General features: G+C 46.5%; 3 protein-coding genes across 13 annotated transcripts in view; 1 reads left to right on the plus strand and 2 right to left on the minus strand.

The window, feature by feature from the left end:
* Nucleotides 1-30,155: 30,155 nt before the first annotated feature.
* Nucleotides 30,156-104,714, plus strand: LOC100380643 (filamin A, alpha (actin binding protein 280)). 8 transcript variants are annotated; one of them, XM_082959771.1, is made up of 49 exons: nucleotides 30,156-30,462; nucleotides 40,292-40,793; nucleotides 53,864-54,115; nucleotides 54,259-54,356; nucleotides 54,757-54,904; nucleotides 55,073-55,191; nucleotides 64,750-64,827; nucleotides 64,995-65,157; nucleotides 66,087-66,287; nucleotides 66,808-66,945; nucleotides 70,361-70,487; nucleotides 70,686-70,822; nucleotides 72,199-72,395; nucleotides 73,053-73,166; nucleotides 75,270-75,413; nucleotides 75,525-75,648; nucleotides 78,412-78,572; nucleotides 79,220-79,310; nucleotides 79,522-79,809; nucleotides 80,471-80,583; nucleotides 80,744-80,893; nucleotides 81,046-81,364; nucleotides 81,962-82,135; nucleotides 82,698-82,860; nucleotides 83,382-83,542; nucleotides 86,669-86,836; nucleotides 86,920-87,043; nucleotides 88,278-88,434; nucleotides 89,013-89,202; nucleotides 89,419-89,442; nucleotides 90,769-90,848; nucleotides 91,041-91,208; nucleotides 91,451-91,525; nucleotides 91,925-92,024; nucleotides 92,179-92,319; nucleotides 92,749-92,877; nucleotides 94,495-94,668; nucleotides 94,934-95,095; nucleotides 95,243-95,446; nucleotides 97,896-98,048; nucleotides 98,142-98,264; nucleotides 98,439-98,792; nucleotides 98,876-99,013; nucleotides 99,362-99,477; nucleotides 100,141-100,273; nucleotides 101,085-101,261; nucleotides 101,492-101,710; nucleotides 101,838-102,035; nucleotides 102,823-103,272. In XM_082959771.1, the coding sequence occupies exons 2-49, from the start codon at nucleotides 40,424-40,426 to the stop codon at nucleotides 102,915-102,917; spliced, it is 7,632 nt and encodes a 2,543-aa protein (XP_082815897.1). In that variant the 5' UTR covers nucleotides 30,156-30,462; nucleotides 40,292-40,423; the 3' UTR covers nucleotides 102,918-103,272. The 8 variants fall into 8 exon arrangements, with proteins under 8 accessions (XP_082815897.1, XP_082815893.1, XP_082815895.1 ...); XM_082959767.1 differs by lacking the exon at nucleotides 102,823-103,272 and adding an exon at nucleotides 103,318-104,714 and having other exon boundaries at nucleotides 30,157-30,462; XM_082959770.1 differs by lacking the exon at nucleotides 102,823-103,272 and adding an exon at nucleotides 103,318-104,714 and having other exon boundaries at nucleotides 30,159-30,462; nucleotides 98,526-98,792.
* Nucleotides 104,715-117,532: 12,818 nt separating this feature from the next.
* On the minus strand, nucleotides 117,533-129,163 carry haus7 (HAUS augmin-like complex, subunit 7). Of its 4 annotated transcripts, none has more exons than XM_045692816.2 (9): nucleotides 128,993-129,163; nucleotides 128,430-128,545; nucleotides 127,360-127,427; nucleotides 126,857-126,918; nucleotides 126,489-126,682; nucleotides 125,804-125,918; nucleotides 121,313-121,525; nucleotides 120,598-120,754; nucleotides 117,533-118,293 (listed from the first exon to the last, which is right to left on the minus strand). In XM_045692816.2, exons 1-9 carry the CDS (start codon nucleotides 129,047-129,049, stop codon nucleotides 118,232-118,234), a joined length of 1,044 nt encoding a protein of 347 aa, XP_045548772.2. In that variant the 5' UTR covers nucleotides 129,050-129,163; the 3' UTR covers nucleotides 117,533-118,231. The 4 variants fall into 4 exon arrangements, with proteins under 4 accessions (XP_045548772.2, XP_045548773.2, XP_045548774.2 ...); XM_045692817.2 differs by having other exon boundaries at nucleotides 120,643-120,754; nucleotides 128,993-129,159; XM_045692818.2 differs by lacking the exons at nucleotides 117,533-118,293; nucleotides 120,598-120,754 and adding an exon at nucleotides 120,774-121,032.
* Nucleotides 129,164-140,436: 11,273 nt separating this feature from the next.
* LOC106593269 (plasma membrane calcium-transporting ATPase 2) overlaps nucleotides 140,437-144,179 on the minus strand; it is a 335,713-nt gene continuing 331,970 nt past the window's right edge. Inside the window, exon 26 of the mRNA XM_082959776.1 lies at nucleotides 140,437-144,179. This exon is cut by the window's right edge and continues 1,710 nt beyond it. The gene's annotated coding sequence lies outside the window, so the exon portion shown is untranslated.

A 144,179-nucleotide genomic window follows, 5' to 3' on the forward strand; every position in this document is an offset into this window, starting at 1 on the left:
AACACAGTAACTTCCTCTGCTCCTAGTCCCCAGCATCCGTGTGGCCTCACCTCCATCCAACACAGTAACTTCCTCTGCTCCTATTCCCCAGCATCCGTCTGGCCTCACCTCCATCCAACACAGTAACTTCCTCTGCTCCTAGTCCCCAGCATCCATCTGGCCTCACCTCCATCCAACACAGTAACTTCCTCTACTCCTAGTCCCCAGCATCCGTCTGGCCTCACCTCCATCCAACACAGTAACTTCCTCTGCTCCTTGTCCCCAGCATCTGTCTGGCCTCACCTCCATCCAACACAGTAACTTCCTCTTCTCCTATTCCCCAGCATCCGTCTGGCCTCACCTCCATCCAACACAGTAACTTCCTCTGCTCCTAGTCCCCAGCATCCATCTGGCCTCACCTCCATCCAACACAGTAACTTCCTCTACTCCTAGTCCCCAGCATCCGTCTGGCCTCACCTCCATCTAACACAGTAACTTCCTCTGCTCCTAGTCCCCAGCATCCGTCTGGCCTCACCTCCATCCAACACAGTAACTTCCTCTGCTCCTAGTCCCCAGCATCCGTCTGGCCTCACCTCCATCCAACACAGTAACTTCCTCTGCTCCTAGTCCCCAGCATCTGTCTGGCCTCACCTCCATCCAACACAGTAACTTCCTCTGCTCCTAGTCCCCAGCATCCGTCTGGCCTCACATCCATCCAACACAGTAACTTCCTCTGCTCCTAGTCCCCAGCATCCTTCTGGCCTCACCTCCATCCAACACAGTAACTTCCTCTACTCCTAGTCCCCAGCATCCGTCTGGCCTCAACTCAATCCAGCAAACTCCATGTCCAGGTCCCAGAGCTTCCCTGATCTTCAGCCTTTGTCCAGATTCCTACCGGGACTTCCTGGTCACCATTCCTTCCTGACCCCACGATTCTGCCATAACCAGATGTCATCACAGTCCGACCATTTCATACATCATTGATTTAAAAACAGCCCAACGTCTGCTCAGGTAACTCCTCCCATTGCCACTATTTCACAGCGTTATCATCGTACTACTACAGAACAATTTCCCTGATGGGTAATAATCTTGTACCGTAAAGTTGAATTCCACTGGTAGCTTTATAACTGTTAGACCAATTGGTCTAACAGGTGAATGCACCATTTTGTAAGTCGCTCTGGATAAGAGCATCTGCTAAATGACTTAAATGTAAATGTAATTGGGAAGCCCACTGTGATCTTCCTCTCGTCATTAAGAGACATGTTAAAAAAACATTTCTCTACAAGCTTTTCTTCATGATGTGTATTACTCTGCCTTCTCTATCCGCTATTTCTCTCTGGCAATACGCACCCTTTAAACACCTTAGAGTTAAAAAATAGAACAAATCCTTCATTCTCTACAGACCTTTCAGATCTAATGATGAGATATCAGGCCTGGGCCAAGGCTAGAAAAATGTAACTTTCACCAGATGACAATGTAGTGTATGCTAGTGCCCCTACAGACGACCAGGCTCGGTCAGAGCTTAGCGCCCCCACAGACCACCAGGCTCGGTCAGAGCTCAGTGCCCCTACAGACCACCAGGCTCGGTCAGAGCTCAGTGCCCCCACAGACCACCAGGCTCGGTCAGAGCTCAGTGCCCCTACAGACCACCAGGCTCGGTCAGAGCTCAGTGCCCCTACAGACCACCAGGCTCGGTCAGAGCTCAGTGCCCCCACAGACCACCAGGCTCGGTCAGAGCTCAGTGCCCCTACAGACCACCAGGCTCGATCAGAGCTCAGTGCCCCCACAGACCACCAGGCTCGGTCAGAGCTCAGTGCCCCTACAGACCACCAGGCTCGGTCAGAGCTTAGTGCCCATACAGACCACCAGGCTCGGTCAGAGCTCAGTGCCCCTACAGACCACCAGGCTCGGTCAGAGCTCAGTGCCCCTACAGACCACCAGGCTCGGTCAGAGCTTAGTGCCCCTACAGACCACCAGGCTCGGTCAGAGCTCAGTGCCCCCACAGACCACCAGGCTCGGTCAGAGCTCAGTGCCCCTACAGACCACCAGGCTCGGTCAGAGCTCAGTGCCCCTACAGACCACCAGGCTCGGTCAGAGCTCAGTGCCCCCACAGACCACCAGGCTCGGTCAGAGCTCAGTGCCCCTACAGACCACCAGGCTCGGTCAGAGCTCAGTGCCCCCACAGACCACCAGGCTCGGTCAGAGCTCAGTGCCCCTACAGACCACCAGGCTCGGTCAGAGCTCAGTGCCCCTACAGACCACCAGGCTCGGTCAGAGCTCAGTGCCCCCACAGACCACCAGGCTCGGTCAGAGCTCAGTGCCCCCACAGACCATAATGACACAATAACCCATAATGACTCAATAACCCATAATGACACAATACCTCATAATGACTCAATACCCCATAATGACACAATAACCCATAATGACTCAATAACCCATAATGACACAATACCTCATAATGACTCAATACCACATAATGACTCAATACCACATAATGACACTATACCCCATAATGCCTCAATACCCCATAATGACTCAATACCCCATAATGACTCAATACCCATAATGACTCAATACCCCATAATGACACAATACCTCATAATGACTCAATACCCCATAATGACACAATACCCCATAATGACTCAATACCCCATAATGACTCAATACCCCATAATGACTCAATACCCCATAATGACTCAATACCCATAATGTCAAAACAGGTCTGTTGAAATGTTTGCAAATTTATAAAAAAATAAAAACAGAAATAGCCCTGCCACTCGGGGCTCCCCAGTGGTGCAGCGATCTAAGACAACACATCTCAGTGCTACAGGCGTCACTACAGACACCCTGGATCGATTCCAGGCTGTATCACAACCGGCCGTGATTGGGAGTCCCATAGGGCGGCACACAATTGTCCCAGCGTCGTCCGGGTTTGGCCGGGGTAGGCCGTCATTGTAAATAAGAATTTATTCTTAACTGACTTGCCTAGTTAAATAAAGGTTAAATTAAAATATTATAATAATTTACAAAAGTATTCAGACCCTTTGCTATGAGACTCGAAATTGTGCTCAGGTTCATCCTGTTTCCATTGATCATCCTTGAGATATTTCTACAACTTGATTGGAGTCCACCTGTGGTAAATTCTGAGACAGGATTGTGTCGAGGCACAGATCTGGGGAAGGGTACAAAAATATTGAAGGTCCCCAAGAACACAATGGCCTCCACTAGATAATAAACAAAAGTGAAATAAACAATAAAAATGAACAGTAAACATTACACTCACAAAAGTTACAAAATAATAAAGACATTACAAATGTCATACTATGTGCAAATGGTTTAAGTACAAAAGGGAAAATAAATCAACATAAAATATGGGTTGTATTTACAATGGTGTTTGTTCTTCACTGGTTGCCCTTTTCTTGTGGCAACAGGTCACAAATCTTGCTGCTGTGATGGACACTGTTGTATTTCACCCAATAGATATGGGAGTTTATCAAAATTGGGTTTGTTTTCGAATTCTTTGTGGATCTGTGTAATCTGAGGGAAATATGTGTCTCTAATATGGTCATACATTTGGCAGGAGGTTAGGAAGTACAGCTCAGTTTCCACCTCATTTTGTTGGCAGTGTGCCCATAGCCTATCTTCTCTTGAGAGCCAAGAGGCGCTCTCTCTCTCTCTCTCTCTTCTCTCTCTCTCTCTCCTTCCCTCCCTTTCGCTCTTTTTCTCTCTCTCTCCTTCCCTCCCTTTCGCTCTTTCTCTCTCTCTCCCCCTCTCTTTCTTTGCCTCTCTCCCCTCCTTCTCTCTCTCTCTCCCTCCTCTCTCCCTCCTCTCTCTTTTCCCATCTCTCTCTCCCCCTCTCTCTTTTCCTCTCTCCCCTCCTTCCCTCTCTCCCTCTCTCTCCCTCTCTCCCTCTCTCTCCCCTCTCCCCTCTCTCTCTCTCCCCCCCTCTCTCTCCCCCCTCTCTCTTTTTCCCTCTCTCTTTTCCCCTCTATTCTCCCCACCTCTCTCTCTCCCCCTCTCTCTTTCCCTCTCTCTTTTCCCATCTCCCCCTCTCTTTTCCTTTCTCTCTCCCCCTCTATCTTTTCCTCTCTCTCTTTGCCTCTCTCCCCTCCTTCTCTCTCTCTCTCCCTCCTCTCTCTCTCCCTCCTCTCTCTTTTCCCATCTCTCTCTCCCCCTCTCTTTTCCTCTCTCCCCTCCTTCGCTCTCTCTCCCGCTCTCCCTCTCTCTCCCTCTCTCTCTCCCCTCTCTCTCTCTCCCCCCTCTCTCTCTCTCTCTCTCCCCCTCTCTCTTTTTCCCTCTCTCTTTTCCCCTCTATTCTCCCCACCTCTCTCTCTCCCCCTCTCTCTTTCCCTCTCTCTTTTCCCATCTCCCCCTCTCTTTTCCTTTCTCTCTCCCCCTCTATCTTTTCCTCTCTCTCTCCTCCTCTCCCCCCTCTCCAGACATCGTGAAACAAGCTGTGAAGGAGTACAGGAACATCTACCCTGAGACGTGTGTTTGAGACAGTGTTTGGTCTGAAGCTGGTGGAGATCGACTCTAAGAACCACGTCTACATCCTCATCAACAAACTGGAGCAGCTAGAGGGAGAATCTCTCAACATGTAGATCACTGTGTGGAAAGACTAGAGGGAGAATCTCTCAACATGTAGGTCACTGTGTGGAAAGACTAGAGGGAGAATCTCTCAACATGTAGGTCACTGTGTGGAAAGACTAGAGGGAGAATCTCTCAAGATGGAGGTCACTGTGTGGAAAGACTAGAGGGAGAATCTCTCAAGATGGAGGTCACTGTGTGGAAAGACTAGAGGGAGAATCTCTCAAGATGGAGGTCACTGTGTGGAAAGACTAGAGGGAGAATCTCTCAACATGGAGGTCACTGTGGAAAGACTAGAGGGGGATCTCTCAAGATGGAGGTCACTGTGTGGAAAGACTAGAGGGAGAATCTCTCAACATGTAGGTCACTGTGTGGAAAGACTAGAGGGACAATCTCTCAACATGTAGGTCACTGTGTGGAAAGACTAGAGGGAAAATCTCTCAAGATGGAGGTCACTGTGTGGAAAGACAAGAGGGAGAATCTCTCAACATGTAGGTCACTGTGTGGAAAGACTAGAGGGAGAATCTCTCAAGATGGAGGTCACTGTGTGGAAAGACTAGAGGGACAATCTCTCAACATGTAGGTCACTGTGTGGAAAGACTAGAGGGAAAATCTCTCAACATGTAGGTCACTGTGTGGAAAGACTAGAGGGACAATCTCTCAACATGTAGGTCACTGTGTGGAAAGACTAGAGGGAAAATCTCTCAAGATGGAGGTCACTGTGTGGAAAGACAAGAGGGAGAATCTCTCAACATGTAGGTCACTGTGTGGAAAGACTAGAGGGAGAATCTCTCAAGATGGAGGTCACTGTGTGGAAAGACTAGAGGGAGAATCTCTCAAGATGTAAGCCCCAGGAAGACACCCCCTCCCCTACAGGAAGACTCCAAGCAGACACCCCCTCCCCTACAGGAAGACACCCCCTCCCCTACAGGAAGACTCCAGGAAGACACCCCCTCCCCTACAGGAAGACTCCAGGAAGACACCCCCTCCCCTGCAGGAAGACCGCAGGAAAACATCCCCTCCCCAACAGGAAGACACCCCCTCTCCTACAGGAAGACACCCCTCCCCTACAGGAAGACACCCCTCTCCTACAGGAAGACACCCCCTCCCCTACAGGAAGACACCCCCTCCCCTACAGGAAGACACCCCCTCTCCTACAGGAAGACCCCAAGAAGACACCCCCTCTCCCACAGGAAGACACCCCCTCTCCTACAGGAAGATCCCAGGAAGACACCCCCTCCCCCACAGGAAGATCCCAGGAAGACACCCCCTCCCCTACAGGAAGATCCCAGGAAGACACTCCTTCCCCAACAGGAAGACACCCCCTCCCCCCAGGAAGACACCCCCTCCCCTACAGGAAGAGACTCCCTCCCCAACAGGAAGACCCCAGGAAGACACCCCCTCCCCCACAGGAAGATCCCAGGAAGACACCCCCTCCCCTACAGGAAGACCCCAGGAAGACACCCCCTCCCCTACAGAAAGACCCCAGGAAGACACCCCCTCCCCTACAGGAAGAGACTCCCTCCCCAACAGGAAGACCCCAGGAAGACACCCCCTCCCCTACAGGAAGAGACTCCCTCCCCAACAGGAAGACCCCCAGGAAGACACCCCCTCCCCTACAGGAAGACCCCAGGAAGACACTCCCTCCCCTACAGGAAGATCCCAGGAAGACACCCCCTCCCCGCAGGAAGACACCCCCTCCCCTACAGGAAGACCCCAGGAAGACACCCCCTCCCCTACAGGAAGATCCCAGGAAGACACCCCCTCCCCGCAGGAAGACCCCAGGAAGACACCCCCTGCCCTACAGGAAGAACACACCAAGCTGGCTCACTACAGAAACAGGAGATGGACTAGTGTCCTGTCCTCTCCCTCTCCTCTCCCCTTCTCCCTCTCCTCTCCTCTCCTCTCCTCTCCTCTCCTCTCCTCTCCTCTCCTCTCCTCTCCTCTCCTCTCCTCTCCTCTCCTCTCCTCTCCCTCTCCCTCTCCTCTCCCTCTCCCTCTCCCTCTCCCTCTTCCTCTCCTCTCCCCTTCTCCTCTATCTCTCCACATTAGAACCGGATGTTCAACACAGGAAACTCCTGCTAGCCAGAACACAGATAGCTTGTTCGTGATAGAGCGTGTGTGTGAGTGTGTACAGACAGAAAGAATGGGGTGTGTCATAAATCTGCTGACATTGACTGTATATATATACACACACACACACACACACACACACACACACACACACACACACACACACACACACACACACACACACACACACACACACACACACACACACACACACACGATATTGGTCATATATACAGTACCAGTCAGAAGTTTGGACACACCTACTCATTCCAGGGTTTTTCTTTATTTTTACTATTTTCTACATTGTAGAATAATAGTGAAGACTTTAAAACTATGAAATAACACATAAGGAATCGTGTAGTAACCAAAAAAGTGTTAAACAAATCAAAATATGTTTTGGATTTTTCAAAGTAGGCACCCTTTGCCTTGATGACAACTTTGTACACTCTTGGCATTCTCTCAACCAGCTTCATGAGGTAGTCACCTGGAATGCATTTCAATTAACAGGTGTGCCTTGTTAAATGGTAATTTGTGGAATGTCTTTCCTTGTTAATGCGTTTGAGCCAATCAGTTGTGTTCTGCCTGTCCTGACCCTGATTTTGCCCGCCGTCTTGTACATGCCTGACTCTGATTTGGATTATGACCCTTTGCCTGCCTTGACTTACCTTCTGCCTGCCCCTTGAACTATAATAAACTCTTAGACTCGTACTATCCACCTCCTGTGTGTCACGACTCCCGCCGAAGTCGACCCCTCTCCTTGTTCGGGCGGCGTTCGGCGGTCGACGTCACTGGCTTACTAGTTGCCACCGATCGATGTTTCACTGTTCGTTTGGTTTTGTCTTTATTGTGTACACCTGTTTTGATTTTCCCTAATTATGTTCATTATTTAAACCTCTGCATTTCCCGTTTTTCTTGTCGGTGATTGTTTGTCTGTTTTATGTAGTTGGAGGTGTTTCTCCAAACTATGTATTTTGATGAGAAGATTGATGGATGATTTTAGTAAACACGTTTTGTTTACCTTTATCCCTGTGTCCTGCGCCTGACTCCTCCACTTCTCTAAGAAAAGCATTACACTGTGTCGTGATAATACGAACTGGCCGTGACTGACCCAGCAGACCCGGACCAGCTCCGAAACGCTGTCTCCTCCCAAGGAGCCACCATTGGAAGACACGAGGAGTTACTTCAAGGTCTTATGGAAGGATTCCAGACCTTGGCGGAATGCCATGACCGTGTCTTCAATACATTGCTGAAGCAATTTCGCAGATTTTTTGTTAGGCAGCCCACCACTACAGTAACCCCCCAGGCTGTCAGATACCCCGCTACAGTAACCCTCCCAGACTGTCAGTTACCCCGCTACCAGCGATGCTTCTCCCCAATCTACCCCGGCTTACCTCCTCCGGAGCGCTGTGCTGGAGATCCAGGATCCTGCCGGGAGTTTCTCTCCCAGTGTTCTCTCATCTTTGAGCTGCAGCCCTCTTAATTTCCCTCGGATCACTCCAGGATAGCGTACTTGATAATGCTGATATCTGGGTGGGCTCTCACCTGGGCTACGGCGGTGTGGGAGCAGCAGTCCACCGTTTGCTTCAAGCTGGAAAAGTTTGTGGCGGAGGTTCGATTCTCCATTGTCCAAGAGAGAGGCAGCTCGTCAGCTGCTCCAACTACGTCAGGACTCACGTAGTGTGGCAGACTACGCAGTGAATTTTCACATGTTGGCGGTTGAGAGTGCCTGGAACCCATAAGCCCTGTTTGACGCGTCCCTTTGCGGATTATCGGAGGTGATTAAAGACGAGCTCGCAGCACGGGAGCTGCCCATGGACTTTGACTCCCTCATGGCCTTGACCATTCGGATTGATGGGCAGCTACGGGAACGTAGGAGGGAGAGGCAATCTGTTTCCTGTCACCCTCGCTCGTCCTTGATTTCCACCTCGCCTCCAAGGAATCCCAGAAATCCACGTTTCCGAGTGGATCCGATGTCACCCGAGTTCTCTCGGAAATCACAGAGGGCTGTCGAATCGTCTCCTCCCGAGCCCATGCAACTGGGCAGGGCTAGATTGTCTCCTGCTGTGCGCTACACAGACTAAACACCAAGAGCTGTCTGTATTGTGGAGTTACGAGACATTTCATATCTACCTGCCCATTAAAAGTCCAGGCTCATCAAGTAGGTACGAGTACGCTGGTGAGCCGTATGGGGAGTTTCTCGTCTCCCATTTCTCGTACCCCTCTCCATGCTATCCTGTTGTGGGGTGACCAATCCAAATCTCGCCGGGTGCTCATTGACTCTGAGGCTGACGAGAGCTTTATGGACGCTACCCTGGTGTCGTAGCTGCGAATCCCCACTCTCTCCATTCGTATTGACGTCAGAGCGCTACGTTTCCCATTAACCTGAGAGTGTCAGGTAATCACAGTGAGTCTACGCAGTTCCTGCCCATTGAATCCCCTCATGCACCCGTGGTCTTGGGGTTTTCATGGCTTCAGAGGCACAATCCTCTGATCGGCTGGGTTACTGGTTCTATCATGGGTTAGAGCCCGTTCTGCCATGCACATTGTCTGAAGTCGGCGCAGGGACGTCTTCCTGCGGGCTTGGGAGATGCCTCGGATCTCTCCACCATTCCCGCAAAGTACCAGGAATTCCTGAAGGTTTTCAATAAGGCCCGCGCTACATCTCTCCCTCCGCATCGACCCTACGACTTCGCTATCAACCCTCTTCCGGGTACTACACTGCCTTGGGGGCGGCTTTATTCCCTGTCGGGTCCGGAGACCAAGACTATGGAGAGGTACATTGAGGATTCTCTTGCTGCACGGAGTATTTGTCCATCTGCCTCCCCCGCCGGCGCAGGGTTCTTCTTTGTGGAGAAGGACAAAACCCTGTGCCCATGTATCAACTGCCGGGGCCTAAATGACCGTACCGTTAAAAACTGTTACCCTCTACCGCTCATCTCTTCTGCTTTCAAGCCTTTCCAGGGGGCGACGATCTTCTCTAAGTTGGACCTTCGGAACGCCTACCATCTGGTTTGGATATGGGAAGGAGACGAATGGAAAACAGCTTTTAACATGGCTAGCTGGTACTATATGCCATTCGGACTGACCAATGCTCTCGCAGTGTTCCAGGCCCTGCTCAACAATGTGTTCCATGATATGTTAAACCGTTTCGTGTTTGTCTACCTTGACGATATCCTAATTTTTTCCCGGTCAGCTCAAGAACACGCCCTCCTCGTCTGACAGGTCCTTCAGCGTCTCCTGGAGAATCAGCTTTTTGTTAAGCAGGGTAAGTCATTACTGCTGGAAATATTCAGATGGACTCTGACAAGGTGAGAGTGGTGGTGGATTGGCCTCAACCCACATCCAGAGTGCAGCTGCAACGTTTCCTGGGATTTGCTAACTTCTACCGCCGCTTCATCCGGGGTTACAGCACCCCGGCTTCCTCCCTCTCTGCACTCACCTCTCCCAAGTTTCCATTCACATGGTCTCCAGCCTCTGACCAGGTGTTCTCGAACCTCAAGCATCGATTCACCACAGATCCCATCTTAGTCCATCCAGACCCTTCCCGTCAGTTCGTGGTAAAGGTTGACGCCTCAAACGTCGGAATGGGGGCCGTCCTGTCCCATCGTTCTGCCCAGGACCAAAAGTTGCATCCCTGCGCCTACCTTTCCCATCGTCTGAACCCCGCTGAGAGGAACTATAACGTGGGAAATCGAGAACTACTCACGGTCAAGATGGCATTGGAGGAGTAGAGGCACTGGTTAGAGGGGGCAGAACATCCATTCATAGTGTGGACTGATCACAAGAACCTGGAATATCTCCACACCGTCAAGCGTCTCAACTCTAGGCAAGCGCAATGGGCCCTGCTTTTCACTCGGTTCTACTTTACCATCTCCTACCGCCTGGGGTCCAAGAATGTGAAGCCGGATGCGCTCTCATGCCTCGCACGCCTCTCTAGTCCCGCTGCTATACTGTCTGACCCTGAGACCCTAACCCTAACTCTAACCCGGCTACCGGATGTTTGTTACTACATGATTCCATATGTGTTATTGCATAGTTTTGATGTCTTCACTATCGTTCTACAATGTAGAAAATAGTAAAAATAAATAAAAACCCTTGAATGAGTAGATGTTCTAAATATTTTGACTGGTACTGTATATATATATATATCTGTGTCCATATTTTCCATGAGTTTCTAGTGGATAAATCATTCAAGAGAAATGTACCTAATTAATGACAAAACATGGAATTAACATTATTGTCAATAAACTATGCAACTATTCAAATAGTTTTCTTTATTCACAACTGCCACCAGTTTGACGCCAAAACATTGACAACAAATACACATTAACATAGTCAAATAAATAAAAGTGTGTAATAAAAATATAGTCCTAAAGGATATTTCATGCAAAAAATCCTCATAAACACCAAAGGTATTCACTAAATTGATGGCTGGTATTTATTTAGGATAATATTTCATAGCTTTGTCATATATATATTTTTTTATCGTCTTATTTAATTATTTCCTATATTTCACATGATAAGGCCACACAGAAGGCAATAGATAATTACAGACGCAGAGTAGGTGAATGGATTATCTCTGCATTTGTGGTTCCCACCGTGAAGCATGGAGGAGGAGGTGTGAATTTAATTATTTCCTATATTTCACATGATAAGGCCACACAGAAGGCAATAGATAATTACAGACCAGTGATAATCTGGAGTAATCTTTATTATCACCCCGCTCCTTTGTCAAACACATTTTCTTTTACGACATCCTTTTATTCATTCATTCAGCCTCTTGAGTCCACTGGTCCCATTCATTCACTCAGCCTATTGAGTCCACTGGTCCCATTCATTCACTCAGCCTATTGAGTCCACTGGTCCCATTCATTCACTCAGCCTATTGAGTCCACTGGTCCCATTCATTCACTCAGCCTATTGAGTCCACTGGTCCCATTCATTCACTCAGCCTATTGAGTCCACTGGTCCCATTCATTCACTCAGCCTATTGAGTCCACTGGTTCCATTCATTCACTCAGCCTATTGAGTCCACTGGTCCCATTCATTCATTCAGCCTATTGAGTCCACTGGTCCCATTCATTCACTCAGCCTATTGAGTCCACTGGTCCCATACATTCACTCAGCCTATTGAGTCCACTGGTCCCATTCATTCACTCAGCCTGTTGAGTCCACTGGTTCCATTCATTCACTCAGCCTATTGAGTCCACTAGTCCCATTCATTCACTCAGCCTATTGAGTCCACTGGTTCCATTCATTCACTCAGCCTATTGAGTCCACTGGTTCCATTCATTCACTCAGCCTATTGAGTCCACTGGTCCCATTCATTCACTCAGCCTATTGAGTCCACTGGTCCCATTCATTCACTCAGCCTATTGAGTCCACTGGTCCCATTCATTCACTCAGCCTATTGAGTCCACTGGTTCCATTCATTCACTCAGCCTATTGAGTCCACTGGTCCCATTAATTCACTCAGCCTATTGAGTCCACTGGTTCCATTCATTCACTCAGCCTATTGAGTCCACTGGTTCCATTCATTCACTCAGCCTATTGAGTCCACTGGTCCCATTCATTCACTCAGCCTATTGAGTTCACTGGTCCCATTCATTCACTCAGCCTATTGAGTCCACTGGTCCCATTCATTCACTCAGCCTATTGAGTCCACTGGTCCCATTCATTCACTCAGCCTATTGAGTCCACTGGTCCCATTCACACAGAACTACCCTACGCCTTGACCACATTCTCCCCTTTCTCTCCAGATTAAATTCTGTAACTAGTGAGGTCTGGCCACCCGACAACCTGCCCGCTCGCCCTCATCCCCTCCTCCCTTCTCCAGACCATCTCTGGAGACCTTCTCCCATTCCTCACTTCCCTCATCCCCTCCTCCCTTCTCCAGACCATCTCTGGAGACCTTCTCCCATTCCTCACTTCCCTCATCCCCTCATCCCCTTCTCCAGACCATCTCTGGAGACCTTCTCCCATTCCTCACTTCCTTCATCCCCTTCTCCAGACCATCTCTGGAGACCTTCTCCCATTCCTCACTTCCCTCATCAACTCCTTCCTGTCCCTACTGACTTCAAAATGGCCTGAGTTGCTGCTCTCCTTAAGAAACCAACACTCAACTCCTCTGATGTTAACGACAGTCCTGTATTCCTTCTTTCTTTTCTTTCCAAAACACTTCAGCGTGCTCTCTCTGATCAACTCTCTCGTTATCTCTCTCAGAACGATTTCTAGACCCTTAACCAGTCAGACTTCAAGACGGGTCAGTCAACCGAGACTGCACTTCTCTGTGTCACGGAGGCTCTCCTCACTGCCAACGCTGACTCTCTCTCCTCCATTCACATCCTCCTAGATCTATCCGCTGCCTTCAACACTGTGAACCATCAGATCCTCCTCTCCACCATCTCAGGGCTGGGCGTCTCAGACTCTGTACACTCTTGGATTGCATCCTACCTGGCAGGCCTACCTGACACTCAACTACTTTTCTCCGTCCCCTCTTCTGACGCTCAGGTGGCGACACACATCTCTGCGTGCCTGGCAGATATCTCAACTTGGATGTCGACCCACCACCTCAAGCTCAACCTCGACAAGAAGGAGCTGCTATTCCTCCCGGGGAAGGCCTGCCACTCTCCTGGAGGGGGGGGCTAAATAACAACCTGCCACTCTCCTGGAGGGGGGGCTAAATAACAACCTGCCACTCTCCTGGAGGGGGGGGGGGGCTAAATAACAACCTGCCACTCTCCTGGAGGGGGGGCAGGCCTAAATAACAACCTGCCACTCTCCTGGAGGGGGGGGGGGGGCTAAATAACAACCTGCCACTCTCCTGGAGGGGGGGGGGGGGCCTAAATAACAACCTGCCACTCTCCTGGAGGGGGGGGGGGGGGCTAAATAACAACCTGCCACTCTCCTGGAGGGGGGGGGGGGGGCTAAATAACAACCTGCCACTCTCCTGGAGGGGGGGGCTAAATAACAACCTGCCACTCTCCTGGAGGGGGGGCTAAATAACAACCTGCCACTCTCCTGGAGGGGGGGGGGGGGTAAATAACAACCTGCCACTCTCCTGGAGGGGGGGGGGCTAAATAACAACCTGCCACTTTCCTGGAGGGGGGGGGGGGGCTAAATAACAACCTGCCACTCTCCTGGAGGGGGGGGGGGGGGCTAAATAACAACCTGCCACTCTCCTGGAGGGGGGGGGGGGGCTAAATAACAACCTGCACTCTCCTGGAGGGGGGGGGGGGCTAAATAACAACCTGCCACTCTCCTGGAGGGGGGGGGGGGGGCTAAATAACAACCTGCCACTTTCCTGGAGGGGGGGGGGGGCTAAATAACAACCTGCCACTCTCCTGGAGGGGGGGGTGGCTAAATAACAACCTGCCACTCTCCTGGAGGGGGGGGGGGCTAAATAACAACCTGCACTCTCCTGGAGGGGGGGGGGGGCTAAATAACAACCTGCCACTCTCCTGGAAGGGGGGGGGGGGGTAAATAACAACCTGCCACTCTCCTGCAGGGGGGGGGGGGGAAATAACAACCTGCCACTCTCCTGGAGGGGGGGGGGGGGGCTAAATAACAACCTGCCACTCTCCTGGAGGGGGGGGGGGGGGCCTAAATAACAACCTGCCACTCTCCTGGAGGGGGGGCCTAAATAACAACCTGCCACTCTCCTGGAGGGGGGGGGGGGGGCTAAATAACAACCTGCCACTCTCCTGGAGGGGGGGGGGGGGGTAAATAACAACCTGCCACTCTCCTGGAGGGGGGGGGGGGGGCTAAATAACAACCTGCCACTCTCCTGGAGGGGGGGGGGGCGCTATATAACAACCTGCCACTCTCCTGGAGGGGGGGGGGGGGCTAAATAACAACCTGCCACTCTCCTGGAGGGGGGGGGCTAAATAACAACCTGCCACTCTCCTGGAGGGGGGGGCTAAATAACAACCTGCCACTCTCCTGGAGGGGGGGCTAAATAACAACCTGCCACTCTCCTGGAGGGGGGGGGGGTAAATAACAACCTGCCACTCTCCTGGAGGGGGGGGGGCTAAATAACAACCTGCCACTCTCCTGGAGGGGGGGGCTAAATAACAACCTGCCACTCTCCTGGAGGGGGGGCTAAATAACAACCTGCCACTCTCCTGGAGGGGGGTAAATAACAACCTGCCACTCTCCTGGAGGGGGGGGGGGCTAAATAACAACCTGCCACTCTGCTGGAGGGGGGGGGGGGGGGCTAAATAACAACCTGCCACTCTCCTGGAGGGGGGGGGGGGGCGAAATAACAACCTGCCACTCTCCTGGAGGGGGGGGCTAAATAACAACCTGCCACTCTCCTGGAGGGGGGGGGGGCTAAATAACAACCTGCCACTCTGCTGGAGGGGGGGGGGGGGGGCTAAATAACAACCTGCCACTCTCCTGGAGGGGGGGGGGGGGCGAAATAACAACCTGCCACTCTCCTGGAGGGGGGGGCTAAATAACAACCTGCCACTCTCCTGGAGGGGGGGGGGGGGGGCGAAATAACAACCTGCCACTCTCCTGGAGGGGGGGGGGGCTAAATAACAACCTGCCACTCTGCTGGAGGGGGGGGGGGGGGCTAAATAACAACCTGCCACTCTCCTGGAGGGGTGGGGTGCTAAATAACAACATGCCACTCTCCTGGAGGGGGGGGGGGCTAAATAACAACCTGCCACTCTCCTGGAGGGGGGGGGTGCTAAATAACAACATGCCACTCTCCTGGAGGGGGGGGGGGCGAAATAACAACCTGCCACTCTCCTGGAGGGGGGGGGTGCTAAATAACAACATGCCACTCTCCTGGAGGGGGGGGGGGCTAAATAACAACCTGCCACTCTCTTGGAGGGGGGGGGGCGCTATATAACAACCTGCCACTCTCCTGGAGGGGGGGGGGGGGGCTAAATAACAACCTGCCACTCTCCTGGAGGGGGGGGGCTAAATAACAACCTGCCACTCTCCTGGAGGGGGGGATAACAACCTGCCACTCTCCTGGAGGGGGGGCTAAATAACAACCTGCCACTCTCCTGGAGGGGGGGGCTAAATAACAACCTGCCACTCTCCTGGAGGGGGGGCTAAATAACAACCTGCCACTCTCCTGGAGGGGGGGGGTAAATAACAACCTGCCACTCTCCTGGAGGGGGGGGGGGCTAAATAACAACCTGCCACTCTCCTGGAGGGGGGGGGGGGGGGCTAAATAACAACCTGCCACTCTCCTGGAGGGGGGGGGGGGGGGGCGAAATAACAACCTGCCACTCTCCTGGAGGGGGGGGGCTAAATAACAACCTGCCACTCTCCTGGGGGGGGGGGCCTAAATAACAACCTGCCACTCTCCTGTAGGGCGGGGGGCTAAATAACAACCTGCCACTCTCCTGGGGGGGGGGCTAAATAACAACCTGCCACTCTCCAGGAGGGGGTGGGCCTAAATAACAACCTGCCACTCTCCTGGAGGGGGGGGGGGCTAAATAACAACCTGCCACTCTCCTGGAGGGGGGGTCCTAAATAACAACCTGCCACTCTCCTGGAGGGGGGGGGGGGTGTAAATAACAACCTGCCACTCTCCTGGATGGGGGGGGGGGGCTAAATAACAACCTGCCACTCTCCTGGGGGGGGGGGGGGGGCTAAATAACAACCTGCCACTCTCCTGGAGGGGGGGGCTAAATAACAACCTGCCACTCTCCTGGAGGGGGGGGGGGCTAAATAACAACCTGCCACTCTCCTGGAGGGGGGGGGGGGGGGGCTAAATAACAACCTGCCACTCTCCTGGAGGGGGGGGGGGCCTAAATAACAACCTGCCACTCTCCTGGAGGGGGGGGGGGCTAAATAACAACCTGCCACTCTCCTGGAGGGGTGGGGGGGCTAAATAAGAACCTGCCACTCTCCTGGAGGGGGGGGGGGCGAAATAACAACCTGCCACTCTCCTGGAGGGGGGGGGTGCTAAATAACAACATGCCACTCTCCTGGAGGGGGGGGGGGCTAAATAACAACCTGCCACTCTCTTGGAGGGGGGGGGGCGCTATATAACAACCTGCCACTCTCCTGGAGGGGGGGGGGGGGCTAAATAACAACCTGCCACTCTCCTGGAGGGGGGGGGCTAAATAACAACCTGCCACTCTCCTGGAGGGGGGGATAACAACCTGCCACTCTCCTGGAGGGGGGGCTAAATAACAACCTGCCACTCTCTTGGAGGGGGGGGGGCGCTATATAACAACCTGCCACTCTCCTGGAGGGGGGGGGGGGGCTAAATAACAACCTGCCACTCTCCTGGAGGGGGGGGGCTAAATAACAACCTGCCACTCTCCTGGAGGGGGGGATAACAACCTGCCACTCTCCTGGAGGGGGGGCTAAATAACAACCTGCCACTCTCCTGGAGGGGGGGGCTAAATAACAACCTGCCACTCTCCTGGAGGGGGGGCTAAATAACAACCTGCCACTCTCCTGGAGGGGGGGGGTAAATAACAACCTGCCACTCTCCTGGAGGGGGGGGGGGCTAAATAACAACCTGCCACTCTCCTGGAGGGGGGGGGGGGGCTAAATAACAACCTGCCACTCTCCTGGAGGGGGGGGGGGGGGGGGCGAAATAACAACCTGCCACTCTCCTGGAGGGGGGGGGCTAAATAACAACCTGCCACTCTCCTGGGGGGGGGGGCCTAAATAACAACCTGCCACTCTCCTGTAGGGCGGGGGGCTAAATAACAACCTGCCACTCTCCTGGGGGGGGGGGCTAAATAACAACCTGCCACTCTCCAGGAGGGGGTGGGCCTAAATAACAACCTGCCACTCTCCTGGAGGGGGGGGGGGCTAAATAACAACCTGCCACTCTCCTGGAGGGGGGGTCCTAAATAACAACCTGCCACTCTCCTGGAGGGGGGGGGGGTGTAAATAACAACCTGCCACTCTCCTGGATGGGGGGGGGGGCTAAATAACAACCTGCCACTCTCCTGGGGGGGGGGGGGGGGCTAAATAACAACCTGCCACTCTCCTGGAGGGGGGGGCTAAATAACAACCTGCCACTCTCCTGGAGGGGGGGGGGGCTAAATAACAACCTGCCACTCTCCTGGAGGGGGGGGGGGGGGCTAAATAACAACCTGCCACTCTCCTGGAGGGGGGGGGGGCCTAAATAACAACCTGCCACTCTCCTGGAGGGGGGGGGGGCTAAATAACAACCTGCCACTCTCCTGGAGGGGTGGGGGGGCTAAATAAGAACCTGCCACTCTCCTGGAGGGGGGGGGGGGCTAAATAACACCCTGCCACTCTCCTGGGGGGGGGGCTAAATAACAACCTGCCACTCTCCTGGAGGGGGGGGGGCTAAATAATAACCTGCCACTCTCCTGGAGGGGGGGGGGGGCTAAATAACAACCTGCCACTCTCCTGGAGGGGGGGTGGGGCTAAATAACAACCTGCCACTCTCCTGGAGGGGGGGGGGGGGGCGCTATATAACAACCTGCCACTCTCCTGGAGGGGGGGGGGGGGCTAAATAACAACCTGCCACTCTCCTGGAGGGGGGGGGGGCTAAATAACAACCTGCCACTCTCCTGGAGGGGGGGGCTAAATAACAACCTGCCACTCTCCTGGAGGGGGGGCTAAATAACAACCTGCCACTCTCCTGGAGGGGGGGGGTAAATAACAACCTGCCACTCTCCTGGAGGGGGGGGGGGCTAAATAACAACCTGCCACTCTCCTGGAGGGGGGGGGGGGGGGGCTAAATAACAACCTGCCACTCTGCTGGGGGGGGGGGGGGCTAAATAACAACCTGCCACTCTCCTGGAGGGGGGGGGGGGGCTAAATAACAACCTGCCACTCTCCTGGAGGGGGGGGGGGGGCTAAATAACAACCTGCCACTCTCCTTGAGGGGGGGGGCTAAATAACAACCTGCCACTCTCCTGGAGGGGGGGGGGGGGGGTAAATAACAACCTGCCACTCTCTTGGAGGGGGGGGGGCGCTATATAACAACCTGCCACTCTCCTGGAGGGGGGGGGGGGCTAAATAACAACCTGCCACTCTCCTGGAGGGGGGGGGGCTAAATAACAACCTGCCACTCTCCTGGAGGGGGGGGCTAAATAACAACCTGCCACTCTCCTGGAGGGGGGGGCTAAATAACAACCTGCCACTCTCCTGGAGGGGGGGCTAAATAACAACCTGCCACTCTCCTGGAGGGGGGGGGGTAAATAACAACCTGCCACTCTCCTGGAGGGGGGGGGGGCTAAATAACAACCTGCCACTCTCCTGGAGGGGGGGAGGGGGCTAAATAACAACCTGCCACTCTGCTGGAGGGGGGGGGGGGGCTAAATAACAACCTGCCACTCTCCTGGAGGGGGGGGGGGGCGAAATAACAACCTGCCACTCTCCTGGAGGGGGGGGCTAAATAACAACCTGCCACTCTCCTGTAGGGGGGGGGGGGGCTAAATAACAACCTGCCACTCTCCTGGAGGGGGGGGGGGGGCTAAATAACAACCTGCCACTCTCCTGGAGGGGGGGGGGCCTAAATAACAACCTGCCACTCTCCTGGAGGGGGGGGGGGGGCTAAATAACAACCTGCCACTCTCCTGGGGGGGGGGGGGGGCCTAAATAACAACCTGCCACTCTCCTGGGGGGGGGGGGGGGGCTAAATAACAACCTGCCACTCTCCTGGAGGGCGGGGGGCTAAATAACAACCTGCCACTCTCCTGGGGGGGGGGCTAAATAACAACCTGCCACTCTCCAGGAGGGGGTGGGCCTAAATAACAACCTGCCACTCTCCTGGAGGGGGGGGGGGGCTAAATAACAACCTGCCACTCTCCTGGAGGGGGGGGGGGGGGGTAAATAACAACCTGCCACTCTCCTGGATGGGGGGGGGGCTAAATAACAACCTGCCACTCTCCTGGAGGGGGGGGGGGCCTAAATAACAACCTGCCACTCTCCTGGAGGGGGGGGGGGGGCCTAAATAACAACCTGCCACTCTCCTGGAGGGGGGGGGGGGGGGCTAAATAACAACCTGCCACTCTCCTGGAGGGGGGGGGGGGGCTAAATAACACCCTGCCACTCTCCTGGGGGGGGGGGGGCTAAATAACAACCTGCCACTCTCCTGGAGGGGGGCCTAAATAACAACCTGCCACTCTCCTGGAGGGGGGGATAACAACCTGCCACTCTCCTGGAGGGGGGGGGGGGGGCTAAATAACAACCTGCCACTCTCCTGGAGGGGAGGGAGGGGGCCTAAATAACACCCTGCCGCTCTCCTGGAGGGGGGGGGGGGCCTAAATAACAACCTGCCACTCTCCTGGAGGGGGGGGGGGGCTAAATAACAACCTGCCACTCTCCTGGAGGGGGGGGGGGCTAAATAACAACCTGCCACTCTCCTGGGGGGGGGGCTAAATAACAACCTGCCACTCTCCTGGAGGGGGGGGGGGGGCTAAATAACAACCTGCCACTCTCCTGGAGGGGGGGGCTAAATAACAACCTGCCACTCTCCTGGAGGGGGGGGCAGGCTTTAATACTCTTGCATTATCTGGTCACTATTTCATCCTTCCATGCGCCAAAACATTAGTTGAATAGACTCATCATTTGAAACATATTTTATGGCTCAGGGACCCATATACCAATTGCTAAGACCTGCTTTACCTCTGACTTAGAGAGGGTTCATAGAGGCCAAATTCCAATAGGGAATAATCCTCAGAAAATAGCATTCCAGCTCAGATTCTTCCAGGTTGATCTAGATTACAGGCTGATTGGGGTCATATCCTGACCCTGCTGGTCAAGACTGGCACTTCAAAAGGTGCCCCCCCAGTCAGTCAGGGTTCCTGGTATGAAGGGGGTAGACAGGCCTCTGTCCAGTGGGGTCAACCAGCTATACACACACACACTCGCAGGCTGCAGCAGGGCTTATCAGAGGGCTGTGTGTGAGTGAACCTGGATGACATATGATCTCATAACTGAAACAGTCAGAGCCTGACATAGAGACCTGTACAGACATGATAGAGAGGAGAGGAGAGGAGAGGAGAGGAGAGGAGAGGAGAGGAGAGGAGAGGAGAGGAGAGGAGAGGAGAGGAGAGGGGTGGTAGGGTGAGAGGAGAGGAGAGGAGAGGAGAGGAGAGGAGAGGAGAGGAGAGGAGAGGAGAGGAGAGGAGAGGAGAGGAGAGGAGAGGAGAGGAGAGGAGAGGAGAGCTGATGCTTCCATACCACAACTTCCTTACGACAGACAGACAGACAGACAGACAGACAGACAGACAGACAGACAGACAGACAGACAGACAGACAGACAGACAGACAGACAGACAGACAGACAGACAGACAGACAGTGTGTTGTATATTGAGGAGCAGGCTGTGTTGTATATTGAGGAGCAGGCTGTGCTGTATATTGAGGAGCAGGCTGTGTTGTATATTGAGGAGCAGGCTGTGCTGTATATTGAGGAGCAGGCTGTGCTGTATATTGAGGAGCAGGCTGTGTTGTATATTGAGGAGCAGGCTGTGCTGTATATTGAGGAGCAGGCTGTGCTGTATATTGAGGAGCAGGCTGTGTTGTAAATTGAGGAGGCTGTGCTGTATATTGAGGAGCAGGCTGTGTTGTATATTGAGGAGCAGGCTGTGTTGTATATTGAGGAGGAGGCTGTGTTGTATATTGAGGAGCAGAATGTGTTGTATATTGAGGAGCAGGCTGTGTTGTATATTGAGGAGCAGGCTGTGTGTTGTAAGAGAGAGACCACTTCAGCCAGGTTTGGAGCAGTGGCCGTGCCTCCACAGATGAACACCAGGAGTTGATCCAGGAGCTGATCCAGGAGCTGATCCAGGAGTTGATCCAGGAGCTGATCCAGGAGTTGATCCAGGAGCTGATCCAGGAGTTGATCCAGGAGTTGATCCAGGAGCTGATCCAGGAGTTGATCCAGGAGTTGATCCAGGAGCTGATCCAGGAGTTGATTCAGGAGCTGATCCAGGAGTTGATCCAGGAGTTGATTCAGGAGCTGATCCAGGAGCTGATCCAAGAGCTGATCCAGGAGTTGATCCAGGAGCTGATCCAGGAGTTGATTCAGGAGCTGATCCAGGAGTTGATCCAGGAGCTGATCCAGGAGTTGATTCAGGAGCTGATCCAGGAGTTGATTCAGGAGCTGATCCAGGAGTTGATTCAGGAGCTAATCCAGGAGTTGATCCAGGAGTTGATTCAGGGGTTGATCCAGGAGTTGATTCAGGAGCTGATCCAGGAGTTGATTCAGGAGCTGATACAGGAGTTGATTCAGGAGTTGATCCAGGAGCTGATCCAAGAGCTGATCCAGGAGCTGATCCAGGAGCTGATACAGGAGTTGATCCAGGAGCTGATCCAGGAGCTGATCCAGGAGTTGATCCAGGAGCTGATCCAGGAGCTGATTCAGGAGTTGATTCAGGAGCTGATCCAGGAGTTGATTCAGGAGCTGATCCAGGAGTTGATTCAGGAGCTGATCCAGGAGTTGATTCAGGAGCTGATCCAGGAGTTGATTCAGGAGTTGATCCAGGAGTTGATTCAGGAGCTGATCCAGGAGTTGATTCAGGAGCTGATCCAGGAGTTGATCCAGGAGTTGATCCAGGAGCTGATCCAGGAGTTGATCCAGGAGCTGATCCAGGAGCTGATTCAGGAGTCGATTCAGGAGCTGATCCAAGAGCTGATCCAGGAGTTGATTCAGGAGCTGATCCAGGAGCTGATTCAGGAGTTGATTCAGGAGCTGATTCAGGAGCTGATTCAGGAGTTGATTCAGGAGCTGATCCAGGAGTTGATCCAGGAGCTGATCCAAGAGCTGATCCAGGAGTTGATCCAGGAGCTGATCCAGGAGTTGATCCAGGAGCTGATCCAGGATTTGATTCAGGAGCGGATCCAGGAGTTGATCCAGGAGCTGATCCAGGAGTTGATTCAGGAGCTGATCCAGGAGTTGATTCAGGAGCTGATCCAGGAGTTGATTCAGGAGCTGATCCAGGAGTTGATCCAGGAGTTGATCCAGGAGTTGATTCAGGAGCTGATCCAGGAGTTGATTCAGGAGCTGATCCAGGAGTTGATTCAGGAGCTGATCCAGGAGTTGATCCAGGAGTTGATCCAGGAGCTGATCCAGGAGTTGATCCAGGAGCTGATCCAGGAGCTGATCCAGGAGTTGATTCAGGAGCTGATCCAGGAGTTGATCCAGGAGTTGATCCAGGAGTTGATTCAGGAGCTGATCCAGGAGTTGATTCAGGAGCTGATCCAGGAGTTGATTCAGGAGCTGATCCAGGAGTTGATCCAGGAGCAGATTCAAGAGCTGATCCAGGAGTTGATTCAGGAGCTGATTCAGGAGCTGATCCAGGAGCTGATTCAGGAGTTGATTCAGGAGCTGATTCAGGAGCTGATTCAGGAGTTGATCCAGGAGTTGATCCAGGAGTTGATCCAAGAGTTGATCCATGAGCTGATCCAGGCTGCAGAATGTGCTGTCAATAAAGAGGAAACTGATCCTGCAGGTAAAATGAGCATAATATGAGAACAGCATCAGTTTATCGACAGCCTCCATCGATTCAGGTGGAGAATCTGCTTCGGTAGTTTCCTACCTATTGTGCTATTACACGACATCTTGCTCAGTATCTTTCTGTGTTTAGGACGGGACAGCGTCCTCTCCTGCATCATCCTCTTGCTCCATTTAATTCCCTCTTCATCACGAGGCTGCAAAAGACCAGGCAATATGTCTGCCTCTCAAGATGAGAAGCATCTCATCATATATAAAAAGGTTTGCGTTGGTCTCCTTATCTGAGTACTTAGTGTCACGGTTTATTGAATCTAAGCCATTATTCTATTGGTGAATTTGAAATAATGGTAGTGTTTCTTTTGTTGTTTTTGTCTTCAGGCAGGAACCAGTGTTAGGGAACACATTGATACCATTGCCCAAAGCAGTCAACTGTACTTCCTTGTTGATGGGATCCAAGAGGCGAGCAGCATCCATAGTTACTTCATCATCCTGGACAAACAAGCTCTGCCATGTAACTCTACAAGCGCTCTATTGGTGCCTTCGATGAGCTCTTCAAGACACAGTGTTAGGAACCTCTTACAATCTGATTCTGCAACAGGATGTACACTTTCATACAGACAACAAGATAGATATTGGGAAGGTTAAGGAGAGTCCACATGTTGCAGAGCTTAGAGCTAGATTCCAACACTAAAGCAGAAATTGAGTTCAAATATGATTTTGTTTTTGTTTGACATTCTAGTCGTGGGAGTACCCAACTTGCTTGCGAGGCAATTCATTGGACTTTCGTGGCCTTTGCCCTGGTAAAACACTTAAGCTGAAATGTGGTTGTCGTCATGTATTTGGTACTTTTTCAGGCTTAAGGAAACATGTAAACGTGGAGAACAAGATGCTGTTCTGTTGGACACTGGAATGGATGTCAATGTGATGTCATGCCTATAACTTTTGTACAGTATGTCTTGCCAATATCCAACAAGAGCATCCTTGATTTGTGTGTGTCAGCTATTGCATGACTGCAGGCTGCCGGTGGAGGTCAGAGATCAGAGGGTGTACGTCAGAGGATGTAGGTCAGACAACTGTAAATAGTTATGTAACTTCCATGGAAGAATGTTCATGGCAGTATTGTCCAAGTTACTGGAGATAATCTTGGTATACATTGCCGAGAACAGGGATTTTCAAACTGTGTTCTGTGAAGATGACTTAAGTGTGATTTTGCTAACAAAAGGCATGCAATCGGACCATTGTCAAACTATACAGTCAAATCCAACACTACCTCATGTATAGGTTGTGAAATATGCCTGTTTATTGAACCCTCTGCAGGACTTCAACACAGCTGACAACTGTTGATATTATGCACAACATTTTAGGAGGAGTTGCACAGTTTGAGGTAAAACTTGTATTACAGAATGTACAAGCTAACTTTGTGAATCCAGTGATTTGACTATGGATACGCAGAGAGGAGGAATCGTCCGCCTGCAGTCAAAGTGGATGATGAAAGCAATGCTTTGGGCCTAAGTGCTTTCCAATCTTGGTGTCTTCTCCGCAATATGCCATTGATGTTCGGTGATCTGGTTCAGAGTGATGCTACTGTTACTACTACAGATCGTCAATATTGTAATAAACGAGGGTACGACTATCTTTCTAAAACACTTCATTAATGCGCATCATAGGCTCTTCAAGTATTTGTTTTCTAAATAGGAATATTTTGCCTAAACATCATTTTCATGATATATTATCCTCGGTGTATAAGGAATATTGAGCCGATTCTTCGTTATGAAGCAAAACATAACTTCTTTAAAACATAGCAAAAGAGTTGTCAAAAAATGTCAACATGACACTAGTCTAAAAGCACCAACATCACATGACTTATCAATGGGAATCTTTCAACCAGGACAGATTAGCCAGGGACAATGGTACAGCTCAATGATATGAAAGAAGGTCGTTGAGATTGCTACTAGATTGAATGTCTCAGTAAACACAAATGTTTTCTCAGTGAAATGGCGAAAGCACAAATGTGCTGACTATCGCCTTGGCTTGATAGTATGTGTCGAAATAATAATCGACGTACCATTGTTTTACAAAATCAAGGATATTGTTGTGAAAGACGAGCAAGTTCTATTGGTTGGCTCACCCCTTGAAAGTATTTGTTTTGATGACCAATGCGATGCATTTAAAGATGTTCAGGGGTATTATGGCTTTGGGGGGGGGGGGGTAGAAGCTGTTTAGAAGCCTCTTGGACCTAGACTTGGTGCTCTGGTACCGCTTGCTGTTTGATTAGCTGTTCAGGAGTCTTATGGCTTGGGGGTAGAAGCTGTTTAGAAGCCTTTTGGTCCTAGACTTGGCTCTCCGGTACCACTTGCCGTGCGGTAGCAGAGAGAACAGTCTATGACTAGGGTGGCTGGAGTCTTTGACAATTTTTAGGGCCAACGTTATTATTTGGGTATAAGTTAACAGAATGTGAACTTTTAAAAGTAAGATTTTCACTGGGCTGTTACTTAAAGTGTGACATTCCAGAATCCGTCTCTTAATATGACAGAATGCCTTTGTTTTTATAGTATGTGCTCAGATTGTAGCACGTGGCTAATTTCATAAAATATTTTTCGTGACATGGATGCAATTGTTCTGTTTGGATTCGTTGTTATTTTGTAATTCCAGAAAGCATTGTTTTTACACTGGACAGAGTAACCAGAAATGTAAACGCTAACACTAATAAAGAGTTAACTCTATATTAACCCTAGTGTTGAATAGAAAAATCACTGTGAGTGTTAATTCACCCCAAGTTAAACTTTTGAGTGACACTAGTAAGTGTAAGGCAGTGTTAATTTGTTAACACATAAAATGTAACACTATAATCAGATTACTTTTTACACTCTGTAGAGTGAGACCATATATTATCCGGGGTAGTGTTAAAATGAACACTTTTAAGTGTTGTTTTAACACTGTAAAATGTACTGTGTGGCCAAACTCAACCATACTTTATAGATTAGCTAGTGACATATCCTTGACCATGTGTGCCACATTTCATCCTTTTGTGTCAAACAGATCAAGATATATAAAATGTGCCCTTTGTAGCGCCACTGTGAGGTTGATTTGAAGGTGCTTGTATATGTTGAGTCTTGACAGTGTTTCCAACATTTGTACCAAGGTTTGTTACAATATGAAAAATGGCGCCGAATAATAATAATAATAGGATGGCTGACGTTTTATTGGCTCCTAACCAACTGTGCTATTTTGTTTGTTTATTCGCATTGTTTGTAACTTGTTTTGTACATAATGTTGCTGCTACCATCTTTTATGACAAAAAGGAGCTTCTGGACATCAGAACAGTGATTACTCACCTCGAACTGGCCAAAGATTTTTTCTTTAATGATTCTGACGCGAAGGATATACTGCTTCCCCCGAGACCAGGCCCAAATCCCTGTCATTCGCGTGAAGAAAAGACAGAAATACAGGGGACGGAGATTGGAGATCGGGGTGCCTTGTGAGAATTCGTCAGAGAGTAGGTAACCCGCCTCTACCGTCTGTTCTATTGGCCAACGTGCAATCACTGGAGAATAGATCCCTGTGGCTCAGTTGGTAGAGCACGGTGTGTGCAACGCCAGGGTTGTGGGTTTGATTCCCACGGGGGGCCAGTACAAAACATAAAAATAATAATAATAATAAAAAAAATAAAAAAATACCAAAAATGTATGAAATGTATGCATTCACTACTGTAAGTCGCTCTGGATAAGAGCGTCTGCTAAATGACTAAAATGTAAAAATGTAAATAAACAGAATGGTCTCTGTTCGAGACTATCCTACCAACGGGACATTAAAAACTGTAATATCTTATGTTTCACAGAGTCGTGGCTGAACAACGACATGCATAATATACAGTTGGCGGGATTTTCCATGCATCGGCAGGACAGAACAGCTACGTCTGATAAGACTAGGAGTGGGGGTGTGTGTCTATTTGTCAATAACTGCTGGTGCGCGATGTCTAATATTAAAGAAGTCTCAAGGTATTGCTCGCCTGAGGTAGAGTACCTCATGAAAAGCTGTAGACCACACTATCTACCAAGAGAGTTCTCATCTATATTATTCGTAGCCGTCTATTTACCAGGTGGGACTAAGACCCACTGGCACTAAGACCCACTCAACCAGCTGTATAAGGCCATAAGCAAAGAAGAAAATGCTCACCCAGAAGCGGCGCTCCTAGTGGCCGGGGACTTTAATGCAGTGCGGTAAACCGTGGGGGTGTTGGGTTGAGCGTGCAGAGATTAACACAGAGACAGGGAGGTTTTAGTCTGCAAAAACAACTTTACTAGGACATAAAATAAACATAATAAAGAAAATCACTGAGGTTTGGCTCGGTCCTTCTTCTCTCCTCTCGCTTGGTGTCTCTCTCCCCGTTTCCTCTCGCGGTGTGCCACCGTGCTCCTTTTATTTGGCCTCCACGGCTGGTTGGCACTTTCCTCTAATTACCTCCACTTAGAGCCAACATTGCCTCACGTACCTCCCCTCTATTACCATCCCCCGGGGTAGAACTCCTGGGATACCCCAGAAGGCAAGCTTAAATCTGTTTTACCTCATTTCTATCAGCATGTCACGTGCAACCTGAGGATAAAAAACTCTAAACCACCTTTAGTTCCCACACAGAGATGCATACAAAGCTCTCCCTCACCCTGCATTTGGCAAATCTGACCATAACTCTATCCTCCTGATTCCTGCCTACAAGAAAAAAATAAAGCAGGAAGCACCAGTGACTCGCTCAATACGGAAGTGGTCAGATGACGCGGATGCTAAGCTACAGGACTGTTTTGCTGCACAGACTGGAATATGTTCCGGGATTCATCCAATGGCATTGAGGAGTATACCACCTCAGTCACCGGCTTCATCAATAAGTGCATCGACGACATCGTGACCATAGGTACATATCCCAACCAGAAGCCATGGATTACATACAACATCCGCACCGAGTTAAAGGCTAGAGCTTCCGCTTTCAAGGAGTGGGACACTAACACTAATTTATAAGAAATCCCACTATACCCTCAGATGAACCATCAAACATGCAAAGCGTCAGTACAGGACTAAGATTGAATCCTACTACACCGGCACTGATGCTTGTTGGATGTGGCAGGGGTTGAAAACTATTACGGACTACAAAGGGAAACCCAGCCACGAGCTGCCCAGTGATGCAAGCCTACCAGATGAGCTAAATGTCTTTTTATGCTCGCTTCGGGGAAAGCACCACTGAAGCATGCATGAGCGCACCAGCCGTTCCGGACGACATGTTTTAAGCAGACCACTATAGTGCCTGTGCCCAAGAAAGCGAAGGCAACCTGCCTAAATGACTTCCGCCCCGTAGCACACACGTTGGTAGCCATGAAGTGCTTTGAAAGGCTGGTCATGGCTCACATCAACACCATCATCCAGGAAACCCTAGACCCACTCCAATTCGCGTACTACCCAAACAGATCCACAGATGACGCAATCTCAATCAGACTGCACACTGCCCTTTCCCACCTGGACAAAAGGAACACCTATGTGAGAATGCTGGTCATTGACTACAGCTCAGTGTTCAACACCATAGTGCCCACAAAGCTCATCATTAAACACCTCCCGCTGCAACTGGATCCTGGACTTCCTGACGGGCCGCCCCCAGGTGGTTAGGGTAGGTAACAACACGTCCGCCACGCTGATCCTCAACATTGGGGCCCCTCAGGGGTGTGTGCTTAGTCCCCTCCTGTACTCCCACCACTGCGTGACCAAGCACAACTGCAACACCATCATTAAGTTTGCTGACGACACAAAAGTGGTAGGTCTGATCACCGACAATGATGAGACAGCCTATAGGGAGGAGATCAGGAACCTGGCTATGTGGTATCAGGACAACAACCTCTCCCTCAATGTGAGCAAGACAAAGGAGCTGATCGTGGACTACAGGAAAAGGAGGACCGAACAGGCAGGGTTGAAGTGGAGCGGGTCGAGAGTTTCAAGTTCCTTGGTGTCCACATCACCAACAATCTGTCATGGTCCAAACACACCAAGACAGTCGTGAAGAGGACACGATAACACATTTTCCCCCTCAGGAGACTGAAAAGATTTGGCATGGGTCCCCAGATCCTCAAAAAGTTCTACAGCTGCACCATCGAGAGCATCCTGACTGGTTGCATCACCGCCTGGTATGGCAACTGCTCCACCTTTCCGTTACCGTAAGGCGCTACAACTTCCTGCCATCCAGGACATATATACTTGGCGGTGTCAGAGAAAGGCCAAAAAAATTGGCCAGTCACCCAAGTCATAGATTGTTCTCTCTGCAACCACACGGCAAACGGTACCGGATCACCAAGTCTAGGTCCAAAAGGCTCCTGAAACAGCTTCTACCCCTAAGCCATAAGACTGCTGAACAATTAATCAAAGGGCCACCCAGACTATTTACATTTATGTGCGAGACCACGCCACCATGCAGCCAAACTGAACCATACTTTGCAGGTTAGCTAAACTCATATCCCTGAGCATGCGTGCCAAATTTCATCACCATTTTTGAACATCTGGTGCCACCTCAGCCGTCTCCCTCCCTCCCTTCTCTACCCTCTCCACTCCCCTCCCTTTCTCCCTCCCTCTCTCCTCTTCTCTCCCCTCCTTCCCTCCCTCTCCTCTCCTCCCTCCCTCTCAGACCTCCCTCTCCTCCTACACATGCACTCATACACACACACACACACACACACACACACACACACACACACACACACACACACACACACACACACACACACACACACACACACACACACACACACACACACACACACACACACACACACACACACACACACACACACACACACTCTTTCTTTCAGTCTCTTTCACTCTTGTTCAGTCTCTCCCTCTCTCTTTGCAGATACAGAGGTTGTCCAATTCATTGACTATAGGAGAGGACAGAGCAGAGAGCAGGTTGTTGGAGGATATATGTTCACCCCACTGTACGGTGTAGTCACACACACACACATGCACACACACGCCCAGAACCCCCGCAAGGGGAGATGCGAGATAGGGGTGCGCGCTGAGGCCGGTGACATCATACCTTTAAAATCCGAAGGCGCGGCAATGACATCAACTCTCTGAAACAAGGAGAGAGAGAACGAGAGAGAAAGAAAGAGAGAGAGACCCCCTGTGATACTTTACCAATTAAGGATCTCACTGTAAGATATATATATAGAGAGAGAGAGAGAGAGAGAGAGAGAGAGAGAGAGAGAGAGAGAGAGAGAGAGAGAGAGAGAGAGAGAGAGGGAGAGAGATAAAAAAGAGCAAAACAGTGAAGATCTTTCTTTTTCAAGAGTTGACGGAGCCCACCGGTTCTGCCCGCTGGGAGGGATTTAAACGCACACCGCAACAGGAAGACAGAGCACTAGATTAAGAAAGGGTAAGGATATGTACGTTTTTCTCTTGCTGTTTTCTGATGTTTAAAGCCAGTTCAATGTCCTTGATGCTATTGTCTGTTTTACACTGTTTAGTCCAGGACTCTTAGTTAGTTAGTTAGTTAGTTAGTTAGTTAGTTAGTTAGTTAGTTAGTTAGTTAGTTAGTTAGTTAGTTAGTTAGTTAACGGGACATCTGTGATTTCAGCACCATGACTGTCCCCATTAACGGCTCGTGCCTAACGCACCCTGCCGCGTGGATGACACATACAATATGTATTAATCTCCTGTTCCCGGGAGGAGAGGAAACCGATCCCGGTCATATATGTCCTGCTTCGGTTAATTAGTCTGTCAGGAGAGGCGTAGCAGTTTAGCCGTTACCGGGTAGTCGGTGCCAGCTGTGCTGAGGGACCTCCCGGGCTGCGGGCGTATTGTTGTTATAAAGCTGACATTCTGTACACGGGAAACGGACTCGTATTGTCTCCCGCCTCTATGAAACGATATGTGACTAGTTATTATAATAGTGCGGAAGATCTGTGTTGGGGCGTGCGTGAACTGCGTTGATGTTGAGACTGGAAAAACAGAACGCGACAGTAAGTTACACTTAACTCTCATTCACGTTACACGAGCACGCACGCACGCACCCACGCCCAGACCCAGCAGGCTGGCTGGCGCATCAGTCGGTATTATAAGGAGGAGCTCCACACCAAATAAGGTAAAACACGAACCGGTCCTGTCTCGAGCCCTATCCGGGGATGTAGAGGGCCGCGTGCGCCCCCCTCTGTCTACAGCGACTGGTACATCATCTGGTTAGAAACGGGTTAGCATAGACACACACACACACACACACACACTATCCCAAATCCATGTACTCCTCCGCCTTAAAGTGCACTCATGGATTCAAAAGGAATGGTTAGGTGCAGGATCTTTTACAAACTGCTGGGGTTGTTTACCTGCTGGGGTTGTTTACCTGTTGGGGTTGTTTACCTGTTGGGGTTGTTTACCTGTTGGGGTTGTTTACCTGTTGGGGTTGTTTACCTGTTGGGGTTGTTTAACTGTTGGGGTTGTTTACCTGTTGGGGTTGTTTACCTGTTGGGGTTGTTTACCTGTCGGGTTTGTTTACCTGTTGGGGTTGTTTACCTGTTGGGGTTGTTTAACTGTTGGGGTTGTTTACCTGTTGGGGTTGTTTACCTGTTACTCAACTATAGCATCAGAAATAGATGGGAGGGGTTGAGGGTTGCAGATGGATAGGAATAAAAACAAACAAAAGATAATTATTGTCAAATATACTCTTTCCGTAAAAATTATATAGTATGTATGAGCTGGAAGTAGAAGCCTAGGTGTTGTTGTCCACTAGTTTACTCCAATTAGGAGAGGGGTGGTAGGGTTAGTGGAGAGGAGAGGAGAGGAGAGGAGAGGAGAGGAGAGGAGAGGAGAGGAGAGGAGAGGAGAGGAGAGGAGAGGAGAGGAGAGGAGAGGAGGAGAAAAGAACAGAGGAGAAGAGGAGAGGAGAGGAGAGGGGAGAGGAGTCGTGAGGTTAGTGGAGAGGAGAGGAGAGGAGTCGTGAGGAGATGAGGGGAGGGGAGAGGAGAGGAGATGAGGAGAGGAGGGGAGGGGAGGGGAGAGGAGAGGAGTCGTGAGGAGATGAGGGGAGAGGAGAGGAGAGGAGTCGTGAGGTTAGTGGAAAAGAATAAAGGAAATTATTAACTGGGTGGTTAAAGCCTTGAACACTGATTGGCTGACAGCCGTGGTATATCAGACCGTATACCACGGGCATGACAAATTATTCCTTGTTACTCCTCTAATTACGTTGGTAACCAGTTTATAACAGCGTTTAAGGCACCTCTGGGGTTTGTGGTAGATGGCCAATATAGCATGGCTAAATACTGTATCGAGGCACACCCCGTTGCGTGGTGCATAAGAACAGCCGTTAGGCGTGGTATACTGGTCATATACCACACCTCCTTTTGCCTTATTGCTTAAATATACTTTTAAAACATTTACATTTACATTTAAGTCATTTAGCAGACGCTCTTATCCAGAGCGACTTACAAAATGGTGCATTCACCTTATGATATCCAGTGGAACAACCACTTTACAATAGTGCATCTAAATCTTTTAAGGGGGTGGGGGGGGGGGGTGGGGGGGGGGGGGGGGTGGGGGTTAGAAGGATTACTTTATCCTATCCTAGGTATTCCTTAAAGAGGTGGGGTTTCAGGTGTCTCCGGAAAAAGATGTGTATATGTATGTATGTATGTATGTATGTATGTATGTATGTATGTATGTATGTATGTATGTATGTATGTATGTATGTACATGTTTGTATATATATATATATTACATTACATAGTATTACAGCTGATCCACCTCCTACATTATTCTGAAAACTACAGCATCCATGTCACACTGCACTCTACGGGGATGTAGAGGGCCGCGTGCGCCCCACTCTGACTACAGCGACTGGTACATAATCTGGTTAGAAACGGGTTAGCATAGGCTCACACACACACACATGCAGACGCACACGCACGCACACACACACACACACACAGACACACACACACACACACACACACACACACACACACACACACACACACACACACACACACACACACACACACACACACACACACACACACATGGGCGATGGCGGAAAATGACACATTTTGCTGTAATCTGTGAACCTCACTTTCTATTTTACATGAGCTGTGTGTGTGTGGTTAGTGACTGGTTAACACCTCGAATGCAGCTTGTTCATAGCTCACTTCCGCTCCTCGCTGCTGTTAGGGTGTGGTCAGTCACATGATGTGGGGAGAGGAGAGGAGAGGAGAGGAGAGGAGAGGAGGGGAGGGGAGGGGAGGGGAGAGGAGGGGTAGGGAGAGGAGAGAAGAGAAGAGAAGAGAAGAGAAGAGAGGAGAGGAGAGAGGGGAGGAGAGGATGGGAGATGAGAGGAGAAGAGAGGAGAAGAGAGGAGATGAGGGGAGGGGAGAGGAGGGGTAGGGAGAGAAGAGGAGAGGAAGGGAGGGGTCCCGAGTGGCTAAATTGGTAGAGTATAACTCTTTCAATGCCAGGGCTGTGGGAGAGAGATGTTGGCTATGTGTGTAGAACTGCATACTTCCTCTAGACAAAGCCAGAAGAACACAGATCAGACTCTCCCCAGTCCCAAGCAAACATTTCTACAGCAGTTCCTGTTAGCGAAATCGACCGTTAGACCGCCTGCTAACTGTTCAGTCATATACACTACGACATAGGCATTGTTGTGGGAGTGTATGACTGTGTGTTAGATAAATGGTTGTGTTTATTGGGGGTCGTGGTGTGTGTGTGTGTGTGATGAAGCATTCTTCAGATTCCCCCTGACCAGGCACAGAGACTCAGAGAGAAAACATTCCTCCTGGCGTGTTTCCATGTTACCGCTCCTGGCACTGAACTCCTTATTTAGGCAAAGACTGTCTGTCTTTAACCAGCACTCTCTCTCTCTCTCTCTCTCTCTTTATCCCTCTAGCAATTCTTCTATCCCTCTTTCAATGCTTCTATACCTCCCCTCCATCCCTCTATTAATCCCTCCATACCTCTCTATCAATCTCATTTCCTATCCCTTAATACCCCTCTCTCCCATCACCGATTTTTTTTTTCTCTCTCTCTCTCTCTCTCTCTCTCTCTCTCTCTCTCTCTCTCTCTCTCTCTCTCTCTCTCTCTTTCATTTCTGTTGTTCCTCTACCCATGTTTATGTTCTGGTGAATAACAGGGAATGGTATAATACAGCTGTAGTCTATCAGGTGAATAACAGGGAAGGGTATAATACAGCTGTAGTCTATCAGGTGAATAACAGGGAAGGGTATAATACAGCTGTAGTCTATCAGGTGAATAACAGGGAATGAATAACAGGGAAGGGTATGATGAATGGTATAATACAGCTGTAGTCTATCAGGTGAATAACAGGGAAGGGTATAATACAGCTGTAGTCTATCAGGTGAATAACAGGGAAGGTAATTCTGAGTGTCTGATCATTGTCTGTCATGCCACTAGTGTCACTGATTACATCACTGAGTGAATACACCTGGGTTGTATTCAGGGAGGTGAAAGGTTGACATTATCCCATTCCCCTAGTTGACATACAATCTGTTTTACCTTATACCTGCCCATACCATAACCCCACCTCCACCATGGGGCACTCTGTTCATAACGTTGACATCCTATCTGTTTTACCTTATACCTGCCCCATACCATAACCCCACCTCCACCATGGGACACTCTGTTCACAACGTTGACATCCTATCTGTTTTACCTTATACCTGCCCATATCATAACCCCACCTCCACCATGGGGCACTCTGTTCACAACGTTGACATCCTATCTGTTTTACCTTATACCTGCCCATACCATAACCCCACCTCCACCATGGGGCACTCTGTTCACAACGTTGACATCCTATCTGTTTTACCTTATACCTGCCCCATACCATAACCCCACCTCCACCATGGGGCACTCGGTTCACAACGTTGACATCCTATCTGTTTTACCTTATACCTGCCCATATCATAACCCCACCTCCACCATGGGGCACTCGGTTCACAACGTTGACATCCTATCTGTTTTACCTTATACCTGCCCCATACCATAACCCCACCTCCACCATGGGGCACTCGGTTCACAACGTTGACATCCTATCTGTTTTACACACTACATTTACTGTTTATCTGAATGCGTCTGAATGCGTATGAATGCGTATGAATGTGTCTGAATGTGTCTGAATGCGTCTGAATGTGTCTGAATGCGTTGTCTGAATGTGTCTGAATGTGTCTGAATGCATCTGAATGCGTTGTCTGAACGTGTCTGAATGCGTCTGAATGTGTCTGAATGTGTCTGAATGTGTCTGAATGCATCTGAATGCGTCTGAATGCGTTGTCTGAATGTGTCTGAATGTGTCTGAATGTGTCTGAATGCGTTATCTGAATGTGTCTGAATGCGTTATCTGAATGCGTCTGAATGTGTCTGAATGTGTCTGAATGCGTTATCTGAATGTGTTGTCTGTGTAACAGAGGAGACTTGGGTGATGTGTGCGTGGGGCATGTGTGTTCGTTTGTGTGTGTGCAGGGCGTGTGTAGCACATGGGGATGAGTGAAACTTACTCCTCAGCCTGTAGAGTCCTGCTTGCGTCGCCTCATTAGCTAGATTCTGAGATGGCGTGTTTATTAGCTAGATTCTGAGATGGCGTGTTCATTAGCTAGATTCTGAGATGGCGTGTTCATTAGCCTGATTCTGAGATGGCGTGTTCATTAGCTCGATTCTGAGATGGCGTGTTCATTAGCTAGATTCTGAGATGGCGTGTTCATTAGCTAGATTCTAAGATGGCGTGTTTATTAGCTAGATTCTGAGATGGCGTGGTCATTAGCCTGATTCTGAGATGGCGTGTTCATTAGCCTGATTCTGAGATGGCGTGTTCATTAGCTAGATTCTGAGATGGCGTGTTCATTAGCTAGATTTTAAGATGGCGTGTTCATTAGCCTGATTCTGAGATGGCGTGTTCATTAGCTAGATTCTAAGATGGCGTGTTCATTAGCTAGATTCTAAGATGGCGTGTTCATTAGCTAGATTCTGAGATGGCGTGTTCATTAGCTAGATTCTAAGATGGCGTGTTCATTAGCCTGATTCTGAGATGGCATGTTCATTAGCTAGATTCTGAGATGGCATGTTCATTAGCCTGATTCTGAGATGGCGTGTTCATTAGCTAGATTCTGAGATGGCGTGTTCATTAGCTAGATTCTGAGATGGCGTGTTCATTAGCTAGATTCTGAGATGGCGTGTTCATTAGCTAGATTCTGAGATGGCGTGTTCATTAGCTAGATTCTGAGATGGCGTGTTCATTAGCCTGATTCTGAGATGGCGTGTTCATTAGCCTGATTCTAAGATGGCGTGTTCATTAGGTAGATTCTGAGATGGCGTGTTCATTAGCCTGATTCTGAGATGGCGTGTTCATTAGCCTGATTCTGAGATGGCGTGTTCATTAGCTAGATTCTGAGATGGCATGTTCATTAGCTAGATTCTGAGATGGCGTGTTCATTAGCTAGATTCTGAGATGGCGTGTTCATTAGCTAGATTCTAAGATGGGGTTTTCATTAGCTAGATTCTAAGATGGCGTGTTCATTAGCTAGATTCTGAGATGGCGTGTTCATTAGCCTGATTCTGAGATGGCGTGTTCATTAGCTAGATTCTGAGATGGCATGTTCATTAGTTAGATTCTAAGATGGCGTGTTCATTAGCTAGATTCTGAGATGGCGTGTTCATTAGCCTGATTCTAAGATGGCGTGTTCATTAGCTAGATTCTGAGATGGCGTGTTCATTAGCTAGATTCTGAGATGGCGTTTTCATTAGCTAGATTCTAAGATGGCGTGTTCATTAGCTAGATTCTGAGATGGCGTGTTCATTAGCCTGATTCTGAGATGGCGTGTTCATTAGCCTGATTCTGAGATGGCGTGTTCATTAGGTAGATTCTAAGATGGCGTGTTCATTAGCCTGATTCTGAGATGGCGTGTTCATTAGCCTGATTCTGAGATGGCGTGTTCATTAGCCTGATTCTAAGATGGCGTGTTCATTAACCTGATTGTAAGATGGCGTGTTCATTAGCTAGATTCTAAGATGGCGTGTTCATTAGCTAGATTCTAAGATGGCGTGTTCATTAGCCTGATTCTAAGATGGCGTTTTCGGATGAGATGCTTGAAGAGGTTGGTCATGTGTGTTTGTGAGGCAGTTCGCGCCATATATGGGCCAAATTGTTAGGAAGTGGTATTCGCTAAGCAAGCAGCCTATGTATGTCCTATGTATGTCCTATGTGTGTGTCTCCATCTGTTTCTAAGCTCTGAGGCCAGCCAGTCTGCAGTAGGAGAAAGACAGCTCTAGAGGAGAGGGTAGCCAGTCTGCAGTAGGAGAGAGACAGCTCTAGAGGAGAGGGTAGCCAGTCTGCAGTAGGAGAGAGACAGCTCTAGAGGAGAGGGTAGCCAGTCTGCAGTAGGAGAGAGACAGCTCTAGAGGAGAGGGTCTGTCTAGTCTTCTTGTTATGGATGATACTGTGATTCATATTGTGGTGACAGGAGATGTGTCCCAAATGGCACCCTATTCTATATATTGTGCACCAGGGTCCATAGGGTAGTGCACTACTTTTGACCACGGTCCATAGGGTAGTGCTCTACTTTTGACCAGGGTCCATAGGGCAGTGCACTACTTTTGACCAGGGTCCATAGGATAGTGCACTACTTTTGACCAGGGTCCATAGGGTAGTGCAAGCCAGTTTGCGCTGCTCTGTAAAGGGAGTAGTACACAGCGTTGTACGAGATCTTCAGTTTCTTGGCAATTTCTCTCATGGAATAGCCTTCATTTCTCAGAACAAGAATAGACTGACGAGTTTCAGAAGAAATGTATTTGTTTCTGGTCATTTTAGCCTGTAATCGAACCCACAAATGCTGATGCTCCAGATACTCAACTAGTCTAAAGAAGGACAGTTATATTGCTTCTTTAATCAGAACAACAGTTTTCAGCTGCACTAACATAATTGCAAAATGGTTTTCTAATGATCAATTAGCCTTTTTAAAATGATAAACTTGGATTAGCTAACACAACGTACCATTGGAACACAGGAGTGATGGTTGCTGATAATGGGCCTCTGTACGCCTATGTAGATGTTCCATTAAAAATCTGCCATTTCCAGCTACAATAGTCATTTACAACATTAACAATGCGTACACTGTATTTCTGATCTATTTAATGTTATTTGAATGGACAAAAAAATGTGCTTGTCTTTCAAAAACAAGGACATTTCTAAGTGACTCCAAACTTTTGAACGGTAGTGTATATATATATTAAATGTTTATTTTCATTTTAAAGGTAAGCTTGAAATGGGCATGGTCTAATTCAGGGTTTCCCAAACTCGGTCCCGGTCCCCCTGCATGCTGGGTGCACGTTTTGTTTTTTGCCCTACACAGCTGATTAGAATAACCAACTCTTCATTAGGCTTTCATGATTTGAATCAGCTGTGTAGTGCTAGGGCAAAAACCAAAACGTGCCCCGGAGGATTTAGGATCGAGTTTGGGAAACCCTGGTCTAATTGACTGAACAACCAAAAACACACACTTAGATACAGTTGAAGTCGGAAGTTTACATATACCTTAGCCAAATACATTTAAACTCAGTTGTTTACAATTCCTGACATTTAATCCTAGTAAAAATTCCCTGTTTTAGGTCAGTTAGGATCACCACTTTATTTTAAGAATGTGAAATGTTAGAATAATAGTAGAGAGATTGATTTATTTCAGCTTTTATTTATTTCATCACATTCCCAGTGGGTCAGAAGTTTACATACACTCAATTAGTATTTGATAGCATTGCCTTTCAATTGTTTAACTTGGGTCAAACGTTTCGGGTAGCCTTCCACAAGCTTCCCACGATAAGTTGGGTGAATTTTGGCCCATTCCTCCTGACAGAGCTGGTGTAACTGAGTCAGGTTTGTAGGCCTCCTTGCCCGCACATGCTTTTTCAGTTCTGCCTACACATTTTCTATAGGATTGAGGTCAGGGCTTTGTGATGGCCACTCCAATACCTTGACTTTGTTGTCCTTAAGCCATTTTGACACAACTTTGGAAGTATGCTTGGGGTCATTGTCCATTTGGAAGACCCATTTGCGACCAAGCTTTAACTTCCTGACTGATGTCTTGAGATGTTGTTTCAATATATCCACATCATTTTCCATAATTTAAGCTAAACATGATAGATGTATGTATATATATATACACATGTATGTATGTATGTATGTATGTATGTATGTATGTATGTATGTATGTATGTATGTATGTATGTATACATACATACATACATACATACATACATACATACATACATACATACATACATACATATATATACACATACATATATACACGCATATATTATATATATACACGCATACATATATATATACATACATACACGCATACATATATATATATATACGCATACATTATATATATATACATGCATACATACATACATATATACATATATATACACATACATATATACACGCACATATTATATATATATATACGTATACCTTATATATATTCACGCATACATTATATATATACGCATACATTATATTATATATATATATATACACGCATACATATATACACGCATACATATATACACGCATACATTTTATGTATATATATATATATATATATATATATATATATATATATATATATATATATATATATATATATACGCGTACATTGTATATATACATATATACACGCATACATTAGATATATATATATATATATCATGTTGATCTTATTAAAGCAGAAGATCATCTGTAATGTCTGGCTGTTTGCTGAAGACTCATTGGTCCTGCTGTGTAGGATAGAATACCCCGCAGCTCTTCCTGGCTTGGTGTTCTAGATCATTACAAGCTCTTGGTTTGGGAGTCTAGTCAGTCATTCCATGCCCATCCCATGTTAACTTGATCTGTCTGCATGATGTGGGAAATCTGCATTTATTTTCAGAATATTTAGGAAGCTGGTTAAATGATCTTGTTTTGTGATAGGCTATACTTCTGGTAACATGAGTACAGGCCTAACCTTACAATTACAGTAATATGCGAATGAAGGGAATTGGAACTTCTCTACCCCAATTCTCTGTATAGTTTACAGAGGCGTCACCAGCGGGACAAGCTTAACTCTCATTGACTTTTCTGTTCTTATAAAACTCTACAAAGACACAACTCCAGGCGATCCATTCTTTTCACTAGTTCTCATTCCTCTCTTTCTTTTATCCCACAGCCACAAACTTAAGCACAGCAGCGAGACAGAGAGAGAGAGAGAGAGAGAGAGAGAGAGAGAGGGAGCGGTCGTCCAACAGACTCCACCTCTAAACCCCAGCCAGTGAACAGAGAGAGACCCGACGGCATAAAAATGAGTGGTTCCCACCTCCGCCAACACCAGTCGGCCCAGCCTGCATTCAACGCCCTTTCCCCGGACAAAGACGCAGACATGCCTGCTACAGAGAAGGACCTTGCAGAGGACGCGCCGTGGAAGAAGATCCAACAGAACACGTTCACCCGCTGGTGTAACGAGCATCTGAAATGCGTCAACAAACGTATCGCCAATCTCCAGACGGACCTGGGAGACGGGTTGCGGCTGATCGGACTCCTGGAGGTGTTGAGTCAGAAGAAGATGTTCAGGAAATACAACCAGCGGCCCACTTTCCGACAGATGCAACTCGAGAACGTCTCGGTGGCTCTCGAGTTCCTAGACAAGGAGAACATCAAGCTGGTGTCCATAGGTGGGTCAGAAAGTTCTTCTGTAACGTTATATCATGCTGATGTTGATGGGTAGATGACTTAATTCAAGTGTAGTCTACCCTACCATGTAGCTGGGGGGAAGCGTTCAGTTACTATAGAATATAATAACGCTCCATAGTTGGCCTACTATAGATAGACCTACTGTGGTCTACTTTACATCAAGTTGGTGTCCATAGACGGGTCACAAAGTTACTATAATTAGGCTGTAGTATGCTAATCTATTGGCCAAGGTATTAACATCAAGCTGGGCAATTCCATACCAGTGTGATCCGAAAATAGTTTTGGTATCAGATCGTTTTGGCAATTCTTATAGACACTTAATTGGGAGGAAGGATGTTTGATATGCATTTTACATTTGTATCACAAACCATTTTTGAGAACAATGATGCAATATGGGGACTTTTTTTTAATTAAAAGCTCCTATATGGGCCTCCTGTAAGACCCTATGGGCCTCCTGTAAGACCCTATGGGCCTCCTGTAAGACCCTATGATTATCCAACAGTATGGAGTTACGTTTGTGCCATTAATATCACGCAGAACTACTGAAGTCGAGAACATTTTAATATTGCAAATAAAAGGAATGATATTGAAAGTATAATATAAAGGAAATAATCAAATTGTAAATTAATGCAAAAAATATATTTTTTTTGTGAAACATTTCCAATGATATTGCAATCAAAATCCTTCCTTTTTGTCGGCAATCTTCCCCATTTGGTTATGTTCCCCTGGCTTTTGCTTTCGCTGGCTTTTTTGTTGCTGTTGCTTGTTTTTTTCATTCATTCCAGCAGCATCCCACTGATGGCTTGCCTCTGAAGCTAAGCAGGGTCGGTCCTGCTCAGTCCCTGGATGGGAGATGGCAGTCATGTAAGGATATGGAAGTTTGTATCTGTCCCTTGATCAGTTTGCAGTGCATTGTGGTTGAGCTAATGTTGTTCCTAGATGGTAGACGGTAGGCTAGATGATACACTAGGCGGGTGGTCGTGGGCCAGAACATAATTACAAATCATTTGTAGACTGCAAATTGACTACAAGAAGCCTAAACAGATATGTTTGCCTGAAACATAATCATTTCAAACCTTGCTTGAATTTCTATATGATCACGTCTCTTTATTATCTGTGGGAATACTTGGTTACAGATTGCTTAAATTAAAGTCACTTGGAGCTGATTTCCTGGTGTTTTTACAGTCTTATGTCCAACAATGAAAATTCCACACACAAAAAAGATATATATTTAATTTTTATTAACTTGGTGGTTTGAGTCCTGAATGCTAATTGGCTGACAGCCGTGGTATATCAGACCATATACAATGGGTATGTCAAAGCATTTACTTGTACTGCTCTAATTAGGTTGGTAGCCAGTTTATAATAGCAGTAAGGCATCTCGGGGGTTTGTGGTCTATGGCCAATATACCACTGCTAAGGGCTGTTCTCGGGAAATAACGCAACAGCTTTGACTCATTATTCTAACGGCTCTTGTTGAGTCACATGATCCACTCTAGAGATGAGAGGAGTGGAGACATCCCTTGTTTCACTTCCTCCTTTTCACGTGAGGACCACACCCTTCAATTTAACCAACTCTCCCTTTCTCATTCTCTCAAGTTTTAATTAGTTGGATGCACATGGTATACACCGGGAGAACGTCGTCCAACCAAATGCTTACTTGCAGGTTCTATCTGGACAATGCAACAACAATAAGACATAATAAACGATAAGAACGGGAACATTAAGTAAATAGCTCGAACTGAGTTGTAGTAAGTCTGGTCGCAGCAGTTGTGATGTGTGTGCGTGGTGGTCAGTCAGTTCAGTTCAAGTGTTCAGCAGTCTGATGGCTTGTAGATAGAAACTGTCTCTGAGCCTGTTGGTGTTAGACGGTAAGGGAGTGAACAGCTTGTGGCTGGGGTGTGTGAGGTCCTTTACGATGCCGCGGGCCTTCCTCAGGCACCGTTTAAGAGTACATGTCCTGGATGGGTGGGAGCACGGTCCCAGTGATGTTCTCGGCCGTCTTCACTACTTGATGAAGGGCCTTGCGGTTGTGGACGGATCAATTCCCATGATGCAACCGTTCAGGACGCTCTCGATGATGCAGCGGTAGTATTTGGAGAGGACCTGGAGCAGTATGCTGAATCTCTTCAGCCGCCCTAGGAGGTAGAGTCCTTCTTGACTCTCTACTGCAGTCCCGTTTATGTGGAACGGGCATGTTCCCTCCGCTTCCTGGAGTCAACAATTTTGCTAAGGTTGAGTGTGAGGTTGTTGTCCTGACACCACAATGCCAGTTCACTAACCTCCTCCCTATAGGCTGACTCGTTGTTGTTGTTATCAGGCCTACAACCGTGGTGTCGTCAGACTTCATGATGGCGTTGATGTGCGGTCGAACAGGGAGTACAGCAGTGTGCTTTCTCTCTCTCTGTTAAATAAAAAAAAATCTGTCTTAAATATTATCGTTTCTGATTTTCCATAGACTAAATAATGTAAATGATCATTAGGTAGAGCCCTATAAAATCAGTTCTTGCCAAATTCCATTTTGTTTTTCCAGGCTTCAGTTTTTCAGGTTTTTGCTCTCAAAATCACACTTTTGGAAAAAATTCTCTATATACTTTCTCTCTCTACCATCTCTCTTTATACTCTCTATTTCTCTCTGTCCTTCTCTCATTCCTCTGTCCCATCTCTCCCTGACATTGTAGCTGGTGGTTTTGATATAAAAAGCAGCAGGATCGATGAGTTGGCCTGGTAACATACACTATATATACAAAACTGTGGACACCCCTCCAAATTAGTGGATTCTATTTCAGACACATAGTTGCTGACAGGTGTATACAATCAAGCACACAGCCATGCAATCTCCGTAGACAAACATTGGCAGTAGATTGGCCTTACTGAAGAGCTCAGTAACTTTCAACATGGCACCATCATAGGATGCCACCTTTCCAACAAGTCAGTTCGTCAAATTTCTGCCCTGCTAGAGGTGCCCGGTCAACTGCAAGTACTGTTATTGTGAAGTGGAAATGTGTAAGAACAACGGCTCAGCTACGAAGTGGTAGGCCACACAAGCTCACAGAATGGGACCGCCAAGTGCTGAAGCGCATAGTGCTCAAAAATAGTCTGTCCTCAGTTGCAACACTCACTAAGTTCCAAACTGCCTCTGGAGCAACGTCAGCACAATAACTGTTCTTCGGGAGCTTCATTAAATGGGTTTCCATGGCTGAGCAGCCGCACACAAGCCTAAGATCACCATGTGCAATGCCAAGTGTTGGCTGGAGTGGTGTAAAGATTGCCGCCATTGGACTCTGGAGCAGTGGAAACGCGTTCTCTGGAGTGATGAATCACGCTTCACCATCGAATCTGGGTTTGGTGGATGCCAGGTGAACTCTACCTGCCCCAATGCATAGTGACAACTGTAAAGTTTGGTGGAGGAATAATGGTCTGGGGCTGTTTTTCATGGTTCGGGCCCCTTAGTTCCAGTGAAGGGAATTTGATTTGATTTTTGATTTGAAATCGTAACACTACAGCATACAATGACATTCTAGACGATTTTGTGCTTCCAACTTTGTGGCAACAGTTTGGGGAAGGCCCTTTCCTGTTTCAGAATGACAATGCCCCCGTGCACAAAGCGAGGTCCATACAGAAATGGTTTGTCGAGATCGGTGTGGAAGAACTTGACTGGCCTGCACAGAGCCCTGACCTCAACAGCATCAAACACCTATGGGATGAATTGGAACGCCAACTGTGAGCCAGGACCTAATCGCCCAACATCAGTACCCGACCTCACTAACGCTCTTGTGGCTGAATGGAAGCAAGTCCCCAGAGCTATGTTCTAATATCAAGCCTTCCTAGAAGTGTGGAGGCTGTTAAAGCAGCAACGAGGAGACCAATTCCATATTAATGCCCTTGATTTTGGAATGTGATGATCGACGAGCAGGTGTCCACATACTTTTGGTCACTCCATAAATAACGGCAGACTTAATGAACATGGTATTTCTGACTAGCCACTCAACAATCACAGGAACCGTTCTGTCAGAATGTCTATCAGTTAGACGCTCTGCCGGGAACACCGGCTCGCTGGGAGACGCTCTGCCGGGAACACCGGCTCGCTGGGAGACGCTCTGCCGGGAACACCGGCTCGCTGGGAGACGCTCTGATAGCTGTCGTTCTAATGGAACGTCTCTTTAGTTAGAACATCCTCTGATAGAACAACAGCTAACTAAAGAGACGTTCCATTAGAACGACAGCTATCAGATAGCTGTCTGTATGACACACCTTTAAACCACTTGAAACTTGTTGGTGTGTGATATAGTAGTTTGTACAGCATGTTCCATAAAGCAGTGTGTCAGTTGGGATGTGTCTTCTCTCTGAGCCAGAGGAATGTGGGTGGGTGTCGGTGTGCGTTTTTCACCCCCCCCCCCCCCCCCCCCCCCCCCCAGTTATATTTCACTTGGCCTAGCAGTGCGTGTGTGAGGAGAGGCAGTGATGAACAGTGCATATTTAAACACTACAGGACAGGCTGAACTGTCAAGCACATCATTGGAAATCACATTTTTTATTTAAGAATCCTCTCCTCACAAATGTGCTTAGAGGCACAGAGCCACCTTGGAGATGAGTCTATTAGATTATAACGGTTAGCTTCATTCAGAAGGCAGGATGTTAAGGTTACTACAAGCTCCACTCCTTTTGATCTACGTGGGATTTTTGGAGTAGCGGACATCTTTTGCTAACACGATATCTTCGCTAGGCCCACTTCCATTCCCACTTAATTTTGTCAAAACAAGTAAGAGTCACCTTCCCTTGCTAGTATTAGCTAGCTGGCAACCTGGCTAGTTGGCTTTAGCCGTTTTAGCTAGCTACCCACATCTCCATGTGAAAGCTTTTGTTTAATTTTTTAATTTCTTTTAATAAATATGCCCTGGAAAATATTTACCATTTCATAATAGCCTCTAATCAATCACTAGTTATGACTACTAAACAAAAAACCAAAGAATCCATCAAAGGGTTTGGATTTTCATTTATTGAAAGAAGTTGTTTTTTTTGCTAGCAAGTTGGCTAAACACTGCAAGCTAGCTAGCCTTAGCTTCCCGCATCTCATGTGAAAGAATCTGATTCATAATTTTAATAAAATGCCCTGACAAATATTGTTCTACTTACCAGTGTAACCTACAACATTTATACTGATTATTTTGATTATGCTGCTTCAAAGTATTCCCATATCAGCTAAAAATAAAATCATTTAGTTTTAGTCGTGGAAAGGAAAATGACACCTGGCTATCTGTTTAAGCCTAGAATAACGGTATCACTTCTAAACTAAATACATGGGGGGGATTCTATAATGCTACAATGTTTGTTTGAACAGTCGCTGGTTATCAATGCAAAATAGGTTGCTTATTTAATGCTGTCTTGGTTTAGCTTGGCAATCTTGAAGTTTTAAGTGATTTTGAATTTGATTAGCTTTCCTCATCGCCATGTGAAATAATCAGATTTATAATAAAATGCATTGGTAAGTATTTTTTTTTAATACTTAACCTACAATGTTATCCCAGTTTGCTGCTTCAATGTATTCTCCCATATCAGCTAAAAAAATAGGTCGTGTTTTGGTCATGGAGAAAAAGCCTTTTTTTTTTTTTTTTTTTTTTACCAGTAGCCTAGAATCACTAGTATTACTTCTAAACCAAATTCATGTTCGGGGGGGGGGGATTCTAACAATGTTTGGGTTATTGTTGAAACAGTCACTGAGATTCTATTTTCTTATTATTGCAATATGGACTAGTTGGATGTATAGCCTATAGATCAGATCAAGGAACCAAGCGAACTTCCTCGCCTACACAGCCCCCCCCCCCCCCATGGCGACGGAAGGGATGATGCGGCACGTTAGTGTTCATGTGGCATGGGAGTACGGCCACTGCCCCTCTTGTGTCGACAACCGCACCGCATCGGCTCTGTTTGCGTGTTCTGTGGAGACCTCTCTCTCTCGTGTATGTTCACCTGGTCCAAGTAGAGGGACAACTCCCTGGAAGGAAGAAACCTTGTTGTTATGGACGGTGGAGGACAACTGGCTGTTCCAGCAGAGGGGGGACAGGAGAGGGGTAGGGCTGGGAATTACCAGGGACCTCACGATGCGATATCGCCATACTGGGGGACCTCACGATGCGATATCGCCATACTGGGGGACCTCACGATACTTGGGTGCCGACTATGTATTGAATTGCCGGGGACCTCACAATACGATAGTACTGAATTTAGGTGCCGATATGTATTGAATTGCAATTCTCACAATTTTATGTAAAATAGCAATTTGATACTGTTGTTTTATTGGGATTAGATGTTCCAAACCTATTGCTCACCATATGTCTGCTGCAGAGGGACAAGCGAACCATGAGAAAACAACACGTTTTGATCAGTCATGGAAATAAGTGCTGAAAACAATTTGTCTCCCTGTTGTTGTTATTATTGTTATTATTATTATTATTATTATTATTATTTTAAATCAAATAAGACACTGGACTCTTGGTGTAGGTACAGCCAACTAACGCAAAAATAGTTTTGCGACAAAGTCCAACATGCCTGATATGAAATGGGTCCCCCCCTGTCCCCAAATCACTAGCAGAGCGGAGCATTCTGTAATGGAATAAATGGAGCTCTTCCTGTTTTCTGCTTATTATCATAACTTCCTGTCTGTGGGGATGGCCACGGTGCTGTTGGCATGAGTCATCAGTTGAGAAACGATTGACTTTTTTTTGTAAGCTGTCTGACATTTTGGTCAATTATGGTGTTAGGGTTCCCCGAGTGGCACAGCGGTCGAAGACACTGCATCGCAGTGCTAGAGGCGTCACTACAGACACCCTGGTTCGAATCCAGACTGTATCACAACCGGTCGTGATTGGGAGTCCCATAGGGCGGTGCACAATTGGCCCAGAGTCGTCCGGGTTTGGCCCGGGGGTAGGCCGTCCATTGTAAATAAGAATTTGTCCTTAACGGACTTGCCTAGTTAAATAAAATCTTAATCTCTGCTTTCAGCTTAGTTTAAATGTTCTCGCCATCGTCACTGTAGTTTAAATGTCTGCAGATCGGCCTTGAAGGTCATGATTAGCTATGTTGGATATGATCAGGGCGTGGCTGCCTTGGACCCTAGATAGCTGCTGGTCACGCAACCAGTAAAATCAGTCTTCAGTTTAAACCTAGGTTTAATTTGTTTTAGCTCTAAGCTCAGAGCTGTTCAATTCCGGTCCTGGATGGCCGACTACAAACTAGCCAGGTGGACAGCTTCAAGTTCCTCCGGCGTACACATCATTGAAAATCTGAAATGGTCCACCCACACACACAGTGTGGTGATTTCATTGGTCCTCAACTCATAGCTTAGACACTTCATTCAGGATAAATGGAGTTATCCCTGAGTTGGCCTGTCCCAGAGCAGGTTAGTTCTGAAGGATTCGTTGCCATAGAAACGTACCTGGCTAAAAAGTGATCCACGTTTCGTCAACTCTGAGTTGACAAGTTACACGGCGAACTCCTCTAACCTGATTCCTAGGGCTCTGGTAGTTTAATTGTTTAATAATTAATTGCATTAGGCCTTGATTGGAAGGAGAGGATGGGGGGGAAAAACAGAAATATTTCGGCCGTCCAGGACCAACGTTGAACAGTCCTGTGTCTCTGCTGGAGCTGCGTGGTGGGTGCAGCTGTCGTTAGACCTAGTGGAGCTCATGAGTAATCTGTGCCAGAAAGCCCATTGTTACTAAACAGCATGATGCATTGTTGAGAAACATGTCCTTTCATTCTCTTTGTCTTCCATTGGTTCTATGTGAGACACACAGCTCTAACCCATGTGTCTTGACATGCGCTAGGTCAGAAGCCCACATTTACTTTGTTTTGTGCCTGGGTCGTCGTTCGCTTGGGGCAGTGCACAATCCAATCAGTACTGCTAATTCTGGTAGCACCCTGCTAGCTTTAGTGAGGAGATGGACCGGGATCCAAAATGAACACCAACTTCATGACCAATGCTAGGCTCTTATTGGTTGAAGCCATGTAGCACAGACCCCCCCCCCCCCCCTCTCTCTCTCTCTCTCTCTCTCTCTCTCTCTCAGCCAATCAGATCCAGGCTCTTTGAGCTGTAAAACATCCCCATTCTTCCCACTTTCGTCTCCTCCATCGTCCGTCTGTAATGTGAGCCCTGGTAGGAATGGGAGGAGAGGGGGTGGAGAGGAATGGGTGGGGAGGGGAGGAGAGGGAGAGGAATGGGTGGATAGCAGTCAGTTTGGGTCTTTCCTTTTAAGGCAAAAAACAAGAAGGAACTTTTCCAAGGGGGAGGGAGGGAGAGGGTTTTTAGTGGAAGAAGCAGAAAATGCAAAAGGAAGTGTAGCTAGCCGTTGTAGTGCTGCGTGCGTGTTAGAGTAGAGGAGTTAAGCCAACTGTTACCCCAGAGTTAGTCAGGTTTGGGTTCTGACTCATGTACGTTCACACTGACAAAAAAAGAACACTAAAGGAACAAACATTTGACTAACTGGGGACATTTTGTTAGTCCCCACAAGGTCAAATGCTATTTCTAGACAGTTAAGGTTAGAATTAGGAGTTTGTTTTTCAGGTTAAGGTTAGGTTTGGGGGTTAGGGGAGAATTTTGAATGGGAATAGATTGTGTCCCCAGATGGTTAGTTTATACGGTGTGTGTGTGAGTGATAAGGCCAGTGTGGAATGTCTCGTTTCCTCTGGGTTTTCTGTCTGGGAGCTGCGGTCACTGCGACCCCACCCTTTCCTTCTCTCAGTCATGACTCGGCTGTGTTTTTATCACAGTTTTTAGAACATTTAAAACACCGAAACCACACTGTTGAAGGCCAAACAATGGCGCAAAATGCATCCCGTGACATTTTCACAAGGAAACGCTTGATTTCTATAGATGTCCAACATTTCGTGATCGTTTGACTAAGTCGCTAACGGACAGTGAATGAGGAGGCTAACCAAAGATTATGGATATACTAACAAGATACAGGTCTCCACCCTAACGATGAGAGCGGTTGTCCACACAACGGCACGGCGTGCTTCCTAGCTCCCGCCTATCCTTGGATTGGTGGATACAGGTCATTATTGTAATCCTCTTTTGAATATTCGATGAGGGTTGTTGCTGTCAACTGCTCGTATTAAATGGAGGGCGACGCGAGTTGCCTCGTTACCAGATTGCTACGCATATTCATGGGAACTCCGATATAGTTTTTTTTGTTATTTAAATTTTTTTTCTCAAAGTTGCCGGGATGTCACGTGTCGTACTTGCAGTATATCAGTACACTCGTAACAACTTAAGCATTACAAAACTTCTATTCGATCAAATGGCATGTTGCAAATAAGCCATACATTTTAATTTTTTTGTTGTTGACTAAATTCAACACTCATTGACCTCCATACAGAAACTCCTTGCTTGGTGGGCAAAACAATAAAAAAATGCCACTGCTGGTGGGAGGGATAGATTTTTCAGCGGAGTTGGGCCTGTCCTCCTCTCTGGGCTAACTAGCTAACAGACAGTGAATGGGGAGGGCTAACTAGCTAACAGACAGTGAATGGGGAGGGCTAACTAGCTAACAGACACAGTGGTGTGTAATAATATATTCCAAGGGAAGCCAGGATCCCACCCCCCCAAATTGACAAAAAATACATAAGTATGTTTTTTCTCTGTTCCATAATTTTCCTTCAATTCGCTCAAGGCTGAATGCATTCCCCCTCAGGAGACAAAAAATATTTGGCATGGATCCTCAGATCCTCAAAAGGTTTTACAGCTGCACCATCGAGAGCATCCTGACAGGTTGCATCACTGCCTGGTATGGCAACTGCTCGGCCTCCGACCGCAAGGCACTACAGAGGGTAGTGCGTACGGCCCAATACGTCACCGGGGCCAAGCTTCCTGCCATCCAGGACCTTTATACCAGGCGGTGTCAGAGGAAGGGCCTAAAAATTGTCAGACTCCAGCCACCCTAGTCATAGACTGATCTCTTTACTACCGGAGTGCCACATTGACTCTGTACCGTAATACCCTGTATATAGCCTCCACATTGACTCTGTACCTGTATGTAGCCCTGCTTTTGTTATTTACTGCTGCTCTTTAATTATTATTCTTATCGCTTTTTTAAAAATCAATTTTCTTATATTTCACTGTGAGGTGAACCCGTTGTATTCGGCGCATGTGACATACGATTTGATTTGATCTCGCCGGACAAAGCATCCGAGAAATCGACAGTGCTTCTCTGCGTTGCCCATCTATCTAATGTGGTCTGGTCAAAAATAATGACAGTGTTGCTGCCCATAGCATTGACTGCAAGGGAAGCCAGCATGCATTTGGTCTCCTTTATACAATAAATGCTGATCTGTATTGAGCTCAACTGTGAATGGTCCTGCCGCACCCAACAAAATTTTTTTTATGGGAAGCCAGTTGAGATTTGGCTTCACACCTATCACATCAAAAGCCATACGTCATTGAATTGTTGTATGGAGATAGGGATTTGGACTTGTGGTTTTACTTAATTCTCTGTACTGGCCAATGACTAGAATGGTGATTTCTGATCCAACCATTTAATTCATACATTGTGCCTCTGGCCTGAGAGGATGTTAGTTCAATATGTAGAAGGCTAATGTTAACTAGCTGGCTAATCGTTGCCCATGGAAGGAAGCTTAGCAAGCAAGTATTTTAGCCAGGTAGCCTAGGACAACAAAACTAAAACATGAAGAAAGAGGAGGATGGCATTGGCATTTCTCTACAAGTAGGGTGAGTCAGCGTGTTTATTCTACCTGCACAAACACGCACACAGAAATCAGAACCATGAATTGCCACATAATATTTACCTTACGTTGATTGGACTAAATTATTGTTTTTGATATCATTTAGTTGTCACTGTGTTAGACTAAGCAGAGGTGATTTGATGATGTTGACGTGGTGCTGGAATAGTGCTGGAATAGTGGAGGCAGCTCGTGGTGCTGGAATAGTGGAGGCAGCTCGTGGTGCTGGAATAGTGGAGGCAGCTCGTGGTGTCTTTGTAACTCTCCGGTGTTGTAAATCAAGAGTTTGTTAGTTTGAAAATGTGGGGAACATTAACTTGATTGACTGTGCTGTAGGACATGTAACTGGATGTAGTTAAGTATATAATGTAAGTTACATGGTCAATCAAGTTAAGGATGTTCTTTTGGGTTTGTGATGAACCACAAGTGTGGTTGAATTGATTCTGCCACTGTCTTATCGTCTCAGCCTTTAGGCCTGTATATCACGGTGTCGAGGCATATGAACTAACAGGTTATAGAGCAAACACAGGTTGTACTATGGCTCTTTCTGGCTTTGCTTCCCCAGTGATTTTTATCCACACTGTTACTGAACAGTCAATAGGGAGGTGAACTAGCTAACGTACCGTGACTGGGGGGGGGGGCTAGCTAACGGACCGTGACTGGGGGGGGGGGGGCTAGCTAACGGACCGTGACTGGGGGGGGGCTAGCTAACGGACCGTGACTGGGGGGGGGCTAGCTAACGGACCGTGACTGGGCTAGCTAACGGACCGTGACTGGGGGGGGGGGGCTAGCTAACGGACCGTGACTGGGCTAGCTAACGGACCGTGACTGGGGGGCTAGCTAACGGACCGTGACTGGGGGGGGGGGGGTGGCTAACGGACCGTGACTGGGGGGGGGGATGGCTAACGGACCGTGACTGGGGGGGGGATAGCAACGGACCGTGACTGGGGGGGGCTAGCTAACGGACCGTGACTGGGGGGGGCTAGCTAACGGACCGTGACTGGGGGGGGCTAGCTAACGGACCGTGACTGGGGGGGGCTAGCTAACGGACCGTGACTGGGGGGGGGGGGGCTAGCTAACGGACCGTGACTGGGGGGGGGGGGGCTAGCTAACGGACTGAATACTCTGATCACTATTCAGAATTTCTCATATTCTTCCAGCAGAAAAAGCTTCTATGTACTTGTTTGTTATTTGTGCATTTTACCGTTTTGGGTTGTAAGGCTCGTATGAATGTCCTGCTTAATCTGTTGCTGTCATACTAGCAAATCAACTGTATTGTACTTAAAAAATACAAACAAAAAATACAAACAAAAAAACCACTTAACTTCAACCATTAAAATGTCTTTGGCTAGCTTTGCTTCCAGTCCATGTCAATGAGCATTAGCATTCTAGCTAACAATTGATGAATTCAAAATTGTTATTTTGCAACTTTAACAACCAAATATAATCTTAGTGACTGTTTGCACAATATTCAAAACAACATTGTAAACCCTGTGAGAACCCAAAAAAGGATTACAGGAGGATTCCACTCATGTTTGATGGCTTTCTGTCAGACATGCACCGACACAACAAAAGAGGATTCTTGTCTCCCGGATTGTTGCTTCAGCATTCCTCCAGCATGCACCAGCGTGTGAGGAACGTCAACACATCTTTATCGAGTTAGAACTCAGGCTGTGCCTTCTCCCTGTCCTGGGGGCTTGTTTTATCACACCACCCTTAGGATCCGATGAGCAATTACCACCCCCCCCCAATCCTGTGTGTGCGTGAAGACATGTGTGGGCTGGTCTGTGGTTGCATCACTCTTGCACTCATCTCTGATCTCCCAGTCACCAATCCAAGCCCACCCTCTACAGTTCTTCTCCAATCTTAATCCAAGCCCACTCTATAGATCTACTCCAACTTTACTACGCCACTCCTAATCCTAATCCAACCCCACCCACTCTATAGCTCTACTCCAACTTTACTACGCCACTCCTAATCCCACCCTCTCTACAGCTATACTCCAACTTTACTATGCTAATCCTAATCCAAGCCCACTCTCTCTACAGCTCTACTCCAACTTTACTACGCCACTCCTAATCCAAGCCCACTCTCTATAGCGCTACTCCAACTTTACTACGCTAATCCTAATCCAACCCCACTCTCTACAGCTCTACTCCAACTTTACTATGCCACTCCTAATCCAAGCCCACTCTCTACAGCTCTACTGCAACTTTACTACGCTAATCCTAATCCCACCCCACCCTCTCTACAGCTCAACGCCAATCCTAATCCTATAGATCTGCATATTCATATATTACTGTCTCTCCTCCAGACTCCAAGGCCATAGTAGATGGTAACCTGAAGCTGATCCTGGGCATGGTGTGGACTCTGATCCTCCACTACTCCATCTCCATGCCCATGTGGGACGAGGAGGAGGAGGGGGGAGACGGCCAGCAGAAGACCCCGAAACAGAGGCTTCTGGGATGGATCCAGAACAAGCTCCCAGAGATCCCCATCCACAACTTCAGCAGAGACTGGCAGAGCGGCAGGGCGCTGGGGGCACTGGTCGACAGCTGTGCTCCAGGTAGGTCGGGGGTTAAAGGTCGGAGGGAGAGAGTGGGAGTAGATAGATGGGTAGTCACAAAGGGCTTGTTTCAAAGACCCAGTAAGCATTGTCCTTTTTTAGAAATGGTTGTGTTTCTAAGTTTAAATAACTTGTTGTTATAGGCTTGTGCCCTGATTGGGACCAGTGGGACCAGACTAAACCAGTGGACAACGCCCGTGAGGCCATGCAACAGGCTGATGACTGGCTGGGTATCCCTCAGGTACGCTAGCTACGCTAACCATCACATTGGTCTCTGTGGAATCATGCTACCATCACCACCACCATAATCATTACAGAGCTGTGACGCTGAGTACAGTCTGCTTCATGGCGTTAGCCTAGTATTTGTGTGCAGCAGTGCTGAGTTGGCATGTGGGCAGGGCTTTCGTGCCAGGTTGGCAGCTCTGGAGAAGTTGGTAGCGTGCTGACAGTTATCTCTGTGGTTGGTGTTTCCTCCCACAGTGGACCAGTTCTCAGAACAACGCTCTCTTCCTCTGTCTCTGTAGCGTGTGGGTGCTTTGTGCAGCTTGAGGTCGTGGTTAAGGTCCACATTAAATCACGCTACCCTCTGGTGCAGGGGTGTGTGTGTGTGTGTAAACAGTGTGTGCCATCTGGTTTCCTAGGTGATAACCCCAGAGGAGATCGTTGACCCCAATGTAGATGAACATTCCGTGATGACGTACCTGTCCCAGTTCCCCAAGTCCAAACTGAAGCCTGGGGCACCCCTGCGCCCCAAACTGAACCCAAAGAAGGCACGCGCATACGGACCAGGTACGCATCAACACACACACACACACACCACCAACCCAAAGAAGGCATGTGCATACGGACCAGGTACACATCAACACACACACAAATGTTTTCCTCTCTCACACACACCACACAAATGTTTTCCTTTGTCTCACACCTCTCTTGCTCTCGTTATCTCTCTTTCTCCAGGTATCGAGCCAGTAGGTAACGTTGTGATGAAGAAGGCGGTGTTTACAGTGGAGACCATCAGTGCTGGGATGGGAGAGGTGCTGGTGTATGTAGAGGACCCTGCCGGACACAGAGAGGAGGTACACAACACACACACACTGCATTTACAGTTGAAGGCTGAAGTTTACATACACTTAGGTTGGAGTCATTAACTCGTTTTTCAACCACTCCACAAACTTCTTGTTAACGAACTATAGTTTTGGCAAGTCGGTTAGGACATCTACTTTGCGCATGACACAAGTAATTTTTCCAACAATTGTTTACAGACAGTGAAATAATCTGTATTACAATTCCAGTGGGTCAGAAGTTTACATACACTAAGTTGACTGTGCCTTTAAACAGCTTGGAAAATTCCAGAAAATGATATCATGGCTTTAGAAGCTTCTGATAGGCTAATTGACATAATTTGAGTCAATTGAAGGTGTACCTGTGGATGCATTTCAAGGCCTACCTTCAAACTCAGTGCCTCTTTACTTGACATCATGGGAAAATCAAAAGAAATCAGCCAAGACCTCAGAAAAAAATTGTAGACCTGCACAAGTCTGGTTCATCCTTGGGAGCAATTTCCAAATGCCTGAAGGTACCACGTTCATCTGTACAAACAACAGTAAGCAAGTATAAACACCATGGGACCACGCAGCCATCATACCGCTCAGGAAGTAGACGCGTTCTGTCTCCTAGAGATGAACGTACTTTGGTGAGAAAAGTGCAAATCAATCCCAGAACAACAGCAAAGGACCTTGTGAAGATGCTGGAGGAAACGGGTACAAAAGGATCTATATCCACAGTAAAACGAGTCCTATATTGATGTAACCTGAAATGCCGCTCAGCAAGGAAGAGGCCACTGCTATAAAATCGGCATTAAAAACCAGACTACGGTTTGCAGCTGCACATGGGGACAAAAATGTCCTTTGGTCTGATGAAACAAAAATAGAACTGTTTGGCCATAATGACCATTGTTATGTTTGGAGGAAAAGGGGGGGAGCCTTGCAAGCTGAAAAACACCATCCCAACCGTGAAGCACGGGGGTGGCAGCATCATGTTGTGGGGTGCTTTGCTGCAGGAGGGACTGGTGCACTTCACAAAATAGATGGCATCATGAGAAGGAAAATGATGTGGATATATTGAAGCAACATCTCAAGACATCAGTCAGGAAGTTAAAGCTTGGTTGAAAATGGGTCTTCCAAATGGACAATGACCCCAAGCATACTTCCAAAGTTGTGGCAAAATGGCTTAAGGACAACAAAGTCAAGGTATTGGAGTGGCCATCACAAAGCCCTGACCTCAATCCGATAGAAAAGGTGTGTGTGTGTGTGTGTTGTGTGTGTGTGTGTGTGTGTGTGTGTGTGTGTGTGTGTGTGTGTGTGTGTGGAGGCCCACAAACCTGACTCGGTTACACCAGCTCTGTCAGGAGGAATGGGCCAAAATTCACTGAACTTATTGTGGGAAGCTTGTGGAAGGCTACCTGAAATGTTTGACCCAAGTTGAACAATTTAAAGGCAATGCTACCAAATACTAATTGAGTGTAGGTAAACTTCTGACCCATTGGGAATGTGATGAAAGAAATAAAAGCTGAAATAAATAATTCTCTACTATTATTCTCACATTTTTTAAATAATGTGGTGATCCTAACTGACCAAAGACAAGGAATTTTTACTCGGATTAAATGTCAGGAATTGTGGAAAGCGGCGTTTAACCGTATTTGGCGAAGGTGTATGTAAACTTCTGACTATAAAAAATGCACTTAAAAAAAAAAATATATTAATCTTCAACATAGAAATGCTTCCAAAAATAATTTACTGAAACTTGTTACAAATTATGGAGTTACCCATGATTCACCAAAGTACTTTAAGGATATGTTTTCAATTCAGTCTCCTCTAACCGAACTTAATTGTAAGGATGTTCTTTTCTATTATTAATGTATTAACAGCTGTACAGAAAGACTCATTTGAAGGCCAAATTACAGGAGGAACTGCTTAATGCAATTAAAGCCTTTAAGTCTGGGAAAACTCCAGGGCTGGATGGCATACCAGTGGAGGTATACCAAACCTTTCTGATATACTCAGAGGACCGTTCTTAGCATGTGTAACCACTCCTAATGGTCGATTATGGGACACTCAGCAAGAAGGTCTGATTTCATTATTACTGAAACAGGATACAAGTTAAAACAATTGGAGGACCCTTACTCTTCAGTGTTGTGATGCAAAATGTATCGCGTATAGAATTTAAAAGGTATTGTTGGATATTATTCATCCTAATCAGACGACAGGTTTTTTTTTACATGGACGATACGTTGGAGATAATATAACACAAGTACTGGAAACAATAGAACACTGACATATCTGGGAAACCAGGCCTGGTATTTGTAGCTGACTTTGAAAAGGCCTTTGAGGAAGTAGGACTGGAATTTATATACAATGTCTGGAATATTTCAATTTGAGAATCCCTTATACAATGGGTTAAAGTTATGTATAGTAACCCGAGGTGTAAAATAGTCAATGGCTACTTCTGAAAGTTTTAAACTGTCAAGAGGAGTTAAACAAGGTTGTCCACTATTGGCATATCTATTTATTATGTCCATTGAAATTTTAGCTGTTAAAATCAGATCCACCAGACACAATTTTAAATGGGCTTGTTTATATAATGAATACGGGGTGAAGAAATGAAAACATTAGACCTCTCACTAAAGGCTTCAGTCATACAAAAGTTAAACTTAAATCCGAACCTGTTGTATAGCAAATTAGTAAGAATGTCTCACCCGACGTTCAAGAAAGGCCTTTATTCAGATTACAACATCATTTTCAGTTATTTGAGAAGGAAAACATCTCCCAAATATCGCTATTTTTAAACAAGCCATAGAAAGTTGGTTGCAATTTCAATTTAATCCACCAGAAAAGACAGAATAAATAATATAACAAATATTGTGGTTAAACTCAAATATAATAAAAAAAGAAACCAAAAAAGTAATCTTTGTAAATTATATCATAAATAGGACAGGTAGAGTTGTCACACAGGCAGCTAACAAAAATATCTGGAAATGTCTGCTCAAATTACAACTAACTAATTGCAGCATTACTGAAAAAAATGGAGGCAAGTGGAAGGGGGAAAAAGTAGGGAACTTGTCTGTCGGCCTTGTATTAAAGACCATAATTGGTTAAAGAAAATTGTGATAAATAAACAAATATACCAGTTTGGCTCAGAGCGAGTGGCCGCGGCTGTCTCTGTGGTATGTCAAAATTGCTTGTAACTTATGAAGCTTTCATTTTGAATTTGTTCAAATTATGTAATAATTAATCAAAATGTGTTGTAGACAAAAGGATAAATGTCACTACTGTAGTCGCTCTGGATAAATGACTGAGTCATCTGCTAAATGACTAAAATGTAAAATAATGAAAAGGGCTGTCTTGTAGTCTCAAATAGACAAAGATTTGTAGTTGAACAAGTCATTGCATGTATAGATTTATTTAATTTTTTTACTTGGAAAAACACAGGACTTGACTTGTTCTTAGAATGCACAACCTTGACTCGACCTGCTTTACTTGGGACTCTACTTAAGACTGACCTTGTGACTCGAAAAATAGTGACTTGGTCCCACATGGCACACAAATCGCTTACACAATGTCTTCCCCTGGGGGCTCGCTCTCTCTCATATATAGTTTCAAATTCTTTGTATTGATTTATAATTTTGGGAAAGAAATATTCTCTTAGGTCTGAGTATTTGTCAATGTAATAGACAGAGCTGCATTTCCTATCTCCCCTGGAGCAGAGTGAGCACAGCCTGTCCTCTCTGGGCAGCCAGGTTTGTCTGTGACGACCAGTCTTTATAGCCAGACTGTGCTCACTGAGTCTGTACCTAGTCAGTGTTTTCTACCAGTCAGTGGTCAGATAGTCTGCCACAATGTACTGTCTGTTTAGAGCCAAATAGCATTGAAGTTTACTTAGATTTTTTTGTGGTCTTTCCAATAGGTGATATTTTTTTGTTCTGTGATGATTTGGTTGGACCAGATTTTCTGAGTGCTGTCCTGAGACTCTGGGGTTGGTTTGTTTGAACTGAGCCTCAGAACCAGCTGGCTGAGGGGACTCTTCTCTTGTTTCATCTCTTGACATTGTAGAGCTGTGTGATGGAATGTTTTGGGGTCACTTGTTTTTAAGATGGTGGTAAAAATTTGATGGCTCTTTTTTTCTATTCGAATGAGAAGGGGGTATTGGCCCAATTCTGCTCTACATGTGTTATTTGGAGTTTTTCTTTGCACTTGCAATACAGTCTTGCAAAACTCTGCATGCAGTATTTCGATTGGATGTTTGTCCCATTTGGTAAATTCATTATTAGACAGTGGATCCCATACTTCACTGCCATATAGAGCAATTGGTTCTATAATGGATTGGACTTTTTTTTTTGCCAGATTCTAATTGGAATTTTGATTTTAATGGCATAGAATGCTCTTCTTGCTTTGTCTCCCAGCTCATTCACAGCCATGTGAAAGCTTCCTGTGTTGCTGATATTTAGTCCTAGATACGTGTAGTTTTTGGTGTGTTCTAATAGAACTGTGTCCAAATAGAATTTATATTTGTCATCCTGATTTCCAGACCTTTATTGGAATATCATTTTTTGTCAAAAAAATTTTAGGTTAACGGTCAGAGCCCAGGTCTGACAGAACCTGTGAAGACGATCTAGGTGCTGCTGTAACCCCTCTTTAGTGGGAGACAGCAGCATCAGGTCATCTGCGTACAGCAGACACTTGATTTCAGTGTTGTGTAGGGTGATACCAGGTGCTGCCGATTCTTCTATTGTTTTTGCCAATTCATTAATATAGTGTTGGGCTTATTGGGCAGCCCTGTTTCACTCCCCATCCCTGAGAGAAGAAGCCTGTTTGCTTGTTGCCAATTTTAACCGCACATGTGTTTTTAGTGTACATTGATTTAATAACATACGTTTTCTCTCCAAAACCACTTTCTATTAGTTTATAAAAAGACCTTCGTGCCAAATTGAATGAAATGCTTTCTTGAAATCTACAAAACACGAGTAGATTTTGCCTTTGTTTTGGTTTACTTGTTTGTCAATTAGAGTGTGGAGGGTGTAAATGTGGTCTGTTGTACGATCATTTTTTAGAAATCCAATCTGGCTTCTGCTCAGGACGTTGTCTTCGTCAAGGAAATGGTGTAGTCTGCTATTTATAATACTGCAGAGAATTTTCCTTAAGTTGCTGTTAACTCAAATTCCTCTAATTATTTGGGTCAAATTTGTTTTCATTTTTATAGATTGGTGTGATCAATCCCTGGTTCCAAATATCGGGGAAAATACCTGTAGTGAGGATAATGTTAAAGAGTTTGAGTATAGCCAATTTGAATTTGTGGTCTGTATATTTGATCATTTCATTTAAAATACCATCAGCACCACAGGCCTTGTTGGGTTGGAGAGTGCATCGTTTTTCCAATATTTCTTCTTCTGTAATTGAAGTATCCACAGGATTCTAATAGTCTTTGACTGCTGATTCAAGGATTTGTAATTTTTCTTGTATATTTTTTTGTTCTGGGCTCTTTGTTATATTGCTGTAGAGGTTTGCAAAGTGATTTCTCCACATATCCCCATTTTGGAGAGCCAATTCCTCCTGATGAGGTTTGTTTAATTTATTCCAATTCTCCCAGAAGTGGTTTGATTCTATGGATTCCTCATTTCCATCCAGCTGGTTTCTAATGTGCTGTTCCTTTATTGTTCTTCGGATGTGTTTGTATTGCTTCAGTGTTTCCCCATATTGAAGGCGTATATTTTTGTTGTCTGGTTCTGTGTTTTTCATTAGATATATTTCTCAATGACTTTCTTAGATTTTTGCAATCATTATCAAACCATTTAAAATTATCTGTTATTTCTGGTTTGCTCTTATGCTTCTTTAGATTAGCCAAGGAGGCTAATTTGTCAAATATAAAGTTTGTTCCAAACGGCCAAATTTACACCTTTGTTGCTGTAGGAGAATGTGAAGGCTAAAAAGTCCAGGAGAGATTGTATTTTTTGGCTACTAATTGCTTTTTGGTAGATGTCTGTACTGTTGTCACTCCATCTATAGGCCTGTTTAGTACCATGTCATTTACTGGGCCGTGTTGCTTCATGGTTTGGTTCCGCTCTTCTCAGATTCACTGTGGTCTGAGAGAGGTGTTAGTGGGCTGACTGTGGAGGCTCTGAGAGACTCTGGGTTTAGGTCAGTGGGCTGACTGTGGAGGCTCTGAGAGACTGGGTTTAGGTCGGGGAGGAAGTAGTCTACAGTACTGCTGCCAAGGGATGAGCTGTAGGTGAACCTACCAAAAGAGTTCCCTCTTAGCCTACCATTGACTATCTATAGACCCAGTGTTCCACAGAGCTTCACGAGCAGTGCTCCATTTTTGTTTTTCACTTTGTCCTAGTTGTTTCTGTGGGGGTATGTGGGGAGGAAAAGGTTGTTGCTTCCTGGTAGGTGTTTATCCCCAGGACTGTTAATAGTGTTTAGTTCTTCTGCTGTTCTACCATTCAGGTCTCCACAGTCCAGTACGTTGCCTTGGGCCTGAAAGTGACTCATCTCCTCCTCTAGAATGGAGAAACTCTCTTCATTGAAGTAGGGTGACTGAGGGGGGAATGTATGTGTCACAGAGGAAGAAGTTTTTATCTGTTAAGATAAAGCCTCCTTGTTGATTTTTTAACCAGATAAAGAATTCTCCTATTTTGATCAATTCGATTGAATGAATTAGTTCAGATTTATACCATATTAGCATTCCCCCTGAGTCTCTGCCCTGTCCTGAGTCTCTGCCCTGTCTGATTCCTGTTAGTTTAGTGGATGGTATGATTATCTCCCTATAACCTAGTGGACAGCCAGTGGAAACATCACCTCTGCACCATGTTTCCTGTAGTACTACAATATCAACATCATCCATTTCTTTCAGGAAGTCTGGGTTTCTGCTCTTTAGCCCAAAACTTAAATCCTTGTAAATTCCAACATGCAACGTAAAGATTTCATTAAAAAAAAATGTCTTTACCTTCAAAATGAGACAAACACTCACAATCCAACAAGAACTATTAAAACAGGTTTTTTTTCAATTAAAATAAACTCTTATTATGAAAACGTGATTTGTTTATCATTTAAGATGGCATTTGTGTCATGCCACTTTGGTGGATGTAGTGTGAGGAGGGTGTAGTTCTTCTGCTCATCTTACCATGACCCTCGGCCTATCACATGTGAGCATAGTAGACTCAGCATGTGTTTAATGTCACTCATTTGGTTGGTGGGGGCTGGGCCAGTTGCTCCTCTCACAGCCTGTGCGTAGCTCTGCCTGCTGGGCTGTGGCTCCTCCAGGTGGGGGTTTGTGGTGGGGGGCAGGGGGGGGGGGGGTGGGAAGCCTCATCTGGGTGGCTCTTAAGCTGGGCTGGGGTGGGCTGTGCTGGCTGTGGTGGGCATTGATGTTGGTGGTGCTGTGGTTGTGGCTGGGGGGGTCCAGGGTGCTGGTCCGGGGTGTTGTCTTGGTGATCTCGGAGGGGTGGAGATTGCTCCGCTGTTCCTGGGTGGCGAGGTCGGGCTGCGGTTTAAAGTAATGTCTTGGCAAGGATGGGGACTGTCTCCCTGTACAGGTGAACATGGTCAGAGACAGTCCAGATCGAGGGTGGGATGGTGGGCCAGGTGTACATTGGGTCATAGGGACAGTCCAGATGGAGGGTGGGATGGTGGGCCAGGTGTACATTGGGTCATAGGGACAGTCCAAATGGAGTTGGGGAAGATTGCGGAGGCCTTCTCAATCCCTCCCCGTAGTGAAGTCTCCACCCTCTCCTGCTGAGCACGCAGGTCGTTGCTTCCGGTGTGTATGATTATGTGGCTTGGTGACCCGAGATGGGCCTTATCAAGCAGCTCCATGGCACTCTGTGTTGGTGGGCACCACACGTTTCTCCTTTTGTGTTGAGGGAAAAGTTTATTCTCCTGAACAAACTTCCCATTTGAGTCTATTAACAGGACGATGTCAGCCAGTGTTTCTTCTGGACTGGAGGGGTGCAGCAGGCAGGGCTGAGGAGGAGGGGTGCAGCAGGCAGGGCTGAGGAGGAGGGGTGCAGCAGGCAGGGCTGAGGAGGAGGGGTGCAGCAGGCAGGGCTGAGGAGGAGGGGTGCAGCAGGCAGGGCTGAGGAGGGGTGCAGCAGGCAGGGCTGGGGAAGCCTGGCTGGTTGAGGGCAGCCTGTTCTCTTTCTCTCTCCTGCAGCCTGTCCTCTGTTCTCTCTCCTGCAGCCTGTCCTCTGTTCTCTCTCCTGCAGCCTGTCCTCTGTTCTCTCTCCTGCAGCCTGTCCTCTGTTCTCTCTCCTGCAGCCTGTCCTCTGTTCTCTCTCCTGCAGCCTGTCCTCTGTTCTCTCTCCTGCAGCCTGTTCTCTGTTCTCTCTCCTGCAGCCTGTTCTCTCTCCTGCAGCCTGTCCTGCAGCCTGTCCTCTGTCCTCTGTCCTCTCTCCTGCTCTCTTTCTCTCTTAGTGAGGTCAGATCGTTATTACTGCTCAGCCTGTCTTTTTGGAGCTCTCTCACCTCCTGTGTTAGATCAGCCAGCTCTCTTGAGTCCGTCTCTCTCTTGCTGAACCTCTTTCAGCTGTGTTGCAAGGCTGCTGTCCTGCTCTGTCTGCACCTTGGTTAGGAGCTCCTCTAAGGTGAGGATGTCTGGTTGCTGTTTGCTCTCCCTGAGCAGGACCACCTCCCCCCTCCAGTCTGGTGAACTCATCCCTCATGGCAGCCATGGTGGTGAGGAGGGCCTGAGCCTGCTCTGCACTGAGGGGGTCGCTCTCCTCCTGGGGCTTGTCCTCCACTATGGTGGGAAGAGGTGCTGGATGGGCCTTTTTGGGTGGGGATAGTAGGGGTGAGGGTGGTGCTGGATGGGCCTTTTTGGGTGGGGATAGTAGGGGTGAGGGTGGTGCTGGATGGGCCTTTTTGGGTGGGGATAGTAGGGGTGAGGGTGGTGCTGGATGGGCCTTTTTGGGTGGGGATAGTAGGGGTGAGGGTGGTGCTGGATGGGCCTTTTTGGGTGGGGATAGTAGGGGTGAGGGTGGTGCTGGATGGGCCTTTTTGGGTGGGGATAGTAGGGGTGAGGGTGGTGCTGGATGGGCCTTTTTGGGTGGGGATAGTAGGGGTGAGGGTGGTGCTGGATGGGCCTTTTTGGGTGGGGATAGTAGGGGTGAGGGTGGTGCTGGATGGGCCTTTTTGGGTGGGGATAGTAGGGGTGAGGGTGGTGCTGGATGGGCCTTTTTGGGTGGGGATAGTAGGGGTGAGGGTGGTGCTGGATGGGCCTTTTTGGGTGGGGATAGTAGGGGTGAGGGTGGTGCTGGATGGGCCTTTTTGGGTGGGGGTGGTGCTGGGTGGGGGTGGTGCTGGGAGAGTTTATCAAAATTGGATTTGTTTTGGAATTCTTTCTAGGTAATCTAAGGGAAATATGTCTCTCTACGGTCATACCTTTGGCAGGAGGTTAGGAAGTGCATCTCAGTTTCCACCTCATTTTGTAGGCATTGTGCACATAGCCTGTTTTCTCTTGAGAGCCAGGTGATGGCTTTCATGGAAGGTTTGGGAATTGCTTACTTTTATTTTAGGTGGCTGTGAAATGTAATGTCTCTTTTCTAGTATTTTGATAATTAGTGGGTGTCTCTATCCTCCTGTCAGGCCAAGGTGACAGCCAACAACGATAAGAATCGTACCTACTCAGTCTTCTACATTCCAAAAGTCACTGGAATGCACAAGGTAAGCCTGACCTTCAGTCTTCATTTCTACCCTAAATGAACCCTACTCAATCCTAGGTGATGGTGTAATGTTAGGTGACATGTTTTTATGACCAGGTGACGGTGCTGTTTGGTAACTCGGTGTTTTACTAGGTGACGGTGCCATTTGGTAACTCTGTGTTTTACTAGGTGACAGTGCTGTTTGCGGGGCTTCACATCAATAAGTCTCCTTATGAGGTGGATGTGGGGATGGCTCAGGGAGACAGCAGTAAAGCCACAGCCCAGGGACCTGGACTAGAACCTGCCGGAAACATCGCCAATAAGACCACATACTTTGACGTCTACACCGCAGGTACCAACTGTTTTTCTCTCTTCACAGCCTTTTTAAAATCACCGTTGGTCTCTTGCTTACATCCCTGAGTAGTTTCTGTCCTCTCAGGCAATAGGAAGGACGACTATTTTTGTTCTGGTTCAGATCATTTTTTGCCCAATACAAATCAATGGTAAATAATGTATTGTCACTTTTTTTTATTGTAAATAAGAATATATGTTTTCTAAACACTTCTACATTAATGTGGATGATACCATGATAATGGATAATCCTGAATGATCAATTATGAGTGAGAAAGTTAGACGCACAAATACCACCCCAAAAATGCTAACCTCCCCTGATATTGTAATGGTGAGAGGTTAGCATGTCTTGGGGTTATGATATTTGCACGTTTAACTTTCTCACTCCTCATGATTCATTCAGGACCATCCATAATGTTGGTAGCATCCACATTCATGTAGAAGTGTTTTGATATATTCTAATTTACAATACAAATGACTCCAAAATATAGATAGCCTAGTGGTTAGAGCGTTGGACTAGTATCCGAAAGGTTGCTTGATCGAATCCCCGAGCTGACAAGGTACAAATCTGTCATTCTGCCCCTGAACAAGGCAGTTAACCCACTGTTCTTAGGCCGTCATTGTAAATAAGAATTTGTTCTTAACTGACTTGCCTAGTTAAATACAATTAAATGAGACAATGCATTACTACAAGTGAATGTCTCAATGCTTTTGCTACCCTAAAATTGGGGACTATGTACGAGAAGTGCTGTAATTTTAACGGTTCACCCGATATGTATGACAATACATCAAATGAAAGCTGACAGTCTGCATTTTAACCCCATTGTTAAACCTTTTGGAGTATTGGGCCAAAAAGAGCGCTTCACAGTCCCAATAATGACGGAGGACGCGGTTTATTGGTATGATGCTAAACGCTCTCCCTGTCTCCAGGAGCTGGTGTGGGAGAGGTAGAGGTGGTGATCATGGACCCAGCGGGTAAGAAGGACGTGGTGGTGTGTCAGATAGAGGATAAGGGCAACAGTTCGTACCGCTGCACCTACAAACCCACCCTGGAGGGGGCCCACACCATCTATGTTACCTTCGCTGGAGGACAGATCAGCAAGAGCCCCTTCACTGTTAACATAGGAGAGGGTGAGACAGACCGAGGGGAAATTAAGCTGGGTGTCTGACTTTTTTTTCTTTTTTCTGGGTCTGTTACTCTGGTTCTCTTTGCTGTTTCCGCTGTTCCGTTCAGTTTCTGCTTCGTTGGTTCTGTTTCTTGTTCTGTTATTCTGTTTGAGTCACTTCTTATCTTTTTATATTCTAACTGCTTCATTCTCTCTCTCTCTCTCTCTCCATGGAAGGATGGAGGGAGTTGCTGGTATCTCTTCTCTCTCTGGAGCAGCTTCTTCCTTCTACTGTCCTGTCACTTCCTGGGATCTCTCTTGGGTGCTAGACTCGGTGTGTGTCTCGTACTATTCCATGTGACTCATCCTTTTTCATAGACTGGTGTGTCATCTCCCTCTAATCCTCCAAACCCAGACTGATCCAGTGTCTATATACACACACAAACACACACGCACATATGACTCAGCAGGTCCTTATTTAGCAGTTCCCCTGGGGGTTAATGTCATCCATTAAATCTGTTCACCTCTAACCCTCCTCCCTCCAGCTTGTAACCCCAGCCTGGTTCGGGCTAAGGGCCGTGGTCTCCAGCCTAAAGGCCTCAGAGTGAAGGAGACAGCTGACTTCAGAGTCTTCACTAAAGGAGCTGGGACTGGAGAACTCAAAGTCACCATCAAGGGCCCCAGTGAGTCAACTACACAGCAGATTCTGTTTCATAAACTATTCCAACGAGCATCGATTTAATAATATATATATTCTCATCAAAAAAAGAAACGTCCTTTCACTGTCAACTGTTTATTTTCAGAAAAATTAACATGTGTAAATATTTGTATGAACATAAGATTCAACAACTGAGACATAAACTGAACAAGTGCCACAGACATGTGACTAACAGAAATGGAATAATGTGTCCCTGAACAAAGGGGGGGTCAAAATCATAAGTAACAGTCAGTATCTGGTGTGGCCACCAGCTGCATTAAGTACTGCAGTGCATCTCCTCCTCATGGACTGCACCAGATTTGCCAGTTCTTGCTGTGAGATGTTACCCCACTCCACCAAGGCACCTACAAGTTCCCGGCTATTTCTGGGGGGGGGGGAATGGTCCTAGCCCTCACCCTCTGATCCAACAGGTCCCAGACGTGCTCAATGGGATTGAGATCCGGGCTCTTCGCTGGCCATGGCAGAACACTGACATTCCTGTCTTGCAGGAAATCACACACAGAACGAGCAGTATGGCTGATGGCATTGTCATGCTGGAGGGTCATGTCAGGATGAGCCTGCAGGAAGGGTACCACATGAGGGAGGAGGATGTCTTCCCTGTAACGCACAGCGTTGAGATTGCCTGCAATGGCAACAAGCTCAGTCCGATGATGCTGTGACACACCGCCCCAGACCATGACGGACCCTACACCTCCAAATCGAGCCCGCTCCAGAGTACAGGCCTCGGTGTAACGCTCATTCCTTCGACAATAAACGCCAATCTGACCATCACCCCTGGTGAGACACAACCGCGACTCGTCAGTGAAGAGCACTTTTTGCCTGTCCTGTCTGGTCCAGCGATGGTGGGTTTGTGCCATAGGCGACGTTGTTGCCGGTGATGTCTGGTGAAGACCTGCCTTACAACAGGCCTACAAGCCCTCAGTCCAGCCTCTCTCAGCCTATTGCGGACATTCTGGGCACTGATGGAGGGATTGTGTGTTCCTGGTGTAACTCGGGCAGTTGTTGTTGCCATCCTGTACCTGTCCCACAGGTGTGATGTTCGGATGTACCGATCCTGTGCAGGTGTTGTTACATGGGGTCTGCCACTGCGAGGACTATCAGCTGTCTGTCCTGTCTACCTGTAGTGCTGTCTTAGGCGTCTCACAGTACGGATATTGCAATTTATTGTCCTGGCCACATCTGCAGTCCTCATGCCTCCTTGCAGCATGCCTAAGGCACGTTCACGCAGATGAGCAGGGACCCTGGGCATCTTTCTTTTGGTGTTTTCCAGAGTCAGTAGAAAGGCCTCTTTAGTGTCCTAAGTTTTCATAACTGTGACCTTAATGGCCTACCGTCTGTAAGCTGTTAGTGTCTTAACGACCGTTCCACAGGTGCATGTTCATTAATTGTTTATGGTTCATTGAACAAGCATGGGAAACAGTGTTTAAACCCTTTACAATGAAGATCTGTGAAGCTATTTGGATGTTTACAAATTATCTTTGAAAGACGGGGTCCTGAAAAAGGGATGTTTCTTTTTTTGCTGAGTTTGTATACACAGTACCAGTCAAAAGTTTGGACACCTACTCATTCAGGGCATTCATGTACTAACCAAAAAAGTGTTAAACAAATAAATATATTTGAGATTATTCAAAGTAGCCACCCTTTGCCTTGATGACAGCTTTGAACACTCTTGGCATTCTCTCAACCAGCTTCACCTGGAATGCTTTTCCAACAGTCTTGAAGGAGTTCCCACATATGCTGAGTACTTGTTGGCTGCTTTTCCTTCACTCTGCGGTCGAACTCATCCCAAACCATCTCAATTGGGTTGAGGTCGGGTGATTGTGGAGGCCAGGTCATCTGATGCAGCACTCCATCACTCTCCTTCTTGGTCAAATAGCCCTTACACAGCCTGGAGGTGTGTTGGGTCATTGTCCTGTTGAAAATGATAGTCCCACTAAGCGCAAACTAGTTGGGATGACGTATCGCTGCAGAATGCTGTGGTAGCCATGCTGGTTAAGTGTGCCTTGAATTCTAAATAAATCACACTACCTCCATGCCTCACGGTGGGAACCAAACATGCGGAGATCATCCGTTCTGCGTCTCGAAGACATGGCGGTTGGAGCCAAAAATCTCAAATTTGAACTAATCCAAAGGACAGATTTCCACCAGTCTAATGTCCATTACTCGTGTTTCTTAGCCCAAGCAAGTTCTTATTGGTGTCCTTTAGTAGTGGTTTCTTTGCAGCAATTCGACCATGAAGGCCTGATTTCATGCAGTCTCCTCTGAACAGTTGCTGTTGCGATATCTGTTACTTGAACTCTAAAGCATTTATTTGGGCTGCAATTTGAGGTGCAGTTAACTCTAATGAACTTATCCTCTGTATTCCTTTCCTGTGGCGGTCCTCATGTGAGCCAGTTTCATCATAGCTCTTCATAATTTTTGCGACTGCACTTAAACTTTTTCAAAGTTCTTGAAATGTTCCGTATTGACTGACCTTCATGTCTTAAAGTAATGATGGAATGTCGTTTGTCTTTGCTTATTTGAGCTGCTTTTGCCATAATGTGGAATTGGGCTATCTTCTGTATACCAACCCTACCTTGTCACAACACAACTGATTGGCTCATGCATTAAGAAAATAAATTCCACATTAACTTTTACCAAGACCACCTGTTAATTGAAATGCATTCCAGGTGACTACCTCATGATGCTGGTTGAGAGAATGCAAAGCTGTCATCAAGGCAAAGGGAGGCTACTTTGAAGAATCTGAAAACTTAAAATATGTTTTAGTTTAACACTTTTTTTGGTTAGTACATGATTCCAAATGTGTTATTTCATAGTTTTCATGCCTTCACTGTTATTCTACAATGTAGAAAAAATAAAGAAACCCTGGAATGAGTAGGTGTCAACTTTTGACTGCTACTATATATATGTAACCTCTAACACACACCACGATATACACACACCACAAGATATATATATACACACACACACGATATGTGACTCAATGGGCGGATCCAATTTCTCTAGTCGGTGACCATCGTTGGACACTGCCTTTCAAAGTGGTGCATTATGGGAGATAAAAACGGTCCAACTAGCGTCTACATGTCCACTGCATGAACTTTACAAAAACCAAAGGTCATCAAGTTTTCACTGCACATGTCTGCAGTTGCTCTTCACCAACTGTATCCTCCAGCCATCAAGTGCATGGTGGGAGGTTTTATCGTCAACCAATCATTCGGGGGGGGGGTTTATTTGACCCACGCAAACGTGACCAAAGATGTGACCCCCAGCAGCCTCTGATTTTATAGACTACACTACCCAGTATCCACTCTGTTCTAGAAACTACATCAACCAATTGCTACTCTGTTTCTTAATGACCCAAACTGCCCCTGTGTGTGCAGAGGGTCTGGAGGAGCCCTGTAAGAGGAAGGATCTAGGAGACGGTGTGTTTGGGTTTGAGTACTACCCCACCACCCCCGGAACATACAGTATAACCATCACCTGGGGAGGACAGCACATCCCTCGCAGGTACATTTACACTGTTAACCAGAGTGACATCTAGTTAGTGCATTCAACTAAGTCTAGTAGGGGAAAAGGACCGTAACGCAGTCATTACAAGACTCTTGTAAATAACTGTGATCCTCTTTGCAACATGTTATTGGTGTCAACAACAATCAATAGTCGTGAATAGAGAGCCTGGTGTAACGTTGTTACTTCCTGTTGCAGCCCGTTGGAGGTGAAGATTGGTTTGGAGGCGGGGCCACAGAAGGTGCGAGCATGGGGGCCCGGCCTGGAGAGCGGCATTGTGGGTAAATCGGCTGACTTTGTGGTCGAAGCTGTCGGAGAGAATGTAGGAACACTGGGTAAGTATACACACACACACACACACACACACAGTCTTGTACGGCTAACTCTGTGGGGACACACAATTCAGTCCCATTCAAAATCCTATTTTCCCTAACCCCTACTCTTACCCTAGCGCCTAAAATGAAACTTATCTCCTAATAGAGGTCGACTGATTTATTATTTGATACCGATTGTTGGCGGACCAAAAAAGCCTATGCCGATATTTATTTTAATTAAAAAAAAATATTTGTAACGATGACAATTACAACAATACTGAAATGAACATTTTATTTTAACTTAATATAATAAATAATGCAAAAACAGTGTTGGAGAAGAAAGTAAAAGTGCCATGTAAAAAAGCTAACGTTTAAGTTCCTTGCTCAGAACATGAGAACATATGAAAGCTGGTGATTCAATATTCCCAGTTAAGAGGTTTTAGGTTGTAGTTATTATAGGAATTATGACTATTTCTCTCTATACCATTTGTATTTCATATACCTTTGACTATTGGATGTTCTTATAGGTACTTTAGTATTGCCAGCCTAATCTCAGGAGTTGATAGGCTTGAAGTCATAAACAGCGCTGTGGGTCAAGCATTGCGGAGAGCTGCTGGCAAACGCAGTAAAGTTTGAATGAATGCTTACGAGCCTGCTGCTGCCTACCACCGCTCAGTCAGACTGCTCTATCAAATCATAGACTTAATTATAATAAACACAAATACGAGCCTTTGGTCATTAATGGAGAGGCAGGTAGCCTAGTGGTTAGAGCGTTGGACTAGTAACCGGAAGGTTGCAAGATCGAATCCCCGAGCTGACAAGGTAAAAAATCTGTTCTGCCCCTGAACAGGCAGTTAACCCACTGTTCCTAGGCTGTCATTGAAAATAAGAATGTGTTCTTAACTGACTTGCCTAGTTAAATAAAAAAAAAAGTCAAATCCGGAAACTATAATTTCGAAAACAAAACGTTTTATTCTTTCAGTGAAATACAGAACCATTCCGTATTTTATCTAACAGGTGGCATCCCTAAGTCTAAATATTGCTGTTACATTGCACAACCTTCGATGTTATGTCATAATTATGTACAATTCTGGCAAATGAATTCGCAACGAGCCAGGCGGCCCACATTGCTACTACTGATTTGCTATGAAAACTTAAAATCGGCCCACCTCTAGCTCCTAACCGTTAACGTAATTCTAACCTTAACCCTAAACCCCCTAGAAATAGGATTTGACCTTGTGGGAACTAACAAAATGTCCCCAGTTGGTGAAATTTTTATAAGTTTACTATTCTTCTGGTCCCCACTAGAATAGGTAAACACGTCCCCTCCCCACACACACACACACACACACACACAGACCCTGCGTGTCCTCATCAGAAGGTGTGTGTGTGTCCAGGTTTCTCGGTGGAGGGTCCGTCCCAGGCGAAGATCGAGTGTGACGATAAGGGCGACGGGTCATGTGACGTGCGGTACTGGCCAATGGAAGCAGGAGAGTATGCGGTGCATGTCCTCTGTAACAACGAGGACATCCAGCACTCTCCCTTCATGGCTGAAATCACTGCTGCTCTAAACAAGGACTACTACCCTGATAAGGTATGTTAAAGCACTGCTGCTCTAAACAAGGACTACTAATAAGGTATTTGTACTTATTATGGATCCCCCATTAGTTCCTGCCAAGGCAGCAGCTACTCTTCCTGGGGTTTATTATGGATCCCCATTAGTTCCTGCCAAGGCCGCAGCTACTCTTCCTGGGGTCCCACAAAATTAAGGCAGTTTGTACAATTTGAAAAACATTACAATACATTCACAGATTTCACAACACACTGTGTGCCCTCAGGCCCCTACTCCACCACTACCACATATCTACAGTACTAAATCTGTGTGTATAGTTCGTGTGTGTGCCTGTTTGTTGCTTCACAGTCCCCGCTGTTCCATATGGTGTTTTTATTAAAATTTTTGTAATTGTTTAAATCTGATTCTACTGCTTTCATCAGTTACTGATGTGGAATAGAGTTCCATGTAGTACTGTGCGCCTCCCATAGTCTGTTCTGGACTTGGGGACTGGTATGTGTGTATTAGACTATGAAGAGGACTTTATTATCTTAAAGGTTGAAACGTGGTGGGCCCCGGGGTAGTTAACCCTTCAGTGGCTCTCATCCCACCACATTTTCTCTGTCTAACCCGGGTTTTGAACTGGCAACCCTCCAGTTGCTAACCTGTGTTTTGATGTGCTCGCTTTGCTGTGTACAGGTGAAGGCGTATGGTCCAGGACTACAGAGCAGTGGTCTTGCTGTGGGGAAACCCACTGAGTTCACCGTCGATGCCAAGCAGGGAGGGAATGCTTCCCTCAAGATCCTGGCACAGGTACGTGTGTATATAGTGTGGCTCAGTTGGTAGAGCACGGTGTTTGCAACGCCAGGGTTGTGGGTTCGATTCCCACGGGGGACCAGTACGGGAAAAAAAATTATGAAATGTATGCATTCACTACTGTAAGTCGCTCTGGATAAGAACGTCTGCTAAATGACTAAAATGTAAATGTAGATAACACACTGTGGGTGATTTAACGTACATAGCTGTACGTGTGAGGTGCACGGTAGTCTACATGTGAGGTGTGTCATTGTTCTCTGAAGGACAGGCCAAACCAATTGATGAATGAGGTACAGCCTGTTTAACAATGATACTACGGGTCTCTCTTTCTCAACATGGCAAGATCATTATTACTTACGTATCTATCTAACCAACAGCAATAATAGTAGTATTGGGACATGGGATTACCATTAACAATATTAATGAGAACAAGAATACATTACAGCAATGGTAGAAGACCAGTCTCAACCTGACTGAGAAGACACATGGTATGAAAAACAAAACTACATGGGAAATATTATCTACATTACATTGCACTTTTCACTGGCTGTCACTCAGGTTGTGGCAGGAGGACACATAATTGGCACATTTTGGCTTTTCACCCAATAAATATTAGATGTTTTTTTTTTTTCATCTTATAGTTTCAAATTCTTTGTATTGAATTATAATTTTGGGAAAGAAATATTCTCTTAGGTCTGAGTATTTGTCAAAGTGTAATAGGAAATGCAGCTCTGTCTCTACCTCTCCCCTGGAGCAGAGTGAGCACAGCCTGTCCTCTCTGGGCAGCCAGGTTTGTCTGTGACGACCGGTCTCTGTAGCCAGCCTGTCCTCTCTGGGCAGCCAGGTTGGTCTGTGACGACTGGTCTCTATAGCCAGACTGTGCACCTAGTCAGTGTTTTCTCAGTCACAGTGGTCAGATGGTACATGGTGGCAGACTGTGTTTAGAGCCAAATAGCATTGAAGTTTACTTCGATTTTTTTTGTGGTGTCTTTCCAATAGGAGATTTATTTATATATTCTGTGATGATTTGGTTGGGCCAGATTTTTGGGTGGGGATAGTAGGGGTGAGGGTGGTGCTGGTGGAGTTTGTCTTGTGGGAGGGCATGTCACTGGTGGTGTCCTTCTCTCTCTCCGCTCTCTCCTTAATGGTCTGAAAGTCTGTTTCAAACAGCCTGATGTTACCTGGCACCGTGACAGCCTGATGTTACCTGGCACCGTGACAGCCTGATGTTACCTGGCACCGTGAGAGTCCCAGTCTTGTAGAGGTTGATTTTCAGCTTCCACCCGTTACAGATTCCCTCTGTCTTTATGGATGGGTAGTGAGAGGAGACTGCTGAGCGCCATGCATTTGGCTGGTCAGTGAGGAAGATGAGATGGATGGGTAGTGAGAGCAGACTGCTGAGCGCCATGCATTTGGCTGGTCAGTGAGGAAGATGAGATGGATGGGTAGTGAGAGCAGACTGCTGAGCGCCATGCCATTTGGCTGGTCAGTGAGAAAGATGAGATTAATCACGTCACCGTTTCTTGTAGAGGTCTGCGGAAAAGGGTTTCTGACCTGCCCTTTAGTAGTTTCTATTTAAAAGCTTTCCTCGTTGTGTCATTTTGGACTGCTGGAGGGTAGAGAATGGATTCAGCGCTGAGGAGTGGGGACATGGTGCCTGTGGGCTCTACTGCTGCTCTGTCCTGCTGCCCCGTTGCCATAGCAACCGGTTTGTCTGCTGCTGTTGCTAGCTAGCGCTAATTTAGTTCAAAAACCAGCAAAAAGTGACAAATCTTTACACAAAAAACCCCCCAGAAAGATATGTTTAAAGTTAGTCCGTGCTCCTTTTTGGTTTACTCACTCAGTTTGGTCGTTTGATGTAGTTGTATTAACTCGCCTTTGCTAGGTTTGTTCTAGCTAATTTCTTCTGGCTAGCTTGTTAGCCTGCTGGCTAGGTCTTTGTTGTCTAGCTAGCTAGAGTCAAAACTTCTTAACTTGAGGTGCAAAGTTACTTTATTTCCCTATTCTGAATGAATAGTTGTTCATCACAGTTTCTCATTCTAAAAATATGAAATATATCAGGAGCTCATGTTGAGCATGTCTCTCTGTCTCTCTCTCTAGGATGGTGAGGGTACCCCAGTAGATGTCCAGGTGAAGGATAACGGTAATGGAATGTACACCTGCAGTTACACCCCCAAGAAACCCCTCAAACACACCGTCATGGCATCCTGGGGCGGGGTCAACATACCGGACAGTCCCTTCAGGGTGAGCACCCATACAGAAGAAACGCTGTATGGGGACTTGAGCTTCACGTACACACTTACCTCTACAACCCCGACACACTCTTCCTGACTGTTTTCTCGTGTGTGTGTGTAGATGACGATCGGGGCAGGCTGCCACCCTAACAAGGTAAAGGTGTCAGGTCCTGGTGTGGCTAAAACAGGGCTGAAGGCTTTTGAACCAACATTCTTCAATGTGGACTGTGCTGAGGCGGGACAAGGTAAGACCTTTACACTACACCAGCCCCGTTCTGAGTCCCTTCTTCCCCAAGTCTCTTTCCTTTTCACTCCTCATGGATTTAAAAGGAATAAACTCGTATGGTGTCTGACGTGGAAGCTCCCTGTACTACTCGGGAGAGGTTGACATTTTCAACCTCTCCCTGACCCAGTCTGTAATACCAACATAGTCCCTGTGCCCAAGAACGCCAAGGTAACATGTCTAAATGACTACCGAACCATAGCGCTCAACTCTGTAGCCATGAAATGCTTTGAAAGGCTAGTCATGACTCACATCAACACCATCATCCTGGACCCACTCCAATTCTCATACTGACCCAACAGATCCACAGATGACACAATCTCTATTGTACTCCACACTGCCCTCTCCCACCTGGACAAAAAGAACACATACAGTACCACTCAAAAGTTTGGACACCTACTCATTCAAGTATTTCTCTTATTAAAATAAATTATTTTCTACATTGTAGAATAATAGTAAGACATCAAAACTATAGAATAAAACATGGAGTCATGTAGTAACCAAAAAAGTGTTTGAAGAATCTCAAATATATTTTAATTTGTTAAAGTAGCCACCCTTTGTCTGGATGACAGCTGTGGACCCTCTTGGCATCAGATATGGAGTATGTCTGTCTACTTTCTGAAATGCGTCTTTTCACATTTGTTTATTCAACATTTATGAATATCTCAAAAGTACCCTTTTCGATTTGGCCAATTTTAGACATTGTTTGGAACAAAATACTCTTCAAACATGTCAAATTTCCAGAGTGGGCTTTCTGATACTTTTAATGATATGACCCATTTTATACATAGAAATTGACATTGGTAAATGACCAATCACAGCACACTAAGTTTTAAAGCATACTTTTGCGATATTCATATGTTCACAGATCACAGGGTCTGACAGGAGAAACGTATGGTTATAAAACAGCCACTTTCATGATTTTCCAAAAAATGGTTTGATACAAATGTACAATGTCTTCAGACCCCTTCCCCTTTTTCACATTTTGTTACGTTACAGCCTTATTCTGAAATTGATTAATCCCCCCTCAATCTACACACACTACCCCATAATGACAAAGTGGAAACAGGTTTTTGGATTTTTTTGCAAATGTATTAAGGTAACAATTTTTAAGTAGTCAGACCTTTTGCTATGAGACTTGAAATTGAGTTCAGGTGGTTCCTGTTTCCATTGATCATCCTTGAGATGTTTCTACAACTTGATTGGAGTCCACCTGTGGTAAAATCAATTGATTGGACATGGTTTGGAAAGGCACACACCTGTCTATATAAGGTCCCACAGTTGACAGTGCATGTCAGAGTAAAAACCAAGCCATGAGGTTGAAGGAATTATCCGTAGAGCTCCGAGACAGGATTGTGTCGAGGCACAGATCTGGGGAAGGGTACCAACACATTTCTGCAGCATTGAAGGTTCCCAAGAACACAGTGGCCTCCATCATTTGGAAACACAACGACTGTTACTAGACCTGGGCAATTGGGGGGAAGGGCCTTGGTCCGGGAGGTGACCAAGAACCCTATGGTCACTCTGAAAGAGCTCCAGAGTTCCTCTGTGGAGATGGGAGAACCTTGCAGAAGGACAACCATCTCTGCAGCACTACACTAATCAGGCCTTTATGGGTAGAGTGGCCAGACGGAAGCCACTCCTCAGTAGAGGACACATGACAGCCCAACGAGTTTGCCAAAAGGCACCTGAAGGACTTCAGACCATGAGAAACAAGATTCTCTGGTCTGATGAAACTAAGATTGAATGCCAAGCATCACATCCGGAGGAAACCTGGCACCATCCCTACGGTGAAGCATGGTGGTGGCAGCTTCATGCTCTTGGGATGTTTTTCAGCGGCTGGGACTGCAAGACTTGTCAGGATCGCGGGAAAGATGAACGGTGCAAAGTACAGCGAGATCCTTGATGAAAACCTGCTCAGGACCTCCGACTGGAGCGATGGTTCACCTTCCAACAGGACAACGACCCTAAACACACAGCCAAGACAACACAGGAGTGGCTTTGGGACAGGTCTCAATGTCCTTGAGTGACCCAGCCAGAGTCCGGACTTGAACCCGATCGAACATCTCTGGAGAGACCTGAAAATAGCTGTGCAGCGACGCTCCCCATCCAACCTGATAGATCTTGAGAGGATCTGCAGAGAAGAATGGGAGAAATTCCCCAAATACAGGTGTGCCAAGCTTGTGGAGTTATACTCGAGGCTGTAATTGCTTCCAAAGGTGCTTCAACAAAGTACTCAGTAAAGGGTCTGAATACTTATATAAATGGGATGTTTGTTTTATTTTTAGTAGAACATTCTAAAAACCTACTTTAGCTTTGTCATTATGGGGGTATTGTGATGTCATTATGGGGTATTGTGTGTAGGTTGAGAAACTATTTAATCCATTTTAGAAAAAGGCTGTAACATAACAAAAATTAATCTGGATAAAGTCGAGGTCTGAATACTTTCTGAATGCACTGTAAAAAGCAAGTCAAACATTATTCCTCCGAATGAAGTTCCTATGTGAGAATTGCCAGAACTATCTGAATCCCAAAATATTTTCTGCGTACGCTAAATCGCCCTGCTGTCATACGCTGGCGTGGAATCACCCCACTGTCTTCCGGTGCGATCCCACTTGTATCTTTGCCATGTCATTGTACAGCTGGTGTGTGTGTGTGTCCCAGGTGACATCAGTATAGGTATAAAGTGCTCTCCAGGTGTATTAACTGTGTGTGTGTGTCCCAGGTGACATCAGTATCGGTATAAAGTGCTCTCCAGGTGTGGTGGGACCAGCGGAGGCAGACATCGACTTCGACATCATCAGGAACGACAACGACACGTTCACCGTTAAATACACACCGCCAGGCGCTGGTAGCTACACCATCATGGTGCTGTTCGCTGACCAGGTGGGTAGTGTGTGTGTATATACACAGTAGTGTAGCTAACCCATCATGGTGCTGTTCTGACCAGGTGGGTAGTGTGTGTGTGTGTGTGTGTGTGTATATATATACAGTAGTGTAGCTAACCCATCATGGTGCTGTTCTCTGACCAGGTGGGTAGAGTGTGTGTATATATACAGTAGTGTAGCTAACCCATCATGGTGCTGTTCGCTGACCGGTGGGTAGTGTGTGTGTATATATACAGTAGTGTGGCTAACCCATCATGGTGCTGACCAGGTGGGTAGTGTGTATATATACACAGTAGTGTGGCTAACCCATCATGGTGCTGTTCGCTGACCAGGTGGGTAGAGTGTGTGTGTATATATACAGTAGTGTGGCTAACCCATCATGGTGCTGTTCTCTGACCAGGTGGGTAGAGTGTATATATACACAGTAGTGTGGCTAACCCATCATGGTGCTGTTCTCTGACCAGATGGGTAGAGTGTGTGTGTGTGTATATATACAGTAGTGTGGCTAACCCATCATTGTGCTGTTCTCTGACCAGGTGGGTAGTGTGTGTATATATACAGCAGTGTGGCTAATCCATCATGGTGCTGACCAGGTTGGGGGTGTGTGTGTGTGTGTGTGTTAACTTCTTCCTCTCTGTGTTCCAGACCATCCCCATGACGCCCATCAGGATCAAAGTTGACCCGTCACATGACGCCAGCAAGGTCAAGGCCGAGGGACCTGGGCTGAACCGCAGTGGTGAGACACACACACACATGCTTAAAACGCACTCTCTCACTCTCACACATGCTTAAAACGTGTGCGCGCGTGCGCACACACTGTTTTAAATGAAAAGTTGAGGCTGTTTTTAAAAGCGATGAGACAGGAAGTTAAAGTTAGCCTTCACATACTTGCTACCAATAATGACTCTTTCTTGGTTTCCTCCCTCTCACTCCTACCCTCCCTCCAGGTGTGGAGTTGACCAAGCCAACCCACTTCACAGTAAACACCAAGGCTGCAGGTAAAGCCAAGCTGGACGCTGTGTTCTCCGGTCCGGCTAAAGGAGAGGCCGTTAAGGACGTTGAGATCATTAACAACCATGACAACACCCACACGGTCAAGTACACCCCCGTCCAGCAGGGGCCTCTGGGAGTGGCCGTCACCTACGGAGGAGATTCTATTCCCAAGAGCCCCTTCTCCATCCCTGTGGCTCCGAGCCTCGACCTCAGCAAGATAAAAGTTGATGGACTGGGAGACAGTATGTACAAGAACCACTACAGTATATAGGACCTGTAGGGATATAGTATAGATAGATAGTTATATAGGATCTGTAGGGATATAGATCTATAGTGAGTGTCCTTTATTTTTTTGTTTAAAGAAAAGCACTTTATTTTTTGTCCATTTAAAATGACATCAAATTGATCAGAAATACAGTGTAGACATTGTTAATGTTGTAAATGACTATTGTAGCTGGAAACGGCTGATTTAAATTAAAAAAAAAAAAAAAATGTTTATGGAATATCTACATAGGCGTACAGAGACCCATTATCAGCAACCATCACTCCTGTGTTCCAATGGCACGTTGTTAGCTAATCCAACGAGTTTCAGAAGAAAGTTTGTTTCTGGCCATTTTGAGCCTGTAATCAAATGCTGATGCTCCAGATACTCAACTAGTCTAAAGAAGGACAGTTTTATTGCTTCTTTAATCAGAACAGTTTTCAGCTGTGCTAACATAATTGCAAAAGGGTTTTCTAATGATCAATTAACTTGGATTAGCTAACACAACACGCCATTGAAACACAGGAGTGATGGTTACTGATAATGGGCCTCTGTACGCCATTAGATTTTTGAGCGACTTAGTCATTGCCTTCAAGTTTTAATAGTGTCTAAGCATTCTCTCTTTCTGTCTCTCTCTGTAGAGATAACGGTGGGTAAGGACCAGGAAGTGACCGTGAAGTCCAAGGGAGCAGGAGGTCAGGGGAAGGTGGGAGCTAAGGTTACAGGGCCCTCTGGGAAACCTGTCACCTGCAAGGTACTGAGCTTAATTGATTGATTTTTTGCTCTGTTTAAACAGTTATTTATCCTAATTCTATGTTCATTGTTCAACACTTTGGGCTCAAACTATTTATAAAATGTGCTATACAAATAAAACTGTCCTTGTTATTCAATTTAATGTTAATATAATTATTCAGGTGGAAGCGGGGCTTAAACCAGAGACCAGTCAGGTGAAGTTTATCCCTCGCGAGGCGGGGCCATACCAGGTGGAGCTGACCTATGACAGCGCTCCCATCCCAGGATCCCCTTTCAAACCCACCGCCTACCCCCCCACCGACGCCACCAAGGTTAACATGACCTCTAACCCTAGTTCAAATGGCTTGATCTTTGACTAGACCTTTTTATTATAAAAATCAAAACAAATCAAAGTTTATTTATCATGTACAGGATAGTGTTCACAGTACAATTAAATACTTCCTGTTTCCCGCCCCTCTGTCAGGTGAAGTGTTCTGGCCCAGGGTTGGAGCGGGCTAAGGTGGGAGAGACTGGGGAGTTTGTGGTGGACTGTACCAACGCGGGTCCAGCTGAGTTGACCATAGAGATCATCAGTGACAGCGGGACAGAGGCGGAGGTCCACATCCAGGATAACGGAGACGGGACCTACACCATCACCTACATCCCCCTGTACCCCGGCTCCTACACCCTCACCATCCGCTATGGCGGGCAGGATGTACCAAACTTCCCCGCCCGCCTCACGGTGGAGCCGGCCGTCGACGCCAGTGGAATCCGCGTGTTCGGACCGGGAGTGGAGGGCAAAGGTCAGAGTCCGTTCTGTGTTCTAGGCGTCAAGGTTGTTATAGTTTTGTGTTTTAATATACATTTTATTAAATTTTTATTTGAAGTTTAGTTTATATTCAGACCTGATTTGTTAGTTTTATACAAATATTTCTTTCATTTAAATATATTATTTAGTTTCAGTTTTAGAGTTTGGGACAAAGTATGGTGCCCTTTGGCTAGGCTCGCTCCCTAGTGGATTTCTTCCCTGTTAGCTAGTGATTGTGGATGCTCAAGCTAGGCCTATTTGAAACATCGCTGTCTCCTGGCAGCATTTACCTGCCAGATTTAGAAGCTTAAACCCCATAAAGAAAAAAAATAAGCGTTGGCCATTAGATTTTTGCCAAAAGTTTAGGAGGAAAAAAAACTCAAACTAAAAACAATTCATGATGGTTATTTCAGTTAGTTTTGGATTCAAAGACCATGGTTTTAGTTTTTCAAATGGGTTTGTTTATTTCAGTTTACTAAATAGTTATTTTTTTCATGAATAGTTTTCGTTATAGTTTTCATTTGATATAATGACCTTTCTAGGTGTGTTCTGTGTTACAGATTTTGTTCATAGCCTGTGTTCTGTGTTCTAGGCGTGTTCCGCGAGGCGACCACAGACTTCACGGTAGACGCCAGAGCTCTGAACCAGACGGGAGGGAACCACATCAAGACAGTGATCCAGAACCCATCTGGAGCCGTTACCGACGCTGTCATCACAGACCGCCGTGACGGAACATACAACGTAGAGTACACGCCCTACGAAGAGGGTGAGTTGGTGCCATCTGTTGGCCATTAGGGGTAGTGACCATGATTTATTTATTTCAGAAGAAAGTTATTTGTTTCTGGCCATTTTGAGACTGTAATCAAACCCACAAATGCTGATGCTCCAGATACTCAACTAGTCTAAAGAAGGACAGTTATATTGCTTCTTTAATCAGGGACAACAGTTTTCAGCTGTGCTAACATAATTGCAAAATGGTTTCCTAATGATCAATTAGCCTTTTTAAAATGATAAACTAGGATTAGCTAACACAACGTACCATTGGAACACAGTGATGGTTGCTAATAATGGGCCTCTGTACGCCTATGTAGATATTTCATAAAAAATCAGCCGTTTCCAGCTACAATAGTCATTTACAACATTAATGATGTCTACCCTGTATTTCTGATCAATTTGATGTTATTTTAATGGACAAAAAAATGTGCTTTCAAAAATAAGGACATTTCTAATTGACCCCAGTCTTTTGAACGGTAGTGTATGTTTAATGTCCAGGTCCCCCCCCCCCCTACTGTAGAGGTGATCTGTATGATAACTCTGTTTTTGTCCAGGTCCCCACAGTGTAAAGGTGGCGTACGATGAGTCTCCTGTTCCCAAAAGTCCGTTCCGTGTGGCAGTGACGGAGGGTTGTGACCCGGGGCGTGTACGTGCACATGGACCGGGCTTGGACAGTGGCATCACCAACAAGGCCAACAAGTTCACTGTGGAAACCCGGTACGACAGGCACACTCTACCCCCCTCTCCACACTCTAACCCCCCCCCCCCTCTAAAATGTTGTGTTATATAGCGAATGGGTTCACTGTGGAAACCCGGTACGACAGGCACACTCTAACCCCCCCTCCACACTCTAACCCCCCCCCCCTCTAAAATGTTGTTATATAGCGAATGGGTTCACTGATCTTGGCCCGTGCGCTCTAGCCAATAGCTCACAGATACGGTGCCGGGACAGGTGACATTATGATGGACAACGATCATGTCACCAGAATAATCCCACTGCATGATGGTTATTATATCAACAAGCGTTTCCACCTCCATTTCTCACATCGCTCATTTTACCAACACAAAAAGATTCCATCTTGTCTAGCATATTTTTCTAGGGAACATTTTAGGAAAGTTTACTGACAAATTTGCTGTTTCCATCAGGCCTGTTGACGTTATTTATTTTATCTGACATGTACTTTACTCGTATGAAAAGTGAATGGAACCCTGGTTAGTATGCTTCTCTCTGTCTGTAGTGGTGCGGGAACAGGAGGTCTGGGTCTGGCTGTAGAGGGCCCATCAGAGGCTAAGATGTCCTGCACCGACAACAAAGATGGCAGCTGCAGCGTAGAGTACGTTCCCTACGAGGCTGGAACATATAACCTCAACATCACCTACGGAGGACAGCCCATCGCTGGTAGGAATACACACACACGCGCATGCTGGTACTTTTGTATTGTGCGTTTTTAAATTGTGAAGCTAGCTAGTGATCTTCTCAAATCAAACTTTGTCACATGCGCTGAATACAACAAGTGTAGACTTTACCGTGAAATGCTTACTTACAAGCCCTTAAAACCAACAGTGCAGTTCAAGAAGAAAATATTTACCAAGTTCACTAAAATAAAAAGTAACACAATAAGAATGAGGCTATATACAGGGGGCACCGGTACCGAGTCAGGGTACAGGCTAGTTGAGGTAATCTGTACATGTAGGTGGGAGTGAAGTGACTATGCATAGGTAACAAACAGCGAGTAGCAGCAGTGTACAAAAGGGAGTGGGGGGGGGGGGGGGGGGTCGTCAATGTAAATTGTCCGGTGGGGTTTTTATGAATTGTTCAGCAGTCTTATTGGGGTTGGGGGTTGAAGCTGTTGAGGAGCCTCTTGGTCCTAGACTTGGCGCTCCGGTACCGCTTGCCGTGCGGTAGCAGAGAAAAGTCTAACTTCAGTGACAATTTCAAGGGCTTTCCTCTGACACCACTTATTATATTGGTCCTGGATGGCAGGAAGCTTGGCCCCAGTGATGTACTGGGCCGTACACACTACCCTCTGTAGAGCCTTACGGTCAGATGCCGAGCAGTTGCCATACCAGGTGGTGATGCAACCGGCCAGGATGCTCTCGTTGGTGCAGCTGTAGAACCTTTTGAGGATCTGGGGACCCATGCCAAGTCTTTTCAGTCTCCTGAGGGGGAAAAGGTTTTGTTGTGCCCTCTTCACGACTGTCTTGGTGTGTTTGGACCATGATAGTTCATTGGTGATGTGGACACCAAGGAACTTGAAACTCTCGACCCGTTCCACTCCAGTCGATGTTAATGGGGGCCTGTTCGGCCCTCCTTTTCCTGTAGTCCACGATCAGCTCCATAGTCTTGCTCACATTGAGGGAGGTTGTTGTCTCATCATTCAGTGATCAGGCCTACCACTGTCGTAAGCAAACTTAATGATGCTGTTGGAGTTGTTTGGCCACGCAGTCGTGGGTGAACAGGGAATACAGGAGGGGGGCTAAGTACACACCCCTGAGGGGCCCCAGTGTTGCATTTTCTTACCACCTGGGGGCGGCCCGTCAGGAAGTCCAGGATCCAGTTGCAGAGGGAGGTGTTTAGTCCCAGGGTCCTTAGCTTAGTGATGAGCTTTGAGGGTACTATGGTGTTGAACGCTGAGCTGTAGTCGACAAACAGCATTCTCACATAGGTGTTCCTTTTGTACAGGTGAGAAAGGGAGGTGTGGAGTGCGATTGAGATTACATCATATGTGGATCTGTTTGGGTGAATTGGAGTGGGTCTAGGGTGTCCAGGAGGATGCTGTTGTGAGACTTGACCAGCCTTTCAAAGCACTTCATGGCTACAGACGTGAGTGCCACGGGGCGGTAATCATTTAGGCAGGTTACCTTCGCTTCTTTGGGCACAGGGACTATGGTGGTCTGCTTGAAACATGTAGGTATTACAGGCTCGGACAGGGAGAGGTTAAAAATGTTAGTGAAGACACTTGACAGTTGGTCTGTGCATGCTTTGAGTACACGTCCTGGTAATCCGTCTGGCCCAGTGGCTTTGAATGTTGACCTGTTTTAAAGGTTTTGTTCACGTCGGCTACCTAGAGCGTTATCACAGTCATCCAGAACAGCCGGTGCACTTGTGCATGCTTCAGTGTTGCTTGCCTCGAAGCGAGCATAAAAGGCATTTGGCGCATCTGGTAGGCTCGTGTCACTGGTCAGCTCGCGTCTGGGTTTCCCTTTGTAGTCCGTAATAGTTTTCAAGCCCTGCCACATCCGATGAGCGTCAGAGCCGGTGTAGTAGGATTCAATCTTAGTCCTGTATTGACGCTTTGCTTGTTTGATGGTTCGTCAGACGGCATAGCGGGATTTCTTATAAGTGTCCGGATTAGTCTCCCGCTCCTTGCAGCTGCAGCTCTAGCCTTTAGTTCGATGCGGATGTTGCCTGTAATCCATGGCTTCTGGTTGGGATATGTACGTACGGTCACTGTGGGGACTACGTCGTCAATGCACTTATTGATGAAGCTGATGACTGATGTGGTGTACTCCTCAATGCCATTGGATGAATCCCGGAACTTATTCCAGTCTGTGCTGCAAAACAGTCCTGTAGTGTTGCATCCGCATCATCTGACCACTTCTGTTTTGAGCGAGTCACTGGTACTTCCAGGTTTAATTTGTTTGTAAGCAGGAATCGGGAGGATAGAATTATGGTCAGAATTGCCAAATGTGGGGCGGGGGAGAGCTTTGTATGCATCTGTGTGGAGTAAAGGTGGTCTAGGATTTTTCTTCCCCCCCCCCCCCCCCCCCCCCCCTCGTTGCACATGTGACATGCTGGTAAAAATGTGGTAAAATTGGTTTAAGTTTTCCTGAATTGAAGTCGCCGGCCACTAAGAGTGCTGCTTCTGGGTGAGCATTTTCTTCTTTGCTTATGGCCTTAGAGTTGGTTTTGAGTGGTCTTAGTGCCAGTGGGTCTTAGTCCCACCTGGTAAATAGACTGCTACGAATAATGTAGATGAGAACTCTCTTGGTAGATAGAATGGTCTACAGCTTATCATGAGGTACTCTACCTCAGGTGAGCAATACCTCGAGACTTCTTTAATATTAAACATCGCGCACCAGCTGTTGACAAATAGACACACATCCCCAACCCCTCGTCTTTACAGACGTAGCTTCTCTGTTCTGCCGGTGCATGGAAAATCCCACCAGCTCTATATTATCCGTGTCGTCGTTCAGCCACGTCTCGGTGAAACATAAGATGTTACAGTTTTTAAAGTCCCGTTGGTAGGATAATCTTAATAGTAGGTCATCCATTTTATTTTCCAATGATTGCAAGTTAGCAAGAAGAATGGAAGGCGTTGGGAGTTTACTCGCTGGCCTCCGGATTCTCAGAAGGATCCCCGATCTGCGGCCTCTTTTCCGGAATCTGAGGATCGCTAGTGATCTTCTCAATCTGGGATAATAAAGAACTTGTACAACATCCACTAAACCCACATTTGACCTCTCTCCCGGTCTCCCCTCTCTTTCTTCCCCCTCTGTCCCCCATCTCTTGCTCTGTCTTTAGGCAGTCCATTCCAGGTTCCTGTCAGCGACACTGTGGACAGTTCTAAGGTGAAGTGCCAGGGGGTGGGGCTTGGAACCAACGTGCGTGCCAACATTCCACAGGCCTTCACCGTGGACGCCTCTAAAGCAGGAGTTGCACCTCTGCAAGTCAGAGTACAAGGACCCAAAGGTGTGTGTGTGTGTGCCAGCCCTTTATTTGATTCTAGAACTTTTGGTTCCTGTGTCCAACTCTGGTTTCTCTGTGGTGTGAAGGTGTAGTGGAGCCTGTAGAGTTAGTGGATAATGGAGACCAGACTCACACCGTGAACTACACCCCGACCAGAGAGGGACCTTACTCTATCAACGTACTGTATGCTGACCAGGAGATCCCACGCAGGTAACACACACGCACACTCACACACACGCAGGTAATGAGCACACACTCCTGCAAAGTTTTTGTCACATGCACAGGATATAGCTGTAAATGGTACAGTGAAGTGGTTACTTGCATAGCAGCAATATCAACAAAAAAAGAAAGTGTCCAGATATAAATATTTTATAGTTACTAGATGACTCTTACCCCGACACACTGGTCTAAATTGATGGGTCATGTGGCTGGGGGTTTTAGCATTTATTTCACATCTAACTAAGTGGATGGGTCTCTATTATCTAGACATATTGATGTAATACAATAGATGGCTGTAATCACATCTAACTAAGTGGATGGGTCTCTATTATCTAGACATGTTGATGTAATACAATAGATGGCTGTAATCACCCCCATCTAGCTAAGTGGATGGGTCTCTATTATCTAGACATGTTCATGTAATACAATAGATGGCTGTAATCACCCCCCAGCCACATCTAGCTAAGTGGATGGGTTTCTATTATCTAGACATGTTGATGTAATACTATAGATGGCTGTAATCACATCTAGCTAAGTGGATGGGTCTCTATTATCTAGACATGTTCATGTAATACTATAGATGGCTGTAATCACATCTAGCTAAGTGGATGGGTCATGTCATGTAATAATCCAGCCGACGTGGAGCCTTTTTGTTTAGATATGTAGCTAGCTAGCTAAACAATGAACCGGCATAATCCCAACTTCTACCAAGACAAGCGTCATAGCTGTAGTATGAGTCTGCAGGTAGCTAAAGCGAACAGACTCTGTTCAACGTTAGCTAGCTAGCGAACATTCGACTATAACTAGCAATGCAAATGGATTCCTGATTCAAATAATATTACTACACAGATCATACATTTGCTAGCTAACTAACAGAAAGCTTTAACATAGCAAATAAAAACAACTTTCTGACAAAATTAGAAACGTATGTTGAAAATGTAGCTAGACACTTACCCGTATCCATGAATCAACACTTCACGGCAGACTGGAACCATTTAACTCCATTTTGTTTGTAGCTGCATCTTATTTTAGCCCAAACATTTTTGGGGGCCATTTTGATTAACAAATTTATCTTCAAACACCACTCCTGTGAAGTAGTGACATACGCCTAGTTTCCTGAAACGAGTCACATATAGACATAGGTCACACACACACACACACACACAACACATTTCTGTGAAAAATGGGGGGGGCTTCGGCTTCACAAACTTTTGCTACTCTCCAGTCCCTACAAGGTGAAAGTGTTGCCTACCCATGATGCCAGCAAGGTGCGCGCCAGCGGCCCCGGTCTCAACACCACCGGAGTGCCTGCCTCTCTGCCTGTCGAGTTCACCATCGACGCCAAGGATGCAGGAGAGGGGCTGCTCGCCGTGCAGATCACTGTGAGTTCAGTTAACAGACCAATCAGTCTACTCCCACTGTGTCTGGCTGGTCCGTGGCCGGTCTGGCTGGTCCGTGGCCGGTCCGTGGCGGTCCGTGGCCTGTCTGGGTGGGGTTATTAACAGCAGGAGTAAGCTAACCAGGCGTTGGATGGTCCGTGGCCTGTCTGGGTGGGGTTATTAACAGCAGGAGTAAGCTAACCAGGTGTTGGCTGGTCCGTGGCCCGTCTGGATGGTCCGTGGCCCGTCTGGCTGGTCCGTGGCCCGTCTAGCTGGGGTTATTAACAGCAGGAGTAAGCTAACCAGGCGTTGGGTGGTCCGTGGCCTGTCTGGGTGGTCCGTGGCCTGTCTGGGTGGTCCGTGGCCTGTCTGGGTGGTCCGTGGCCTGTCTGGGTGGTCCGTGGCCTGTCTGGGTGGTCCGTGGCCTGTCTGGGTGCATGTGTCTAGGAGGTGGCATTACCAGCGTCATGGGCCAGCTAGTCACTAGTGGGTCTGCCTCATTTCCATGGTGACATCACCAGTATGACTGTTTCCATTGGTTACCTCATCTGACGGTCTGTTTGCATGGTGACTGTGTCCAGGACCCCGAGGGGAAGCCAAAGAAGGCCAGTATCCGTGACAACCAGGACGGGACTTACCTGGTGTCATATGTACCTGACATGACTGGTCGTTACACCATCCTGATAAAGTACGGAGGAGACGAGATCCCTTATTCTCCCTACCGCATCAGGGCTCTACCTACTGGAGATGCCAGCAAGTGTACCGTCACAGGTAACACACACACACACACACACAGTGTTTTTGGATCGGTATTGTGTGATGGTTTGAACTGTCCCTTCACTCCACACATCCTCCTCCACCCTGCTTCACTCCTCATCACATTTGTTTTCATCCCTCCGTTTGGAGCACCAGTTGTTACCTCTCACCCTGACTCTCATTGTATTTGTCACTGTTTCGCTCCCCTGCTTCCACCCTTCTCCTTCTCAGTGTCAATCGGCGGCCACGGCCTGGGTAAGAACACTTGGATGTTAGATCCACTAGTCTGGTCTTGTTCCGTCTCTGATCCATTACTTTGGTCTGTCTGCATGCAGGATGGCAATACCCATTTTACAGTTCAACTAGCTCCCTTTACTGACTCACCTCTATCTCACATCTATCTCGCTCTCAATTTCAATTCAAGGGGTTTTATTGGCATGGGAAAGATATGTTAACATTGCCAAAGCATAGATAATAATAAACAATACAAAATGAACAGTAAACATTACACTCACAGAAGTTCCAAAAGAATAAAGACATTTCAAATGTCATACGATGTCTATATACAGTGTTGTAATGATGTGCAAATAGTTAAAGTACAAAATGGAAAATGAATAAATGTAAATACAACCTATTTACAATGGTGTTTCTTCTTCACTGGTTGACCTTTTCTTGTGGCAACAGGTCAAATCTTGCTGCTGTGATGAACACTGTGGTATTTCACCCAGTAGATATGGGAGTTTATCACAATTAGAAAAAGAATTCCAAAACAAATCTGTGTAATCGGAGGGAAATATGTGTCTCTATGGTCATACATTTGGCAGGCGGTTAGGAAGTGCAGCTCAGTTTCCATCTCATGTTGTGGGCAGTGTGCACAGCCTGCCAGGTTTGCCTACGGCGGCCTCTCAACAGCAAGACTATGCTCACTGAGTCTGTACATAGTCAAAGCTTTCCTTAAGTTCGGGTCAGTCCCAGTATATTGCCACTGTGCCACAAATGGCATTCTATTATTAAAAAAATAAATAATAATTACTTAATTTTTTTCATTCTTTCCAATGTTTCAAGTCATTATCTTTTTGTTTTCTCATGATTTGGTTGGGTCTAATTATGTTGCTGCTCTGGGGTCTCTCTCAACTCTGTCTCTCTCTCTCAAGCTGTCTCTCTGTCTCTCTGTCTCTCTGTCTCTCTGTCTCTCTGTCTCTCTGTCTCTCTGTCTCTCTGTCTCTCTGTCTCTCTGTCTCTCTGTCTCTCTGTCTCTCTGTCTCTCTGTCTCTCTGTCTCTCTGTCTCTCTGTCTCTCTGTCTCTCTGTCTGTAGCTCGCTCTCTAACTAACGTAGTTTACCTGTAGTACTAGTTGGCATGGTGAATGACATTGTGGGTAATGGAGTTGATATGGAGGCTGGATGTTGTATGCTGCTGATGGTAATAACTGTCTGTATAACATGTGTGTCTGAAATGACACCCTATTCCCTATCTAGTGCACTCTATAAAGAATAGGGCTTGTGGAGAGGATGCATGGATGACTTGTGGGAGGGAGGGTCAGACTTCCTGTGTGACCGTTTCTCTTCGTCTGTCTCTCAGGAGCCGGTGTGGGACCAACCATCCAGATCGGAGAGCAGACTGTCATTACCGTGGATGCAAAGGCTGCTGGGAAAGGAAAGGTAACGATGGAGAGGTGTTTGATTAGTCTTTCTTCATCTGGACGGTAGGCGGGAGACGTGGGCGGAAGCACATCTTAGTGTGGCTGTAACTCTCTACCCCCCCCCCCTCTTCTCTCTCTACCCCCCCCTCCTCTCTCTACCCCCCTCTCCTCTGTCTGCTCCTCACTCTCTCTACCCCCCCCACCTGTCTAGGTGACGTGCAGTGTGTGTACCCCAGAAGGGGTGGAGTTGGATGTAGACGTGGTGGAGAATGAGGATGGAACCTTTGATATCTTCTACACCGCCCCCCAGCCTGGAGATTACTGCATCTGCGTTCGCTTTGGAGGGGAACTCATCCCCAACAGCCCCTTCCTGGTCACGGTATGTACAGTCACCTACAGATTATATATATATATACACACACATGCTCGCACACGCGGTTAAGAGTGTGTTTTTGCAGGTGTGTCAGTCTTGATTGGTTAATGAGACCTCTTGGCCCCTCCCTCCTTCTACAGCAGATTCTCATTGGACAGTCCGGAGACAGAGTTCCGTCAGTCTAGAGTCTATCTGAACGTTGTGGAACAGTTTGACAAAATAACTTATTTTTTATTCCACCCCCCCAGGCATTGGAAGGAGCCCCTTCAGATCAGCTCCTCCAACAACAACAGCTACCACAGTACTACAGCCAACAGCCCTGGGTACTGGTCTCTCCACTCCACTCTCTCCACACAGGGGGAAAAAGCAGCCATTTTGTGAATCATCAATGTGGCTCCACATTTGACAAAATGGCCTCCCGTGTCTCTTTACGTCGTCTTGTCTGTCTGGCTGCTGCTTCTGTCATGATGTCTTTTTCTCACAGTGTCGGTGGTTTCATCTTCATCAACATAGTCATCATCATCGTAATCATGTCATACTTCATGTTTTTGTTGTTTTGGTCCCTATCGTCTTTTCATTTCAGCTACGTTCTATTCTGCTGTGTTTGGTCTCATCGTCCCCCCTCTCCCATAACTCACCACTGTCCCTCACCCAATACTGTCCCTCACCCAACAGTGTCCCTCCCCCTCCTCACCTCAGATTCTTTGACCTCTGTCTCCTAGGCAACAGACCGGCCAATGGGAATGAATGGTTTGGACGTGGCGGGACTCCGACCGTTTGACCTGGTTATCCCCTTCACCATTCAAAAAGGAGAGATCACAGGTATACACACCGTACTGTTGCCGGGCAGGAAATCATCATCCTCCTTAACCGTTAGATGAAATTCCACTAATGAACTTACCGAACGCAGGCTCATGACCTCACATACTGAAAGCCTGAGGTACCTAGCCTATTCAACTACTGTTTCCTCCCTTAGGCGACGTGCGCATGCCGTCAGGTAAAACAGCCAAGCCGGACATCACAGACAATAAGGACGGGACGGTAACGGTTAAATATGCTCCGACTGAGGCCGGTCTTCACGAGATGGACATTAAATACGACGGGATACACATCCCTGGTATGAACGACCTCTAACTCTCAACAAGCTGACTCTGATAAACAGTCACATATGCATCTTCATTTAGAAAGATTAACCTAAATATGTTTGAGTCAATTATACCACACTCTCAATCAAACCACTTTCAAGTCTATATATTTCTGGACAAGATTAAGCTATTTCAGAATATTTAGGTCTGTTGACTGGCCAAGAACCTCTCCTGTGAATATTCATAGTATTGATGACTTTTTCTGTCACTTTCATCCCTGCATCTCTCCCTCTCCTCTCACTCTCATCCCTGCATCTCTTCTCTCCCCTCTCATCCCTGCATCTCTCCCCCTCTCGCTCTCCTCTCTGCATCTCTCCTCTCTCGCTCTCATCCCTGCATCTCTCCTCTCTCGCTCTCATCCCTGCATCTCTCCTCTCTCGCTCTCCTTCTGTGTCTAACAGGTAGTCCCCTCCAGTTCTATGTGGACTATGTGAACAGCGGGAACGTCAGTGCGTACGGACCGGGCCTGATTCACGGGACCGTCAACAAACCTGCTGTGTTCACTGTCAACACCAAGGACGCAGGAGAGGGTAGGACAATTAGTCGTTTTAAATTATAAATCAATCATAATGATCGACACTGAACAACAATATAAACAACAACATGTAAAGTGTTGGTTTCATGAGCTGAAATAAAAGATCCCAGAAATGTACCAGACGCACAAAAACCTAGTTTCTCTCAGATTTGTTTACATCCCTGTTAGTGAGCGTTCCTCCTTTGCCAAGATAATCAATCCACTTGACAGGTGTGGCATATCAAGAAGCTGATTAAACAGCATGATCGTTACACAGGTGCACCTTGTGCTGGGGACAATAAAAGGCCACTCTAAAATGTGCAGTTTTGTCACACAACACAATACCACAGATGTCCCAAGTTTTGAGGGAGCGTAGAATTGACATGCTGACTGCAGGAATATCAACCATAGCTGTTGCCAGAGAATTGAATGTTCATATCTCTACCATAAGCCACCTCCAACATCATTTTAGAGAATTTGGCAGTACGTCCAAACGGCCTCACAACCGCAGACCATGTGTATGGCGAGTGGTTTGCTGATGTGAACAGAGTTCCCCGCGGTGGGGTTATGGTATGGACAGGCATAAGCTACGGACAAGGAACATAATTGCATTTTATCGATGGCAATTTGAATGCACAGAGAAAACGTGACGAGATCCTGAGGACCGTTGTCGTGCCATTCTTCCGCCGCCATCACCTTGCGGTTCAGCATCATAATGCACGGTCCCATGGCGCAAGGATCTGTACACAATTCCTGGAAGCTGAAAATGTCCCAGTTGTTTCGTGGCCTGCATACTCACCAGATATGTCACCCATTGAGCATGTTTGGGATGCTCTGGATCGACGTGTACGACAGCGTGTTCCAGTTCCCGCCAATATCCAGAAACTTCTCACAGCCATTAAAGAGGAGTGAGACAACATTCCACAGGCCACAATCAACAGCCTGATCAACTCAATGTGAAGGAGATGTGTTGCTCTGCATGAGGCAAATGGTGGTCAGATACTGACTGGTTTTCTGATCCACATCCCTACCTTTTTTTTGAAGGTGTCTGTGACCAACAGATGCATATCTGTATTCCCAGTCATGTGAAATCCATAGATTAGTGTCTAATGAATTGATTTCAATTGACTGAGTTTATATAAGGAAATAACTCAAATCTTTGCACATTCGATTTTTCATATACGGAACAAAAATAAACGTGCAACAATTTAAGTGTTGGTTTACACACCCCGAGTTGATGTGTGTACACTGAGTGAACAAAACATTAGGAACAGGTTAAATAATCATGTTTTTGAGACATGTGTACATGTGCCATTGAAGGTGAATAGACAAGACAAAATTAAGTACTTTTCAACTGGGGTACGGTAGTAGGTGCCAGGCGCACCGGTTTGAGTTTGTCAAGAACCGCAACGCTGCTGGGTTTTTCAAGCTCAATGGTTTCCTGTGTATCAAGAATGGTCCACCAGCCAACTTGATTCAACTGTGGGAAGTATTGGAGTCAGAATGGGCCAGAACACCTGTGGGACACTTTTTCAACACCTTGTAGAGTCCCTGTTGAATTGAGGCTGTTCTGAGGGCAAACTGGGTACATATTAGGACGATGTATTTTCTAACCTCTCTCTCTCCTGTGTAGGTGGTCTGTCTCTGGCCATCGAGGGTCCTTCTAAAGCTGACATCAGCTGTGTGGATAACCAGGATGGAACGTGTTCTGTGTCCTACCTGCCTGTTCTACCTGGAGACTACAGCATCCTGGTCAAATACAATGACAAGCACATCCCCGGCAGCCCCTTCTCAGCCCGCATCACAGGTAATGCACACCACGCATCACACATCCCCAGCAGCCCGCATCACAGGTAATGCACACCACGCATCACAGGTAATGCACACCACGCATCACAGGTAATGCACACCACGCATCACACACATCCCCAGCACCTTCTCAGCCCGCATACACATGTTAATGTAAACAATGGGCGTCCCTGCCCTCTCTCTGTCTCCTAGGTGATGACTCTGTCTCATCTGAAGGTGGGCTCTGCTGCTGACATCCCATAATAATATTCTCTGTCTCCTAGGTGATGACTCTATGAGGATGTCCCATCTGAAGGTGGGCTCTGCTGCTGACATCCCATTGGACATCGGAGAGCTGGATCTGAGTCAGCTGACAGCCTCTCTGACCACTCCCTCCGGCCGAGAGGAACCCTGCCACCTCAAGATGCTCCGCAACGGACACGTCGGTCAGTGTTGAGCAGAAACAGACTTTTTCAGAATGTATGGCGTTGCCTCAGCCGTGAGAGTAGAACAATACCAACGTTACAAATCATTGTAGTCTACAGACAGATAGTGATTCTTAGAAGCTCCTCTAACCTGTCATTGTCCGTCAGGCATCTCGTTTGTTCCCAAGGAGATCGGGGAGCACCTGGTGAACATCAAGAAGAATGGACGCCATATTCCCAGCAGCCCCATCGCCGTGATGATCAGCCAATCAGAGATTGGCGACGCCAGCCGGGTGCGAGTGACTGGCCAGGGCCTCAGCGACGCCAAAACCTTTGAACCTGCTGAGTTCATCATCGACACACGCGAAGCAGGTCAGTGAGGGTCTGTGTAGGATCAGGCGAAACAGGTCAGTGAGGGTCTGTGTAGGATCAGGATCAGGTGAAGCAGGTCAGTGAGGGTCTGGAGGATCAGGTGAAGCAGGTCTGGAGGATCAGGTGAAGCAGGTCAGTGAGGGTCTGGAGGATCAGGTGAAGCAGGTCTGGAGGATCAGGTGAAGCAGGTCAGTGAGGGTCTGAGGAGGATCAGGTGAAGCGGGTCAGTGAGGGTCTGTGTAGGATCAGGCGAAGCAGGTCAGTGAGGGTCTGAGGAGGATCAGGTGAAGCGGGTCAGTGAGGGTCTGTGTAGGATCAGGCAAAGCGGGTCAGTGAGGATCAGGCGAAGCGGGTCAGTGAGGGTCTGTGTAGGATCAGGCGAAGCGGGTCAGTGAGGATCAGGCGACGCGGGTCAGTGAGGGTCTGTGTAGGATCAGGTGATTAATATTTTAACTTAAAGGAGAACTTTGCTTTTTTACAACCAAATGTCCTTGATGTAAATGGCATGTTACAGAGGGGTCCAGACACTATTAAAAAAAAATAAAAAAAATTGAAATTGGGATGATTTGACTTTCTTTTTTGAGAGAAACTTACCCCAACCATCGATTCACTTCCTTATCCTTGTTGTGCATTATGGGAGCTCTGAAAAACATGAACAAAGGCTCCAAAAAGACTTGTTCTTTTAGAAACACAAGCTCTGTCTAGGGACGCTGGTCTTTAGGCTCGCTCTCTGTCTAGGGACGCTGGTCTTTAGGCTCGCTCGCTCTCTCTCTGTCTAGGGACGCAGGGTCTTTAGGGCTCGCTCGCTCTCTCTCTGTCTAGGGACGCAGGTCTTTAGGCTCGCTCGCTCTCTCTCTGTCTAGGGACGCAGGTCTTTAGGCTCGCTCGCTCGCTCTCTGTCTAGGGACGCTGGTCTTTAGGCTCGCTCGCTCTCTCTCTGTCTAGGGACGCAGGTCTTTAGGCTCGCTCGCTCTCTCTCTCTAGGGACGCAGGTCTTTAGGCTCGCTCTTTCTCTCTCTGTCTAGGGACGCTGGTCTTTAGGCTCGCTCGCTCTCTAGGGACGCGGGTCTTTAGGCGCTCGCTCTCTCTCTAGGGACGCGGGTCTTTAGGCTCGCTCGCTCTCTCTCTGTCTAGGGGCGCGGGTCTTTAGGCTCGCTCGCTCTCTCTCTGTCTAGGGGCGCAGGTCTTTAGGCTCGCTCGCTCTCTCTCTTAGGGGCGCAGGTCTTTAGGCTCGCTCGCTCTCTCTCTTAGGGGCGCTGGTCTTTAGGCGCTCTGTCTAGGGGCGCTGGTCTTTAGGCGCTCTGTCTAGGGGCGCTGGTCTTTAGGCGCTCTGTCTAGGGGCGCTGGTCTTTAGGCGCTCTGTCTAGGGGCGCTGGTCTTTAGGCGCTCTGTCTAGGGGCGCTGGTCTTTAGGCGCTCTGTCTAGGGGCGCTGGTCTTTAGGCGCTCTGTCTAGGGGCGCTGGTCTTTAGGCGCTCTGTCTAGGGGCGCTGGTCTTTAGGCGCTCTGTCTAGGGGCGCTGGTCTTTAGGCGCTCTGTCTAGGGGCGCTGGTCTTTAGGCGCTCTGTCTAGGGGCGCTGGTCTTTAGGCGCTCTGTCTAGGGGCGCTGGTCTTTAGGCGCTCTGTCTAGGGGCGCTGGTCTTTAGGCGCTCTGTCTAGGGGCGCTGGTCTTTAGGGGCGCTCTGTCTAGGGGCGCTGGTCTTTAGGGGCGCTGGTCTTTAGGGGCGCTGGTCTTTAGGGGCGCTGGTCTTTAGGGGCGCTGGTCTTTAGGCGCTCTGGTCTTTAGGGGCGCTGGTCTTTAGGCGCTCTGTCTAGGGGCGCTGGTCTTTAGGCGCTCTGTCTAGGGGCGCTGGTCTTTAGGCGCTCTGTCTAGGGGCGCTGGTCTTTAGGCGCTCTGTCTAGGGGCGCGGGCGGCGCTCTGTCTAGGGGCGCGGGCTGGCGCTCGTCTAGGGGCGCGGGTCTTTAGGCTCGCTCGCTCGCTCTCTAGGGGCGCGGGTCTTTAGGCTCGCTCGCTCGCTGGGGCGCGGGTCTAGGGACGCGCGGTCTTTAGGGGCGCGGGTCGGCTCGCTCGCTCTCTAGGGACGCGGGTCTTTAGGCTCGCTCGCTCGCTCTCTAGGGACGCGGGTCTTTAGGCTCGCTCGCTCGCTCTCTAGGGACGCGGGTCTTTAGGCTCGCTCGCTCGCTCTCTAGGGACGCGGGTCTTTAGGCTCGCTCGCTCGCTCTCTAGGGACGCGGGTCTTTAGGCTCGCTCGCTCGCTCTCTAGGGACGCGGGTCTTTAGGCTCGCTCGCTCGCTCTCTAGGGACGCGGGTGAAATCGCAAACAATGTCTGAAACGTTCTATAAAATGCCTTTTACATCATAAATAAAGATTTGGATGTAAAAAGCAAAGTACTCTAAGTACGTTGTGATTTTTGGAAAGCATTTTAAATGAAGCTTATGATTTGCTGTAGGCTATGGGGGTCTGAGTCTGTCCATCGAGGGCCCCAGTAAGGTTGACATTAACACTGAGGACCAGGAGGACGGCACCTGTAAGGTCACCTACTGCCCTACTGAACCAGGAAACTACATCATCAACATCAAATTCGCCGACCAACACGTACCAGGTACTTCACTTGTTTCCTGAAGTCCTCGATTTAAAAAAATAAATAATAATTATAATATAAGAAATATTGTTTGTAAAATGTGTGTTTGTGTAGGGAGTGCATTCACGGTGAAGGTGACAGGAGAAGGGAGGATGAAGGAGAGCATCACCAGGAAGAAGAGAGCAGCGTCTGTTGCTAACGTGGGCAGCCAGTGTGACCTCAGCCTCAAGATCCCAGGTACCCTCTCCTACCTCTATGGGGACGCCAGGTACCCTCTCCTACCTCTATGGGGATCCCAGGTACCCTCTCCTACCTCTATGGGGATGCTGATCAGATCAGTAGACATGGTGGCCAGTCCGTCTGGTCAGGTCCAGGAGACTGTTAACCCTGTGTGTGTGTATATATTAACAGGGATCAGCATAGCAGACATGGTGGCCCAGGTGACCAGTCCGTCTGGTCAGGTCCAGGAGACTGTTAACCCTGTGTGTGTATTAACAGAGATCAGCATAGCAGACATGGTGGCCCAGGTGACCAGTCCGTCTGGTCAGGTCCAGGAGGCTGACATCATGGAGGGAGAGAACAACACTTACTGCATCCGCTTTGTTCCCACGGAGACCGGCGTGCACACAGTGTGTGTAAAGTACGCGGGCGTGCACGTGCCCGGCAGCCCCTTCCAGTTCACTGTGGGGCCCCTGGGAGAAGGAGGAGCCCACAAGGTCCGTGCTGGGGGGCCCGGGCTAGAGAGGGCAGAGGCTGGAGTACCAGGTACGTGTGTGTGTGTGTGTGTGTGTGTGTTGGGGTTACTATACTGTGAGGATCACACATTGACATTGTGTGTGTGTGTGTAGCTGAGTTCAGTATCTGGACGCGGGAGGCTGGTGCAGGGGGTCTCAGCATCGCGGTGGAAGGGCCCAGTAAAGCAGAGATCACCTTCGAGGACCGCAAGGACGGATCCAGTGGAGTTTCCTACATGGTCCAGGAGTCAGGTGTGTTGAGAACGGCAACCGCTGTCTAACCACCAAGAGCCTGGTGATAATCGTCCTCAGTATAAGCATTTTTCACCAACAGTAGCATTCTGATTAAGAAGCAGTGTGTGTGTTTTTCTAATTGTGTGTGTGTGTGTGTGTGTGTGTGTGTGTAATGAAGCTCACTTCCCAGCTTGAAATGTCTCCACTCGCACTATTGAATTGGTACGTTTTCTGTAGCGTAATTTGCTAAGATGTTGTCAAGCGGACGGTCACCTGTGTTTGAGGCCGAGGATCCACCGTCGAGTACCGGTAAGGAAGCTTCACAGTTAGTCCGTCACAGTGACACCTGTTACACGTGTGTTGCAGGAGACTATGAGGTGTCGATCCGTTTCAACGAGGAGCACATCCCTGACAGTCCCTTCGTGGTTCCCGTGGCGTCGCCCTCTGACGACGCCAGGCGACTCACTGTTGCCAGTCTTCAGGTGAGGCTCGGAGACACACACACACCCAGGACTACACTACCCACAATGCAGCAGCAGCAGCCTGTGGGGGGGGGGGGGGGATGGTGTGTGTATATAGGTACAGCAATTGCTGAATGTCAGAGTAGGTTTTTTGTTTTGAAGAACAATAGGTCCGTCATTAGTCAGTCACTCAGAGGGTTAGAGATCAGGTCGTGCTGCTGCTGCGTTGTTGGGAAGTGCAAGGGTTTGTGGGAAACTAAAGGAATGTGTGTTTCTCGTGCCTCGTTCTAAAGGCTCCCAACAGTCCCCTTCCTCCTCCTTCCTTCTCATCATCCACCAGGCACTAAAGGGTTAAAGAGGATGCAATGGGCCAGTTTCTGTCGTACTCTCTCTCTCTCTCCTGTCCTGTTCTTCACCTCTCTCTCTCTCTCCTGTCCTGTTCTTCACCTCTCTCTCTCTTCTGTCCTGTTCTTCACCTCTCTCTCTCTTCTGTCCTGTTCTTCACCTCTCTGACTCTCCTCTTTACCCCTGTTAGCTGCCTGCAGGTAAGTTTGAGTGTGTTGCATTGTTATTATGTTGAGCGTATGTTAGTGTTGACAGATTGACTTGTATTGACGCGTGATAGTTTTGACAGATTGACGTGCGTAGCTGTTGTGTTGAGTTGTGAGTTATACATCTGAGCAGGAGTCCGGGTTGAAGGTCAATCACCCAGCATCCTTTGCTGTGAGCCTGAATGGAGCGAAGGGACAGATTGACGCTAAAGTCCACAGCCCATCTGGAGCCCTGGAGGGCTGTTGTGTTACTGAGCTAGACCAAGGTAACTACTACTACTGCTACACGATACTGCTGCTGCTACACGATACTGCTGCTGCTACACGATGCTGCTGCTGCAACACGATGCTGCTGCTGCTGCTGCTGCTACACGCTGCTGCTGCTGATGCTACACGCTGCTGCTGCTGCTGCACGATACTACTACCTACTATTACTACACTGCTATTACTATTCAATAGGGACAGGGGGATACCTAGTCAGTTGTACAACTGAAATGTGTCTTCCTCATTTAACCCCTCTGAATCAGAGAGGTGGGGGGGGCTGCTTTAATCCACATCCATGTCTTCACCCACTGTTCCCCGGGCGCTGAACTGCCTTAATCCACATCCACGTCTTCACCCACTGTTCCCCGGGCCCTGAACTGCCTTAATCCACATCCACGTCTTCACCCACTGTTCCCCGGGCCCTGAACTGCCTTAATCCACATCCACGTCTTCACCCACTGTTCCCCGGGCCCTGAACTGCCTTAATCCACATCCACGTCTTCACCCACTGTTCCCCGGGCCCTGAACTGCCTTAATCCACATCCACGTCTTCACCCACTGTTCCCCGGGCGCTGAACTGCCTTAATCCACATCCACGTCTTCACCCTGAACTGCCCTGCTCAGGGGCAGAACGACAGATTTTTACTTACACAATACTAATACGCTACACACTAATGCTACACATTACTATATTAAACAATACTACACACTACTGCACAATTTACACGATACTGCGATACTATACCCTGCGCACACTACACACACTACTACTACTACTACTACTACTAAACAGTAAAATCTCTCTCTCTCTAGATAAGTATGCTGTCCGGTTCATTCCCAGAGAGAACGGTCTGTATCTGATCGATGTGAAGTTCAATGGCAGTCACATCCCTGGCAGTCCCTTCAAGATCAGGGTGGGGGAGACGGGACAGGCTGGAGACCCAGGCATGGTGACCGCATACGGAGCTGGACTAGAGGGAGGATCCACTGGTACGATTGACGAGGAGGAGGAGCGTGTTACAAACCTGGGTTTCAAATCATTTATCTGTGCCTGTTTTGAGCTTAACTAGCTCAATAAGCCAATATAATAAGTCTCAAAATGACAAACCCTGCCTGTCTGGCACTCCAGGCATACTAAAGCTCAAATTATTTAACACCGGAGTCTAATGTGTTGAGGTGTGAGAGATCTCATCTGTAGTCATGTGTAACTCCCTCTGCAGGTACAGCCTGTGAGTTCGTGGTTAACACCAGTAAGGCGGGCCCCGGGGCCCTGGCGGTGACCATCGACGGCCCCTCCAAAGTGAAGATGGACTGTGTTGAGTGTCCGGAGGGTTACAAGGTGACCTACACCCCCATGGCTCCAGGAAACTACTTAATCTCCATCAGATACGGAGGACCTTACCACATCGTAGGATCCCCTTTCAAGGCCAAGATCACCGGTGAGGGACCTGGACACGTACGACATGCCGCACACGTTGTATGAACAATGGAGATGTCAGGGGACAAGAACATCAAACTAAGCCACTCTCTAACCTCCTAACCTCTGTCTCTCTCTCTCTCCTCCAGGCTCCAAGCTGGTCAGTAGCCATAGTAACCACGAGACGTCCAGTGTCATGGTCGACCCTGTGACTCGCCAGGTTAGCTCTTCCCACCAGGGAGCTCCCAGCCAATCGGACGCTAGCTGTGTGACAGCCAAGGGTCTCGGCCTATCAAAGGGCTTTATCGGCCAGAAGAACAACTTCAGTGTCGACTGCAGTAAAGCAGGTGTGTGTTTTAGTCTCTGGGGGTGTGTGTTTTAGTCTCTGGGGGTGTGTGTGTTTTAGCCTCTGGGGGTGTGTGTGTTTTAGCCTCTGGGGGTGTGTGTGTTTTAGCCTCTGGGGGTGTGTGTGTTTTAGCCTCTGGGGGTGTGTGTGTTTTAGTCTCTGGGGGGGGTGTGTGTGTTTTAGCCTCTGGGGGGGGGGGCCCTGGGGGGGTGTGTGTGTTTAGTCTCTGGGGGGGGTGTGTGTGTTTTAGTCTCTGGGGGGGTGTGTGTGTGTTTTAGTCTCTGGGGGGGGGGTGTGTGTGTTTTAGTCTCTGGGGGGGGTGTGTGGGTTTTAGTCTCTGGGGGGGGGGTGTGTGGGTTTTAGTCTCTGGGGGGGGGGGGTGGGTTTTAGTCTCTGGGGGGGGGGGGGGGTGGGTTTTAGTCTCTGGGGGGGGGGTGGGTTTTAGTCTCTGGGGGGGGGTGTGGGTTTTAGTCTCTGGGGGGGGGGGGGGGTGGGTTTTAGTCTCTGGGGGGGGGGGGGTGTGGGTTTTAGTCTCTGGGGGGGGGGGTGGGTGGGTTTTAGTCTCTGGGGGGGGGGGGTGGGTTTTAGTCTCTGGGGGGGGGGGGGGGTGGGTTTTAGTCTCTGGGGGGGGGGGGGGGTGGGTTTTAGTCTCTGGGGGGGGGGGGGGGGCCTGGGGGGGTTTAAGTCTCTGGGGGGGGGGGGGGGGTTTAAGTCTCTGGGGGGGGGGGGGGGGGTTTAAGTCTCTGGGGGGGGGGGTGTGGGTTAACGCTGTCCTGTCCTCCCTCCAGGTCGTAACATGCTGTTGGTGGGTGTGGACGGGCCCAGGGTTAGGGTCAGTGTGTGTGTTAACGCTGTCCTGTCCTCCCTCCAGGTCGTAACATGATGTTGGTGGGTGTGGACGGGCCCAGGGTTAGGGTCAGTGTGTGTGTGTTAACGCTGTCCTGTCCTCCCTCCAGGTCGTAACATGCTGTTGGTGGGTGTGGACGGGCCCAGGGTTAGGGTCAGTGTGTGTGTTAACGCTGTCCTGTCCTCCCTCCAGGTCGTAACATGATGTTGGTGGGTGTGGACGGGCCCAGGGTTAGGGTCAGTGTGTGTGTGTTAACGCTGTCCTGTCCTCCCAGGTCGTAACATGCTGTTGGTGGGTGTGGACGGGCCCAGGGTTAGGGTCAGTGTGTGTTAACGCTGTCCTGTTCTCCCTCCAGGTCGTAACATGCTGTTGGTGGGTGTGGACGGGCCCAGGGTTAGGGTCAGTGTGTGTTAACGCTGTCCTGTCCTCCCTCCAGGTCGTAACATGCTGTTGGTGGGTGTGGACGGGCCCAGGGTTCCCTGTGAGGAGGTTCTGGTGAAGCACCTTGGGAACCGTGTCTATAACATCAGCTACCAGCTCAAGGAGAAGGGAGACTACATCCTGGTAGTGAAGTGGGGAGAACAGCACATCCCTGGGAGCCCCTACCACATCACTGTCTAGACCAATCAGATTCAACTCCATCACTGTCTAGACCAATCAGATTCAACTACATTACTGTCTAGAGGCCAATGACAAATCAGAACCCTCCAAACTAGCCCTTTGTCTTCATAGTAATCAGAGATTACAACTTTCTAAACTCATTCACCAATACCCAAACAATAATGCATAAACACTGAATATTCCTCTTCATTCCTCTCCTCCACTATCATCCGCTCTCCCTCCCCCATCATAATCATCTCCCCTCCCCCATCATAATCATTCTGTCTCTCTCCCCCCCCCCCCCCCTCCCCTCACCTATCATAATCATTAGTAGTCATAGAGAGGGGAAACATGCACCTTTTTATTACTGTAAAATAGCTTAGCAACATGTACCTTCCTTTCCCCACGCAGTGTTTAGCTGTGGGCTAGTGTTAGCCTAGCCTATGGTAGCATAGTGTATTGGTATAGGGGTTAGCCTAGCCTAGCGTATGGTAGCATAGTATATTGGTATAGGGTTTAGCCTAGCGGAGCATAGTATATTGGTATGAGAATAGCCTAATGCTAGTCCAGTGTGTTCATAATGCTAATTCTAAAACGTTTAAGGGAAAGAGGGACACCTAGTCAGTAAAGCTGCTGCTATTGTGGCCTGGTGTTAGCGCGTCTTAACCATAACAGTAATTTAAAGGGCATATAGGTTAATAACTGTTAGTACAGGGTTTATGACATGTTAATAACTGTTAGTATAGGGTTTATGACATGTTAGTAGCCAGCCCCAATAACTTCTCATACTGCTACTGCACTTGTTTTAAAGGTAACTAGAACCACTGCAACGACTGACCCAGGTAGAACTGCATTTTACAGCATATTGACCAGCATCAAAGTATTAATAACTACAGTGTTATGTCCATGTCACTAGTAGTATGAATAACTGTAGTGTGGAAGCGATGTCCTGATACTAGTATTGAACAAAAACTGTCACTGTAATATTACTAGCAGTGAATATGACTAGATGATAAAGTGTTGAATGGAGAGATGACTACTTGGAGTGATGAGCAAAATAAATAAATAAATAAAGAACAAACGTTGCTTTGTGTTCCTGCTAAATGTTCTAAACCCCCCCTGCTCTTTAGCTTTGTTACGCAGTATTCCAGAACAAAATAACCTTGTCTGTTAAAAAGCTTTAAAGTGTTGTAAGACAGTATTTTGATCCACAATAAAGATTGTCTTGAAGTATCTCTGTCAAGCTCAACGTGGTTCTTCTTTTTCCTTCGATCGCTCGCACTCACCGACTCTGGAGATCCATATGTGTGTTATTTCTTAATTTTCTGGTAAAAAATAAAGAAAAACCCTTGAAAGAGTAGGTGTTCTAAAACTTTTGAACGGTAGTGTAGATCACACATTAACTACAGAAATCACACCACTGAGACCACGGACTACTGAGACCTCACAACAGAGATCACGCACACTACAGAGTTCCTCACGGAGTTCCCTGAATTCCTATCGGACCTTGTAGTCAAATTTTTGGTGACTTCAATATTTACATGGAAAAGTCCACAGACCCACTCCAAAAGACTTTCGGAGCCATCATCGACTCAGTGGGTTTTGTCCAACATGTCTCCCTACCTACTCACTGCCACAGTCATATTTTGGACCTAGTTTAGTCCCGTGGAATAAATATTGTGGATCTTAATGTTTTTCCTCATAGTCCAGGATTATCGGACCACCATCTTATTATGTTTGCAATCGCAACAAATAATCTGCTCAGACCCCAAACAAGGATCATCAAAAGCCATGCTATGAATTCTCAGACAACCCAAAGATTCATAGATCTTTGGGTTGTCCAGACTCCCTTCACCTACCCAAGGATGTTTGAGTACAAAAATCGTCTAACCACCTGAGGATCTAATGTTACCTTGCGCAATACCCTAGATGTAGTAGCACCCCTAAAAACATTTGTCACAAGAAATTTGGTCCCTGGTATACAGAAAATACCTGAGCTCTGAAGCAAGCTTCCAGAAAATTGGAAGGGAAATGGCGCCACACCAAACTGGAAGTCTTCCGACTAGCTTGGAAAGACAGTACCGTGCAGTATCGAAGAGCCCTCACTGCTGCTCCATCCTATTATTCCAACTTAATTGTGGAGAATAAGAACAATCCAAAATGTATTTTCTTATACTGTTGCAAAGATGACTAAAGAGGATAACGTAATAATAAAACCACTTTTGAAACAGCCAAAACATGACCCAGAAAATGTAAAAAATAAAAATAAAATGATTGGCCTATATTGAATCTTTCATTCCTCTCAAAACAAAATGTCCTTCCGGAAGACAATGTATACAAAATGCTTCAGTCTGGTTTTTGACCCATCATAGCACTGCACACGTGAAGGTGGTAAATTACCTTTTAATGGCAGCTGTGCTGCTTTTGACACCATCGATCACCACATTCTTTTGGAGAGATTAGAAACCCAAGTATGTCTACACGGACAAGTTCTTGCCTGGTTTAGATCTTATCTGTCGGAAAGATATCAGTTCATCTCTGTGGATGGTTTGTCCTCTGACAAATCAATGGTAAGTTTCGGTGTTCCTCAAGGCTCCGTTTTAGGACCACTATTGTTTTCACTACATATTCTACCTCTTGGTGATGTCATTCGGATACACAATGTCAACTTTCACTGCTATGTGGAGGACACTTTGATGAAACATGGTGAAGCCCCAAAGTTGCCTAACCTTGAAGCCTGTGTTTCAGACATAAGGAAGTCGATGGCGGAAAATGTTTTACTTCTAAATTTGGACAAAACAAAGAGACCTGCTGTTGGAGCTGTTAATCTTAATTGTTTTAGTCGTCTCGAATAAAACTGAAGGACTTCGGCGTTACTCTGTACCCTGATCTCTTTTGACGAGCATATTAATATTTCAAGATACGTTTTTTTTACATTTTCGTAAAATTGAAAAAAGCTGAAACTTAAAAAACAATTGTGCTTTTGTCACTTCTAGATTTGACTACTGCAATGCTCTACTTTCCGGCTACCCGGATAAAGCACTAAACTTCAGTTAGTGCTAAACACGGCTGCTAGAATCTTGACTAGAACCAAACAATGTGATCATATTACTCAAGTGCTAGCCCCTCTACACTGGCTTCCTGTTAAGGCTATGACTGATTTTCAAGGTTTTAATGCTAACCAACAAATCATTACATGGGCTTGCTCCTACCTATCTTTCCGATTTGGTCCTGCCGTACATACCTACACGTACACTACGGTCACAAGATGCAGGCCTCCTAATTGTCCCTAGAATTTCTAAGCAAACAGCTGGAGGAAGGGCTTTCTCCTATAGAGCTCCATTTTTATGGAATTGTCTGCCTATTCATGTGAGAGGTGCAGACTCGGTCTCGACCTGTAAGTCTTTACTAAAGACTCATCTCTTCAGTGTAGTCTAGTCCGAAGGTGAACGGCAAGGCACAGGAGCGACGAACCGCCCCCGCTGTCTGCCTGGCTAGCGCCCCTCTCTCCATGGGGATTCTCTGCCCTTGACCCTATTACAGGTGCTGAGTCACTGGCTAACTAGTGCTCTTCCATGCCGTCCCTAGGAGGGGTGTGTAACTTGAGTGGGTTGAGTCACTGATGTGATCTTCCTGTCTGGTTTTGAGCCCCCTAGGGTTCATGCGGTGGAGATCTTCGTGGGCTGTACTCAGCCTTGTCTCAGGGTAGTCAGTTGGTGGTCTGTTGATATCCCTCTAGTGGTGTGGGGTCTATACTCAGCCTGGTCTGTTGATATCCCTCTAGTGGTGTGGGGTCTATACTCAGCCTGGTCTGTTGATATCCCTCTAGTGGTGTGGGGTCTATACTCAGCCTGGTCTGTTGATATCCCTCTAGTGGTGTGGGGTCTATACTCAGCCTGGTCTGTTGATATCCCTCTAGTGGTGTGGGGTCTGTGCTTTGGCGAAGTGGGTGGGGTTACAGTTGAAGTCGGAAGTTTACATACACCTTAGCCAAATACATTTAAACTCAGTATTTCACAATTCCTGACATTTAATCCTAGTAAAAATTCCCTGTCTTAGGTCAGTTAGGATCACCACTTTTATTTTAAGAATGTGAAATGTCAATAATATTAGAGAATTATTTATTTCAGCTTTTATTTCTTTCATCACATTCCCAGTGGGTCAGAAGTTTACATACACTCAATTAGTATTGGCCCTCTTTCTGGGACTCACCCACAAACAGGACCAAGTCTGACCTGTTGAGGAGTGACGGACTCCATCCTAGCTGGAGGGGTGCTCTCATCTTATCTACGAACATAGACAGGGCTCTAATTCCCCTAGATCCACAATTAAATAGGGTGCAGGCCAGGCAGCAGGCTGTTAGCCAGCCTGCCAGCTTAGTGGAGTCTGCCACTAGCACAGTCAGTGTAGTCAGCTCAGCTATCCCCATTGAGACCGTGTCTGTGCCTCGATCTAGGTTGGGCAAAACTAAACATGGCGGTGTTCGCCTTAGCAATCTCACTAGAATAAAGACCTCCTCCATTCCTGTCATTATTGAAAGAGATCGTGATATCTCACATCTCAAAATAGGGCTACTTAATGTTAGATCCCTCACTTCCAAGGCAGTTATAGTCAATGAGCTAATCACTGATCACAATCTTGATGTGATTGGTCTGACTGAAACATGGCTTAAGCCTGATGAATTTACTGTGTTAAATGAGGCCTCACCTCCTGGTTACACTAGTGACCATATCCCCAAGGCATCCCGCAAAGGCGGAGGTGTTGCTAACATTTACGATAGCAAATTTCAATTTACCCCAAAAACCTCCGCAGTTTTCGTCTTTTGAGCTTCTAGTCATGAAATCTATGCAGCCTACTCAATCACTTTTTATAGCTACTGTTTACAGGCCTCCTGGGCGGTATACAGCGTTCCTCACTGAGTTCCCTGAATTCCTATCGGACCTTGTAGTCATAGCAGATAATATTCAAATTTTTGGTGACTTTAATATTCACATGGAAAAGTCCACAGACCCACTCCAAAAGGCTTTCGGAGCCATCATCGACTCAGTGGGTTTTGTACAACGTGTCCGGACCTACTCACTGCCACAGTCATACTCTGGACCTAGTTTTGTCCCGTGGAATAAATGTTGTGGACCTTAATGTTTTTACCCATAATCCTGGACTGTCGGACCACCATTTTATTACGTTTGCAATCGCAAAAAATAATCTGCTCAGACCCCAACCGAGGGAGCATCAAAAGTTGTGCTATAAATTCTCAGACAACCCAAAGATTCCTTGATGCCCTTCCAGACTCCCTCTGCCTACCCAAGGACGTCAGAGGACAAAAATCAGTTAACCACCTAACCGAGGAACTCAATTTAACCTTGCGTAATACCCTAGATGCAGTTGCACCCCTAAAAACATTTGTCATAAGAAACTAGCTCCCTGGTATACAGATAATACCGTGCTCTGAAGCAAGCTACCAGAAAATTGGAACGGAAATGGCGCCATACCAAACTGGAAGTCTTCCGACTAGCTTGGAAAGACAGTACCGTGCAGAATCGAAGAGCCCTCACTGCTGCTCGATCATCCTATTTTTCCAACTTAATTGAGGAAAATAAGAACAATCCAAAATGTATTTTTGATACTGTCGCAAAGCTAACTAAAAAGCAGGATTCCCCAAGAGAGGATGTCTTTCACTTCAGCAGTAATAAATTCATGAACTTCTTTGAGGAAAAGATCACGATCAACTCACCAACATTACGACCAGGAATACGACTTTCCCGAAGCAGATCCTCTGTTTGGACCACCACCCAGGACAATGGATCGGATCCCAGTAGGCGACCCAAAACAACGGCGCCGTAGAAGAAGGGGCAGACGGAGCGGTCTTCTGGTCAGGCTCCGTAGACGGACACATCGCGCACCGCTCCCGAGTATACTTCTCGCCAATGTCCAGTCTCTTGACAACAAGGTAGACGAAATCCGAGCAAGGGTAGCATTCCAGAGAGACATCCGAGACTGTAACGTTCTTTGTTTCATGGAAACATGGCTCACTCGGGACACGCTGTCGGTACAGCCACCTGGTTTCTTCACGCATCGCGCCGACAGAAACAAGCATCTCTCTGCTAAGAAGGGCGGGGGTGTATGCCTTATGATTAACGAAATGTGGTGTGATCATAACAATATACAGGAACTCGAGTCCTTTTGTTCACCTGACTTAGAATTCCTCACAATCAAATGCCGATCGCATTATCTACCAAGAGAATTCTCTTTGATTATAATCACAGTCGTATATATCCCCCCCAAGCAAACACATCGACGGCCCTGAAAGAACTTCATTGGACTTTATGTAAACTGGAAACCACATATCCTGAGGCTGCATTTATTGTAGCTGGGGATTTTAACAAGGCTAATCTGAAAACAAGGCTCCCCAAATTCTATCAGCATATCGATTGTGCTACCAGGGGTAGAAAAACCCTGGATCATTGTTATTCTAACTTCCGCGACGCATTTAAGGCCCTCCCCCGCCCTCCCTTTGGAAAAGCTGACCACGACTCCATTTTGTTGCTCCCAGCCTATAGACAGAAACTAAAACAGGAAGCTCCCGCCCTCAGGTCTGTTCAACGCTGGTCCGACCAATCGGATTCCACGCTTCAAGATTGCTTCGATCACGTGGACTGGGATATGTTCCGCATAAAGTCGAACAACAACATTGACGAATACGCTGATTCGGTGTGCGAGTTCATTAACAAGTGCATCGGTGATGTTGTACCCACAGTGTCTATTAAAACATTCCCCAACCAGAAACCGTGGATTGATGGCAGCATTCGCGCAAAACTGAATGCGCAAACCACTGCTTTTAATCAGGGCGAAGTGACCAGAAACATGACCGAATATAAACAGTGTAGCTATTCCCTCCGCAAGGCAATCAAATAAGCGAAGCATCAGTACAGAGACAAAGTGGAGTCGCAATTCAACGGCTCAGACACGAGAGGTATGTGGCAGGGTCTACAGTCAATCACTGACTACAAAAGAAAAACCAGCCCCGTTGCGGATCACGATGCCTTGCTCCCAGACAGACTAAACAACTTCTTTGCTCGCTTTGAGGACAATACAGTGCCACTGACACGGCCCGCTACCAAAACCTGCGGGCTCTCCTTCACTGTAGCCAACGTGAGTAAAACATTTAAACGTGTTAATTTAATCAATCCCTATCCCAGTCTGCTGTCCCCACATGCTTCAAGAGGGCCACCATTGTTCCTATTCCCAAGAAAGCTAAGGTAACTGAGCTAAATGACTATCGCCCCGTAGCACTCACTTCCGTCATCATGAAGTGCTTTGAGAGACTAGTCAAGGATCATATCACCTCCACCTTACCTGACACCCTAGACTCACTGCAATTTGCTTACCGCCACAATAGGTCCACAGACGACGCAATCGCCATCACACTGCACACTGCCCTAACCCATCTGGACAAGAGGAACACATATGTAAGAATGCTGTTCATCGATTACAGCTCAGCATTTAACACCATAGTACCCTCCAAACTCGTCATTAAGCTCGAGACCCTGGGTCTCAACCCCGCCCTGTGCTACTGGGTCCTGGACTTCCTGACGGGCCGTCCCCAGGTGGTGAGGTTAGGTAACAACATCTCCACCCCGCTGATCCTCAACACTGGGTCCCCACATGGGTGCGTTCTCAGCCCTCTCCTGCACTCCCTGTTCACCCATGACTGCGTGGCCATGCACGCCTCCAACTCAATCATCAAGTCTGCAGACGACACAACAGTAGTGGGCTTGATTACCAACAACGACGAGACGGCCTACAGGGAGGAGTTGAGGGCACTCGGAGTGTGGTGTCAGGAAAATAACCTCTCACTCAACGTCATCAAAACAAAGGAGATGATCGTGGACTTCAGTAAACAGCAGAGGGAGCAGCCCCCTATCTACATTGACGGTACAGTAGTGGAGAAGGTGGAAAGTTTAAGTTCCTCGGTGTACACATCACGGACAAACTGAAATGGTCCACCCACACAGACAGCGTGGTGAAGAAGGCGCAGCAGTGCCTCTTCAACCTAAGGAGGCTGAAGAAATTCAGCTTGTCACCAAAATCACTCCTTGATGTAATGTATCACTAGCTACTTTAAACAATGTCACTTTATATGTTTTCATACCCTGCATTGTTCATCTCATATGTATATACTGTACTCTATACCATCTACTGCATCTTGCCTATGCCGTTCGGCCATCACTCAGTCTTCCCTGTGGCTCAGTTGGTAGAGCATGGTGTTTGCAACGCCAGCATGGTGTGTGCAACGCCAGGGTTGTGGGTTCGATTCCCACGGGAGGCCAGTACAAAAAGAAGAAAAAATTAATAAAAAATGCATGAAATGCATTCTTTCACTACTGTAAGTCGCTCTGGATAAGAGCATCTGCTAAATGACTAAAATGTAAAATATATTTTATGTACATATTCGTATTCATTCCTTTACACTTGTGTGTATAAGGTAGTTGTTGTGAAATTGTTAGGTTATATTACTTGTTAGATATTACTGCATGGTCGGAACTAGAAGCACAAGCATTTTGCTACACTCGCATTAACATCTGCTAACCATGTGTATGTGACAAATAAATTTGATTTGAAAATAATCATGGCCTCTAAACCTTCAAGCTGCATACTGGACCCTATTCCAACTAAACTACTGAAAGAGCTGCTTCATGTGCTTGGCCTTCCTATGTTGAACAGAATAAACGGCTCTCTATCCACCGGATGTGTACCAAACTCACTAAAAGTGGCAGTAATAAAGCCTCTCTTGAAAAAGCCAAACCTTGACCCAGAAAATATAAAAAACTATCGGCCTATTTCGAATCTTCCATTCCTCTCAAAAAATGTAGAAAAAGCTTTTGTGCAGCAACTCACTGCCTTCCTGAAGACAATGTATACAAAATGCTTCAGTCTGAGTTTTAGACCCCATCATAGCACTGAGACTGCACTTGTGAAGGTGGTAAATTACCCTTTAATGGCGTCAGACCGAGGCTCTGCATCTGTCCTCATGCTCCTAGACCTTAGTGCTGCTTTTGATACCAACGATCATCACATTCGTTTGGAGAGATTGGAAACCCAAATTGGTCTACACGAACAAACTCTGGCCTGGTTTAGATCTTATCTGTCGGAAAGATATCAGTTTGTCTCTGTGAATGGTTTGTGCTCTGACAAATCAACTGTACATTTCAGTGTTCCTCAAGATTAAAAACTATTGTTTTCACTATATATTTTATGTCATTCGAAAACATAATGTTAACTTTTACTGCTATGTGGATGACACACAGCTGTACATTTCAATGAAACATGGTGAAGCTCCAAAATTGCCCTCCCTGGAAGCCTGTGTTTCAGACATAAGGAAGTGGATGGTTGAAACTTTCTACTTTTAAACTCGGACAAAACAGAGATGCTTGTTCTAGGTCCCAAGAAACAAAGAGATCTTCTGTTGGATCTGACAATTAATCTGGATGGTTGTACAGTCGTCTCAAATAAAACTGTGAAGGACCTCGGCGTTACTCTGGACCCTGATCTCTTTTTTGAAGAACATATCAAGATTGTTTCAAGGACAGCTTTATTCCATTTACATAACATTGCAAAAATCTGAAATTTTCTGCCCAAAAATGCAGAAAAATTAATCCATGCTTTTGTTACTTCTTGGTTAGACTACTGCAATGCTCTACTTTCCGGCTACTCTACCTACATGTACATACCACCTCAACTAACCGGTGCCCCCACAATGACTCTGTACCGGCACCCCCTGTATATAGCCTCCACATTGACTCTGTACCGTAATACCCTGTATATAGCCTCCACATTGACTCTGTACCGGTACCCCCTGTATATAGCCTCCACATTGGCTCTGTACCGGTACCCCCTGTTTATAGTCTCCACATTGACTCTGTACCAGTACCCCCTGTTTATAGTCTCGCTATTGTTATTTTACTGCTGCTCTTTAATTACTTGTTACTTTTATCTCTTATCCGTATTTTTAAAAAACGCATTGTTGGTTGGGGCCTCGTAAGTCAGCATTTCAAATCAAATCAAATCAAATTTATTTTTATATAGCCCTTCGTACATCAGCTGATATCTCAAAGTGCTGTACAGAAACCCAGCCTAAAACCCCAAACAGCAAGCAAAGCATGTGAAAGAAGCACGGTGGCTAGGAAAAACTCCCTAGGAAAAACTCCCTAGAAAGGCCAAAAACCTAGGAAGAAACCTAGAGAGGAACCAGGCTATGAGGGGTGGCCAGTCCTCTTCTGGCTGTGCAGGGTGGATATTATAACAGAACATGGTCAAGATGTTAAAATGTTCATAAATGACCAGCATGGTCAAATAATAATAATCATAGTAGTTGTCGAGGGTGCAACAAGCACGTCCGGTGAACAGGTCAGGGTGCCATAGCCGCAGGCAGAACAGTTGAAACTGGAGCAGCAGCACGGCCAGGTGGACTGGGGACAGCAAGGAGTCATCATACCAGGTAGTCCTGAGGCATGGTCCTAGGGCTCAGGTCCTCCGAGAGAAAGACAGAAAGAGAGAATTAGAGAGAGCATATTTAAATTCACACAGGACACCGGATAAGACAAGAGAAATACTCCAGATGTAACAGACTGACCCTAGCCCCCCGACACATAAACTACTGCAGCATAAATACTGGAGGCTGAGACAGGAGGGATCAGAAGACACTGTGGCCCCATCCGATGATACCCCCGGACAGGGCCAAACAGGCAGGATATAACCCCACCCACTTTGCCAAAGCACAGCCCCCACACCACTAGAGGGATGTCTCCAACCACCAACTTACCGTCCTAAGACAAGGCCGAGTATAGCCCACAACGATCTCCGCCATGGCACAACCCAAGGGGGGGGCGCCAACCCAGACAGGAAGACCACGTCAGTGACTCAACCCACTCAAGTGATGCACCCCTCCCATGGACGGCATGGAAGAACACCAGTAAGCCAGTGACTCAGCCCCTGTAAAAGGGTTAGAGGCAGAGAATCTCAGTGGAAAGAGGGGAACCGGCAAGGCAGAGACAGCAAGGGCGGTTCGTTGCTCCAGCCTTTCCGTTCACCTTCACACTCCTGGGCCAGACTATACTTAATCATAGGACCTACTGAAGAGATAAGTCTTCAGTAAAGACTTAAAGGTTGAGACTGAGTCTGCGTCTCTCACATGGGTAGGCAGACCATTCCATAAAAATGGAGCTCTATAGGAGAAAGCCCTACCTCCAGCCGTTTGCTTAGAAATTCTAGGGACAATTAGGAGGCCTGCGTCTTGTGACCGTAGCGTACGTGTAGGTATGTACGGCAGGACCAAATGGGAAAGATAGGTAGGAGCAAGCCCATGTAATGCTTTGTAGGTTAGCAGTAAAACCTTGAAATCAGCCCTTGCCTTAACAGGAAGCCAGTGTAGGGAGGCTAGCACTGGAGTAATATGATCAAATTTTTTGGTTCTAGTCAGGATTCTAGCAGCCGTATTTAGCACTAACTGAAGTTTATTTAGTGCTTTATCCGGGTAGCCGGAAAGTAGAGCATTGCAGTAGTCCAGCCTAGAAGTAACAAAAGCATGGATAAATTTTTCTCCGTCATTTTTGGACAGAAAGTTTATGATTTTTGCAATGTTACGTAGATGGAAAAACCTGTCCTTGAAACAGTCTTGATATGTTCTTCAAAAGAGAGAGCAGGGTCCAGAGTAACGCCGAGGTCCTTCACAGTTTTATTTGAGACGACTGTACAACCATCCAGATTAATTGTCAGATTCAACAGAAGATCTCTTTGTTTCTTGGGACCTAGAATAAGCATCTCTGTTTTGTCCGAGTTTAAAAGTAGAAAGTTTGCAGCCATCCACTTCTTTATGTCTGAAACACAGGCTTCTAGCGAGGGCAATTTTGGGGCTTCACCATGTTTCATTGAAATGTACAGCTGTGTGTCGTCCGCATAGCAGTGAAATTTAACATTATGTTTTCGAATGACATCCGCAAGAGGTAAAATATATAGTGAAAACAATAGTGGTCCTAAAACGGAACCTTGAGGAACACCGAAATTTACAATTGATTTGTCAGAGGACAAACCATTCACAGAGACAAACTGATATCTTTCCGACAGATAAGATCTAAACCAGGCCAGAACTTGTCCATGTAGACCAATTTGGGTTTCCAATCTCTCCAAAAGAATGTGGTGAACGATGGTATCAAAAGCGGCACTAAGATCTAGGAGCACGAGGACAGATGCAGAGCCTTCGTTGCTCCAGAGCCAGATGCAGAGCATTTCACTGTAAGGTATTGTATTTGGCGCATGTGACTAATAACATTTTATTTGGGAGTTTCTTCCATTCTTCTCTGCAGATCCTCTCAAGCTCTGTCAGGTTGGATGGGGAGCATCGCTGCACAGCTATTTCAAAAGCGGCACTAAGATCTAGGAGCACGAGGACAGATGCAGAGCCTTCGTTGTTCCAGAGCCAGATGCAGAGCATTTCACTGTAAGGTATTGTATTTGGCGCATGTGACTAATAAAATTTGATTTGGGAGTTTCTTCCATTCTTCTCTGCAGATCCTCTCAAGCTCTGTCAGGTTGGATGGGGAGCATCGCTGCACAGCTATTTCAAGGTCTCTCCAGAGATGTTCGATTGGGTTCAAGTCCGGACTCTGGCTGGGCCACTCAAGGTCATTCAGAGACTTGTTACGAAGCCACTCCTGCGTTGTCTTGGCTGTGTGCTCAGGGTCATTGCCCTGTTGGAAGGTCAACCTTCGCTCCAGTCTGAGGTCCTGAGCGCTCTGGAGCAGGTTTTCATCAAGGATCTCGCTGTACTTTGCTCTGTTCATCTTTCCCTCGATCCTGACTAGTTTCCCAGTCCCTTCTGCTGAAAAACATTCCCACAGCATGATGCTGCCACCACCATGCTTCACCGTAGGGATGGTGCCAGGTTTCCTCCAGACATGATGCTTGGCATTCAGGGCAGAGTTCAATATTGGTTTCATCAGACCAGTGAATCTTGTTTCTCATGGTCTGAGAGTCCTTTAAGTGCCTTTTGGCAAACTCCAAGTGGACTGTCATGTTCCATTTACTGAGGAGTGGTTTCCGTCTGGCCACTCTACCATAAAGGCCTGATTGGTTGAGTCTGCAGAGATGGTTGTCCTTCTGGAAGGTTCTCCCATCTCCACAGAGGAACTCTAGAGCTCTGTCAGTGACCATCAGGTTCTTGGTCACCTCCCTGACCAAGGCCCTTCTCCCCCGATTGCTCAGTTTGGCCCGGCGGCCAGCTCTAGGAAGAGTCTTGGTGGTTCCAAACTTCTTCCATTTAAGAATGATGGAGGTCACTGTGTTCTTGGGGACCTTCAGTGCTGCAGACATGTTTTGGTACCCTTCCCCAGATCTGTTCCTCGACACAATCCTGTCTCGGAGCTCTACGGAAAATTCCTTCAACCTCATGGCTTGGTTTTTGCTCTGACATGCACTGTAACTGTGGGACCTTATATAGACAGGCGTGTGCCTTTCCAAATCATGTCCAATCAATTGAATTTACCACAGGTGAATTCTAATTAAGTTGTAGAAACATCTGATATCAATGGAAACAAGATGCACCTGAGCTTTTAATACATTTGCTAACTTTCTTAAAACCTGTTTTTGCTTCATCATCACGGGGTATTGAGTTGATTGATATATATATATTTTTTAACAATTTTAGATTAAGGCTGTAACGTGAAAAAAGTCAAGGGGTCTGAATACTTTCCAAAATGCACACTTCCATTCATTTCCAAACTGGTACCGGGGGACCTTTAGCCTCGTCTTGTGACCGTCCTAGAGAATAACAGTACGAGAGTCATCTGTAGAGTCCATAGAGGTTATATTGGTGTGTTCAGACTCTACAGATGTTTTCGTGTTTCCATTTCCTGGGCTGACAAACTGAACTTCTAGCGTGAGTGGGATGGATGTGGCTTTGTGACTATGAACACTTGAACAGCCACTCAACGATTTCACAGCGCAAATGCAGTCACACCTTCGACATATTGTATAAATGGGACTTCAGAAACTAGTAGCCTGCAGTGACCTTTATTTATCCAGGTTAGTCTCATTGAGATGAACATTGAGATGAAATATTTTTTTCAAGAGACCCGGTGCAACCAACAATATATGAGAGAGAGAGACAGAGACAATATATGAGAGAGAGAGAGAAACAATGTGAGACAAATATCACACACACTGTAACAACTTACAGACACCATCAACAAACAAAAAATGTGTCTGCAGTTCTGGTGTTGAGAAAGCAGAACATATTATTACCAAAACATATTTGATGTAGCGTATCGGTGCTGAATGTCCCAAATGGCACCCTATATAGTGCACTACTTTAGACCAGGGCCCTATGGAACCCTATTCCCTATATAGTGCACTCATATTAAAACATTTACAAAAACAGTGATTTCAAATGTATTGAAACATTTTTTTTAAACTAAGATGGGAACATGGAAAGCCAAGCTAGATAATGATCTGCTCTAGTAAACAGTTACACAGTTAGCACTGATATTAGAACAATCTTAGCATTGAAAGGCAGGAAAGTTAAACACTGATGCTAGCATGTGGTGATCATGGAGAGTTAGCAGTAGCAAGCTAATAGTTGTCTGTAGAGTTTAGGGTAAGGTTAGCGGTAGCCTGCTAGCTTCAGTCTGGAGTTCAGGGTAAGGTTAGCGGTAGCTTGCTAGCTTCAGTCTGGAGTTCAGGGTAAGGTTAGCTTGCTAGCCGTGGTGAAGAGAAAGGAACTCTGTGTATCTCTTGGTAAGGTCCTCCAACTGGGTGGCTGAAACACAAAAACACACAGTCAACTTCAATAGCAATACACAGTTGAAGTCAGAAGTTTACATACACTTAGGTTGGAGTCATTAAAACTCGTTTTTCAACCACTCTACACATTTCTTGTTAACAAACTATAGTTTTGGCAAGTCGGTTAGGACATCTACTTTGTGACAAGTAATTTTTCCAACAATTGTTTACAGACAGATTATTTCACTGTATCACAATTCCAGTGGGTCAGACGTTTACATACACTAAATTGACAGTGCCTTTAAACAGCTTGGAAAATTCCAGAGAATGATGTCATGGCTTTAGAAGCTTGATAGGCTAATTGACATCATTTGAGTCAATTGGAGATGTACCTGTGGATGTATTTCAAGGCCTACCTTCAAACTCTGTGCCTCTTTGCTTGACATCATGGGAAAATCAAAAGAAAATCAGCCAAGACGTCAGAAAAAAAAATTGTAGACCTCCACAAGTCTGGTTCATCCTTGGGAGCAATTTCCAAACGCCTGAAGGTACCACGTTCATCTGTACAAACAATAGTACGCAAGTATAAACACCATGGGACCACGCAGCCGTCATACCGCTCAGGAAGAAGACGCATTCTGTCTCCTAGAGATGAATGTACTTTGGTGAGAAAAGTGCAAATCAATCCCAGAACAACAGCTAAGGACCTTGTGAAGATGCTGACGGAAACAGGTACAAAAGTATCTATATCCACAGTAAAATGAGTCCTATATCGACATAACCTGAAAGGCCGCTCAGCAAGGAAGAAGCCACTGCTACAAAACCGCCATAAAAAAGCCAGAAAAAGTTTGGCAACTGCACATGGGGACAAAGATTGTGTCCTCTGGTCTGATGAAACAAAAATAGAACTGTTTGGCCATAATGACCATCGTTATGTTTGGAGGAAAAGGGGGAAGCTTGCAAGCCGAAGAACACCATCCCAACCGTGAAGCACGGGGGTGGCAGCGTCATGTTGTGGGGGTGCTTTGCTGCAGGAGGGACTGGTGCACTTCACAAAATAGATGGCATCATGAGGCAGGAAAATTATGTGGATATATTGAAGCAACATCTCAAGACATCAGTCAGCAAGTTAAAGCTTGGTCGCAAATGGGTCTTCCAAATGGACAATGACCCCAAGCATACTTCCAAAGTTGTGGCAAAATGGCTTAAGGACAACAAAGTCAAGGTATTGGAGTGGCCATCACAAAGCCCTGACCTCAATCCTACAGAAAATATGTGGGCAGAACTGAAAAAGCATGTGCGAGCAAGGAGGCCTACAAACCTGACTCAGTTACACCAGCTCAGTCAGGAGGAATGGGCCAAAATTCACCCAACTTATTGTGGGAAGGTTGTGGAAGGCTACCCGAAACGTTTGACCCAAGTTAAACAATTTAAAGGCAATGCTACTAAATACTAATTGAGTGCATGTAAACTTATGACCCACTGGGAATGTGATGAAAGAAATAAAAGCTGAAATAAACCATTCTCTCTACTATTATTCTGACATTTCACATTCTTAAAATAAAGTGGTGATCCTAACTGACCTAAAACAGGGAATTCTTACTAGGATTAAATGTCAGGAATTGTGAAAAACTGAGTTTAAATGTATTTGGCTAAGGTGTATTCAACTGTATATACAGTACCAGTCAAAAGTTTGGACACAGCTACTCATTCAAGTTTTTTTTTTTTTTTTTACTATTTTCTACATTTTAGAATAATAGTGAAAAAAATCAAGACTATGAAATAACACATATGGAATCATCTAGTAACCAAATAGCATCCTTTGCATTGATGACAGCTCTGCACACTCTTGGCATTCTCTCAACCAGCTCCATGAGGTAGTCACCTGGAATGCATTTCAATCAACAGGTGTACCTTGTTAAAAGTTAATTTGTGGAATTTCTTTCCATCTTAATGCGTTTGAGCCAATCAGTTGTGTTGTGACAGGGTAGGGGTGGTATACAGAAGATAGCCCTATTTTGTAAAAGACCAAGTCCATATTATGGCAAGAACAGCTGAAATAAGCAAAGAGAAACAGCTGTCTACATCGTGGCATAGTTCTGTGTAAGTGGTTAAGTGTGCCTTCAAATTCTAAATAAATCCCTGAGAGTCACCTCCACACACCTCCTCCACTATTTTTAATATGTCTTCACTGTTATTCTACAATGTAGAAAATAGTCAAAATAAAGAAAAACCCTGGAATGAGTAGGTGTGTCCAAACTTCTGACTGGTCATGTATATATAATATATATATGGCAGAGGGTGTGTTTGTGAAGGCGAGGGTCTGTGTGTATATACTCACAGAGGGTGTGTTTGTGAAGGCGAGGGTCTGTGTGTTTATACTCACAGAGGGTGTGTCTGTGTCCGTGGCGCCAGTAGGAAGGGTCTGAGTGTACCTCATTCACCGTGTCAGACAGACAGACAGACACCTCTGATACCTGCCTCAGGACCTCTAGCTCCTAGAGAGAGAGAGAGACACACATTCACCATGTCAGACAGACACCTCTGATACCTGCCTCAGGACCTCTAGCTCCTAGAGAGAGAGACACATTCACCATGTCAGACAGACACCTCTGATACCTGCCTCAGGACCTCTAGCTCCTAGAGAGAGAGACACATTCACCATGTCAGACAGACACCTCTGATACCTGCCTCAGGACCTCTAGCTCCTAGAGAGAGAGACACATTCACCATGTCAGACAGACACCTCTGATACCTGCCTCAGGACCTCTAGCTCCTAGAGAGAGAGAGAGACAGAGACATTCACCCTGTCAAACAGACAGCTCTGATACCTGCCTCAGGACCTCTAGCTCCTAGAGAGAGACATTTTGTAGTATATATTTTTTTAATTACTTAGCATCGAATGCAACTAGCTAGTTCAAACAGAGGGATGCTAAAGCTTTCTACATATTAATAATTAACACACAGACAGACAGAGAGAGAGAGAGACAGAGAGAGAACTGCTATGAAAACACAGTCCTCAGAGGAACACAGAGACAACGTGTGTGTGTGTATACCGTATTGCAGGCGGTGAGCAGCCTATGGACAGCGCTGAAGATGTGTGTGTGTGACCTGAGGCTGGGAGGGTCTCTGGAGCAGTAGGAGCTGAAGTCTGTGTCGTACACACGGCTGAACACGCTCATCATCTGGGCCAGATCAGACACAGCTACACGTAACGCGCACACAGAGAACCGGCTAGGACTGGCCTCCTCACCTCGCAGGAACACACACTGAGAGAGAAAATTATTGCTTTATTCAAAAAAGAGGTGTTATACAAGTTACATTTAGAAGAGGCGTTATACAGAGCAACAAGAGGTACAGTGCTTTCAAGAAGTCCGTGTCGTAGGAAGTATTCACCCCCTCGACTTTTCCCAACATGTGTTACAGCCTGAATTTAAAAATGGACGACATCGATGTGTCACTGATCTACACACAATACAACATAACGTCAAAGTGGATTTTTTTTTTTTATATATATTTTTTTTTTACATTTGTACAAATGAATTAAAAATGAAAATCTAAAATGTCGAGTCAATAAGTATTCAAACCGTGTTATGGAAAGCCGAACTATACTGAACAAAACTATAAAACACAAGTGTTGGCCCCATGTTTCATGATCTAAGATAAAAGATTACAGAAAATGTTCCACGCAAAAAGTTTATTCCCCTCACAAATTAGTTGACATCCCTGTTAGCCAAGATAATCTAAGGAGAAATGCTCACTATCTACCTGACAGGTGTGGCATATCAAGAAGCTGACTAAACAGCATGATCATTACACAGGTGCACCTTGTGCTGGGGGACAATAAAAGGCCACTATAAAATGTGTAGTTGTCACACAACACAATGCCACAGATGTCTCAAGCCTTGAGGGAGCGTAGAATTGGCATGCTGGACTGCAAGAATGTCCACCAGAGCTGTTACAGTAGAATTTTATGTTAATTTCTCTACCATAAGCTGCCTCCAACGTTGTTTTAGAGAATTTGGCAGTACGTCCAACAGGCCTCATAACTGCAGACCACACCAGCCCAAGACCTTCACATCCGGTTTCTTCACCTCGTGATCGTCTGAGACCAGCCACCCGGACGAAACTGTGGGTTTGTACAACCAAAGAATTTCTGCACAAACTATCAGAAACCTCCTCAGGGAAGCTCATCTGCGTGCTCGTCATCCTCACCAGGGTCTTGACCTGACTGCAGTTTGGCGTCGTAACCGACTTCAGTAGGAAAATGCTCACCTTCGATAGCCACTGGCACACTGGAGAAGTGTGCTCTTCACAGATGAATCCCGGTTTCAACTGTACCGGACAAATGGTGTGTTTTGTGGGCGAGTGGTTTGCTGATGTCAACGTTGTGAACAGAGTGCCCCCTGGTTGCAGTGGGGTTATGGTATGGGGCAGGGATAAGCTACGAACAACGAACACAATTGCATTTTAAATTGATGGCAATTTGAATGCACAGAGAAAACGTGACGAGATCCTGGGGCCCATTCATCCCGCGTCATCCCATCATGGTTCAGCATGATAATGCACGGTCCCATGTCGCAAGGATCTGTACACAATTACTGGAAGCTGAAAATGTCCCAGTTCTTCCGTGGCCTGCATACTCACCAGACATGTCACCCATTGAGCATGTTTGGGATGCTCTGGATCGACGTGTACGACAGCGTGTTCCAGTTCCCGCCAATATCCAGCAACTTCTCACAGCCATTGAAGAGGATTGGGACAACATTCCACAATCAACATCCTGATCAACTCTATGTGAAGGAGATGTCGCGCTGCATGAGGCAAATGGTGGTCAGATACTGACTGGTTTTCTGATCCACACCCCTAAGTTTTTTTTTTTTTAAAGGTATCTGACCAACTGATGCACATCTTTATTCCCATCATGTGAAATCCATAGATTAGGGACTAATGAATGTATTTCAACTCACAGATTTCCTTATATGAACTGTAACTCAGTTAAATCTTTGAAATTGCTGCATGTTGCGTTTTTATTTTTGTTCAGTGAAAGTTCAGGAGTAAAAGTTTGCTTAACAAGTCACATAGACTGTGTGCAATAATAGTGGTTAACATGATTTTTTGAATGACTACCTCATCTCTCTACCCCACACATACAATTATCTGTAAGGTTCCTCAGTCGAGCAGTGAATCCCGTTCAACCACAAAGACCAGGGAGGTTTTCCAAAGCCTCGCAAAGAAGGGCACCTGTTGGTAGATGGGTAAAAATAAAAAAGGCAGATATTGAATATCCCTTTGAGCATGGTGAAGTTATTAATTACACTTTGGATGGTGTATCAATAGACCCAGTCATTACAAAGATACAGGTGTCCTTCCTAACTCAGTTGCCGGAGAGGAAGGAAACCACACAGGGATTTCCCCATGAGGCCAATGGTGCCTTTAAAACAGAGTTTAATAACTGTGATAGAACTGAGGATGGATCAACAAGGTTGTAGTTACTCCACAATACTAACCTAAATGACAGAGTGAAAAGAAGGAAGCCTGAACACAAAAATATTCCAAACATGCATCCTGCACTAAAGTAAAACTGTAAAAAAAAATTGCGACGAGATTAACTTTATGTCCTGAATACAAAGCGTTATGTTTGGGGGCAAATCCAACACAACACATCACTGAGTACCACTCTTCATATCAAGCATGGTGGTGGCTGCATCATGTTATGGGTATGCTTGTCATCGGCAAGGACTAGGGAGTTTTTTAGGATAAATAGAAACGGAATAGAGCTAAGCACTGGCAAATTCCTAGAGGAAAACCTGGTTCAGTTTGCTTTCCAACAGACACTGGGAGATTAATTCACCTTTCAGCAGGACAATAACTTAAAACACAAGGCCAAATATTCACTGGAGTTGCTTACCAAGACAACATTGAATTTTGCTATGGCAAAATTTGAAAATGGCTGTCTAGCAATGATCAATAAATTCTCAGAGCTTGAAGAATTTTTTAAATAATTATGTGCAAATATTGTACAATCCAGGTGTGCAAAGCTTTGAGACACTTACACCTGTAATCGCTGCCAAAGGTGATTCTAACATGTATTGACTCAGGGGTGTGAATACTTATGTAAAATCAGATTTCTGTATTTCATTTTCAATAAATTTAAAAACATGTTTCCATTGTCAATATGGGGTATTCTTTTTCAAATCTATTTAATACATTTTAAATTCAGGCTGTAACGTCACTCACACACACACACACACACACACACAGTCTGAAGGCACTGTAGGTAAAACAATCATTCACCTCCATAATTATTGACAGCCTCGATAAAAATAAGCGAAAAATAAATGATTTATAATATGTAAAAAATACAAATACTGAGCTTACATTGCATGCTCAAGAAAATGACCATCATTTCATACTAATACACAGTGAAAGATTTTGTTTAAACAAGTAACACTTATTTTTTTTATCTCAAAAAGATTAAAAGAATTATTGGCACTCCTAAAAATTCTTAGATGAAATCAAACAAAAAGTTAATCTCAGCTTAAAGACGACCTGAACTGGAGAACCGTCAACGGCATCATGAACTTCACCAGTACCAGGACGTTTTTACCAAAAACCTGGCTGCCTCTGCCAGGAGGCTGAAAATTGACTTCAAGTGGATCTTCCAGCAATACAATAACTCCAAGCACACATCAAATCCACCCAGAAATCGTTCAACGACCACAAATATCAACAATTTGCAATGGCCAAAGCGCAGACCGAAGGACATCAAGGATCTGGAAAGATTCAGGATGGAGTAACGGACTAAGAACCCTCCCAATGTGTCCCAGAATCTCAGAGAAAATTCTAGAAAAGACTCAGTGCCGTTATCGTTACCAGGGGAGGGCGAACACGGCATTATAGACTCAGTGCCGTTATCGTTACCAGGGGAGGGCGAACACGGCATTATAGACTCAGTGCCGTTATCGTTACCAGGGGAGGGCGAACACGGCATTATAGACTCAGTGCCGTTATCGTTACCAGGGGAGGGCGAACACGGCATTATAGACTCAGTGCCGTTATCGTTACAAGGGGAGGGCGAACACGGCATTATAGACTCAGTGCCGTTATCGTTACCAGGGGAGGGCGAACACGGCATTTATAGACTCAGTGCCGTTATCGTTACCAGGGGAGGGCGAACACAGCATTATAGACTCAGTGCCGTTATCATTACCAGGGGAGAAGCATTATAGACTCAGTGCCGTTATCGTTACCAGGGGAGGGCGAACACAGCATTATAGACTCAGTGCCGTTATCGTTACCAGGGGAGGGCGAACACGGCATTATAGACTCAGTGCCGTTATCGTTACCAGGGGAGGGCGAACACGGCATTATCGACTGGGTGCCAATAATTTGGGAGGTGAACAGACACCCTCACCTGGATTACGTCCCAGACACCCTCACCTGGATTACGTCCCAGACACCCTCACCTGGATTACGTCCCAGACACCCTCACCTGGATTACGTCCCAGACACCCTCACCTGGATTACGTCCCAGACACCCTCACCTGGTCGTGCAGCTGTTCCAGGGCAGTGTGAGTGGACTCCAGCAGGGCTGTGACACCAGCAACCTCCTCGCCCCTCGGCTTGCAGGGTAGTGACCTCTGACCCTTACTGGCACCCCTGGAGAGAGGTCAGGTGAGTTAGTGCTGGGCCGGAACTAAAACCTGTCCGAGGGGCAAGGGGCTGAGAGTAGGGGTGATGTCACAAGGCCAGGGGCTGAGAGTAGGGGTGATGTCACAGGGCCAGGGGTTGAGAGTAGGGGTGATGTCACAGGGCCAGGGGTTGAGAGTGTACCTGATGTCAGAGGGCCAGGGGCTGAGAGTAGGGGTGATGTCAGAGGGCCAGGGGCTGAGAGTGTACCTGATATCAGAGGGCCAGGGGCTGAGAGTAGGGGTGATGTCAGAGGGCCAGGGGCTGAGAGTGTACCTGATGTCAGAGGGCCAGGGGCTGAGAGTGTACCTGATGTCAGAGGGCCAGGGGCTGAGAGTAGGGGTGATGTCAGAGGGCCAGGGGCTGAGAGTAGGGGTGATGTCAGAGGGCCAGGGGCTGAGAGTAGGGGTGATGTCAGAGAGCCAGGGGCTGAGAGTAGGGGTGATGTCAGAGGGCCAGGGGCTGAGAGTAGGGGTGATGTCAGAGGGCCAGGGGCTGAGAGTAGGGGTGATGTCAGAGGGGCAGGGGCTGAGAGTGTACCTGATGTCAGAGGGCCAGGGGTTGAGAGTAGGGGTGAGAGCCTGTCTCAGGTGAGGCAGAGCTTCAGGACAGAAGAGTTCCTTCAGTAGGCCCTCTCCTCCGGCCCTGCTGTCCCCACTAGGCCCCACGGAGCCAGGCACTAAAGTTAGCAGCTGCTCCATGAAACACAGCTGGCGCAGGGGGCAGGCCTGGCCCTGAGGAGGGGAGGAAGACAGCCTGTTAGAATATATAGCAGAATAATATACCGTTTATACGTCACATATCAACTGCAAGATGGAAACATTTCTGTTGGACACAAAATAACATTCAAATTAAAATATCAGAATTTAAAATTCACATCCCTCTCCTTTCTTTCCCCACCTCCATACCGTGATCAGGTCCAGGTCGTCTGTTCTACACAGCATCATCTCCTGGCCAAACACTAACAGCTCTAGGTGTGAGAGGTAGAGAGAGAGAGAGGTGTAGAGAGAGAGAGAGGTGTAGAGAGAGAGAGAGGTGTAGAGAGACAGACAGACAGAGGTGTAGACAGACAGACAGAGGTGTAGACAGACAGACAGAGGTGTAGACAGACAGACAGAGGTGTAGACAGACAGACAGAGGTGTAGACAGACAGACAGAGGTGTAGACAGACAGAGGTGTAGACGGACAGACAGACAGATTAGGTTACAATAAATATTGATGTTAACCGGTATGTAAGCAAAAGCAGTTAAGTTGACAGTGAACATGTAACATCTCCTTATTGTGCTGCTCACCATCTGGTGGACATGATGTACAGGACACACGTTTTCCCACTGCCCACTAACGCTAGTCATTCTGACATATCAACACGAGCTGGAAATCAATAGGACTTTCCCCAGGCATGTATATTTACCTTGGCTGAGGGAGTTTGGGCCTTTAGATCTGAGTGAAGGCAGTTTCTTAGTGAGAGATGGACAGATGCTGCAGAGAGCGAGAGACAGACAGCGATATCAGCCCACTTTAAACATGAACACTCACTTTGTCCACCAGGAGAAAGCATCAGTTTGGTGCTGGTTTCCACTCATTATCAGGTCAGTACTGAGTGTGTTACCCGCTACAGATCCATACCATTATCAGGTCAGTACTGAGTGTGTTACCCGCTACAGATCCATACCATTATCAGGTCAGTACTGAGTGTGTTACCCGCTACAGATCCATACCATTATCAGGTCAGTACTGAGTGTGTTACCCGCTACAGATCCATACCATTATCAGGGCAGTACTGAGTGTGTTACCCGCTACAGATCCATACCATTATCAGGGCAGTACTGAGTGTGTTACCCGCTACAGATCCATACCATTATCAGGTCAGTACTGAGTGTGTTACCCGCTACAGATCCATAGCATTATCAGGTCAGTACTGAGTGTGTTACCCGCTACAGATCCATACCATTATCAGGTCAGTACTGAGTGTGTTACCCGCTACAGATCCATACCATTATCAGGGCAGTACTGAGTGTGTTACCCGCTACAGATCCATACCATTATCAGGGCAGTACTGAGTGTGTTACCCGCTACAGATCCATACCATTATCAGGGCAGTACTGAGTGTTACCCGCTACAGATCCATACCATTATCAGGGCAGTACTGAGTGTGTTACCCGCTACAGATCCATACCATTATCAGGGCAGTACTGAGTGTGTTACCCGCTACAGATCCATACCATTATCAGGGCAGTACTGAGTGTGTTACCCGCTACAGATCCATACCATTATCAGGGCAGTACTGAGTGTGTTACCCGCTACAGATCCATACCATTATCAGGGCAGTACTGAGTGTGTTACCCGCTACAGATCCATACCATTATCAGGGCAGTACTGAGTGTGTTACCCGCTACAGATCCATACCATTATCAGGGCAGTACTGAGTGTGTTACCCGCTACAGATCCATACCATTATCAGGGCAGTACTGAGTGTGTTACCTGCTACAGATCCATGCCAGTATGTCGGTGCGGTGTTGAGATGGAGTACACAGTAGTTCCTGCATACTTTCAGCCTCACGCAGATATAGACCTTCCACCAGGGAACATGACAGGGTCTGTCACACACACACACACACACACACACACACACACACACACACACACACACACACACACACACACACACACACACACACACACACACACACACACACACACACACACACACACACACACACACACACACACACACACAGCGAGAGACAATCTACCTCACTCACATGACAAAAACATGCCAAGTAGCGTGTTATCTAACTCACACTACTCGTTCTCATCTCTACATGGTCGTATCATTGGCTCGCTAGGCTAACTACAAACGTTGGCATTTGTTTACAGCCGTTAGTTAACGTTATCCAGTTAGCTAGCCAGCTAGCTAGCTGGTGATCATTGTCCTTCACGAGGAAAAGTGCTATTCAACTTTGCTACAGTTTGGCTAACAATATAACGGTTCATTTTTTCAACTATAGCAGAAGTGATTGACGTGTGTTAATTAGAGTATTTACCTGTAAAGTAGCGTAAACATGTTGGGACAGTCGGTGTTCTTTCGAAGTACCCGCCATCTTCCTGCTGGGAGAGTCAGAGCGGAAGTGACGTCCGGTCGTCCTGACGTCCGGTCGTTACCATAGCCACAAAGTCTGTATTTTTATTTAGCGAAACATCCGCCTATTTCTACAATTTATCTTCTTAAAATCTGATTTTAAACCTAACCCTACCCTTAAACCTAACTTTAACCACACTACTAACCGTATGCCTAACCGTAACCTTAAATTAAGTCCCCCAAAAAAGCTAATATCTTTTTTACATAAGGTCAGAAATGTGACTTGTGTCAGTAGTAAGTAGTGACAAGCAGTTATGTCAGCAGGGGGATAGTGCTGCTGCCTGCTGTTAAAGAGAAGATACTGCATGTCGACCTTATCCACAGAATTAGGAATTGGAATAGTAGAATTAAGCAATATGGCCAATATACCACGGCTAAGGGCTGTTCTTAACCACAATGCATTGCTGAGTGCCTGGATACAGCCCTTAGCCGTGGTATATTGGCCATATACCACAAAACCCCCGATATGCCTTATTGCTATTATAAACTGGTTACTAACATAATTAGAGCAGTAAAAATATATGTTTTGTCATACCCGTGGTATACGGTCTGATATTCCAAGGCTGTGAGCCAATCAGCATTCAGGGCTTAAACCAACCCGTTTATAATTAAGTAATAAGTCATGAGGGGTTGTGGTATATGGGCAATATACCACGGCTAATGGCTCTTCTTTTGTACGATGCAATGCGGAGTGCCTGGATACAGCCTTTAGCCGTGGTATATTGGCCATAGACCACAAAACCCTGAGTTGCTATATTGATATTATAAACTGGTTACCAATGTAATTAGAGGAGTAAAAATACATGTTTTGGTCTGATATACCAGAGGACAGGGGCGGAGAGGTTAGGGAGGAGAGGACAGGGAGGAGAGGTTAGGGGTGGAGAGGACAGGGAGGAGAGGTTAGGGGTGGAGAGGACAGGGAGGAGAGGTTAGGGGTGGAGAGGACAGGGAGGAGAGGACAGGGGCGGAGAGGTTAGGGAGGAGAGGAAAGGGAGTAGAGGACAGGGGAGGAGAGGTTAGGGGTGGAGAGGATAGGGCGAGAGGTTAGGGGGCAGAGGAAAGGGGGGAGGATATGGGGGAGAGGATGGGGGGAGAGGATAGGGGGGAGGATATGGGGGAGAGGATATGGGGGGAGAGGATGGGGGAGAGGATAGGGGGAGGATAGGGGGGAGGATATGGGGGAGAGGATGGGGGAGAGGATGGGGAGAGGATATGGGGGAGAGGATAGGGGGGAGAGGATATGGGGGAGAGGATGGGGGAGAGGATAGGGGGGAGAGGATGGGGGAGAGGATAGGACGGAGAGGATAGGGGGGAGAGGATAGGGGGGAGAGGATAGGGGGGAGAGGATATGGGGGAGAGGATGGGGGAGAGGATAGGGGGGAGAGGATATGGGGGAGAGGATGGGGGAGAGGATAGGGGGGAGAGGATAGGGGGGAGAGGAGAGGATGGGGGAGAGGATATGGGGGAGAGGATGGGGGGAGGATAGGGGGGGAGGGTTTTACTTTATATTAGGAGAGCAAGGACTCTTTGAAAGAGTTCCACGTATTTGTTATTTTTTGTTGTTTAAATGAAAACGATACCAAATTAAATGTAAGCAGCCAATGATTGTTAGGCCGTCGGGCCGTCTCTCAGGCTGTTTAAACACATCTAACGTCATACTACTATTCCATTCCAAGGACTGAGACACCAGGTAATCAGAACCTCCAATCTGTCCATCAGAGACTGGCAGACCAGGTAATCAGAACCTCCATTCTGTCCATCAGGGACTGGGACAACATGTACTCAGAACCTCCATTCTGCCCATCAGGGACTGGTAGAGCTGTACAGCAGTAGGTACTCAGAACCTCCATTCTGCCCATCAGGGACTGGTAGAGCTGTACACCAGGTACTCAGAACCTCCATTCCTCCCATCAGGGACTGGTAGAGCTGTACACCAGGTACTCAGAACCTCCATTCTGCCCATCAGGGACTGGTAGAGCTGTACAGCAGGTACTCAGAACCTCCATTCCTCCCATCAGGGACTGGTAGAGCTGTACACCAGGTACTCAGAACCTCCATTCCTCCCATCAGGGACTGGTAGAGCTGGGACACAAGGTACTCAGAACTTCCATTCTGTCCATCAGGGACTGTTAGAGCTGGGACACAAGGTACTCAGAACCTCCATTCTGTCCATCAGGGACTGGTAGAGCTGTACAGCAGGTACTCAGAACCTCCATTCTGTCCATCAGGGACTGGTAGAGCTGGGACACAAGGTACTCATAACCTCCATTCTGTCCATCAGGGACTGATAGAGCTGTACAGCAGGTACTCAGAACCTCCATTCTGTCCATCAGGGACTGGTAGAGCTGGGACACCAGGTACTCAGAACCTCCATTCTGCCCATCAGGGACTGGTAGAGCTGGACACCAGGTACTCAGAACCTCCATTCTGTCCATCAGGGACTGGTAGAGCTGGGACACCAGGTACTCAGAATCTCCATACGTGGATCTTTAGCCGCTTTCTTCTAAGTATAGTAGAGTTAAAATGGTTATTCCAGCAAACTTCAAATTATTAGAATAGTACACAACGCAGAACAGAACAATCAGGTTGAGGGTCAATGGCCAAAGCCCGCGATGTATGCATAAGATCTACTAAGAAGAGAATGAGTAACCAGAGAGAGGTAGAGGTAAACAGCCAGACGTCTGAGCTCACTGATACAGTCCTGAGACCAAGTGAAGGCACTTTGAGAACTCGAACTGGAAGAGTTGTGAAGCCTGTCAGAAGACTTTTAGAGTCAATGAGTCAAGTGATTGCTGAGCCGGACAAAAGAAAGCATCTAGCCGCCCTGATTCAAGCCTTATCAAATTTTGTTGAAGTGACAGTACCCCAGTGACACAGAAGCCAGAGGATAGATTAAGGAAATGAGAAATACTTTATTAGGGGGTCATAGGTTGTATGTATATGGGCATATTTCTACCTGGCAAAATCTCTTTGCTGTCCTGGACGACTCTTGGTCAAGGTTACCCCTGTGGAGGAAGAACTCTTACCTTATGTCTTAAAGTTTGCTGAAATCAAGAAGGGGTGAGTGTAGTAGAGTTAAAATGGTTATTCCAGCAAACTTCAAATTATTAGAATAGTACACAATGCAGAACAGAACAATCAGGTTGAGGGTCAATGGCCAAAGCCCGCGAACAGGAATATTCCAAGTTCAGACAGAGGGGGGGAGTCAGATCGCTATGATCGCCAGGAACTTTACTTTTGGTTTCTAATTTTAATTGTTGCGCTACTGGTGATGCCTGTTGATGTTAGGTAGGCAGCTACTGTAGCTGAATGATGTTAATATCTTCAGGTTTTGTTTCATTAAATTTATTTTATTTTATCTGGGTGCTTACGTCACCTACTAACACCCTGGTACTACCCATAGCTCCCGCTCTCCTCAGTCTGAGAAAACACTGAGAGAGAAAGGTACGGGTTGCAGATTACTCCTTTGTAGAAGTCCGTAACGTGAAATAAATAAAACGTCCCAAGGTTAATGCTGTAGATATTGTTATAAGGGGATGTGAGACTATCGAAACACGTAACTTTCAGAGTTTTATTGTTGTTATTAATATAGTTACAGAGTGCTAAAAGTGTTGCTAGCTAGCATGCCTTTCTTTCTGTGATGCAGACGGCTAGCTGAGCTGCCAACTAGTGATGGTGTTGCATTATGGGGGATGTAGTTTTTGCCCTCTAAGGCGATTTTACGTTGTAACTTGTTTGTGTTGCAGTGGTTTTGTACATGAGTTGTTGTATTTTGCTACTATCAACACTGAAAGCACCTAGCAATGTATTTGGGATGTGAGACAGGATATGTGTTTTACCTTTCTTCATGCTCCTGTGTAGAACAACTTGTCAGGTGGTGCATTGGAGACTGATGTGTTCCTGTCCTGTCTTTTCACAATACTATTGCAGGTATGGTTCTATTGTCTAAGAATTAAGATTATACATTCTTTGTATTAAGGACTGGTTATTATTTTATACTATACATTATGGCTTTATGTATGAGTGTGATTGTGAGAGTCTGAGAAAACACTGAGAGAGAAAGAACAACTTGTCAGGTGGTGCATTGGAGACTGATGTGTTCCTGTCCTGTCTTTTCACAATACTATTGCAGATCAACATAAAAGCCTAAAAGACAGCCGTGGTGTCGCTCTTCATTTCTTGGTTCTCCTGTGGTGCATAAGAAACCCGCTACATAAGTTCTATGTGGACAAAATTACTCTCTGATAACACAAGTCATGTTTGTACTTACATCATGTAATGTAGTGCTCAGTAGAAAGTATTGTCGTGAATTGTAGTTAGCTTTTCCTCAATTCTTCCGGTAGCTAGCAAGGGATTCTGTGGAAATCAAGTCCCATTCTACTGTACAACTCGACACTGTGCGAGATGCAAACTCTCGTTGGAGTGACCGGGACTATGACTTTTAAGGTATCCCTTCGGGCCATGACTGTATAAAAGGTCAGCCATTTTGGTCAGGGAGTTGGTCTACCATTGTTTGCCAGTGCTTTCATAAGATGTGTAAACAATGAATAAGTGTAAACAATGAATTGGAAGAATGTATCTGCACTGCATGTTTGTTAGCTAGCCAGCCAGTTTGAAGAACGATTCCATAAAGTTTTCAAATGAATTGACAAACATTGAGGGTTTATAAAAATAGCCCCTCTGTTAATTTAATAGGCTCTCTCTATTCTTATCCAAACAACTTGACGTTCTAGCTTGGAAAAGTCTAAATGGGATCCTTTGGGCATCCAACTCTGACTTCACCCCATTGAAGTCAAAATGTTTAACGGTTAGGGTTAAGGTTAGGTAAGGGTTAAAGTTAGGTAATGGTTAATGTTAGGTAATGGTTAATGTTAGGTAAGGGTTAAGGTTAAGGTTTGGTAAGGGTTAAGGTTAGGTTAGGGTTAAGGTTAGGTAAGGGTTAAGGTTAGGTTAAGGTTAAGTAAGGGTTAAGGTTAGGTAAGGGTTAAGGTTAGGTTAGGGTTAAGGTTAGGTAAGGGTTAAGGTTAGGTAAGGGTTAAGGTTAGGTTTAAGGTTAGGTTAGGGTTAAGGTTAGGTTAGGGTTAAGGTTAGGTAAGGGTTAAGGTTAGGTTAGGGTTAAGGTTAGGTTAGGGTTAAGGTTAGGTTTAAGGTTAGGTAAGGGTTAAGGTTAGGTTAGGGTTAAGGTTAGGTAAGGGTTAAGGTTAGGTTAGGGTTAAGGTTAGGTTTTATTGTAGGGACGTTCCAAGGGGGATGGCATTTTTGTCTGTAATAAAGCCCTTTTGTGTGGAAAAACGCATTCTGATTGGATGGGCCTGGCTCCCAAGTGGGTGGGCTAATACCCTCCCAGGCCTGCCCATCCATGGCGGCGCCCCTGCCCAGTCATGGGAATCCATAGATTAGAGCCTAATGAATTCATTTCAATTGAACGATTTCCTTTGAAATTGTTTATATCTTTGTTCAGTATAGTAACTACTCTCTATATAGGCTACAGTTTGAGCAGTGGGGCTGTGTGTTGACTCTGGGTCAGTGTTCAGTATAGTAACTACTCTCTATATAGGCTACAGTATATTTGAGAGGTGTGTTGACTCTTTGGTTCACCAGGAGAATTATACTATTCTTGTAGAATTATTGTAGAATTATACTTTGTTTCTTTCTACCCAGCAGCCATGTCTTCTCTCCGTACAGTTATTCTACATGATGAAACTGTTTTCTCATCTCTTCAGTTATTCTACAGGATACAGCTGTTCCCTCATCAGTTATTCTACAGGATACAGCCGTTCCCTCATCAGTTATTCTACAGGATACAGCTGTTCTCTCATCAGTTATTCTACGGGATACAGCTGTTCCCTCATCAGTTATTCTACATGATACAGCTGTTCCCTCATCAGTTATTCTACAGGATACAGCTGTTCCCTCATCAGTTATTCTACAGGATACAGCTGTTCTCTCATCAGTTATTCTACAGCATACAGCTGTTCCCTCATCAGTTATTCTACAGGATACAGCTGTTCCCTCATCAGTTATTCTACAGGATACAGCTGTTCTCTCCTCTCATCAGTTATTCTACAGGATACAGCTGTTCTCTCATCAGTTATTCTACAGGATACAGCTGTTCCCTCATCAGTTATTCTACAGCATACAGCTGTTCTCTCCTCTCATCAGTTATTCTACAGGATACAGCTGTTCCCTCATCAGTTATTCTACAGGAAACAGCTGTTCTCTCCTCTCATCAGTTATTCTACAGGATACAGCTGTTCTCTCCTCTCATCAGTTATTCTACAGGATACAGCTGTTCTCTCCTCTCATTAGTTATTCTACAGGATACAGCTGTTCTCTCATCAGTTATTCTACAGGATACAGCTGTTCCCTCATCAGTTATTCTACAGGATACAGCTGTTCTCTCATCAGTTATTCTACAGGATAAGCTGTTCTCTCATCAGTTATTCTACAGGATACAGCTGTTCCCTCATCAGTTATTATACAGGATACAGCTGTTCCCTCATCAGTTATTATACAGGATACAGCTGTTCCCTCATCAGTTATTCTACAGGATACAGCTGTTCCCTCATCAGTTATTCTACAGGATACAGTTGTTCCCTCATCAGTTATTCTACAGGATACAGCTGTTCTCTCATCAGTTATTCTACAGGATACAGCTGTTCTCTCATCAGATATTCTACAGGATACAGCTGTTCCCTCATCAGCTATTCTACAGGATACAGCTGTTCCCTCATCAGTTATTCTACAGGATACAGCTGTTCCCTCATCAGATAGATCATTACAGTTTTGTGTTCAGCAGGCAGATAACTTTATTATATTCACTGTTCTGAACATTGTTTATTTTAAACTTTGTTTTCCTTGTAGCACAGTGACAGCTGTATTTTCTGTCCACTAAGCAGTCCTGTAATGGAAAGCACTATACTGTACTACTCCCAGTATCTGCAGCAGATCAGAGAGAGCGGTCCAAGAGGTTGCTTTAGGACAGGTCTCTCCACTCTTGTAGCGATGCAAAGACTATTGGTTTAACAGACAGAAAATACAGCAGATCAAGTAATATAATAATCATTAATAATAACAATCATGATAATAACTGTAAATACTTCCCACTACTAATCATTAATAATAACAATCATGATAATAACTGTAAATACTACCACTACTAATCATAATAATCATTAATAATAACAATCGTGATAATAACTGTAAATACTTCCACTGCTAATCCTAATAATCAATAATTTAGTTCAATTTTTTTATAAAAAAAGCAACAGATGAGAAAATGAAAGGAACATTAACCTACGAACTTCCTTGGGAAGAGAACTAAAGACGTACACGTTTAGGGTTACTATTCATTATATACAGTAGTGGTGCAGCTATAGTTGTTATAACTGTGATAAATATATTATTATACATTGTGTATTTTCCTGCTCTTCTCCTGTGAAGAACATTATATAACAACATGATGGAATTCAGCACACAGAGACAACCATCTACCTGTGTGTGTGTCCGATGCATATCGTACCCAGGGTTCTGGCTGTGGGAGTGTGTTGCGTTGCCATGCAGCAGAAGCAGCAGCAGCGGCGTGATGTCACCAGGTGTCATCAGTGGGGGAGCTAGAGGGCGCTCTGGTGCGTCTACCTGGTTTACACTAGCTTCTATAGCCACAAAGTCAGATTCCACAGCCACAAAGTCAGATTCCACAGCCACAAAGTCTGATTCCACAGCCACAAAGTCTGATTTCACAGCCACAAAGTCTGATTCCACAGCCACAAAGTCAGATTCCACAGCCACAAAGTCAGATTCCACAGCCACAAAGTCTGATTTCACAGCCACAAAGTCAGATTTCACAGCCACAAAGTCAGATTTCACAGCCACAAAGTCTGATTCCACAGGCACAAAGTCAGATTTCACAGCCACAAAGTCAGATTTCATAGCCACAAAGTCAGATTTGGCTACAAAAATTAGCTTAAGGTAAGGTTAGCATTAGGCATGAGATTAGCAGTGTGGTTAAGGTTAGGGTTAGGTTTAAAATCTAATTTTAAGGAGAGAAATTGTAGAAATGGTCGGGTTTATGACATTATGGGTATAGAAGCTAGTGACAACACATCGGCACGAAATGATATGATCTCCTTTACCACTGCTATAGCTGCAGGACCGGGGCAGGACCGGGGCAGGAGTCTTGGTTAGGGGAAACACTGGGAATGATATGATCTCCTTTACCACTGCTATAGCTGCAGGACCGAGGCAGGACCGGGGAACGACCGGGGCAGGAGTCTTGGTTAGGGGAAACACTGGGAATGATATGATGTCATGGAATGTTTTGCCAAATATGATGGTATGGCTATAGATGGTCTATGTGTCGTACATAACGGACTGTAATAGTATGTAATTGCATGGTGTGGTGGTATATAGTGTGGAGATATTCAACTCTCAGCCTACGACGTCCACAGCAGCACGGACGCTCTTCAGTTTTAATGTCACTGACTGGCCAGGGAGTCCACTCACTTGGTCTGAATCACTTCCTGGTTAGAGAGGAAGAATGACAACCAGCAGTACTGTAATGGCAACGATAAATGGTATGGCAGCGCTCATTAATGTATCTGATCTTAAAGAGCCAGTGCCTGTGAGTGATGGTGAGATGATGTTAGTTAATGCAGTGTGGTCGGTAGAGCCTTTCCGTCTCTGGTAGAGCTGTTGTTTAGGGTTAGAGGTCAGGGGCTAGAGTGAGGAGCTGTGGGATCAGGGATTAGGGGTCAGGGCCCAGCTGCATAAAACATAGTGTTTCCTTTAAGGAATAATTTTCCCTTACCTAAGGGAATTCTTAATGTGTGTTGCATAGGGCCTGTCAAACATTTCCTTAGGTAAGGGCATCATTTAAGAGTTTTACGGGGCGACAGAAAGAGGTCTCTGGTTACCATGGAGATTACCTGATTCACTAACTGAAGTGTAATCAAAGAGATCACATTTATTTTAAGAGATCGCAAATTATAACTTTTACATTCAAGACCGGAGAAACAAATTGATTCAGAAGATAATAAAACATGTTAATTTTAGTAACTTTTTTCTAAACTAGTTTCTATGGCTTTCTAGCACATCAAGCTAACTGACAGAGTAGGGAACTGTAAGCTAATTGGAGCTGTAAGCTAACTGACAGAGTAGGGAGCTGTAAGCTAACTGACAGAATAGGGAGCTGTAAGCTAACTGACAGAGTAGGGAGCTGTAAGCTAACTGACAGAGTAGGGAGCTGTAAGCTAACTGACAGAGTAGGGAACTGTAAGCTAACTGACAGAGTAGGGAACTGTAAGCTAACTGACAGAGTAGGGAACTGGAAGCTAACTGACAGAGAAGGGAACTGTAAGCTAACTGACAGAGTAGGGAACTGTAAGCTAACTGACAGAGTAGGGAACTGTAAGCTAACTGACAGAGTAGGGAACTGTAAGCTAACTGACAGAGTAGGGAGCTGTAAGCTAACTGACAGAGTAGGGAACTGTAAGCTAACTGACAGAGTAGGGAACTGTAAGCTAACTGACAGAGTAGGGAAGTGTAAGCTAACTGACAGAGAAGGGAACTGTAAGCTAACTGACAGAGTAGGGAACTGTAAGCCAACTGACAGTACGGAGCTGTAAGCTAATTGGAGCTGTAAGCTAACTGACAGAGTAGGGAGCTGTAAGCTAACTGACAGAGTAGGGAACTGTAAGCTAACTGACAGAGTAGGGAACTGTAAGCTAACTGACAGAATAGGGAACTGTAAGCTAACTGACAGAGTAGGGCACTGTAAGCTAACTGACAGAGTAGGGAGCTGTAAGCTAACTGACAGAGTAGGGAACTGTAAGCGAACTGACAGAGTAGGGAGCTGTAAGCTAACTGACAGAGTAGGGAGCTGTAAGCTAACTGACAGAGTAGGGAACTGTAAGCTATTTGGAGCTGTAAGCTAACTGACAGAGTAGGGAACTGGAAGCTAACTGACAGAGTAGGGAGCTGTAAGCTAACTGACAGAGTAGGGAGCTGTAAGCTAACTGACAGAGTAGGGAGCTGTAAGCTAACTGACAGAGTAGGGAGCTGGAAGCTAACTGACAGAGTAGGGAACTGTAAGCTAACTGACAGAGTAGGGAACTGTAAGCTAACTGACAGAGTAGGGAACTGTAAGCTAACTGACAGAGTAGGGAACTGTAAGCTAACTGACAGAGTAGGGAACTGGTAGCTAACTGACAGAGAAGGGAACTGTAAGCTAACTGACAGAGTAGGGAACTGTAAGCCAACTGACAGTACGGAGCTGTAAGCTAATTGGAGCTGTAAGCTAACTGACAGAGTAGGGAACTGGAAGCTAACTGACAGAGTAGGGAACTGTAAGCTAACTGACAGAGTAGGGAGCTGTAAGCTAACTGACAGAGTAGGGAACTGTAAGCTAACTGACAGAGTAGGGAACTGTAAGCTAACTGACAGAGTAGGGAACTGTAAGCTAACTGACAGAGAAGGGAACTGTAAGCTAACTGACAGAGTAGGGAACTGTAAGCCAACTGACAGTACGGAGCTGTAAACTAATTGGAGCTGTAAGCTAACTGACAGAGTAGGGAGCTGTAAGCTAACTGACAGAGTAGGGAACTGTAAGCTAACTGACAGAGTAGGGAACTGTAAGCTAACTGACAGAGAAGGGAACTGTAAGCTAACTGACAGAGTAGGGAACTGTAAGCCAACTGACAGTACGGAGCTGTAAACTAATTGGAGCTGTAAGCTAACTGACAGAGTAGGGAGCTGTAAGCTAACTGACAGAGTAGGGAACTGTAAGCTAACTGACAGAGTAGGGAACTGTAAGCTAACTGACAGAGTAGGGAACTGTAAGCTAACTGACAGAATAGGGAACTGTAAGCTAACTGACAGAGTAGGGCACTGTAAGCTAACTGACAGAGTAGGGAGCTGTAAGCTAACTGACAGAGTAGGGAACTGTAAGCGAACTGACAGAGTAGGGAGCTGTAAGCTAACTGACAGAGTAGGGAGCTGTAAGCTAACTGACAGAGTAGGGAACTGTAAGCTAACTGACAGAGTAGGGAGCTGTAAGCTAACTGACAGAGTAGGGAGCTGTAAGCTAACTGACAGAGTAGGGAACTGTAAGCTATTTGGAGCTGTAAGCTAACTGACAGAGTAGGGAACTGTAAGCTAACTGACAGAGTAGGGAACTGTAAGCTAACTGACAGAGTAGGGAGCTGTAAGCTAACTGACAGAGTAGGGAGCTGGAAGCTAACTGACAGAGTAGGGAGCTGGAAGCTAACTGACAGAGTAGGGAGCTGGAAGCTAACTGACAGAGTAGGGAACTGTAAGCTAACTGACAGAGTAGGGAACTGTAAGCTAACTGACAGAGTAGGGAACTGTAAGCTAACTGACAGAGTAGGGAACTGGTAGCTAACTGACAGAGAAGGGAACTGTAAGCTAACTGACAGAGTAGGGAACTGTAAGCCAACTGACAGTACGGAGCTGTAAGCTAATTGGAGCTGTAAGCTAACTGACAGAGTAGGGAACTGGAAGCTAACTGACAGAGTAGGGAACTGTAAGCTAACTGACAGAGTAGGGAGCTGTAAGCTAACTGACAGAGTAGGGAACTGGAAGCTAACTGACAGAGTAGGGAACTGGAATCTAACTGACAGAATAGGTAAGCTAACTGGAGCTGTAAGCTAACTGACAGAGTAGGGAGCTGTAAGCTAACTGACAGAGTAGGGAGCTGTAAGATAACTGACAGAGTAGGGAGCTGTAAACTAACTGACAGAGTAGGTAAGCTAACTGGAGTTGTAAGCTAACTGACAGAATAGGGAGCTATACTGAACAAAAATGTAAACACAACATGTAAAGCGCTGGACCCATGTTTCATGAGCTGAAATAAAAGATCCCAGAAATGTTCCATGTGCACAAAAAGCTTATTTCTCTCAAATTCTGAGCACTAATTTGTTTACATCCCTGATAGTGAGCATTTCTCCTTTGCCAAGATAATCAATCCACTTGACAGGTGTGGCATATCAAGAAGCTAATTCAACAGCATGATCATTACACAGGTGCACCTTGTGCTGGGGACAATAAAAGGCCACTTTAAAATGTGCATTTTTGTAACACACACAATGCCACAGGTATCTCAAGTTGTGAGGGAGTGTGCAATTGGCCTGCTGACTGCAGGAATATCCACCAAAGCTTTTGGCAATGAATTGATTGTTAATTTCTCTACCATAAGCCGTCTCTACAACGTCGTTTTAGAGAATTTGGCAGTGTATCCAACCGGCCTCACAACCGTAGACCAGGTGTAACCACGCCAGCCCAGGACCCCCACATCTGGCTTATTCACCTGCGGGATCGTCTGAGACCAGCCACCCCAACAGCTGATGAAAGTGAGGGGTATTGATGTCTGTAATAAAGCCCTTTTGTGGGAAAAAACATATTCTGATTGGCTGGGCCTGGCACCCCAGTCATGTGACATCAAAAGATTAGGCCCTAATGAATTTATTTCAATTGACTGATTTCCTTATATGAGCTGTAACTCAGTAAAATCATTGAAATTGTTGCATTTATATTTTTGTTTAGTGTACTGTAGCTAGCTTTGTAGCCATGGCCTGTGCTCATTCAATTATTTAGCTAGCTAGCTAGCTGGTGGATGTTTTCCTTTTGTAACCAGGGAGAGGAAAGCAACATTCACCTCCTCAAATGCTGTTTACATTGATATCCATACTGAATGCTGTTTACATTGATGTCCATACTGAATGCTGTTTACATTGATATCCATACTGAATGCTGTTTACATTGATATCCATACTGAATGCTGTTTACATTGATGTCCATACTGAATGCTGTTTACATTGATGTCCATACTGAATGCTATTTACATTAATATCCATACTGAATGCTGTTTACATTAATATCCATACTGAATGCTGTTTACATTGATATCCATACTGAATGCAGAACGTACTGGACCTCATGGGCACCCTTAACCTTCAAATGTTTTGTGCAAATGACTTAAAGTTAAGGAAACTTTAAGGGGAAAATGTACATATAATGTTTTATGCAACCGGGCCATGGGGGTTAGAAGTCAGCGGATGATGCAACCGGGCCCAGGGGTTAGAAGTCAGCGGATGATGCAACCGGGCCCAGGGGTTAGAAGTCAGCGGATGATATGGGGAGCTTGCTCTTGCCAGAACTTCTAGATCTTTAATGTTTTTGTAGTTTTTTTTCAGATGTACTATTAACTTCTATTAGGTCCTATCCTTGTTTGTACAGTTTAAAAAATATATTGGTTTCTCTTTTTCAGGACAGACAAGACATGTAGACACAGAGAGAAATATTGATAAAATAATGAAAAAGAAGAAAGAGAAAGAGAATATTGAAGGATTAAATCAATCAGATGAATTGTGAAAACAACCCCTCTCTCTTTGTGAACAATAAATCAAATGAAAACAACAGAAAAAAACTTCCATGAGATAATAAATAAATATAAAACACAGTTAAAGCTTATACGTAAACCGTAGCAGTGAAAGTAGCGATTTCAGAGTAGTAACCATGGTGATGACGATGGTAGTCATAGTAACCGTAGTAGTGGTGGTTGTACCGTAGAGTGTAAAAAGAACGGATGGAGCCATCGATGACTTCACCCTGTGTGATGTCTGAAGATCAGGAAGTGTTGTGTTAGTGTTGAGTAATCTTCCTCCATGGAAACGTTGTTCAGTTTTAGCCACACTAGGAAGTGACGTTGAAGACGTCTCCTTTTTATCCATGTCAAACTTGGTGCAAAACCACGCCCACAAGAAACATAGCAACATTCAAAGCTATGCTGATTGGTCAGAGTTGGTTGTTCCCTGTAAGAAGGCGTGAGAGAAGGAAGAATGCTAGAGAGGGAATCCCCACCAAAACAAACCATTGCCTTCCATACCTTGCATTTTCCAGAATTTGGATATGAATTTGCGATTTCACCAGATTTAAAAGACTGACCCTAGCCCCCTGGCACATAGATTATAGCAGCATAGATACTGGAGGCTGAGACAGGGGTGGGTTGGGGGAGGTAAGTAAGCTGTGAATTATATCAAGTGTTATCGCTATCTTACAATGCCGATTGGGCGGAAGCTGTGTAGTAGCGCGTCTAGCCTGGTCTGTTGATATCCCTCTAGTGGTGTGGGGTCTATACTCAGCCTGGTCTGTTGATATGCCTCTAGTGGTGTTGGGTCTATACTCAGCCTGGTCTGTTGATATCCCTCTAGTGGTGTGGGGTCTATACTCAGCCTGGTCTGTTGATATCCCTCTAGTGGTGTGGGGTCTATACTCAGCCTGGTCTGTTGATATCCCTCTAGTGGTGTGGGGTCTATACTCAGCCTGGTCTGTTGATATCCCTCTAGTGGTGTGGGGTCTATACTCAGCCTGGTCTGTTGATATCCCTCTAGTGGTGTGGGTTCTATACTCATCCTGGTCTGTTGATATCCCTCTAGTGGTGTGGGGTCTATACTCAGCCTGGTCTGTTGATATCCCTCTAGTGGTGTGGAGGCTGTGCTTTGGCAGTGGGTGGGGTTATATTCTGCCTGGTTGGCCCTGTCCGGGGGTATCGTTGGAGGGGTTATATTCTGCCTGGTTGGCCCTGTCCGGGGGTATCGTTGGAGGGGTTATATTCTGCCTGGTTGGCCCTGTCCGGGGGTATCGTTGGAGGGGTTATATTCTGCCTGGTTGGCCCTGTCCGGGGGTATCGTTGGAGGGGTTATATTCTGCCTGGTTGGCCCTGTCCGGGGGTATCGTTGGAGGGGTTATATTCTGCCTGGTTGGCCCTGTCCGGGGGTATCGTTGGAGGGGTTATATTCTGCCTGGTTGGCCCTGTCCGGGGGTATCATTGGACGGGGCCACAGTGTTTGCTAGTGGCATGGCAAGCACGAGCAAACTGAGAACTTCACGTCCGCGGGGATTGGTTTTGCACCAAGTTTGGCGAGGATAAAAAAACACCTTGCAGGCTAGCTCAGTTCTGCCCCCTCTTGAAGGCTGACCGGGGTACTGCTGGCTGTATATTATCCTTTAACTTCTTCTGTGCGCAATTTTTAAATAATCAGTTCAAGGACATACATCTGGTGAAATAGAAGCAA

The sequence above is a fragment of the Salmo salar genome, chromosome 13, assembly GCF_965601325.2.
Source record: "Salmo salar chromosome 13, fSalSal1, whole genome shotgun sequence".
NCBI classification, from domain to species: Eukaryota; Metazoa; Chordata; class Actinopteri; order Salmoniformes; family Salmonidae; genus Salmo; species Salmo salar.

What these genes read in the sequence shown, in the direction of transcription:
- LOC100380643 (XM_082959767.1), top strand. Translation starts at nt 40,424, where the DNA reads ATGAGTGGTTCCCACCTCCGCCAACACCAGTCGGCCCAGCCTGCATTC. An exon ending in AAGTTCACTGTGGAAACCCG is followed by an intron (nt 82,861 to 83,381) that starts GTACGACAGGCA and finishes CTCTGTCTGTAG; the next exon opens with TGGTGCGGGAACAGGAGGTC. An exon ending in CACCAAGGACGCAGGAGAGG is followed by an intron (nt 92,878 to 94,494) that starts GTAGGACAATTA and finishes TCTCCTGTGTAG; the next exon opens with GTGGTCTGTCTCTGGCCATC.
- haus7 (XM_045692816.2), bottom strand. Translation starts at nt 129,049, where the DNA reads ATGGCGGGTACTTCGAAAGAACACCGACTGTCCCAACATGTTTACGCT. An exon ending in ACGACCTGGACCTGATCACG is followed by an intron (nt 126,683 to 126,856) that starts GTATGGAGGTGG and finishes TCCCCTCCTCAG; the next exon opens with GGCCAGGCCTGCCCCCTGCG. An exon ending in CCTTCACAAACACACCCTCT is followed by an intron (nt 118,294 to 120,597) that starts GTGAGTATATAC and finishes TTTGTGTTTCAG; the next exon opens with CCACCCAGTTGGAGGACCTT.